At 38.9% G+C, this 121,080-nt stretch overlaps 8 protein-coding genes across 12 annotated transcripts in view; 4 read left to right on the top strand and 4 right to left on the bottom strand.

Annotated features, from left to right (window-relative positions):
- Positions 1-4,378: 4,378 nt before the first annotated feature.
- Positions 4,379-10,160, bottom strand: LOC137093415 (endoplasmic reticulum resident protein 27). Its single transcript, XM_067458232.1, has 7 exons — positions 10,096-10,160; positions 9,472-9,557; positions 7,912-8,049; positions 6,510-6,626; positions 5,722-5,847; positions 4,585-4,782; positions 4,379-4,498 (listed from the first exon to the last, which is right to left on the bottom strand). Exons 1-7 carry the CDS (start codon positions 10,151-10,153, stop codon positions 4,454-4,456), a joined length of 768 nt encoding a protein of 255 aa, XP_067314333.1. The 5' UTR covers positions 10,154-10,160; the 3' UTR covers positions 4,379-4,453.
- A 5,850-nt stretch (positions 10,161-16,010) lies between these two features.
- Positions 16,011-17,587, top strand: LOC137093414 (retinal cone rhodopsin-sensitive cGMP 3',5'-cyclic phosphodiesterase subunit gamma-like). Its single transcript, XM_067458230.1, has 3 exons — positions 16,011-16,164; positions 16,991-17,144; positions 17,249-17,587. Exons 2-3 carry the CDS (start codon positions 17,003-17,005, stop codon positions 17,323-17,325), a joined length of 219 nt encoding a protein of 72 aa, XP_067314331.1. The 5' UTR covers positions 16,011-16,164; positions 16,991-17,002; the 3' UTR covers positions 17,326-17,587.
- A 5,511-nt stretch (positions 17,588-23,098) lies between these two features.
- On the top strand, positions 23,099-26,176 carry LOC137093413 (retinal cone rhodopsin-sensitive cGMP 3',5'-cyclic phosphodiesterase subunit gamma). The gene is made up of 3 exons (XM_067458229.1): positions 23,099-23,401; positions 25,518-25,671; positions 25,776-26,176. Exons 2-3 carry the CDS (start codon positions 25,530-25,532, stop codon positions 25,850-25,852), a joined length of 219 nt encoding a protein of 72 aa, XP_067314330.1. The 5' UTR covers positions 23,099-23,401; positions 25,518-25,529; the 3' UTR covers positions 25,853-26,176.
- An 866-nt stretch (positions 26,177-27,042) lies between these two features.
- On the bottom strand, positions 27,043-73,692 carry rbfox2 (RNA binding fox-1 homolog 2). 3 transcript variants are annotated; one of them, XM_067458799.1, is made up of 12 exons: positions 72,573-73,667; positions 51,107-51,298; positions 50,788-50,943; positions 50,488-50,541; positions 46,787-46,879; positions 39,469-39,556; positions 39,317-39,373; positions 34,914-35,067; positions 34,386-34,428; positions 31,362-31,453; positions 29,404-29,491; positions 27,043-29,207 (listed from the first exon to the last, which is right to left on the bottom strand). In XM_067458799.1, the coding sequence occupies exons 1-12, from the start codon at positions 72,777-72,779 to the stop codon at positions 29,163-29,165; spliced, it is 1,269 nt and encodes a 422-aa protein (XP_067314900.1). In that variant the 5' UTR covers positions 72,780-73,667; the 3' UTR covers positions 27,043-29,162. The 3 variants fall into 3 exon arrangements, 2 of the variants coding, with proteins under 2 accessions (XP_067314900.1, XP_067314901.1); XR_010908566.1 differs by lacking the exon at positions 27,043-29,207 and adding an exon at positions 33,993-34,035 and having other exon boundaries at positions 29,445-29,491; positions 72,573-73,692; XM_067458800.1 differs by lacking the exons at positions 27,043-29,207; positions 34,386-34,428 and having other exon boundaries at positions 29,398-29,491; positions 72,573-73,691.
- Positions 73,693-88,826: 15,134 nt separating this feature from the next.
- On the top strand, positions 88,827-103,588 carry LOC137093842 (E3 ubiquitin-protein ligase RNF182). Its single transcript, XM_067458797.1, has 3 exons — positions 88,827-89,118; positions 101,575-101,611; positions 101,710-103,588. Exon 3 carries the CDS (start codon positions 102,237-102,239, stop codon positions 102,978-102,980), a length of 744 nt encoding a protein of 247 aa, XP_067314898.1. The 5' UTR covers positions 88,827-89,118; positions 101,575-101,611; positions 101,710-102,236; the 3' UTR covers positions 102,981-103,588.
- Positions 103,589-103,679: 91 nt separating this feature from the next.
- zgc:109913 (regulator of G-protein signaling 9-binding protein) lies at positions 103,680-109,568 on the top strand. Of its 3 annotated transcripts, none has more exons than XM_067458795.1 (3): positions 103,680-104,375; positions 108,191-108,414; positions 108,598-109,568. In XM_067458795.1, the coding sequence occupies exons 2-3, from the start codon at positions 108,213-108,215 to the stop codon at positions 109,107-109,109; spliced, it is 714 nt and encodes a 237-aa protein (XP_067314896.1). In that variant the 5' UTR covers positions 103,680-104,375; positions 108,191-108,212; the 3' UTR covers positions 109,110-109,568. The 3 variants fall into 3 exon arrangements, with proteins under 3 accessions (XP_067314896.1, XP_067314895.1, XP_067314897.1); XM_067458796.1 differs by lacking the exon at positions 103,680-104,375 and adding an exon at positions 108,022-108,047; XM_067458794.1 differs by lacking the exon at positions 103,680-104,375 and having other exon boundaries at positions 107,559-108,414.
- A 3,676-nt stretch (positions 109,569-113,244) lies between these two features.
- Positions 113,245-119,887, bottom strand: ube2c (ubiquitin-conjugating enzyme E2C). Its single transcript, XM_067458793.1, has 7 exons — positions 119,774-119,887; positions 119,213-119,323; positions 117,883-117,910; positions 115,239-115,325; positions 114,932-115,136; positions 113,537-113,596; positions 113,245-113,432 (listed from the first exon to the last, which is right to left on the bottom strand). Exons 1-7 carry the CDS (start codon positions 119,833-119,835, stop codon positions 113,395-113,397), a joined length of 591 nt encoding a protein of 196 aa, XP_067314894.1. The 5' UTR covers positions 119,836-119,887; the 3' UTR covers positions 113,245-113,394.
- Positions 119,888-120,482: 595 nt separating this feature from the next.
- The window catches only part of LOC137093839 (deoxynucleotidyltransferase terminal-interacting protein 1), a 9,602-nt gene continuing 9,004 nt past the window's right edge, over positions 120,483-121,080 (bottom strand). The window contains exon 13 of the mRNA XM_067458792.1: positions 120,483-121,032. Within this exon, the coding sequence (XP_067314893.1) occupies positions 120,915-121,032 (118 nt within the window). The 3' untranslated portion in view covers positions 120,483-120,914. The remainder of the gene's footprint in view (positions 121,033-121,080) is intronic.

The following is a 121,080-nucleotide window of genomic DNA, read 5'->3' as shown; positions in this document are numbered from 1 at the left end:
CAAGAACATCTTAAGGATGATCCGTGGAAACATGATACACCAATTTTGAGTGTCATGGTAAAAGCTGTGAATACTTATGTACATGTGATATTTTGCGCTTTTTATTTTTAATAAATTTGCACAGATTTCAAACAAACCTCTTTCACGTGTCATTGTGGGGTATTGTTTGTTGAACTGAAGAAAACAATTGTGAATTAAATATATTTTGGAAAAAGGCAGCAACATAACAAAATGTTGAAAAAGCGAAGAGCTGTAAATACTTTCTGTATGCACTGTATAGGCTATTGTTCAACATTTTTTCTGAAATGTTTTAGTTGAATGTTCGTTATTTTTTAAATGTTACTTGTTTCAGAACGTTTCTAATGACATTCAAAAGTAACATTCCCATAATGTTTGAAGAATGATAAAATTGAATTTTCGCTTAAAGGGGGGGTGAAACACTCAGTTTCAGTCAATCTCATGTCAATCTTGAGTACCTATAGAGTAGTATTGCATCCTTCATATCTCCGAAAAGTCTTTAGTTTTATCATATTTATAAAAGAAATATAGGCTGTACCGAGTCTTTCCGGAAAAAACCGAGCGCCTGGAGGCGTATCGTGTGGGCGGAGCTAAAGAATGACAAGCGCGCAAAGCGGTGACGTCCTCAAGCGTGGAGGAACCCATCACTATGTCAGCTAATACAGATAATGATCCAGAATCAAATCTGAGGGAGAAATAAATTGAACAGGAGAAACGGCAACATCAGGACGTCTGTCTCTGTGGTATGTAAGTTACTGTATTTAATGGCCTCTCCACATTTCTGTGTCTTTACTCGCAGTGTATGAGGACATGATTCGGTGTATGGACTATTGTATGCGACTAGACCTTAGAGGTAGCAAGCAAAACGGTTTTGCACGTCAGAATACTGTAACGTTATACAGAACAACAATGGAGTAACCGTTAGAGCATTTGAATGACGAAGCACGCGATCGTGTCGTTTACTGATGTTTACTCATGCGTCCGTAGCAAGCCTGCAGTCTCCCTCTCATTTACTGAAGCTTTCGCGCCTCGATCGCCCCCCGGTGACCGGTCCCAGTATAGCCGCCCCTCTGTGATTTCTAATGGACGCGAGGCAAACTAAATAATAAAATTACACATAAAAAAATTTCCCCCAAAGTTAGTTTATGTCACTGAAGGCAGTTATCATCACGATGATTTCATTTCAGGTGTTCGTTTTTAATATAAGTTTACTTTGAGTTAGTTATTTGATGCTATAAAAACGGGGGGTGTGACGTCATGATTGACAGCTGAGACTGACGGCTTCTCTGAGTGAAGTTGTCACTGAGGCACTAACGGACTTTTTTTGAAATTTTTGGGAGCAGATTAGAGCTTTAGCTTTAATTTCTACATTTCCATAACTGTTTATTTCACACGAACATAATTAATTGTTCTACGTCTGCGAGAGTGTGGGCGGGCTTTTGATATCGCGACTGTACTTCCTGCTCTACTTCCTGCGCTCTACTGCGCAACTCCGGTCCCGAAATCGCTACTGCGCAGACTCGGTCCCAAGATGTCCGCGCCGTGCAAGGCTGCCTGAAAGCTTCAAATATGACAAGCGGAAACGGATGATGTCGAGTCGTCCATATTTTTTTACGGTCTATGGTCCGTAGCCGACAGCACAGACATTTGAAGCAGTTTAAGTTAACTCACCGGCTGCTTCCAAAGCAGGACCTTTATCGCTGGGACCGCTCCGTCAAAAACACACTTCTTTGGTCTGATTTGGTGAAGTTCTGTGACAGCAGTGGCGTGTAAATCCATTTTGAGACGGAACTGAAACGATGTTGTGAAGCTTCCCGTCATTTCTGCGTTCAAATCGGTTCAAATGCAGCGCTGCCTTCCCGGAATGCTGTGCTGAAGCGTTGAAGTCGCTCGACGTCACCCATAGGAATAAAGTGGAGCGCGGCGCGCCACATAAGTGTTCACGGACGACTGGATCTGCATCTGAGAGACTGTTTACAGCGTGCTCTAGTCACGCGCGCGCGCACCCTAACGGGAGAAGAGCCCGTACGGCCCATACAAGGACCTTCCACTCTTTTTAACGTCAAGTAGACCCATACTCGAAAAAAACTCTCCGAAACTTGTGAGAAACCGGAAGGAGTATTTTTGACACAGAAATACTCCATCAAACGCCCAACATTAGTTTTTGAAACTTTGTCTATGTTTAGGATGGGAATCCAAGTCTTTAACAGTGTAAAAAGCTCAGTATGCATGAAACAGCATTTCACCCCCCCTTTAACGTTCAAATAAAAAATGGAATGTATTGACTTGGAATGTGATATAACTTAATGGGAACATTAAAAACATTTTTAGAACATATTTTTGTTAATTGAGTGCAAGCTCCATTAATAGTGGTCACGTTCATGTTTTTTATTTTATTAATTTTTTTATCACAGTTTGATAATCCTGATCAAAGGGGTCCTAGCTTTTTGTAGAATTGAGGAAAACAATTGTGAATTAAATCTATTTTGGAATGAGGCTGATATCATAACAAAATGTGGAAAAAGTGAAGAGCTGTGAATATTGTTCAACATTTTTTCTGAAATGTTTTAGTTGAATGTTCATTATTTTTTAAATGTTACTACTTGTTTCAGAACATTTCTAAGGACATTCAAAAGTAACATTCCCATAATGTTTGAAGATCGATAAAATTGAATTTTCGCTTAAAGGGTTACTTCAGCGATTAGCATATGGCTTTGTATCGGTAGAAACCAAGCCTGCAGTCTCCCTCTCATTTACTGAAGCTTTCGCGCCTCGATGGCCCCCCGGTGACCGGTCCCAGTATAGCCGCCCCTCTGTGTTTTCTAATGGACGCGAGGCAAAATAAACAATAAAATTACACTTCAAATATTTATTCCCCAAAGTTAGTTTATGTCACTGAAGGCAGTTATCATCACGATGATTTCATTTCAAGTGTTCGTTTTTAATATAAGTTTAGTTTTAGTTAGTTATTTGATGCTATAAAAACGGGGTGTGTGACGTCATGATTGACAGCTGAGACTGACGGCTTCTCTGAGTGAAGTTGTCGCTGAGGCACTAACTGACTTTTTTCGAAATTTTTGGGAGCAGATTAGAGCTTTAGCTTTAATTTCTACATTTCCATAACTGTTTATTTCACACCAACATAATTAATTGTTCTGCATCTGCGAGAGTGTGGGCGGGCTTTTGATATCGCAGCTGTACTTCCTGCTCTACTTCCTGCTCTCTACTGCGCAACTCCGGTCCCGAAATCGCTACTGCGCAGACTCGGTCCCAAGATGTCCGCGCTGTGCAGGCCGCCTAAAAGCTTCAAATCTGCCAAGCGGAAACGGATGATGTCGAGTCGTCCATATTTTTTAACGGTCTATGGTAGAAACCCTGGAGTATATTCAAATGATTGTGCCCCCCCCCCCCCCCCCCCTTATCCCCCTAAGACAAGAGATTTATGCATTTTAATACTGGAAAAATTCCTCCCATGACGCAAATATCGTCAATTTGCGCCATCGGAAGAATTGTTGTCCCGAGGCTAAAGACTACAGCCTGCAGAGGGAGCCATTTCCGCATTTTTTTTAACTCGCGAATGGGGGATGGAGATCACACTCACAGCTCAGCTGGCAGCTGTAGCCTCAGGCATTCATGTTTAAACCTTGCGGGTGCGGCCAGCAGAGCAAAGTAAGTCTTTCAACTTCTCAAACTATTTCATATGAAAGTTAAGCTTTCAAAGGCATGAACTGAAAACGCAGCAGACTGAACATGTGCTGTGAATCTATGCCGCGAGTGCCGTCGCGTGTACCTCAGCTCATCACGAGCTCATCCATAACTGTCAATGTGACTCCTGCAGCGTTCTGGGGCTGTGAGACTCCCTCAGCGGCTAAATCACATATTGAACACACACGTTCAGTTTTTAATTGTAGTGTCTGTTCTCTAACTGAACTGATTTTATGAAAATGAACACGGTCGCGGTGGGAAAGTGATCAGTGATTCAGTAGCGGTGGCTTTGGGAGTGGCCTCGTAGGGCAGCAAAGCATTCTGGGAATTGTTGTCTTTCATCCCCATGAGACAGAAATACATTTTCTGTCTTTTCTCAGTCTAAAAAGCACCAAATAAAAAAATAATTTCACATTTCTACTACATTAATGACCCAGTTTAAATACAGATTCATCTTCCCAGCACTGAAGTGCCTTTTAACGCTCAAATAAAAAACGGAATGTATTGAACAAACGCTTTCATAACTTAATGGGAACATTAAAAACATTTTAGAACATATTTTTGTTAATTTGGTGCAAGCTCCATTATGTATTAGTAGTGGAGTCATGTTCATGTTTTTTTTATTTATCACAGTTTGATAATCCCTGATCAAAGGGGTCCCATAATGAACTCCAAACAGGATCCACTATATTTCATTTAATATTTTTAATGAAGGAAACGAAGGATCATGTTATAGTTCAGTCTTGTCTTCAGTTGTTTCAGCCTCTTTCTGCTTCTGTTAGAAAGAAGACGATCAGACACTCAGTACAGTGTTAATATTAACACCAGTGGATTTCCATCTTCTGTAATTGAGAACCTCACCTGCAGTTCTCCGTCCAGGAAAGAGTCACAGAAGTTCTGCACACGCTCAGTAGTGATTTCACCCGACGGCATGAGCCATTTCTTGTCCAAGGTGCCATCATAAATGCCGATCCGCGGCAGGTCACGTGACTTCAGGCCAAAGTACTCCAGCACGCGGGCGTTTGATTTCTCTCCTCCGTTGACCAGCACAAACAACATCTGCGTTTCACAAAAAACATTCAGTAATCTGCACTAAAATCACAAAACAGTGATCAGGTCCTCTCGCTCAGGGGTTTCCGATCTTTTAAATGCCACGAACCCCCGAATATGATCATGTGAGGGACACAAATAATATTATAAATATGAAATTAGTTTCAGTTACATATTTTGTTCTACTTGATGTATGCTTGTAATGTATAATTATATGAATTATTTATGTCTTGTTTATTTAGGCCTATTTAATTTTAATATATTTTTTATTTATAGGCCTAGATCATTTTTATTTTATATATTTGAATCTAACTTAATTTATTAAATAGATTAATAATGAACAACATTTTTTTATTTAGATTTAGTTTATTGCTTTACTCATTAATTTTAATCAAACTTTTATTATTATCATCATCATTATTATTATTATTATTATTATTATTATTATTATTATTATTATTATTATTATTTTATTTTTCTGGACTTTTCCATGGACCCCCTCTGTCACTCTTTTGCAACGCCCAGTTTGAAAAACTTGAAAAATTTTAATATAAAATAAGAGGTTCACCTAGTTTAAGCCAAATGTTTACTGCTGTTTTCTACTATATGCCTATTGATTAGCATGTTTCTAGTTTTATGAATTTTGTGTTGGCTATATTAATACTATTATATTAATATAATATTAATATTTGATTTTCTTTTTTTCGTCTCATACACTTTTGCACTATTTCTGAAAGTTCTGGAAGGGGCCTGGAATGATCTGGCATGAATATTAGGATAATATTAGGGTCAAGTGGGCGGAGTGCTTGTGTAATCAGTTCAGAAGCTCTTAATCCCATTGAGAGGGTAAAACAGTGAGACTTCACCCTTTCATCCCTTTAATTAACACTTTCTCCGTCGGTTCAATGCGACGAAATCGACCCCTTTCGCGTCGCGCTCCTTTATTACCTTGCCAGTGTATTTTTGAGCGAGATCTCTGAAGCGCTCCTGCAGCGGGTCGGATTGCGCGCGCCCTCTGTCGGCCAACAGCAGCACGTGCGTCTTCACCTCAGACTGAAACAGACCCACCGCAGACTGACACACACACACACACACACACGAAATCGTAGTGATTCGTCTTCCTGTGAAACACTGCAAAACTACACGTTCACGACTTTTTCTCCAGCGACATGAAACATAACAAAATATCCCAAAAAGCATCTTTAGAGTCGTTTCCTTGAGGCAATTTTTTTACACTAAAAAGGCGGATCAAATAAAGCACCTGAGACACAAACATCACGAACTACTGAACGCAGCACAGAGTAGGCTACATGCATTTACACCACAGCCATTACAATAGCGGAAATAATGTTATGAATTGATACATATGAAATTATTTTAAAAATTTGATACCGGTAGGCCTAAAAAAACACACACAAAAAAAAAACAACTAGACTATAAATTATGAATAGGCATTCTGTCACAACATAATTTTAAGCTGCCCCTGTTTGTATCATTTTTCATTGTGTTTATTCAATCAAAACAGTGCCTTGATTAAATACTTTTGATGAAATTTTACAGATTTCTTTAACTGTATCAAAATATGCTTTTACCTACAGTAGCTATATCTTCATTGCACTAGTTATTACAATAATTTTAATTACATAACAGAATTATATATAATCAGATTAACATTACAAAGCTACTAGAAGGGAGACGAGACAAAAAGTTGAGGTGAGTGTTTGTATGTTCAGTACCGCTTGATTATACTCTGTGACGTAGCGAACGTTATTCATGGTCATAAAGCGTACGAGTCCATCAGCATCAAGTTTCTTGACCTCTGACAGCTTCAGGTGCTCCTGATGAAGATCAGCCTGTAACACACACACACACACACACACACACACACACACACACACACACACACACACACACACACACACACACACACACACACACACACACACACACACACACACACACACACACACACACACAGTAAACCACCATAAACCCTAACTCAAAATTATTTGTTGCTAGTCAACTCAAATTAAAAAAAAAGTTTAATCAAATTAACTTTTATGAGTATTTAGATATTTATCTTTTCTTTTGAGTTCACAAAACTGACACATTTTAAGTAATCTGAATTGTCTCATTGTTTTGAGTTTTATGAACTTGTTTCTTTTAATTTAGACAAACTTAAATTTAATAGCTTTGGATTTCTCTTTTCCCAGCATGCTTTGCCATGACACTCAAAAGGGAGAGTAAAAAAAAGAAAAATATTAAAATTTAAAGCTACACTGTGTAACTTTTTTAGTTTATTCTTAGCTAAAAACACTTAGTTCTTTCAAAAATATATGTGCTAATTAATGTATATTTACTTCTTTCAAGTAATAAAGTATTCGTGTAAGTTTATAATATGCCATTGAAAATACATACGGATGAGGGGTTCGAATGCCGGTCGCCATGTTGCCCCTCCATCTTAAAAGTACATTAGCCATAGAGGGACATACCCTTAAATTCAAGCTTCGAGTTTCGCGTTTTAACACTCGATGGCACCGTGTCGAATGTGAAGAGGGGGGTTGCCATGCTAATCTTGGACTAAATCGGCCACCGTAGGAGTTAAAACGAAATCAGGATTGAGAGGAACAGAAACTATTATTCACTGGATGGTCAAATACCTTTTCAAAGCTAGATGAGGGAAAATATCACACAGTGTAGCTTTAACATGTTATAAAGTGAAATATCTAGCTTCCGCCAAACAGCGTAAAGCATTTTGAGCTGCGACAGGCATTACATTTCTTTGTAAGTTGAATACGGAAGGCGGTCCGTCAGAAGGTATTCTTAATAATGGATATTTTTCTAACACAAACCCATTCACTCGCTTCAGAAGGCCTTTATTAACCCCTGGAGCTGTGTGGATTACTTTAATGGATGGATGCACTTTTTTGGGCTTCAAATTTTGGGCTGCCATTATAAAGCTTGGATTAGCCAGGACATTTTTAATATAACTCTGATTGTATTCGTCTGGAAGAAGAAAGTAATTTACACCTAGGATGGCTTGAGGGTGAGTAAATCATGGGGCAATTTTCTTTTTTGGGTGAACTAACTCTTTAAGAGCAACGTTCTGAGAATGTTCTCTGTTAGCTGTGTTTTTACCTTCCTGAAGATGGAGATGGAGTCGGAGGCAATGCCATATTTGGCCCAAACTTCCTTTTCACTGCACAGGGCAGCAGGAAGTGCCTCCATCTGTTTAGCGGCAGCCAAAAACTCTTTATATCCGTGGGCAGCTTCAGTCTGTTGAAGAGACAGAGAGAATCGCAGACATGAACACTGATCATACATGAGCTCTGCAGCTGAAAACGACTGTAACTTCATTCGGAGAACAGCTCATATTATGCCGGATCTGTGGGCTCTCGTTGAGCTGCACCCGTGTCTGTTTATGGAGCGCTGAAGGTGCCAATCCCACAAGTACAGAGACGCTCCCACAATTCCGGCCCTGTTCCTCCTCCGCACGGAGAGTTGGGCCAGAGGACTCTGCATTCTGGGATTCCACAATGGCAGTCATTTCCTGAGACCAGCGGAGACTCATTGGGGAAATTCACTTCCACGTTCTGTCCAGCCATATTGACTGAACACACACACACGCACACACATTTTTGTGAAATGTGGGGACATTCCATAGGCGTAATGGTTTTTATACCATACAAACCGTATTTTCTATCCCCTTGCACTGCCCCTGCTTCTAAACCTACCCATCACACACACACACACACACACACACACACACACACACACACACACACACACACACACACACACACACACACACACACACACACACACACACACACACACACACACACACACACACACACACACACACACACTCTGCCCCTAAACCTACCCATCACAGGAAACAATCTGCATTTTTACTTTCTAAAAAAATTCATCCTGCATGATTTATAAGCATTTTGAAAAGTGGGGATATTGCCAATGTCCTCATATTTCACACTCTCCTTGTAATACCTATGTCATACCCATGTCATTATACATATTTGTGTCCTCATATTTCACAAAAACATAGCCACACACACACACACATGTTTTTTTTTTTTTTAAATGTGGGGACATTTCATAGGCGTAATGGTTTTTATACCATATAAACCGTATTTTATATCGCCTTACACTGCCCCTGCCCCTAAACCTACCCATCACACACACACAGACACACACAGACACACACACACACACACACAGACACACACACACACACACACACACACACACACACACACACACACACACACACACACACACACACACACACACACACACACACACACACACACACACACACACACACACACACACACACACACACACACACACACACACACACACACACACACACAAACACACACACACACACACACACTGCCCCTAAACCTGCCCATCACAGGAAACATTCTGCATTTTAACTTTCTAAAAACACTCCTCCTGCATGATTTATAAGCATTTTGAAAAGTGGGGACATGGCCATTGTCCTCATATTTCACCCTCTCCTTGTAATGTCATACCCATGTCATTATACACATTTGTGTCCTCATATTTCACAAAAACATGCCCTCACACACACACACACACACACACACACACACACACACACACACACACACACACACACACACACACACACACACACTCTCTCACACTCACCTCAAAGAACCCGATGACAGCCACTTCAGCTGCGTCGATGAAGGCCTCGGCCGCAGGAACATCCTTCAGTCTGAGGAAGGCACTCTCTGCAGATCAACACAACTGAATAATTCAGGTTTTAGAGATTGCACTAGAAAATCATGTATTAATAAATTCATGCCTTATAGTCACATTTAGCAGATTAGAGCTCTGCGGATTAATTTTGCAATGATACAAGCATCCAAGCACCCAGCCAACAAAATGTTCTAAGAACTTTTAGGTTATAAAAACATTATTTCGGAACGTTTAAAACGTTCAGTTTTGAAAACACCTTTTCTTGGTTGTGCAAACTTTAAGCATTCTTCAAGCATTGTGGGAATGTTCTAAAACAAGTAAAAACCTTTTAGAAATGTGAGATGAACTAAAACGCTACATGAACGATTTATGTTTTTTGAGAGCGTTATTACACTTTTAATAAATGTTCTATTAACGTTATTGGAAGAATGTTAGTTCATAACCTTTAACCTTTTGGCATCTAGTGGTCAAAAACATTATCATAGTTTAAGCTTATGAAAAGCATTTCTGCAAGACAACAGATAATATTATTGACAGTTTAATGATGTTTAAAGTCTCCTGACAGCTTACCTTGATCTTCTGCGCTCACACACACAGTCAATAAAGAAAATACAACGAGAAACATCATGACTGCATTAAATATGGACAAACTGAGAAGAAAGAAAGACAGAGGAAGCCCACCCCTTATGCTCTTGTATGTTGGGGTCCGTCCGCTGGTCACATGACTGTCTGTGGGCTGATGCTGATTGGTGGAGCTGTGTGAATCAGACAGGTGTGCAGATCACGGTCCGGTCAGACGCTTTGGATTACGTGTCACTGAAGACACACATGTTGCTTTTCTTCCTGAATGAAACTCATTTGGAAAATAAGCCTCAGTGCTGAAACACAATGTTGTAAAATGCAATCAGTGGTTACAAGTGAGAGATTTACACTGAAACTCAAGGGACAAAGCAGAAAGCTGGACATCAGAAGATCGCTGCATGCTTCACATTTGTCATTTTTTTATAAGGGTCCATAATGATTTTAAGAAATATATATTTTTAATTCTATAGTTTAACATAAAACAAAAGAATGAATCCCAACAAGTGATCCACAACAGATAAAAAACAAAACAACACAAAATAAATAAATAAATAAGCCTGCGTAAAAAAATTAAAAAATAATTAACACAATGAAAAACAATACAAAATAATTAAGCAAACAAACAAATAAACATAAATAAATAACACTGAAAAACAAATAAGTAAACAAACAAACAAACAAACAAACAAACAAACAAACAAATAAATAAATAAATAAATAAATAAATAAATAAATAAATAAATAAATAAATAAATAAATAAATAAATAAATAAATACAATTAAACAGTGCCTATTTGCATCAATTCTAGGTTCGGGATGACCTACGAACGTTTTGCAAAAACATCCCGGGACTAATATGAGCAAAAAACGAAAAAACAAACAAAAAAGACATGTCTCTTAAAATATCCGTGTTATATATACAGCTAAAGAAAATTGAATTTAAAAATATTTTTACTCAGATTATGAAGTGCTTCTTTTGTATGGATTATCATAAAATACACCACAGACATTTGGGTATGTAGTTGAGAGTGTGTTGTCAGGTGTGATGTGATCTGAGGACACACACCTGACATGGAGAGACACTTCCAGGCGAATCCGCAGGTGATGGTGTGTGAGTCGGGGACACATCTGCTGACTCTCTCCAAATCAAACTGATCCCAGACCACCGTCAGGCACCTTCTCCACTGACTCCTTATATTGAAAATGACATCTAAAGTCAGCATGAAACAGAAATTGCACTAGTCTTCTCTATTGTGTCGTATATCTGAGTGAAATGCTTCTGAAACAAGATCAAACGAAGGGCAGGGCTTGAATTTGTCCGTGGGGAACTGATTGGATGGTTGTGTTTTGCTATTGGATCTCATGTGACAGATTTCCCCGCTCTCACGCCAGTAAACAGAAAACATGGACATAAAACTATAGTGGAAATAAAAAGTGCAAATGTGCTCAAAATAATTATTAGATGCTGTGAAGCTCTCATTTAATTTGAAGGTGAGTGTTTTTATTTAAAAAATGTTTAAGATCTTATTTCACAATAACAAACAGATATAAAGTGAATATAAAACAGTATATCATCAGGAATAACACAACAGTGTGCAGCAATCTTTGTTTTAATCCTGCCGTCGGCTGATATTTCTGTTCCCTTCTGTCATTTAACATTCATTAAAGGGTTAATTCACCCAAAAATGAAGTGTGTGTCATTACTGACTTCCCCTTATGTCGTTCCACACCCGTAAGACCTCCGTTCATCTTCAGAACACAGTTTAAGATATTTTAGATTTAGTCCGAGAGCATATGCAAGTGTATGCACACTTTACTGTCCATATCCAGAAAGGGAATAAAAACATCATCACAGTAGTCCATATGAGACATCAGTGGGTTCATTAGAATCTCTTGACGCATCCAAAATACATTTTGGTCCAAAAATAGCAAACACTGCGACTTGTTTGCGACGCGTTTGTTTTCAAACCTTAAATAAAGATTCAAACGGTTATGAATCAGTGTATTGATTCATGATTCGGATCGCCAATGTCACTTGATTTCAGCAGTTTGGCATGCGATCCGAATCATGAATCAATCCGCTGATTCATAACCGTTTTAATCTTTATTTAAGGTTTGAAAACACCACGGAAGAGAAGACAATGCTGAATAAAGTAAAATTTTTTCTATTTCCTGACCAAAATGTATTTTCGACGCTTCAAGAGATTCTAATGAACTAACTGATGTCTCATATGGACTACTCTGATGATGTTTTTATTCCCTTTCTGAACATGGACAGTATAGTGTGCATACACTTAGATACGCTGTTGGACTAAATATAAAATATCCAGGGTATTCTCACAAAAATGCGTATAAATAGTACGTGTGCAATGTCGTGGAATGTATACGCCAAAACTCATTTTGGCGTGTCTATGGCACGCTGTTTTTCGCGTGCATATGATACGCATTTTATGGCGTATTATACATACGAACCCCCCACCCCACCACCCTAAACCTACCCAAGCGTGTGTCATATATACGCCATAAAGTGCGTATCATATGCACGCGAAAAACAGCGTATCATATGCACGCCAAAATGAGTTTTGGCGTATACATTCCACGACATTGCACACTCGTACTATTTATACGCATTTATGTGTGATCGGGTTGAACTGTGTTCTGATGATGAACGGAGGTCTTACGGGTGTGGAACGACATTAGGGTGAGTCATTAATGACATCAATTTCATTTTTGGGTGAACTAACCCTTTAACATGACCAAGATGTCTAATTATTGGCTACTTATTATACTCCCAGCTAACATTCTCAGATCTTTTGTTAACATTCTGCCAATGTTCTCTCAAAGTTATGAACAAACGTTCTTCCAGTAACATTAAAGTTTATCTGGTGTTTTATAATGTTGACAAAATGTTAGCACAAAAATGTTACTTGCTTTTTAAAATGTTACTACTTGTTTCAAAACATTCAAAAGTAACATTCCCATAGTGTTTGAAAAATGACAAAATTGAATATTCCTTTAATATTTGCAAACCAAGAAAAGAACATAAAAAAAGAACATTTTCATAACTTGATAGGAACGTTAGCTGGATTTTCACATACAGCTTCTGCTGTCACCTCAGGCGGCCGGTGGCTGTGTATGTGCTGGTTTGTAATCGGTTAAACTGATGTGTTACAACACTCCCTGATCTAGTTAACAGGTTCACATCAGGAGAGATTAAGAGCAGTCTCTTCTCACCACTGGATCTAAAGAGTCAGGATTTAAATTAGAGCTAATGCTCAGCTCAGAGTTAAAAAGGAACTGTTTTCATACAGATATGCAACAGTTATGCAACATTTAACCTAGAGGTAAGGTCAGAGGTCAGTGCCGTTTCTGAAGAGATGTGAAATCAAAGAGAAAAGCACATGTGCTGAACTGTGTGGCTTTATGCAGTGTAAAAAATAAATCCTTAAAATAAAGAAAAAAGGACTGGCAGCTTGGACATTATTTACGGACATTTCTGTTAACCCTAACATAAACGCAGTGAAGTTCAAAATTCTAATCACAGGTAAAACTAAAATAAATGATTAATATATGAAATTCTGTTAAATTAATACAGTACATTGTGTCCTAATTTTACAGATTTTTTTAGTGTTATGACAGCGATGTCCATTTCTAGATTTGCCTCAAAGATCAGACCTGAAGAGATGCTCATGAAAGTCTAATGTTGCCTTCATGTACATGAACATTGGATATGAGAAGCCTTTCAAACTACATTCATGACTGAAACTCTAAGATCATTCTGATACCCGAGTATTTACATAACCATTCGATGCATAGGCTGTATGTACACTGTAAAAAAAATACCCGTAAAAAAACGGAAATATTCCGGCAGCTGGGGCACCAGAAAAAAACTGTAAAATAACAGAAAATAACCAACACGTAAAAAAACGGAAATTTCCTCTTAAAAAATTGAAATTTGATGTAATACCAAAATACAAGCAATTTCCGTAAATTTAATAGTCAAAATATAAATTACAGCAAATATCTGTAAAACAACAGGCATTTCACTGTATAATGAAAAAACAGGAAAATTCTGTAAAAGAATACAGACTATTACCGTAAAATTAAGTTTTTTTACAGTATACATTAATTTCCTTTTTTCTATTTTTACAGAAAAAAATCTGTAAAATATTAATCAAACTTATGTAAAAATACAGAAATTTCCTCTTAAAAAACGGAAATTTGATGTAATACCAAAATACAAGGAATTCCCGTAAATTTAATAGCCAAAATTTAAATTACAGCAAATATCTGTAAAATAACACGCATTTCACTGTATAATGAAAAAACAGGAAAATTATGTTTAAAAATACAGACTATTACCGTAAAATTACGTGTTTTTTTTACAGTGTATATTACACAGCAAAATCAGCATTTATTTGACTAAAATCAGATATATTATATGGTAAATGGACTGCATTTATATAGCACTTTTAACAGACCCTATGGCCATCCAAAGCGCTTTCCATTTTGCCTCGCATTCACCCATTCATACACCGACGGCGATGTCAGCCATGTAAGGCACCATCCAGCTCGTCGGGAGCAGCTGGGGTTAGGTGTCTTGCTCATGGACACCTCGACACTTGGTCAGGTGGAACCGGGGATTGAACCACCAACCTTTCGGTTTGTAAACAACCTACATGAACCACTGAGCCACTGCCACCCCTATATCTGATATATCACTATATCAGATATAGTGAATGTTTATATATGGATGTCTATTAATGTGACGCTACTTTTTATAAAGATTTTGCTGGATATTGAATCTATTAAGATTGCCCCAAAAAAATAGGGAAGAATGAACCTGTCCTTCATGATTCATATTTATGCTGAAAACAAATGCAACAAAATCATGATTCCGACTTCAGAAGTGGGAAATTTCCAAGACAAAGTCTCATATAAATCCCATCCAAAGAACTTGAGCTGATCAGATATAGATGTGTTGAACACAGCACCGAATAAACAAACACACACGAGAACATTACAGTATATGTTAATGAGCAGATTATATAAGGACAGCCAATCGGGATTGTGGATTAGAGCTGCTAATTCTTTAATTAGTAAAGTTCAGCTATAATCGTATGTTCAGGATCAGGGTAAAGCAGGCATGTGTTTCTCAGAATATCTGCTGCCTTTTTTTTTTAGCTGCTTGAAGCTAAAAACGCATATGAGCAGTGAAGTCGTCTTTACATTTTAACAGTTGCTGGTTAGAGACTTGAATAGCCTGACCTGAGATCAGAAACATGAATAAACACAAAATGTGGGTTATTTGGTGTATAGTATTTATTATGGAAAATAAAAAGAGCATTAAAATTAAGGATGCAGCGTAAAGGCAACGTTCTCAGAATTTTCTCTCAAAGTTATGAACAACCTTGTTCGAAGTTATCTGGTCTTTAATAATGTTCTCAAAACAGCACAAAAACTTTATTTATACATCATTCATGTTTATAGAACATTCAAAAGTAATGTTCATAATGTTTGCAAAATGATCAAATGGAATATTTTCTTCACGTTTGTAAAACATTTAAACTTTCAGAGAACATTCAGAAGAAACTTAATGGGAAAGTTAGCACAACGTTCTTTAAATGGGGTTTAAATTGGGATGTGTTGATAATGTGAAAAGTAGATGAAAACTGAGGATAGAGAAAGTCTTACATATTAATCAACTCATTTCCCTAAAAGACCACGAAAAAACAGCCCATAAAGGTGTTTGAACACACATTCATCATATTTCATCATATGGCGTTCATGTCTGTCAGACAAACTGCAGATGTTGGTGATAAACTATGACTGTTACCACACATGTTTCCTCAGCTGGAAGAGCCTGAAGGGCTTAAAATACCCCATGGGTCAATCTCCTGATCCCTCTATCTGTTTCTGTGGGAGGCATTTGAGGATCAGAAGATTAGTCGAGCGCTATAAAAGCGGCCGGCAGAGACACTGGACACGAGCTGAAGCGAGACATCGCAGAAGAGAAGCGAAGAAAACCACCAGAAGAGCCAGAAACTCCAGCACACGGTAAGAGATTCTCCTCACCTGAGACACATTTACAGCACAATGAGAAACAGTCAGGTCAATATTATGCTATTTAATTCAGTTTTACTCTGACTGTAAATACACAACGCATGATTTACTGAGAGCAGGAATTCTGAGCTGAGGAACATGAGGAGAAAACCACAGAACATAAAGACAAAACAGAAAGAGAGAAATATATTTGTGGGCTGATAAAGAACCGACAGATTTAGTGATTGAGAGGAAATTTAACAAAAAGGAAAAGCAAAATGTGAGTCAAAATGACAGACATTCAGTTGATCATTAAACTACAGGTGTTGTGCAGAGATGACCATGGATACTTCTTTCAGCCACAGAATATAAAGTTGGAATTGCAAGAAAAAAAGTCAGAAGCAACATGGAAACAAGCTTCAATTACAGCCTCAAAAACTTGCAAACTTACATTATGTTTCCAGGTGAAGCTGAAATGTACCGTACACATTCTACAGCAAGTTTAGGCAAAAAATAGACTAAAAACAGAAACTCAGACACATTTCTCCCAGAATCCCAGAAGTCGGCTACAGGCTAAATGTGATGCTAATGCCTTGAATTAGAGCGCTGGGCATCTCCTCTTCGAGATTAGCACGATTATGTAAGAGCTTATCATTCACACTGTCTGTATATATCACAAGGCAAAACAGATGTTGGTAAATAAACCTACTCATTGTGTAACCAGCAGATTAGGATTAACAAAATCCCAAAATGAGAAGACTAACAGCTAACCTGTTGAGGACACTATAAAGCGGACAATATAGTCCCGTTTTTAAGGAAAGATATGCTGTTTATATTTCAGTAAGTGACAGAAATGGACGATCCAGCACCCGTTGAGAAGAGAGGGCCACCAAAGTTCAAGCAGAGGACCACTCGCACCTTCAAGAGCAAGGCTCCTAAACCTGGCCAGAAAGGCTTCGGAGATGAAATCCCTGGAATGGAGGGTCTCGGCACGGGTAAAGAGAGATATTTAATTGGTTTTCATGACGTAAATATTGTTTCAGTGTTTTAATGACATCCAGCGATGAATCTGACCGCGTTCCTTCTCTGGTTTTTACAGACATCACTGTGGTTTGCCCATGGGAAGCTTTTGGTGACATGGAGCTCAGTGATCTGGCAAAATATGGAATTGTGTAGCACATCCAGCCAACCTTCATCCTGCTCTGTGCTGGAGACCTTTGGTCAGAGGATCATCTAATGTTAGAGAATTATCCACTCACACTGAGACTGAACCAGCGGAAGATGCTTTCAGCCCAACACACAGAGAGGATGCGACATGATTAAACATGTTTTGGGGACAAATGACTCGGGACTCTATTCTCTCAACGCATCACTGGAGCTCTTAGCAGGAGGAATCGATCTCAGAGCCGCAATATCATGCAGTACAAATTGACTTTATTTTTTTAAAACTGTAAATGTGATTGTGTCTGTCAGAATCAAGTCATCATGGTTAAAACCATCGATTTGACAATAGAACACAATAAAAAATGTATTTTCCCATACATTTATGTGACTGGTCTTTTCTCTTTCAGAACTTGTCCATTATGCAACAAGTTCATTCATTTCAATTTGTTCAAATATAAACCTCCAACAATGAAAAGTGTAAAATCTTGGTTTTATAATCGTTAGTCATCATCGGCACTAAAAAAATACAGTCTGAGAAATACTAAGATATTAATTCAGATAAATACATTTTAGAAGGGCTTTTTATAAAGCTATTTTTATAGGCTACTAACCAGCATATGCCTAGCCTACTATTTTTTTTGTTTTTTGCTGGAGCTCCTATAGGAACAGTTTTTAAAATTGTACATGATTAAGGTGCAGTGTTATATCGTTTTTTAGTTTTTTTGCGTAGCCTATACCAAAAGGCAATTTTCGATAAGGCACTACACTGCAACCCTTTAACTTTCGCGACCTCCAGATTCCGTGCATGCGCGGAGACGGAGGCTGTCTGTTGCGCACGCTCAGAGGCAATTTTACTTCACAGCATATTTTAATAATAATAATAATAATAATAATAATAATAATAATAATAATAATAATAATAAAATCGTTAAAAATAAAATCATTACAGCACTATGACGATGGGTTTAACATGCTTTTAAGTAAAAAAGAAATTGTTTTTCTTCGAATATTCCGGTTTTCCATCCTTCTTTCTACGAGACAAACACTCTCAAACACTAGATGTAACACACACACACACACACGCACGCACACGCACACACACACAAAGGCACAAACGCACGCACGCACACACAGGCTAGAGAATAGTAAGTTATAGATATTTAAAGCTGCGGTCCGTAACTTTTTGCACTCTAGTGGTTAAGAAACAGAACTGCATGCATCTTGTGGAAGAACATTGCAGCCGGATCTACTTCTCTCTGTTTATGTCTATGGCAGATCACGCAGGGACTGTGCTCCTCCGCAGCGGTACCTACCAGTCTGGCCTTAAATAGTTCTAATATAAATACTTATTATAAGTGTACCATAATGATTCAGGGTAAGACAAAAACACGGTTTGGAAAATAGATTCATATTATACATTCTCATTATATAATTTTTGTAAATCTTGAACACAAAAAAGTTACGGACAGGAGCTTTAAGGTTATGAACCATTAGCTCGTAGAAACTGTCAGCAATCCTGCATATAACGAAACTTTGTGAGGTTGTGATAAATGAGTGACAGCCTTTTAGTGATTATAAAGGGAGCACTCTTTGTGCAGTTCGGTATCTTTGTGGGGACTCCATCGGTGTAATGACTTTTTCTTTTTTGTACAAACTGTATTTTATCCCCTTACTTGGTATGAGGGACGATAATGATATGAAATTTTAAAGGGAGAAATATCATAAATGGAACTTTATTGACAGTTCCTCTATCAATATTCTAACCAATATAATACCCTTAAATAATATTTAGTCGCCTAAAGAGCATCTTACATGGTATACAGTAAGGTTTTCTTGAGAAATCTTGGTTTTATCCTTTGGTCATATTAGGCATCAGCACTAACAAAACAGAGTCTGAGAAACATTTAATCATTTAGCAGACGCTTTTATCCAAAGCGACTTACAAAAAAGGGGAAAGCAATAGAAGCAACGAAACAAACAAGGCCAACAACCTGTAAGAGCTGTAAGAAGTCTCAGTTAATTAGCACAGTACACAATTTATTTATTTATTTTTGGACAAACAAACAACATTTTATGGATAGTTAAGTGCTATTCTTTATTGGTCAGGTGCAAATGGAAAAGATGTGTCTTAAGATGTTTTTTAAAAATGGCTACAGACTCGGCAGCACGAATTGAGATCGGCAGGTCATTCCACCAGGTGGGAACGGTCCAGGAAAATGTCCGCGAGAGCGATTTCACGCCTCTCTGGGATGGAACCACGAGGCGCCGCTCACTCGCAGAACGCAAGCTTCTGGAGGGTGTGTAAGTCTGAACAAGTGAGTTTAGGTATATTGGTGCAGAGCCAGTGGTTGTTTTGTAGGCAAGAACAAGTGCCTTGAATTTGATGCGAGCAGCCATTGGCAACCAGTGCAGTTTGATGAAGAGAGGCGTAACATGCGCTCTCTTCGGCTCATTAAAGACCACTCTCGCCGCTGCATTCTGGATCAGCTGCAAGGGTTTGATAGTGCATGCTGGAAGCCCAGCCAGAAGAGCATTACAATAATCCAGTCTGGAGAGAACAAGAGCTTCAACCAGGAGTTGTGCAGCCTGTTCTGATAGGAAGGGTCTAATCTTTCTAATGTTGTATAAAGCAAATCTGCAGGACCGGGCTGTTGCAGTAATGTGGTCAGTGAAGTTTAACTATCAAGAATATCAAAAAAGATATTAATTCAGAGAAATACATTTTATATAAAACTAATTTACCAGCATGCTTTTAATGGTTGTCAGCACAAGCTCTTCTCATGTACCTGTAAAGCGCTTTTATTTAACTACCCTCAGAAATTATCCAATTTGTGAACCAGAAGCGAAAACAAAAAGGTAAAGGAAGCATTTCAGCAGATTATGCTTCTTCTTGCTGTTCCTCAGAAACATTTAAACATATTAAGAGTGAATAATCATGATAACCAGTGAGGAAAACAAACACAAATCACTCAGAAGTGAAAAAAGAATAATTATCTCTGTAATAATATAAACTCTGAGTGTCAGAGAGGCTGTAGAAGAACAGTACTGTCCGGTCAGTCCAGAAACACTCCTACTCTGTTAGAGAGGGATGAAGGAGCAGAAATGATGGTTTTTGGATTATTGTGACGGCCAGTGATTATGTAATCAGAACAGGTCAGACTCCAGGACAATTTGTTAAATCCAAATTTTGCAGTGTCTCCTACTATTCCCGCTGATTCATTTATATGTCAATGATATTCACTCACTGACTCCACTCAACCTCTCAGTAACAGCATCCAGCCAGACTCTCGACACAGAACCTGACGACACTCACCAAATCTCTCTGGATGATCAGGATATGGCCGATCCTCAAACACGTGTGTCATATTTCTCTGTTCTCCTCAGACAGAATGAGTGTCACAGAGTGTCTGCTGTGTTTGGATCCAATTTGAGATTACTAGAATCTGAAGACAAGAAGAGAGAACATCTCTCGGGGGATTGAGCAGTACAGAGCCTGGACCAGTCTAACGCAGAACTGAAGACTTTTCTGTTCAGAATGTGTTGATTGTTTGTTTTATTCTATATTTTCACTGTGTATTCATTTTTGTTATTTTTCCCTTTTCCATTGTTGCACTTTGAGATTCTTCTAAATTTGCTAAATCCTTGCTAAAACACTAAACCCATTCTCTGAACCAAATTCTCAATAGTCTAAACCAATTTGGCGAATAAATAACTATTTCTGCAAAACCTTAAACAAGTTCAGGCAGTTAGACACAGCATTCTTGTTGCAAAACTAAACACATTCTCACTCACTAACACCCACATATCACACTGATACATTTGAAACACTCAAAACACACAAAAAAAGAGGCAAAAGTTAAACACAACTAACACAGTTGTCATAGTTTTTACAAAACTGTTCACACTTCTTTCTATTGATGGGATCAAAATAACTGTTCAAAACATAAGCCAGTTCAGGTGCACAGGTGACACAGGCGCACTGGATGTTGATAAAGAAAGAGGTTTTTTCACCTTTGATGAAAGAGAAAGGTGTTGTCAAGGCTGGATGTGTCAGACTAGAGGGCTTTTCCTTCACCTGGCAAGAGATGTGGACAAAGTCTTCAGGCAAGAGCCAGCATGAATACATGATGACAAAGCAGAATCAATCTCTCATTGACCTTAATTTTGCTGTTGCACAATTTACAGTGCTTTTTGTGTAGTTTTATTTGACCTTTTTTTGCTTTTGCAAATGCTACAGACATTCAGTAGCATACTATTCAATGTTTAATACAATACTATAATTGCAGTACATACAAAAATATATTCTCCTTTGTTGCAATTACTAGTTTTTTATGTAATTGCAAAAATTGAAGAAATGTGTCTTAGCAATTGTAAAAAAAAAAACACAACTAAACAAAATAACCTATTAGAAAATGCAACTACAAATAATAAGACATAAGTTGTAACCCTTAAACAACAGATTGTCCCGACAAAGTAGGAACCGCTCCATTACAGATTTTGTGTATATTGCTGCATTGTAGGCCTACTCTTATGTTTTGGAAGCTGTTTTTCAGAAAATAATGCAGTGCACAGATACATTTTAGGGTTATTATGTTTAGAATTAATTTTTAAAATAAATGTAAACCACTCTAAGCCTTAGGAAGGTCAAACATGAGTTTTGGAAACAGCGTCTCTTTGACATAGCGACAAAACTGTCTTCTTTAATCCAACCAGGCCTCACACCTTTTTTGTGTATTCCATGGGCGGGATTATTTAAACGAGTGACATTTTGACTTCACAATATGGGGGAAAATGCATTGTAGTCAAAAAAACTAATTGTTTGTTGTAGTTCTTGAAAAATGATTCTGTTCAATTAACTTTGGAGTGGACTTTGAGATTTGTAAACTTCCAGATCTATTTTAAGATGAAACAGCCACATTACACGTAAAGTTAAACTTAAATTGTTAAAAAGTGGAAAAGCATAATGGGACCTCCTTAAACGATTAAACTACCAATAGCAATATCCAGTGATACATTTTGTTGTTGTTGTTGACAGATCTGCCATTTTATATTAAAAAAAATATTGGCTGAATCATTTACATGATTCAAAACTGAAGTTGACGACGAGATGAAAAAACATTTCGCATTTTTGATCCAAATTTTTTCCAGTAACAAATCCCTCGAATGCACAAACTCATGATTCAGACTTCAAAAGTGGAAAGATTTCCAAGAATAAGTCTTATTAGCTGTATATAAATCCCATCCGAAGAGCACAAGCACATCAGATATAGATGTGTTTGAACACAGCACCGAATAAACAAACACACACCAGAACATTACAGTATATGTTAATGAGCAGATTAAATAAGGACAGCCAATCGGGATTGTGGATTAGAGCTGCTTATTCTTTAATTAGTAAAGTTCAGCTATAACTGTATGTTTAGGATCAGATTACAGAAGAGACTTAAAGAGCCTGACCTGAGATCAGATTTCAACACAAAAACAAAAGTTTGAGTTTGTTGAAAACAAAAAAGCATTTGATGCTATTTAATTATTTAAAAATATAGTTGAACAGGCACAGCATCATAGTGGTTTATTTTTCCATTTAGATTACAGTTAATTAATTTGGTGTAGTATTTAATATGAAAAATAAAATTATTGAGAAGGTTAACGTTCTTTAAATGGGGTTTAAATTGGGATGTGTTGATAATGTGAAAATAAAAACTGAGGATAGAGAAAGTCTTAGATATTAATCAACTCATTAACCTAAAAGACCACGAAAAAACAGCCCGTAAAGGTGTTTGAACACACATTCATCATATTTCATCATATGGCGTTCATGTCTGTCAGACAAACTGCAGATGTTGGTGATAAACTATGACTGTTACCACACGTGTGTCCTCAGCTGGAAGAGCCTGAAGGGCTTAAAATACCCCATGGGTCAATCTCCTGATCCCTCTATCTGTTTCTGTGGGAGGCATTTGAGGATCAGAAGATTAGTCGAGCGCTATAAAAGCGGCCGGCAGAGACACTGGACACGAGCTGAAGCGAGACATCGCAGAAGAGAAGCGAAGAAAACCACCAGAAGAGCCAGAAACTCCAGCACACGGTAAGAGATTCTCCTCACCTGAGACACATTTACAGCACAATGAGAAACAGTCAGGTCAATATTATGCTATTTAATTCAGTTTTACTCTGACTGTAAATACACAACGCATGATTTACTGAGAGCAGGAATTCTGAGCTGAGGAACATGAGGAGAAAACCACAAAACAGACTTTTATGGGCTGATAAAGAACAGACAGATTTAGTGTCAGTCAAAAATTACAGATTTTTTAATTTAAATTTAAATTAAATGATTGTAATTTTAGTTCGATATTTTTTTTATTTTTAGCTGATTTTGCAATACTAAATTGTATTTATGAAGTAGTTATAATCCAATTATTCACTTTTTGAGCATGAACCTTAAAATTAAATTTCTAGAAATTCCCATAAATCTTGAATCTCTAACTCCAATTAAATCTTTTAAAAAAAAAAATCTTTTAAATCTTGAATGCTTTGGAACACAGATTGAAGTTTGGTCTCTTTTTAAAGACAACACGTGACAGATTATTGCTGAAAAAACATTGAACATGGAAAAACATTAATTTTACTTTTAAACATTCATTTTACAAATTTGACATTTATTGCTATGAAAAAAGCACAAACAAATGTTTTTATATAGAATTTATATATTTTCCAAAACATGTTTTAATATAAAACTGTGAGAAAATCAAAGCTAAATCTAAAAAAGTTGTGATCCAAATTTGAGGTTATCATCTCAAAAAATTAGTTTTCAGTAATATTTTGTTTGGGCACAGTACCAAAAGTTTCCACTATGAAATTGGTCTCCCATTAATTTCCAATGCGCTCATTTTTGACGGTGAACAATATGGGCCCTATTTTAGCAATCTGAGCTCATGGCGGAGGTACACTTAGGGCGTGTCTGAATCAAATTTTGCTAGTTTAGCAACGGAAAAAATGGTCGGTGCATGGTCCAAAAGGTTTGTCCATCATAATGAGCATGGGTGTGTTCTCGGCATAACATGCAATAAACAGATCGGAGTCTCATTCCCCATCCCTTTAAAAGCTATTTGCGCTTGCATCGTGGCAGATTTGCTATTTAAATGGTGGAATTAATATGTGAGTGGAAAAACTGAACGCTTCTCCGGAGAGAAATCCTTTTATTTTTTAATATTTAAAAATGTTTGTGTGCTGCTGCGCATCCCTGTGTGTGTAATAATCAGTGTGTATACATGCGATGTATACCCACTAACGCACCCTGTAAATAACACAAAAATACTGCGCTTTTGACTTTAGACCATGGTTTTTGTTGGTCAGTGGTGCAGTTGCCTCAAAATGGCTACACGCTAACAATGCGCCTGAACACACCTGGTTTTCAGACCAGGCACCCATGGGCGAACATATGGACTCGAGTGCATTTGCTATTTTAAACAATGTGGCACTGGGTGTGAAAATGATAACTGCATCTGGCTAAAACTAGCAAAAAACACAGCTGTATGATAGGGTATTTTTTTCAGGACTATTTTTTAACATGCCCATGATTTGTGTGTGTGTGTTCACACAGCAAGTGCCAAAACATTTACCAAGTACAAAAAAGTAGCATTACAATTAAGGAAAAAAACAAACAAATTGAACAGCACCAGAGGGTTAAACTACAGGTCTTGTGCAGTGGTTACCATGGATGCCAAAAAAGTCAGAATTGAGAGATAAAAACCTGCCATTACGGTACCTTTTTTCTTTGTATTCCACGGTGGAAAAAAGCTACAAACTAACATTATGTTTCCAGGTGAAGCTGAAATGTACCGTACACATTCTACAGCAAGTTTAGGCAAAAATAGACTAAAAACAGAAGCTCAGACACATTTCTCCCAGAATCCCAGAAGTCGGCTACAGGCTAAATGTGATGCTAATGCCTTGAATTAGAGCGCTGGGCATCTCCTCTTCGAGATTAGCACGATTATGTAAGAGCTTTTCATTCACACTGTCTGTATATATCACAAGGCAAAACAGATGTTGGTAAATAAACCTACTCATTGTGTAACCAGCAGATTAGGATTAACAAAATCCCAAAATGAGAAGACTAACAGCTAACCTGTTGAGGACACTATAAAGCGGACAATATAGTCCCGTTTTTAAGGAAAGATATGCTGTTTATATTTCAGTAAGTGACAGAAATGGACGATCCAGCACCCGTTGAGAAGAGAGGGCCACCAAAGTTCAAGCAGAGGACCACTCGCACCTTCAAGAGCAAGGCTCCTAAACCTGGCCAGAAAGGCTTCGGAGATGAAATCCCTGGAATGGAGGGTCTCGGCACGGGTAAAGAGAGATATTTAATTTGTTTTCATGACGTAAACATTGTTTCAGTGTTTTAATGACATACAGCGATGAATCTGACCGCGTTCCTTCTCTGGTTTTTACAGACATCACTGTGGTTTGCCCATGGGAAGCTTTTGGCGACATGGAGCTCAGTGATCTGGCAAAATATGGAATTGTGTAGCACATCCAGCCAACCTTCATCCTGCTCTGTGCTGGAGACCTTTGGTCAGAGGATCATCTAATGTTAGAGAATTGTCCACTCACACTGAGACTGAACCAGCGGAAGATGCTTTCAGCCCAACACACAGAGAGGATGCGACATTATAAAAAATATTTGGGGACAAATGACTCGGGACTCTATTCTCTCAACGCATCACTGGAGCTCTTAGCAGGAGGAATTGATCTCAGAGCCGCAATATCATGCAGTACAAATCAAATCATCATGGTTAATTAAAACCTTCGATTTGGCAGTAGAACACAATAAAAGATTTATTTCCCCAAATTTGTGTTATTGGTCTTTTCTCTTACAGAAAAAAAATTTAAAGTATTTTGAAATGGAATAAGGTCATTGAAATATGAACCTATCTATGAAAGTCTCAGTGTACAATATACAATCTGAGCTATTAATTCAGATATAAATACCTTTTAAAAGGGATTTATATAAAACTAATTTACCAGCATACTTTTTGTACGACCTTTTGCTGTAGCCTTCAGGACTAAAATTATAGCTATACTCCACGGTCATAAAATGCAGTTTCATTTTTGCTCACCAAATGTCAATTATTGGTAAATCACTATTACCGCAACCCTTTAAACGTATTCTTTCAGTTCTGTGAAAGTTTGTAACGTTAAATCACAAACTCCGGACAGACAGGCTGCCAGCAGTGCGCTCAGTTTTTCTGAGGTGAGGCACTTTTACATATTTCAATGAAAAATTAGATGAGCGTTATAACATTGGGTTTATTACCTGATGGTAAGTCAAAGAAGAAATGAAGTTTCTCTACAAATATTCAGTTTTTTTCTTCCATCTTTCTACAAGGAGACTGACGAAAACACGTCTCTCACTCTCTCAAAGTGGGGACGGCTAGAGGATGTAAAATGATAGATATTGAAGATTAGAAACCATTAGCTCGCCTGGTATAATGTGGAAAGCTAAGAATGAACCATGAGCATTATTAGTCTGTTATTTAAAATCTCACATTCTCTGCAGCCACTTAACTTACATTCACCAAGTGCTTTTATATCAAGGTGAGTAATGTACCATAACTTAGAAGTAACCTTTCACAATATCACCTACTATATTTGACAACCTCTCCTTATGTAATCTACAATCGTAATACACAATCAACTGAAATCAAACACCAATCGAGAGATTGTTTAAAAAAAACAGTTTATATGGACATTCAGATACAAATTACATCACAAATGGAATCAGAATATGTAGAGAGAGAAATAGTTCAACTCAAAAACACGGTTACACTGTAAACCAAAGGAGAGTATGTGGAACAGGTATCATATTCATAAGGTGCGAGAATGGAGAATAAAAGAGACGCCATCTTTAATCCTTTACTGCACAAATGGAGGGGATTTTAAACTTCTCACTCCATCATCAGAAGACAAACGCCATGCAAGAATTCCGTCTCCTCGTGTCAAAGAGCTCCGAGCTATCGGCACCAGCGGTGCTGCTGCTACAGGAGAAACGTACAAGAGAGAGAGAAAGAGAAACAAGCAAATCTGCCGCATCTTTTCCAATAGCATCTTTAAAAGCCAGAAGATCAGAATTTAGGTACTGAGATATTTTAATCTCTAATAATACTGTGTAAAGTGTATGCATAGACTGCAAGTACCATTTAAACAAACAAAACAAAACAAAGCTGTCTGGTTTAGTGTTCAGACTGTGGTCAGTTTTACATTAGGTCTGTTTTCTTAGTGTCAATGACACAACCCCTCATCCACACAAAAAAGCTGAAGTGAAATTAATTAGGAAACTTTAAAATGGCAAAACGTTTTCAGTCCTAGACCCGATTACAATTACATGCACTTAGAATCTACTGAAACGCATGTCCTGCAAAAAAAATAAATGAAATGCATGTTTTCACAGATAAAGAAACCGCCGTGGTCTTGGATTGCAATAAGAGGATGCTGCAATTCCATATCCAGCCATTTTGAAAGAATTAACAAGCCACTTCAAACAATATCAAAAATCTATTGATAAAAAAAAAAAGAAACCAAACAATAGAAATTACAAATAAGTTCACACACAAATCAAAAATGTGCTTGACTCTTCTTTGGAACCAAAATTCAAAGAAAGCAAAAATACCAATATACTAAAGGGAAAGAGGACACACTCTGCAAGACAAAAAAATACTATGTAGTTCTCCTTTAAAAACCGACAAACATTTTTGAATCCACTTCTCAGAAAGTTGGGCTGAAAGTTGCATATTTTACAAAACTACGCTAATAAAAGAGCTTGTTGATATTCCACAAGAAGGGCTTTTCAATCCCAAAATCTGAAGGGGAAAAAAAAAAGTTTATTCCGTAGCACAATTTAAATACTTGCTATAGTCATTATGCCGGTGTTCGGCGTCTTTTTGTGTATTAATGTGGATTCAGATGATGTCCTGCCCTTCATCAAACCAACACACAACCATGAGGAACTAATGACGATAATAATTAATAATAATAATAATAATAATGTTTGGTAAAATTTTGCGTCTATTCTAGTTTACTTGCATATAATGACTATTTAATTTTAAAGGTACGCCTTTTGAAAATGGTCTGAACGGAGGTACTGTTTAAAGAACACAAAGCTTTCAGCAAGACGGATTATTATGACACATCGTCCCGTTCGTGTGCGTCACACTTCAGTGATTTGTAACAGCTGTTGGAGTTGCCTTACATCCATGATCTTTCCAAAGAAAGCAAGACCATGATGGTAGTCTCTCATCATGTTGCTGTATTTTGGATAATAGCATCGTCCTCCCTTACGTAGCTGATGGGATCCACATATTTCAAGGTGATCCTTAAAACGGAGACAAGAGCGGTCCGGATGAATGTCTATATTTCTTAAAGAATATTGATCATTATTGTAGTGTGAAACAGTGAAGGGTGACATAAACTTGTTCACTGCAGTCCTGACACTCTGTGCACATGTAGTTCAATGGCCACTAGAGGCAGTCTAGAGCCGTTACTGCATGCATATGTGCAGAGAGACGAGCCGAAGGAAGAAATGATTTGCGCTTCTCAGTCAAGCAGTTTCAGTCAGAGATCTGTTACAATTTAGTGTTCAATGTTGTCAGGTTTCCTTTAAAAAAAAAAAAAAATTCCACCTTCTTTGATGTACTGATTTAGAGTTGCATTCCTTACTCAAAGTTCGTAACAGACGCGTTTTGCTTTTTTTTTTTTTTGTCCAAAAGTGTGATTAGGTTTTTCCCTCCGAGGTCAGCAGCTGTTGGTGAGAGACCGGAAATCTGGAAGTGTATTAAAGGTGTTTAATATGGCGAAAACCGGCTGTATCCTCCTCTGTAGAGAGTGGCCTGTGAAAGAGATACTTCGGTTAGAAACCTGCGAGCGAGAAACAGAGCGTGACGTGTACTGACAAATTGGGTCCCCCCCTCCCATCCTCTAGGACCGGCAAATTCAAATTGGTACTCTCTTTACTTTTGGGGAGACAGGATTTTAAAGGGAGGACCCGATTTGTCATGACATCAGACATGTAGAGGCGTGGCTTACCATCGCTCCGACTCCATATGCTGCCGCCGCCGCCGGAGAAGCCGCTAATGCAGCCGCGTACGGATCTGCCGCGTACACGCGACCGTAGCTGGACAAAGAGAGATGACATTTCAGCTCATAATCAGGGCAATAACCACCATAGACATTGAGGTACACGTGTGGTTGATGAAAAGGATGACAAAAAGTTTACACCAGTTTAAAATGACCATCTGTAATTATAGTGATTTTTTTTTTGTGGTCAGATTCTGCCATTGTTTTATGGAAAATATTGTTTGAATAATTTGCATGACTCATAACTCAAATTGACAAGATTCAATTTTGGTATTTTCAATGTATTACTAAGATCCATTTAAATAATTTAATGATATAATTCCTTTAACCCTGTGTTCTGGTGATTTGGACCTGGAGAGGATTTTAATGTTATCGCATTAGACTTAAACGTAACTTTGCTCACACAGTGTGTAACAAACCCCTACCCCCTTCACAAAAAAGAAAAAGAAAAAAAAGTCCCATTGTTATTTGTCGACCTTGCTACCCTTGTGGTGTTCTGGGTCAAAAATTACCAGCCAACAACAATAACAAAAAAGCTTACAACTAGGGTTTTGAATTGTTTTAAATGTATCGATTACGATTCTGCTTATCAATTTCTAATTTTGATTCCATTAAGGTAAAACAAAAAACTTAGATATTCACATTTATGTTAAGTTTTATTGCAAAACATTATTTGTGGCTGAATACCATGAACAAAACTCAACAGGCTAAAGAACACTTACACAAGGAACTTTTGCAAGGAATGGTTAAAAAAAAAAAAGCCTAACTAATATGAATTTCAAGCATTATTAAAAGACAAGTAAACACTCAGAAATGAAGAAAAAAGAACAAAAACAAATTAGAAAAATCGCACAAGTACATACAAATGAACAGATTTTCAGGTATTCAGGTACAGAAACTGTAATCAAATGTAAAAATACTTTTATACATTATATACATTACAAATATAGTTACAAAAGTTACTCCGTCTAAAACAGCGAGTCGGCAGCAGGAATATTAGTCTGCTGTCTCTTTAAGAGCTGCTAATATACTGTTGCACATGAGTTTTCTTTGTCAGCCGTTTACATAGTTTTGTGTGTATTTGTCAGTTCAAGTGCAGCTTTCTGTGCGCAGGCTTTGGATGCGTGTGCAGCAGAAGAAAACGGCGTGTGGGTAATGGTTTAAAGTCATATAAAGGAACACACATGAGGGGAATCGATATTTTAATTTTATAACAAGTATCTGATTCCGTCCCCTGGTTTCACAGACAAGGCTTAAGCTAGTCCACATCTAAAATGTTAACTGAAAGCAACTTGCACTGTATGTCAGTGCCATTGTTTTAGCTCAAGATGCACACCAGTATTTTCTAAAGGCATGTTTATAATAAGTTACTAAAATGCCCTAACTGAACTAAGGCTTAATCCTGGCTCAGTCAAAGCCCTGTCTGTGAAACCAGGCCCTGAAGTATTTTTGGTTTTCCAACCCTATTTTTTTAAATATCTATTTATGCCAAGTAATGATCAAACATTGGATTCAATCTTTTAAAATCAACTTGTTTTTTTCCAATTAGCAGAGGTTTTAGGTTTCTTTTTAGAACTGATTGGTCGTAGGCCTCATTTATCTGACCTCATGCACCTCAGTTTTTTTTATATGAATAAGCTTGCCTGAACTTTTTGCACTCAAAAACTGATGTGTATAGCCCAAATCAATGAGGCCTACGATCAGTGAGTTCCAAAAAGACAACATGGTGATAATACAGCATAATGAGAGATTTAAAAGGTTTGCTACGTACAAATTAGGTAAAGGATTTTCAACACATCACAAGGGTTAAATGAACCGACCATTACAACCCCCCAATGTTCAAGATATAGCACAGCTTTGCTTATAATATGATGTAATATCCACCAATTCTGGCCTGAATGGCTAACCTGTCACTGTAGGCGGCGGCCGCTGCTGCCGCCGCTGCCGTTGGACTCGCTACGGCCGCCGGCTGGGTGTAGCGATACGCAGTATAGCCGCTCTACAAAGAGAGAAAAACACAATTGTTCAAAATTAACACCAGTAAAATGAGGCAGGTGAAGTGGTTGAGTTAGAAGGGAAAAAAGGACATGAAAACGTTTAAGAAAAGCAAACCTAAAATCCATTAACAAGCAATCTGCCACAATCTGTCAAACAACCCGCATTCAGAGAACCATACATAATTCTGTTACGCACTGTGAATCTTCCTCAGTGGCAAACAATGCACAATCATGGTAAAATAGTCATTTCTCTAATGATTAAGAATTAATTGTTTGTCAAAGAGGGAGACACAAGCAGAAATGGGGATCGTGAGTGCATTAGCGTCAGTGTCATCTTCACCCCCAAACGCAACCAGGGGTGATCAAATCGATTACTGGTGCCATATTCAGACAGACAGACAGATAGTGAGATTAGGAGAACATCCACACGACCACACAGACTGCATGCACCCCAAACTCAATAAAATAACAAGCCATTTCCGCCATTCTCTCCTCAGCCTTCTACCCTACGGCCAATCAGGAAACTCTCCCACGATCCCTCGCACTCCTGCAAGAGCGCAGCCGCAGAGGGAGGCAAGACAGAGAGAGAGAGACAGAGAGAGAGAGAGAGGGGGAGAGAGAGAGGGGGAGAGAGAGATGGAGAGAGAGGGGGGAAGGGAGAGAGAGAGAGAGGGAGAGAGAGAGGGGGGGGGAGAGAGAGAGGGAGTGAGAGGAGAGAGAGGGGGAAGGGAGAAAGGGAGAGGGAGAGAGAGTGAGCGAGAGAAAGAGGGGGAGAGAGAGTGAGAGAGGGGGTGAGAGAGGGGGGAGGGGAGAGAGAGAGAGAGTCAGAAAGAAAGAGAGAGAGGAGGGGAGACAGACAGTCAGAGGGGGGGATGAAGTGAAGGGAAGAGAAGTAGATGACTAGAAAATGAAAAGGTAGAACAAAAAAAGAGTGAATTATTGCCGAAAAGTCAAGGGGGGGGGGGGGGGGAGAGCGAGAGAGAGAGCGAGAGAGAGAGAGAGAGAGAGAGAGAGAGAGAGAGAGAGAGAGAGAGAGAGAGAGAGAGAGAGAGAGAGAGCGAGAGAGAGAGAGCGAGCGAGAGAGAGAGAGCTCTACGAGGGAATTAAATGTGATTGCATGCCAACACAGATTGAGTTAACATGCCATAGAGAGAGACAGGGACTCTGGGAAGGGGACAGAATCAGATCCAGTCCGACAAAACCCAAAACATCCAGAGTCCTTAAAACTATCGTCTCAAATGTCTGATGCACAACAAAAGACCTGCAGAAAGTCATTCGGTTGAAAAAACAGCGCCAGACAATTATTTACATTCTCAGAGTCAGAAGTGTAAATAATCTACCGCTGAGGGCCGGGCGCCACGGTGTACGGTTTCTTCCGCAGATACTGTTTTTGAAGGAATGCAAAAAATGGAATCGGGTTAAATAGAGGAAAGACTCATTTAGGGGTGTTTATTAGGGTGGGTTCACACTTGTAGCTCGGTTCGCTTGGTTTGTTTGGTCCATTGGCATTTTAACACTGAACATAAAGGCATAGGGATATGTTCACAGCCTGGTTGGTCGGCTTTTATTGTGTATATTTTGTGAGTTATGTGCGTAACCTATACTATATATGATGGTATTTTGACCGGCTGAGAACTTGAAGAGTTTATAAAATGTGTAAAGGAGTCAAAACAGCATGAGTCTTTCCGTCACACACACAAATAAAGATCAGTTGAACAGTTCACAACTGTGATGTACGTGTGCATTCTGTCCTTTTTAGGGTCGCATGTGACGTCCCATTTTTGGTTAATTTTTCTGTGATATTTAATTCGAACCGCACCAGAGTTGGTCAGGAAGCGGAGCGAGACCGATCTTTTTCTCTGTCCACCTGTGTGGTTCAGATGGCAGCGTTCACACTTATTAAACTGAACCGCACTAACAGAGCAATCGCACAAGGGTTCGTTTTAATCAAACCAAACATGCAAAGTGTGAACACACCCTTAGAAAAGTGTTTTTACAGCCCAACCTGACTGGGGTTTCACAGAGGTGTGTGTGTGTATTGTCGGATTGTCGCATTCAATCAAAATCTGTTTTATTTTAAAGGTTAATAATAATATATGTTTTGAGTTTTGTTTTTAACGGAATAATCTGACCTGGTGGTTTGTCCAAACAAAAAAGGATAATCTGATGACACACAATCATTAAATTCCCTGCACGGATTTTTTTTTAAATAAATTGCGATATAAACCTAAAATAACTGGTATTGTGATATCGGTTTGTGGCTGTACCGCCCAGCCCTACTACCGCTGTTTTATTTCGTATTTTCCCTAGAGTTGCTGCTGTGACGTTTGATGCTGTCGCCAAATTTTTCATGCGCTCTGAATCGTTTAGAGAGGAAATGTGCAGAATTCAAGCAGAATTTCTTCCTCCCCCTTCCAGCCCTCACTCCTGTCAGATTACTGTGAGTTAGTAGGGAAACAGAGACAGCAATCTCACACGATCAATATCAAACAAATGTATTAATCAGAAGGAGAGATGCACACTATCCGTCTGTGAGCCTACCTGAGGCATTCTGCTACTAACCAGAGTGTCCTGAAACACTATTCTACAGAGAAAACAGAAAAAGCTATCGTCAACCTGGACACGCACACACACACACACACACACGTCCAAACACTGAGACACACACACACTCTGGCACACACAGAGCCGTCCGAATCTGCACAACAGAGATGACAAACAAATCAAGTGATTCGTCTGGTTTCATTCAACTGATTCAATTTTAACAAGCTAATGAGAGGAACATGCATTTCATGTCCGTGTTGTGATTTAAAAAGACTTATTCAGAAGGAAACGGCTCTGCGTGGCTACAGTTTTCACACGGTAAAGCACTCGGAAAGAGAGAAGGAAAGAGAGAGGAAGTGAAAACCAAGAGACAGGAAGTGTCATACTTACATACAGTTCTGTAGCTCCATAAAACCCATCCTGGTACACCACACTGAGAGATAGAAAAACAAAATGACAGCAAAAAGAAAAGGAAGGAAGAAAAAGATGGAAGAGCAAAAAAAAAAAAAAGAAGATGGACAGGGCGCCACCATGTGGCGATTGAAGTAAAAACAAAATAAAAAGAAGAAGATGGCAGGACAGATGTAGACCACGGAAAAGAGAAAGTGAAAACATTAATTCACACACATGCAGTGCACTTGGTCATAAAACAGAAAAAAAATGCCACTTTGATCCCATTTTTTACGAGATGCATTACATCATAACAGATTTACACCCATTAAACAAGTCATATGTTGGGTGGGATAAAATGGCATTTTTGGTGTCATTTGAGTGACTGATTGCATATTCATTTCGGCTCGTCTCATTATGTGAGCAGAAGCAGCATGCAGCATGCAAAAAACTAGAGAACAATCAAATCTGCTGCGTCTGTTAGCACCAGTGTGTATGTATGAATGTGTGCGAGCACAGGCGTGTTACCCGGGATAGGCCTGTATGGTGGGCTGAGGAACAGCGGCACGCACGGCTCCATAGACCGGTCGGCCGCGGCCCCGCAGATGATGAGCTCCTCTGAAGGTCGCCGCAGCGGATGCAGCAGCTGCGGAGGCGGCAGTAGGATACGGAAAGCCTGGAACTACAGAGAAGGAACATGATCATTCATCAATCACACTCATATACCCCTTTTCCACCAGAATGAACCGGGTGCTAGTTCAGAGCCAGTGCTAGAGCCAGTTCGTAGCTAGTTCGACTGACGAGCCTTCTAAGAACCGGTTGCTTTTCCACATGCTGAGAGCCACAACAGAGCCAGGTCTTACGTCACTGTATACGTCTCATCTTTCTCAGTAACGCTAGCAGGGGAGCGGAGAAACACACACACAACAGGCATGTTCTAGATGTATCGACGCTGTGCGGACCGATCCATGTATGATATCAAAATACTGCGTGAACGATACAAAAGCATAAGGAGCCATATGCTCTCGGTTACTTTGATGTCATACAGCGTTCGGGCTTCACAGCACCGATGCATCTCGAAAAAGCCTTCCAGCAACAATGACTACTACTATTGATTCACATGGCTTTACGACGTCGCAAATCATCGGCATCAAAACACAGCGAATCCAACGCACTTATGCAGTTCGCAGTAATTTGTATAGATGGTGATTACAAATGAGCAGCAGCTATTAGCTCCATTAGCTGCTATTTAAAAAAATGGCGGATCTTAAGTTTGTGTTCATCAAACCAGTCTCTTGCGTGATACCCAGAAATTTTAAATATTCCGATCTAATATGATTTCTGACCTGTAAGATTGGCAGAATAATAATCATGCATTGTGTTAATAGGCCAGAGGAGAACTGGCACCCCGACTGAGTCTGGTTTCTCCCAAGGTTTATTTTTCTCCATCATGCCCAGATGGAGTTTTAGTTCCTTGCCACTGTCGCCTTTGGCTTGGCTTGCTCAGTTGGGGACACTTTTGGGTGTGGAAACGCAAAGAACCGATTTGAAACTAGGCTCTGGCTCTGGCTCTGAACTAGCAGCAGGTCTGCCTTGGTGAAAAAGGGGTAATAGTGGCTTCAGGTGATTTACACTCCACGTCTGTCGTCTCTCAATGTTAAGAACGCAAGACAGAACCGCCGAATTCGGAAGGACATGAGGACAAACACATCTTGGCGGAAAATGAGATGTGCAGTGATCTTGTTGCTTAAAGGACAACTCTGCTGAGAAATGACCCTAGGGGTAATTAACACATGGTTACAGAGTAGATAGTTCTCTAGGATTTGTTTTCATGGAAATTGAATGTAAAGAATTTTAGCTCTAAAAACAGAATAGCTTATAAAGCTGTGCATGGGGCATAGAACAATTAAAATTAAATCGCTAGTTAATACCACTAACAAGGCTCAAAATAGCCTCACACTAACACAGCAGCATAATGAGGGTCCCTACATGCAAACCAAAGCATTGAGAACTTTGTAAGAGTACAAACAGTTTAATAAGAAAATACTTTTTAAAGACAGTACATTACACGTATACAGACAGACGCCATCTTGGAAAACAGTCTCGACGAGTCAAGCCACGAACACTGTGCTAAGTGAGCTGATCGGTAGGAATTAAGTGTGGGAAATCTAATTACATGGAAATGCATTAATTATATCTGTTTATTAAAATATATGGTTGACTAACTACAAGGGAAAAATGTCCCATATGAGATTCCAAGTCACAGTTCATCACCTAGCACAGGGTTCGTGGCTCGACTTGTCGAGACTGTTTTCCAAGATGGCGTCTGTCTGTTAACGCGTAATGTACTGTCTTTAAAAAGTATTTTCTTATTAAACTGTTTGTACACTTACAAAGTTCTCAATGCTTCGGTTTGCATGTAGGGACCCTCATTATGCTGCTGTGTTAGTGTGAGGCTATTTTGAGCCTTGTTAGTGGTATTAACTAGCGATTTAATTTAACTTATTCTATGCCCCATGCACAGCTTTAAAGTTCCAGTGAACCGAAGTAGCGAGTGAGTTTTCTTCAGTGCTGAGACGTATTTCCAAGTGAAACGGAATATTAAATAGAGGGCAGGGTTTTTATCTCAGCACTCCTCCTCTCCATCTCTCACTCATAGCAGACGAACGGCTGGAGGGGAGTGGTTACGCATTTTAAAACGCAAGCCGTCAAACTGACATCAGCTGAGAAGGAACGCCGTTTCCAGACCGGAAGTACCTTTTCAGATTTTGATTAAAGATTACTACGGCAAACAATTTTTTTCTGTGTATTAACTTGCACGGATTGATTGTTCATCCTAAGACCTGTAATATGTGCTAACAAAGTAAGTAAGATCGATTTTGATTTCATGAGGACTTTGATTAAACTTTCGATTTTTAAACTTAAACATTCGATTTTCATGAAAACGCATCCCAGAGAACTATCTACTCGGTAGCCCTGTGTTATTTACCCCTAGGCTCATTTTTCACCGCCGTTGTCCTTTAACTAACCGGCCCAACACATTTTAAAAAATGGGACAGCACCACCCAATGCACAATTAACATCACAAACAAAATGTCATAACTAGCGCTGTCAAACGATTAAAACAATTTTTTTTGTAATTATTCGTGCCTAAAATTAAAAGTTAAGAATATATATTTATATTGTAAATTTAATATAGAAACAACAAAGACAGTAGCCTATATTTTAAATATTCTTTTAACAGCATATTTTTTATGAAAGTAAATCACTGATACCAATACTGCTGCTTATATCTATGAAATCAGTTTTTTTCCTCAACTTTAGCTATTAATAATAGGCATTTACCATTAAAGTATAATTTGAAAGCTATACATTTTCAACATGTAACATTTAATTTAAAGCAGCACTAGGTAACTTTTCAACCTTCATAATATATTTTCAAGACTCTTGTGATGATACATCGACTTACAATAGGTTGAATGACACGTCTGCCATAGCCTGATGGGGTCTGTATCGTTTATAATCGTACTTTTAAACTTCGGGTTTCGGGTAGTAACCCGAGAACAAAAAGAACTACAAAATTCGACTGCTTTACGGCATATACGTCACTTCCACCAACACCCACACTTCCTTACATTCGGACGTGCGAGCTCAACTTTGTTCGTCGGATAATATAGTCATGTCCGAAGCAGCAGAGACAAATAAGAAAGAAAAGGTTTTGTTGGAGGAAAGCAATAAGAGGTAACGAAAAAGTGGTGGGATTAAAAGCAGGACGAGGATCAACATGTGACCAGCGTTTGCTCGTCGGCGTGAGCTGAAGGAGGCGTGCCCGACCGATGCTGTCATGCTTGTTACGGTGAGCTACCACTCAAACATTGAATTAAAGTATCATATAGATTCTGTAAAACGCTAACCAATAGACTACTATAATGACGCTGACTTGTAAACGTGAGCGTTGCGATTATTTGGCGTTTGAAAAAAATAAAACCCATGAAATTATATTCATATGACATGCTGAAACATATGCCACTGACTGTAACGTTACCTGGGATGAAGACATTTCACACGCGCCGCCAGAAGAACTCCTGCATGTGAACTCCTCAGTGTTCAGGGTAACTGATAGTGCTGAACCAATCGCGGGCCGCTTTTATGAAGTTATTTGGCCCGCCCCGCACCATTGTATATATTTTTACAACCCACCCCGCACCCACGACCATTAGATAGACATACGGGGTCCGCGGGTTATGAGACGACCCACGCATCACTAGTTCAGGGCTATCAGGGTTGTCATGTCAACAAATGCACGCGCGATGGCAGCCCCTGTTGTAGGATGACAGATCTTACGACAGTAGTTGAGGACATTATTTTTTCCCAACTGTAGGGGGACCCCGAGAGCTAAAGTTACCAAGTACTGCTTTAAGTGAGCTTAAAACAATCTTCACATAAACCCATTATAATAAATGTCACATTTAGCTGCCCTTCAATATATCAGGGTTTAATTTTTTTTAATCGGCCTAGTCAGACCAGTTCAGATTTGTACTTGCCCTGTCAAAAATGCACAAAAAGGTTGTTGTTTTGGACCCATGACCCATGTCTAGACTTCAAGCCGTCACGTATTTTCGCGATCTTGGAGCTGGAATCTCGAGTAAAATCTTACTCTTCCGTATTTCTTCTGCCTGCAATAACTAATTTTAAATGGTTTGATACTCTAAAGCATACATCCGATGCATCAAGGACACATCCGGGAACCTTCATGAGTCTTCTGTACTTGTACTGTTTTTGAGTATTGGAACTGTACTTTGGTGGTTGATGATGACATAGTACAAGAACATAAGGACACATATTGAGAAACGGCTGTGGTTTAAGATCGTTCACCAGCACACTTCAACAGGAAAGTGAAAAATTCATGTGTACGGCGCCAAACATCTCACCTGCATAGAGCTCCGGCCCGTACATCGCGCCCATCATGGGACTCAATTTCCACCCAGCTGAACCCAAACAGAGAGAAAAGCCTCAGATTACCTGCATGACTCCATTGCTAACAACTGAAGAAGAACTCAAAAAATTTGGGAGGTGGTTTTACCATAGGGAAGCGTGCTGAGGCCTTCGCCGTTAGCATACGGGCTAACCAACTTCTTATTGGTCATCACTCGAGCTGTAGCGTTATTGACCTGTTCAACAGAGACAGAATGAAAATCTGATCAGAGACAAAAAAGAAAAAGCACTGGTGTATTCAAACTAGAGCTGTTTTTATCCAAAAGCCTGTAGTAAACATCATTCTGCAAACAGTTAGAGGACTAAATATGTGAAGATCACTGAGAATTACGATATTTACATAGTGAAGTTCACAGATCACCCAAATCTCAAAAGAAAAGACATTCGATAATCAATTCTTTGAACTACTGTATATTTACAGCTACAGCAGAAATTGTGGACTCATTGATATTCCCTTATATTGCTTCATGCATCATAAAACTCCCACTGATTTTCAAACATTCAACACAAAAACCCAGAAATCAATGCGTAAAAGCAAAATGAAAAACAGGGCATTCCATTGCTAAAATGGAGGAGAGAGATAAATAGAGAGAAACAAAGAGATCACACATGACGAAATCAATACACTGTGCACAGCTCTTAGCAAAATCACATTCAGCCAATTACAGTTCATTAACCAGAAATGAGCATATCAGCCAATCAGCAAGCATCAGATGCAGCCTATGGACCAATCCAAATACTCTGCAGCCTAAATCCCGCCCCCTCGTGAAAAAAACACATCATACCGAGAGAGAAGGGGGGGATGTTCAGAAACAGAGGGATGCAGGAAAGAAAAGAAAAAAGAGCCAGTCGACATTCAATGAAACCACAAAAACGGGAGAAGAAAAGAGGGAGACAGACAGACAGAGAGAGAGAGAACAACAATCCACCCAATCAGAAACGTCAAACTCAAAAAGCCATCCAGTTTGTCATGAACAAGTACACCAAAGTGCGTCAAATGAAAGGAAGCCTGTGATTGGTTGTTGTCAGACCTTGTGAGGAGTGACTGAGTTTATGGGTGAGAGAGAAAGAGAGAGAGATGCATATGCTACATGTCACAATAAATGAAATCATGAAGACGGAAAACACCGGCAGGCATCAACACGGTTCTTTCACACGCTGAAGACCAATATGCAAACACCGTCACACACACACACACACACACACACACACACTCACACAGTCCAAAACCAAAGACCAAATCAAGCTTGAGTCGCTCATCCTCACATGAATATAAGGGCAGAAATATCGTCTGAGGAACAATTTCGATGTGTGTGCATTTAGGGGCGTTTTTGGCTCATAGGCTTTGCAATAATCAGCAGATATCTGGGCCTGAACTGGTGGAAGCATGATGGAGTGATTCAAACAAATCACAAATGAAATGAAAGATGCATGTTAGGGCCGGGCGCTATGACCATATGATGCGTGTCAATCGGTAGAGATAATCCCGAAGAAATCCGACAGAAAACTGTACGAGAGTGGCACGTTATCATGCGGTACTTATGGTTTGCACCGTACGACCTCCTCCTAATTAACAGGTTTGCTCCAGTAATTTCTAAGAGGATGAATCTTAATGCACCCACTCAAATGACGTTCTAGAGGAGTGTGTGCTTTTCTAAAGCATTCTGACTTAACTGACCTGCACCTGCACCCAGACCTGAATCCTTTCGTGATGAACTGGACAAGTAGACCGGTTCGTTCAATGTCCATGTCTGACTTAATTCAACAGCTTTAATCTTCTGGAAGGATCTTCCAATAGATTTTGAACACTGATGCAGGATTTGATCCTGAGCTTCTGCCAGAACAGACGATGATGTTTGGATCTCAGGTGGTGTTCCAGTTGATCCTGAAAGTGTTCAGAGTTTGGGTTGCACCCGCTGAATGCAAGTTCGTACTTTAATCGTAATGTAAAGTCCACACTTGAGGCTTAGTATCTACTTGCTAGCTTTTAACTAATCCTGTACTTAATTTGGTTGCAGAACAGTGACAAAATATACCATTACCTTCAATGATCCAATAGCAGGAAGACTCCTCAACTCCATTTACTTCACATCAAAAAAAATTGCTGTTGTTACATATTTAAATTATTTCCCCCTGACACAAGGTCCTAAAATCCTCTCATTAAAACCGCACACTTTTAGCGTGGCCGTCCAAATTAGTCCAATTTAGCGATGACTTTAGTGGCTATCATGTTTCTGTATCTATTGCCAATAATTTTACATAGGAAAAGTCACGAAAAAAGATGTGATTGGCGAGTGATGGCGCTAAACGCACATGATCATTGTCTTAAAAGGTGAGTTAAAGATACTAGCCTATACATAAAAAAAATTATGTTTCTTCTTGATGTCAGAATTTTTATGATTTATGGTTAGTTTAATGATGTTAACCATGGGAAACCAAATCTATATTTATTGCAATAATATATACAATCAATTAAACTAAAGCTAGCATGCATGGAGGAAGCCTATAATTACAACCTAAACTTAAATCGCTGTGATTGTTTTCTATTTATTCTTTATTTCTAAAGTAAGCACTTAAATAAATGTGTGTGACAAAGTTTCTGCGGCAGCTCTCTGACGCGGTGTACACGACGTCAGTGTAGTATTACCTCGCGGCTTGCTTCATTTCATTCACTCCTTGCTTGCTTATAGTGCACAAAACTGCCATGCACTTTAGATGAGAGATTCAGTAAATGAGCGATTTCGGACACAACAACAGAGTCGACACCGAGAGCCGATTCCTGTACTGGAGTCGACCCCGACTGTGGGACTATTCAGAGTCGAGGAATCGACTCTTTTGGAGTCGACTCCCCATCACTAGTTGTACCAGCCTAATGTTATTGCAGTAGTCACCACCTCCGCTACTGTTCAGCAGAATTTATCGCTGTGGTGGTCACTCGAGGAAACATCATAAAGGCAGGTAAATTGTTGCCAAAGCTCCACCCTAACATCAATACAATCATCTCCCTTGGTTGAACCTCAGTGATTCACTCATTAACCCCTGGCGGTTTTAATTTCACATTTTAAATATCTTTTCAAATCAAATCAGTGTTTAAAACATAAAACATTATTTCTGCATTTGTAACTGCAGGTTAAATACATTCACATCCCTCTGACCTGCATTTGCAGCCAGTACATTTAAATGTCTCATCTCAGCTTTTGTGTTTCTCCTCTGTATTGCAAAGATGAATTTTGTTAATACGGATTTAATTTGACTGGCAAAAGCCCTATAGTGTCTTCTTATTTAATTTAATTTGATTAAATGTAAGAATTTGACAAAAGATGATGCATACATTTAATTAGGCTAGGAAAAAATGGCTTTATAAAAGTTTAAAATGGCCATAAAAATGTAAAATCAATTTAAACTTTTTGGAAAACATCATTTCTGTCACTGCTGTGAACTGATCATTACAAAGACTTTAAGAGTCAGCTGTCCATGGCAGTCCTAAACATGCAAAGGTAACAACACAAACACACTCAGCAAAACATTGTCTAATTATCATTGTCCAGAAAGAGATACTTTTAATAATCGCACACCCCCACCCCACGCCCATTGTTGTTTACGAATGTGGACCGTGCCAAAAATCGGGCTGATAGTGAAGTCTGAACCCGGCACGAGTTTTATGGTGCACCGCAAACATTTAGTAGTGCCTTGACTTACTCACAGCTGGTGCAACCGGCCTTAGGTCTGGTTATAGTCACGTGACACCGATTCTACATCATTCGTCTGTTAAATGATCTGATATGGTTGTTTGCACCCATCAAGATCCAAATTAAAATTCCAGGAACAAAGAAACCAATATTATGAATGTATACGGTTCAGTGCGAGACTCCGGTCATAACGCCCACCCCTAACGAGAGCTCATTAGAACCTCAGGATAGATAATTGGATGGATGGATGATGTGGAGGAGAGAAATGGAGGGGTTTAGTGTCTCATCAGCCATGTCAGTGCGTGGGAAAAGTGTTAATGATCATGAGAGCGATGGAGAAAAGAGGAGCAATGGCGAGCACTGGGGAGGGAATATCATTTCTGTCAGTACTCTGTGGTCCTTAGCGACTATAATAGACATGATTTCATAAAAGCTCTTTTCCCCCATGCCTCTGATGAACAGTATATCAGGACAGACCTCAGGGAGGAGATGCGATTACGCTAGCCGCGAACAGACGCCACTAGCAGGATGCGTTCGGCCAAACTTCGTAACGAGGACGAGGGCTGCCGTCGTCTCCGCAAGGGCTTTAACGCATCTCTGATCCCTCCGAAAATAACAAGCTAATCAGTGCAAAAGAGCGAAAGACCACAGTTTGTAAAGCTGGGGAGGGCTGGAGTTTAGATCTCAGGGGGGTTTGAGTTGGTGGGATTGATCAGGGATGAAGCCGTACATACACAAACTTACCATGAGCCAGGAAACGGCGTGACGACACGCGAGCAGTTACCGTGGAGACTGACAACAATAACAACAACACAGAAATCGTCAAGGGAACAGAAAGGAAAAAGGAGAAAAATGAACCAAAAAAAGAAAAGAAAAGAAGAGCAAACCAAAAAAGAAACAAACAAACAAACAAAATGCAAAGAATGAGTGAACAACCAGAAAAGAGGAAAGGAAAACAAAAAAAGCAAAGTCCAGTGAAGAACTCAAACTCTTCACTGGACGTGGGGAAATTCTGAGGCAGACATTCACACGGACTTAAAAAACAACAACAAGACAAATCTTCAGGTGATCAAATCTGTCTGTAGGAGTGCTAAAGAGCCTGCAGCCGCATTCGTCTGTGTCATAGAGGAGGAGGAGAAAGGGACGAATGATTAGAGGAACTCAACAAGCACACACACACACACTCGTAGAATTCATGGGTGTGAAAATGCAGCACAGAGCGAGTCTGCGACTGAGTCAAAGCTGGAGCTTTACGGGCCAAAATAGAAGCAAGTTGACATGGACGTACGTCTAAGAGAGCAGTTAGTGAGACTAACATGCCGGACTAATGACATCACCCAGGGGAGGGGCCTAGACAGTGACATCAGAGGCATTAAAAATAGACACAGGGACAGGAAGTGATGCAACAGACAGGAAACACAGTGAGTGCAGAGCTGGACAGACAGACTGGCCAGAGAGAGGGAGAGAGAGAGAGAGAGAGAGAGAGAGAGAGAGAGAGAGAGAGAGAGAGAGAGAGAGAGAGAGAGCGAGAGCGAGAGAGATGAGTGAAGAGGTTGATGATTGTGCATCGCTCTCTCCACAGATCTGCTCTCCAGAAAACACAAACAAACATTAGGGTGTCATTACATACAGCAAAATATCATTGAATTTCAAAATACTCAAAAGGAAAACAATGGCATTCAAAAAGCAAAAAAATGATTCCAAATGAAACTGATTCCGTTATATAGTGCTGCTGCCTAGATTGAACCCGTTCCCTGCTTTCCAATGAATCTGATGGTCTGAAACTATCAGACTCATGCAAACCCAAATGAAGCTCTTGCCGCTGCGCTCCCATGCACAAACAGCCACGGACACCAGGGGGAGCTACAGAGCAACTGTGCAGGCATCATGCATCTACACCAGGGGTGCCAAACACTATCAAATATGCTACGCTTAAAAACAGAGCATTGGTTATATGGGTAGAATATTCCTCCTTTTGCTAACTAAGCAGAACATATGAACGCTTACGTGTGTTGTGCAAGTAGAACCTTTTTAATTGCATGCAGCTTTTGGTTCATGTGCACATTTGAAACCGAATCTGTGGACGACAAATGAAAAATGTTACGAGCAAAGAATCTCACAAAATCCTCTACTGAATGATTCTTACATGCAATACATTGATATGATTTCACCGCTGCTCTGGGCTTGTCTGGGAAGCAGGATTGTCATTCATTTTAAGCTGACTGGTCAATTCGGTAGTTTGATTTCTATTTCCTAATTACTAATTTCACATGTAAGGCCTCTGGGGAATTAAATCAGTATTTATGCATTTTATTTAGATTTTTTTAATACATGGGCTATCTAACAAATAACAAGAAATCTATATTCCAAGACAAAAATGATAAAATACATTCAAATACTTTTTAAATGCATCAATTAAGCATTTCTCCGAGTACAAGTGTTGTCTGTTTACATTAAAAAGGGATTGGAATGGAATTAATAATCTCTCGTTTCACCACAGTACTGGTTATTAAGTAAGTGATAATGTACAGTCAGCCGGTCAGTCACAAAATAAACCCTGAAGTAGCCTTTACAAAAACAGCCAGCTGACTGTACACTATCCCCTTAATAAACAGCTACTTACCATGTAAAATAAGATGGATGTGAAATATTGTATTACTTTATGATCATACTTGTAGAGACGGCAGAGAGACAGAATGAACGCAGCTTTACTAACGGGTTTCCCAGATGAGCGGTCAGTTATACAGCACTGGACGACGGTCACTGAAAAAAAGAAAACATTCGACCCACATGACGCAACATTTCGTGCAAATTGGAGTTTGACACCCCTGATCTACACACTAACATTACCATTAGTCCTAAAACAAACTTCCCAATTAATTTAGAAATAAAAATGACTTGGCCTGAATTGACAAATAAAAGAAAGAATAAAAGAAAGAAAAACCGAATGATTTCCCCCGGTCTATGAGAGACACACACAGGCAGCCGTCTCAGAGGTCATGCAGGAGGGTGGAAACCCCTGGAGGAGTTCAAGAACTATTAAAACACCCAGAAACCAGCACTGCAACACGCTGGGCCTCACGAGGGGAAACACACGTGGCTCCATGCAGCACTCGACCGCTCACACACACACAGCAAGCAACAAGCTTCTTCTCATCTCCCAGATTCACAGAACAATCTACAAATGCACTAAAAAAAACAAGTACACAAGCATCTGAAAAGTGAGCCGTTTTCTCACAGTATGCACACGAATGCCATAAAAAAGGTACAACACCAAATTTGTGAAAAGCATTCAGAATCATCGGACAGTCCTCGTGTGTCATAAGAATCCAAGCAAATGTTTTATGAACAAAAAAGCCATTCAAACCAGGAGAAACAGAGACAGCATCAAACGCACGCATGTGATTGGCTAACTGTGGGCATGCTCAGTACAAAACATAATGAATAAAAAAAATAAAATAAAAAATGAACAAAAAAAATACACATGCTGTTAATAACCAACAATCAGCCAGACAACAACCAATCCAAAAACAGCAGAGAAACTCAGAATCTATAGTGGACTGCAGTAGAGATGCAACCATGCATAGCTAAGCTCAAACACACACACACTTCCCATAATGCCACACACACACAGCTGAGCATCTTGAGCAGTTCCAGGACACATTAGGTCAGTTAAGGTGTGAAATGGGAACATCAGAAAGAGAAAGACAGACTCACCTCGATCTTTCGTCCCTCCACGATGGTCCCGTGGAGACGCTCTCGCGCTTTCTCTGCATCTGCACTGGTCTCAAACGTCACAAAACCAAAACCCTGGACCATGACAGAGAGGAACATACAAAAGAGTCTGAAACACACTCCGCTTAAAAGGAACAATTCTTCCAAAAATGCTCCAAACCCGCATGACGTTCGGTAAGTGCACAAGACGAGATGTTTAGCGGAAAAGTTCATGTGGCTGTTTTTCAAAACAGACAGTGGCCAAGTGACAAGATCCCAAACAGTATTCAGTGAATAATCATTAAATGTTTTGTCTGTTTCTCACACAAAACCATCATATGTAGGGCTGAATGATTAATTGCATTTACGATAATATCGCAATATGATAAAACGCAATTTTTAAAAAAGGGATAGTTCACCCAAAAATGAAAATTTGATGTTTATCCGCTTATCTGCAGGGCATCCAAGATGTAGGCGTGTTTGTTTCTTCAGTAGAACTCTAACCATTGTTCATACAATGCATGTCAATGGTTTCTATTTCTATGAGAGCCATTGTGAGACAAAACAAAAACAAAAACATACATACAAATCCATATTAAACCATGTGGCTCATGGTGACAAATTGATGTCTTAAGACACAAAATCTTACGTTACACGTTACATCTTTTGACCTTCTTCAACAGAAGTATAGGTGATCATATAATTAGAATATCATCAAAAAGTTTATTTCACTAATTCCATTCAAAAAGTGAAACTTGTATATTATATTCAGTCATTGCACGCAGACTGATATAGTTCACGTTTATTTCTTATCATTTTGATGATTATAACTGACAACTAAGGAAAATCCCAAATTCAGTATCTCAAAAAAATTAAATATTACTTAAGACCAATACAAAGAAAGGATTTTTAGAAATCTTGGCCAACGGAAAAGTATGAACATGAAAAGAATGAGCATGTACAGCACTCAACACATTTTTTGCAGTTGAATTACTGCAGCAATGCGGCGGGGCATGGAGTCGATCAGTCTATGGCACTGCTCAGGTGTTATGAGAGGCCAGGTTGCTCTGATAGTGGCCTTCAGCTCTTCTGCATTGTTTGGTTTGGCACATCGCATCTTCCACTTTGCAATACCCCATAGATTTTCAAGGTCAGGCGAGTTTGCTGGTCAATTAAGAACAGGGAGAACATAGTCCATAAAGCCAGGTACTGGTTGCTTTGGCACTGTATGCAAGTGCAAAGTCCTTTTGGAAAATTAAAACTACATCTCTGTTGTCCAAGAGTGGCTTGACACAAGGAATGCGACAGCTGAAACCCATGTCTTGCATACATACGTCTGTGCATTGTGGTCCTTGAAGCACTGACTCCAGCTGCAGTCCACGCTTTGTCAATCTCCCCCACATTTTTGAATGGGTTTTGTTTCACAATCCTCTCCATGGTGTGGTTATCCCCATTGCTTGTACAGTTTTTTCTACCACATCTTTTCCTTCCGCTTTGCCTCTCTATTAATGTGCTTGGACACAGAGCTCCGTGAACAGCTAGACTCTTTTGCAATGACCTTGCCCTCCTTGTGCAAGGTGTCAATGGTCATCTTTTGGACAAATGTCAAGTCAGCAGTTTTCCCCATGATTGTGTAGCCTACAGAACTAGACTGAGAAAGGCTTTGTGCAGGTGTTTTGAGTTAGGTAGCTGATTAGAGTGTGGCACCAGGTGTCTTTAATATTAGGGGTGTGACGGTTAGTATATAACCGTGAGACCGATGGTTTTAGTTAAACAACGTCATTAGAACTCTATAACCGCCAAAACTGTGTTATTAAAATATTTTTTACAAACATAAAAAAAAGCACTCCGGGGGGAAATTGTATCAGCTGACGAGGGACAGGGAGGCGGAGTTAGTGGTGCTTCAGAGGCTGCTACTGCTGGAGATGATTCGGGAGAGGTCTGTTCACCACCCCCCACCAAGAAGAGAAATCTTTGAGATCTCCTTAATAAACGGAGGTCTGGAATCTCTGCCCCTATACCGATCAGAGCGCGCGCTGACACAGAGTTAACCCGCTACTTCCAAGAACAACCAATTGACTCCACGGCTAATCCACTGGCATGGTGGAGAGACAATGAAATGCACAATCCGCTCTTAGCAAAATTGGCACGTAAATACACCAAGATGCTTCACCATGTGCACGACCTGACCGGATTACTTTTGAGTGTGCGTCGTTATATGACGTACGCAGTGCGTGCCTTCACCACTGAAGAGCGCGTGCCGCGCTCACATGCTCCAAGCTATAATGTTGACGAGAGCAAAGTACATTTTTCTGAGGGATAAACTTATTTCGTAAAAAGTAATGAAGATAATGTTGTTATAATGACACTGTCCCTAAATCTACACATGTAAGCAAACAATCAACTACTTCAATTGCGCCTGACATTAGAATTGATTTTTTCTGAGATGATCGTTACACTTTACAACAAATAAATAGCTTTAATAAAACCGTATAAGTCCTGGTGGCAATTGAGAGGTACTATGGCATCCGTAAACAAATTCCAGCTGCTGGAGAGGACGCCGGATTCGACATCTGACGCGGTAGGCAAACTGAAATCTGTGATGATTGCATAGTGGCATCTCATATCGATTAAGTTGATAACCTGCTGTTTCAAACATTAAATTAACAATTTATTTTTCCATACAGGCTGTGGCCTGAGTCCTGTTTATGACTGTCAGACTGTTAATGCATTTGTGATTGAATCTCCGAATATAAATAAAATTATAGCAAGTAGCTAATCAGTGTCTGCTCGTTTATTCAAACTAAGTTGTCCTATAACAGACGAACATCATCCACTTTTTGATGATATTCTAATTATATGACCAGCACCTGTAATCCGACTGGGGAATACTAGGTGAGATTCGTCTGATGTGAGGTAAAATATAAATACTGTTTGGTTTTTTGCAGAAACCGATCGTTTCGTAACGAGCCACAGGGTTTAATATGGATTCTTATGTTTATGTTTTTTACTCTCATAGAAAAATACCCCATTGACATCCATTATACGGCAACGTTTGGAGTTAAAATCTTCATTTGTGTTCTACTGAAGAAACAAACACACCCACATCTTGGATGCCCTGGGGGTAAGAGGATAAACATCAATTTAAATTTTTGGGTGCAAGTCTGTCATCAGAATGATTTGGTTTATTTCCCTGCAGAAGTGGCGCACACGACTGCGTTCCCAAACAGCGTTTATTGGGTTTTGTCTCGTGCTCTGAGACGCAACTCATTTACGGTTGAGAAAAAAAAGAGACAGTTTCTTTACCGATTGTAGCAACATTCATTTTCATGGCAGATAATTTGCGTCAATTTCGGAAGAAGTGATTTTGTTTTCTTGATCACATGGGATGGAAACGGTGCTTTATTTGCCATTTTTTATGCAAGATTTAGATTTTGTGCTTAAGTTAAATTCCCCAGCTTTGGATTGAACCATAGTCCCTGTTAATACAAATCAAATTTTACTTAATGGTGATTTTTTTTTTTTAGATTTATAGTACAAATCACCATCTGACTTCATTGTATTGAACAGTCATTCGTCTACATCACAGAATCACGATGATTAAATGATGGCTATTTCATTCGGGTGAACTGTTCCTTTAGTGTTACAACATCTAACTATATTCTATTATATTTAAATGCATCTCATTAAAATCGGTTTCTTACCTTTGAGCCTCTCTCATTGAAAATGATCTCCACATCCAGAATCTTTCCAAATTGCTAAAAGACAAACAAAAAAAACACAGAAACAGTCACCACACACACACACCGAAAGAGATTGAGAGAGAAACTGTTCAGCATAAACATACACAGCTTTTGTGTCATGCCATTATAAAAGAGGAGCTGCATTTACAACAATCACTTTAACAATGTCAGTCACCAGGGGGCAGAATTGGCCCTTTTACACGTCACAGTTTGTTGTTTCTAAAATCATCTGATGAATAAACCCTAAAAAGCCTCTAGTACCCCGAACATCTGCCGCAGGTCTGGGTCTCTGAAGCGGAAGGGGATGTTGGAAACATGGAGCCGTTTCGGGGTTCCTTTGGCCTCTGAGGACTCGTCACTGCCCGATCCGCCGGCAGAAACACACTGACCTTCTGCCTGAGGAGACCCATCTGACAGCTGAGAGACACAAAGATCATATGAATGAATATACAAATCACAATCGTTGGCGATCTTTTGAGACGGAGCGGCAGGAAGTCGTTCGACACGTTTGTTGTTCCAGCTGCCCAAATGGTGCGAGTGATCAGATGTCACCATTTGCTCCAAGAGCTTTAGCACTTACTTGAGTGCTGGGGTTAGAGGAGGGGGTGTTGCTGACTCCTGCCGGGGCCTCGGTCTGCCCCCCTGCGGGGTAAATACCGCCGCCCCCAAACTCCAGTGCCAGGCCGTTCTGAGGGGGAGGAGGCGGCGGGGGAGGGAAGGAGGAGAACGGAGCGACGACGCCCTCCTGAGCTCCCATCGCGTCCTGTGAACCCTGCAGACGAGAAACAGACAGACAGGGGTTAAACAACCGCCTGGCCGAAATCCACCGACTGGATGGCAAAGAGAAGAAAAACAGCTCGCTTAATGGAGGAAAAGTGAAATCAACTGGAATGGAGACAGAACCGTCTGCACTGCAAGAATTCCTCTCACAGATGACGCCACTGAAAGCCAGAGATATTACGTTTCTCTCTTTCTGGCGACGAGCGGATTGAGGCAGCTGTTCAATATTAATGAGGGCCTAATGCATAATTTAGTGCACGGGCCTCCAGCACATACGCTGGCACAGAAGACGACACGCAGATGAAGCTAGCACACGCAGTTACGGACCAAAACTCCCTCGTCAGCTACAAAACGCGATCTTGATGATCGTTAAATATCACGTTTAGTTCATCAGCATTAATGCGCTGGCTGATTAATGTGCATTATTTGAGTGATTTGCATCAAAACACATTCAGCTCATATTTCACCCTGAAAAACCAAAAGGTGGGAAAAATTACATTTTGCAAAAGAAAAGAAAACTATTTTAGGACAACTTAAGGTTTTTTTGTTTGTTTTTTTACATTGTGGCATCATGCATAAAAATAAAATAAAATAACCTACCATATTATTCTTGAATTAATGCAAGTGAGTTTTTTTAACAGAACGATAAAAATATTGGGGATGTGCTTAAAGTAAAAACAACAACAACAAAATGGCTTCTTTAAATTCAAAATACATTTTGTATTATGTGCTTAAAGTTAAAAAAAGAAAGAAAAAAGGCTATAAAGAAAATAAAAGTCTATTTTAGGACAGTTTACATAGTTTACAATTTTAACACTGGCATTATGCATTTACTATATTACATATTTTAATCAACAAAAATTTAACATTATAACATTCTAATTCTTGCTTAATGAAAGAGGATTTTTTTTTACAGTAGGATAAGTTTTAGGGAAATGCATTTTTTTAAATTATGGCATTTACTGTATTAAACATTTAAAATCAGCATGAATTAGACAATATAACAAATATACTACCATGTTATTCTTGGATTACTTTAATAAAAGTAATATTTTTTAAATAAGAAGAATTGGGGAAAGGGCTTCATTTTCTTGATGCTAAATAAAATTACTTTGATTTTGGGCTGAAATGTGTTTTCATGAGATTCTGAGCTAAACTGCTGATCCATCTGAGAAATGCACGTCACATCACTGCAGAGAGAGAGAGCGAGAGAGAGAGAGAGAGAGAGAGAGAGAGAGAGAGAGAGAGAGAGAGAGAGAGAGAGAGAGAGAGAGAGAGAGAGAGAGAGAGAGAGAGAGAGAGAGAGAGAGAGAGAGAGAGAGAGAGAGAAAGAGAGAGGGGAAAACACTGTTCTGTCAAGTGTGCATTCCTCCTCCAGCATCACTTCCCTACATGGCAGCAGGATGAGAACGAAGAGAGAGACACGAATGAGGAGAGAGAGAGAGAGAGAGAGAGAGAGAGAGAGAGAGAGAGAGAGAGAGAGAGAGAGAGAGAGAGAGAGAGAGAGAGAGAGAGAGAGAGAGAGAGAGAGAGAGAGAGAGAGAGAGAGAGAGAGAGAGAGAGAGAGAGAGAGAGAAAGACAAGCAGTGAAAGACACATCCTGGTATTTATAGCTCTAAGATCTTCCCGTGAACCACAAGAAACATTCATGAGCTACATTTCAGAATTCAGCAGCATTAGAGCACTCGTTATACATCCGCCTCAATTATTATTATTGTTGTTCCAAATATTAATGATTCCGCTTTGCATCAGCCTGATTCCTGAAGCACTGAATGTACAGAATCCATCTTTTCATGTCTCATGCTTTTTTTTTTTTTTTTTTTAAACTAACTCCTTACTCCTACTGACTTGAGGCCCATTCACTCAAAGTACGACAACTATAACTTTAGTTAATTATTGTAAATACAAAAGAAAAGTAGAGTTTACACCACAACTATAACGGCATAGAAACAATATTGTTGGAATCACTTTCAGAATGATTTTTCCATCTGATGAATAATAAAATCATTCACAGGCAATCAGAATCCACCAAACTTTAAAGAACTTGAGCATTTAAAGAGTCAGACGACAAAGCGGCAGCACATGATTATAATAAGCAGAAAGATAGTTAGCGTTATAATCATCATTCTTGTTGTGAACAAACCTTTACACTGGAATGGTAATTTTTGCACAATTCAGTATTATTGTCAAATATCAAAAATTACAAATCTAAAACTATCCTTTTGTGCAGTATCGATACACTGATAGCAGCTGTGCGATCTCGCTCTCTCTTCCCTCCGATGGCAAACTGACACACATCTGCTTTCTCTCCCTCACCAAATCATTTGCTCCAGTTGAATTGTGCTTGTATTGTGCATAATTTCACTCACTCCTGCTAATCTAGACTTGTGGCGCTTACATAAAGCTGCCTTTTTAATCAGCTTGTAAGTTCCAAATTGACTTCTTTTTCATGGCTTATTGCACTTAAACAGTCAACAAACTTTGGTCAAACTGCCCATCTTACCTGGTATTTAGGTAAATGCAGTCTGTGCACAAACTCTTAAATTGACAGCTGCCTAAAAAACCAGCTGCTGTCCGTCATGTTAATCAAAGTAAAGTATCAAATAAAATAAAAAAATCACTTGCTGCTCTTGACTGAATAACTTAGGGCTGCACAATATATTGCAATGCCAAGTAGGCCTATACCAGGGGTTGGCAAGTAAATTTGTTAAACTGAAATGTTTTAATTGTTTGCGTGCTGGAGGTAAGTGATTACGTTGCGTGCAGAGTGATGTTAACATTTAAGCTAGCCGGCGAGAGGAAATGGCACTATCAAAGTGTCTAAAAAGGCAAGTCGACAGCCAAAGGAGGGCAAACAAAGAAGAATGGAAAGACAACTGCATTCATCCTACCATGGTTTTGTGAATTCAAAGCCCATGTGTCTCATCTGCAATTAAGGTTTTGCTGTTTGTAAAAAATATAATATCAGACGGCATCACGAGATGAAGCATGGCACCTTTTTTTGCTGGTTGTCTTGTCTCTATGTAAGACAATTTTAAGTCGAGTCAGACATCAAGCGCAAGAGGACTTGGGCGCCGTTTTCTGTGAGCGCACAGAGCCACGCAGACAGAACGTGAACACCGAATTCAGGGGTTTTTTTGCTTTCTATTGAGCTTTGAAGTCAAAATGCCCGTCTCGGCGAATATCCTCGTAAACACAGTCGGTTATGTGAAAGGAAATGGATGCGTGTCATTTATATTAGGTCTGTGCATTTGTCTTAAAAAGACAGCAGCCTAATGCACCCGCAGCAGTTTGTGTCACCAATGGTGATTAAAAAACGAGAAAGAAACAATTACTTTTGTAGCTTTAACAATGATATTGTATAGTATATTGTATAACTTAATTATATTAGTTATATGCAATTTATACAAGGAAGACTTATTCTACATTTGATTGTTGTATTTCTATACCTGAACACTGATAGATTTACCTGGAAAAAAAAGCACTGCTTATTTCAATATCATCTTTCTTCTACTGTATTTATCCATGCTTGTAATGTGCTTATTATTATCATCTATGCAGATTCACTCCCCTACAAAATCAGCCCAATTATTCTAGAATGATTAATTATTTTCTTCATATATTGCTATTCAAATAATTTGGTGAAATGGTTTTTATACAAAAAATAAATAAATACACAATACATATTGCAGAAAAAAAAATATTGCAATGTAAGTTTTCTAATATCGTGCAGCCGTAGTAAGCATTAATCAGTATTTCCATTTGATTTCTATAGTATTTCTCACCTGAATATATTTAGACCCACCTGAACAATGTAAAGACACGTTTCATTTTGTCTCTTTAAATCCATTGCATTTACATGTGCTAGGGCTGGGCGGTATATTGAGTTAGTACAATATATCGATATATTTTTAAGAGATGATACGGAATGAAGCGATACCGTGTGTAGAGATAAAGCAGATTGATAAGAACGCATCTGAAAAATAGCGGAGTACACGGAGTGAGCTGATGCAGGGGAAGTGCATGGTGCAATTTATCCTCAACATGACGCATGCTTTATTTAAGGGCTTCAAAATAACTGGATATAGTTACATATAGTTAACACGTTCAGTTTAAAGCAGCTTGCCCTGTCAGAAGCACCACATTTCAAACGTATTAAACACTGCAAATATTTATCTGTCTGTCAACACAAGTAGCCTATATCTCAGAGCTTCTGACAGCTTCTTTTAAATTGTAAGGCCCCAATTTGCACATAATATATTGCATAGCCTGCATACACTCACTGTATTTGTTTATAGTCTTCAATATCAGCATTGTTTTTAGGACATCACTGGACAGAATGTGAAATAAAAGTATTATAAAAAAAATGTAATACAGATTTTTTTTCCATCCAAATAGAAAACTTTGTAAAAATACCAGGATATATAAAGTGTATCGCCAATCACCAAAAAAATACTGATATATGATTTTTTTGGCCATATCGCCCAGCCCTAAAATGTGCCATCGTTTGAAATTTGTAATTTCTTCTTTTTGATAAATTTAGTGTAGCGATTCAAATAAAGCCTCCCTGTGCTATGTGTAAGATATTACAACAAAATTACCCAAATTATTAAAAGATTATGAGATAAATTATCTGTTTGGTGGAATTTTCCCTATGGTATTGAATATTGATATTTTTCAACGTATTGGAAATTCCAGTATCATGACCAGTGGCGTTGCACCAAATTTTGGGCCCTTGGTACAAACCATCTTGCTGGGCCCCCGTACCATGTATGTGTATGTATAGAAAACGGACTTCCCTGCCTCGGGCCCTGGTTACTCATTACCCTTTATCCCCCCAGTCCCACGCCCCTGATCATGACAACACTGCATAGATAGCGTTCAGTTCTGCTTAACATACAGTTGACAAGAATTAAGCAGATCGGTCAGGCTCATGACACAATGACGCATCTCACACACATGATTACAGACTAAAACTGATGCATAAACACACATTCACTGCAGCAGATGCTTATTATTTCAGCTGTACGAGAGACCTTTATTAATCCATATCATTATGATCTGTCGGTCATACACAGAAGACACTCTCAAGCTCGTCATATACGCTGCGAGCGCATGTTCAGCCGAGCGAGGGCTTCTAAACACTGGCAGCTTTAGTTACGGGTCAGCTGGCATCTGTCTAACGTGCTGCTGTTATATATGGCAGCTGTGCCACGGGTCCTCCGTCCACTGTAACGGATCACAGCCGCTCAGATCATTCGCTGCCACGATCACTCCTGACAATAGACAACATATCGAGTCACTACATCAGAATAACGCACGCTGAACATTCAGGCGCTTCACTGAGTCGTTACATACAGATCGATGTGTGCTAGTAGCACTTTGGAAACAACACAAGATGACGGATCACAAGAGAAAAATCACACCAATCTACATACTCTGGCTTTACAGTTAAAAGAGCTTAAGAGTGTGATTTTGTACAAATGTGCTGCTGCCCTATTAAAACACATACAAGCTTATTCAAAATACAAGTATTAAAGCAGTGTATAAATAATACTAAAAGGACTAAGAAGCATCTGCCCAGAGGTGGCACCAAGAAGGGATTTTAAATGTAGAAATCGACCATTGTAAACACTGACGAAACTCTCCTGCATTGATACATAAAGCAGTGCTCTGTTTAAAACAGCCTAAAATACAGATGGACCGCCCACAGTCGCACACTGATTGGTCGGCTGTAACCTGACCCCTCTCTTTAGGGAGCGTGTCGGTCTGTCCTTTCCTGACCAATCAGAGACCAGCAGGGTCCAAAGGTTCGTGGGTCCAAAACAGCCCAGATAAAAGCCTTTTGAGAGAAACACACACAGACACACACACACACACACACACACGTGTGAATGTTTGTCTCTCACACACTCCACCCTCAAGCACATGTGCGACCAACAGGAAACTAGTTGATCTAGTTTGGATAGAGGACTGCTCCTTTAAACAACACACAAAGATAAAACTACAGTGCCAGAGCGTCATCGACAGACAAGCAAAACCCGAGTTTATCGCTTTGTGTAGAACATGAGCTCTCGACCGCAGCGTCACCTCTGAACTCTCACACCGATAAACCAACCCAAGAATAGCAAACACGTTTCATGCCATAGTCTTCTTGCCAATGTTATATTGTGTTGCATCTCATGTTTTCATTAACTGCTTGTGTTGTGTTGATGTCAATGCCGTCACATTTGGCACAAACACGAATATTCTGGGTAAACTTAAGCTGTAACACACACACACACATCTGAGATGTGTAAAAATGCATGCACTGTAACGCCGAACAGCCAAGTTGATTTTAAAGCGGGAATGTGTATGTGTTCAAAAAATGCTTTCTAGGTCGATATATTTTGTGATATTGCATTGCAAAAATAAAATGCACAACATTGAGGTGGATTATTTATCTGATAAGACATGCACATAAACTATGCTTGGAAACACGTTTATCAAATAAATCCCTCGGTGCACAACAATAAAAATGTGACTTTGCCTTAACAGAGGATGTGATTGGATAACTGGACTAACCGGTGGACCAATCGCATTGTAGCATCTTGAATGTTGCCCTGTGTCCCAATTCGCATACTATTCATACTAAATAGTTTTCAAAAATAAAATTAGCATGTCCCAAATCGTAGTGTGCTGAAAAGAGTATTCCAAAGATACCATATCTGGTCAGATTCGAAGTGCGGATCGACGCACACTCTTAACGGCTGATATTACGCACAACCCATTGCGAGTTGGACGAGGGTTTGATTAGAACTACAAACACGGATAAAAACTGTTTAAAAAAAACTACAAACACGACGGATGTGCTAGTCCGACGGTTATCCAGAAAGGTTTAGATGAAGAGGTTTGAGTGATCAGTTTTTAACCTGACAAAAATATATTTATTATTCAGTGTTATCCACATTATATTTCACCTGCAACAACCCTGAGAAGTTTTGTAATGATAAGTTGCCATTAACTTTTAAACACTCATTGGCCCTCATTTATCAATCTTGCGTAGAAACTGGTGTATATGTTGGCGTAAGATTATGCTTACACTCCTCTCACCGCCTGATTTATGAAGCTGTGCGCACCTCTGCAATCCAGGTGTACGCAAAACCTGCCCTTGATAAATGCGGCGGCTGAAAACGATCGTCATTAGAATAACACGCCCCTATAGATTCAAGTCTCCGCCTCCCCCACGCCCTCATTTTACGTCATGGACAAACAGAAGACGGCAAAGAAGCGAAACTTCTCCGACGTGGAGATCGGGCGCGCTCAATCATCTCACTAGTCCACTAGTCAGGGCACTGATTAGGACATAAGTCAATGGGCTGACTCCCTGATCAGTGCCCTGACTAGTGGACTAGTGAGATGATTGAGACGCGCCCATTGAGATCACCAGGGAAGTGGAAAAAAAACGAAATTGTTTTATTTGGGAGTTTAAAGAGTGGGATTAAAGGCACCTACAAAAACAAAATATGGACCCAAATTACGAGTACTGTTAATAGTGTGGAGGTTGAGAAGCGCACTCCAGCAGTTTAAATAGCTGTTTGGATGATAAATTACCATCACAATGCATTATTTTACAGCACGTTTTGAAACAATTAGCATTTAATTTCGTATCACGGCACATGTATTGGGGTGTACAATAGTGATGATGATGTGATGTGGAGTAAGATTCATTCACATTAATAATTACATGACGATTTGTAAGATTCTTCTTATTATTATTATGATTATTATTCTTAATGACGCTTGTTATTCAGAAGAAGTGTGTCGTTTTTATTGATTTTATTATTATTTAAAAGAAGAAGGTCATTTTTATTATTTTGTCAGTCTGAATTATTTTAGTCCCAGTCCGTGTGCAGCTGCCGGGCCAGGCGGGCCTAAAACGTCAGATAAGGCGCACAGGCTCGCGACTGGAGGATTACATTCCTACAAATCAAACGCTTTGGTAAAGTCACACAAATTAAACATTGACGTTCATGTTGCACAAAAATAAACACTGAATGTTGTTGTTGTGGTTTTTAACAGTGGATCATATAGCATATCTTGTCAGTGCGTTTTGTGGTGTTAGGAATTGTTTTTCTGCGCATTTTCCCACTAACTCAAACGTGCGTACACCGCCTCCTGAGCTGGCGTAGGATTTGAGCGTGCCGTACGCCAACGTCCATATTGATAAATCTCAAAGTCACCGTGGGTTTGGGTGTACGCAAGGTGTACGCTGGAAATTTGGTGTACGCACTTTTGATAAATGAGGGCCATTATATTTAAACTGCAAACATGAGGAGAGTCTGCATTAAAACCCACACATGGCAAATCAACGGGCTACTACATTTCTCTCCGATACGGTAGAAATTAAACTAAATGTGGAGGATTTGAACTGTGATGATGATTGACAGGCAGTTAAACGATGATGGGATGCACGTAACTAAGCAACAGAGTCCATTATAGATGACGAAGTAGTATGTCCCAAAGCTTGCTTTCTCTTCTGCTACACACTCAAACTACGTACTTATTCTTCACAAAAAGAGTGCATACTTATGACGTAGTATAAGTAGGCGAATTGGGACGCAGCAGCAGTGGTTTGGTGGTTCTGAAACGCCTGAGCCAAAGTCTGTCATCAGAATGATTTGGTTTAATTCCCTCCAGAAGAGTCTCACACGATTGGGTTCCCAAACACCAGCGTCCGAACACGAGAGCGTTTAATGAGTTTTGTCTGACGCTTTGAGACGCAACACATTTATGATGGAGGAAAAAAAGAAGAGTCACAGTTTCTTTAAAAACAGATTGCAGCAACTTCCATTTTTATTACAGATGTTTTGCACCAACTTCCCAGGAGGTGACGGTTTTGTTTTCTTTAATACATGGGATGGAAATGCTGCTTTATTCACAAATGATTAATGTAATATTACAATTTTGAGCATTAGTTAAATTCGCAACTTTGAATGGAAACATAGCTATAGATGTTACTTTAAACGCTTTTACACGTCTAAATGATTTTTGGCAATAAATGACCATGTCCAGTTGACTGAGATTGCATTGCACCTCTATATTCTCATGTTTAAGATTCATAACGCGTTTCCGGTGTGCAGACACTCGATTGAAGACAGCGGACATTATGAAATCATTCAGTGTGCCGTTGGGTCAGGAATAATTGAATTTCACTCAGGAGCCTCTAGCGTGTTTGGCTTCTGACAGACTGGAACATTTTTGCCAATTCTTTTAGGCTTTGTGTTGTGACTCATGTTAAGTAGTAGAAATGTTCATGCCATGTCACCAGCTGAGGCTATTTATATGGCAAGAGTTGTGTTATACATTTCCTACAAGTTACACAAGAGTTGCATAAAGGGATATTTCAGCCAAAAATAAAAATTCAGTCACTTACTCACCGTCAAGTTTTTCCAAATCTATCACATTTGCTGTACAGTGTACACAAAGTAAGATATTTGAAAGAATGTTTGTAACTAAGCAAATCTTGCCCCATATATTCCTAAAATGGTAGTCAATGTGGGCGAGATCTGCTTAGTTACAAAAATGTTGAAGTATCTTCCTTTGTGTACAGCAGATTTATATAGATTTGGAACAACTTGAGGGTCAGTAAGGGACAATTGAACTTTTTGGTTGAACGATCCATTTGAAATACAATAAAATGGAAAATACAATTAAAATTACACAATGCGTTTTAAATTAACATATGCTAAAAATAATATTGATTAAACAAGACCTTGCTAAATAAAATCTACTTGCATTTAAAGCAGATCAGTCCAATAAGACAAGTTTAATAGAAAAAGGGGTGTTAGTGTTGCTCTTTAACAAGCGTCTATCCTCATTCAGGTGTGTGTGTGTGTATCAAATGTCCAAAACAATATCTAAAGTCAACGAAAAGAGTTTTAGGGAAAAATGGACCTATATTTCTGTGCAAAACAAAGGCAGCTGTTCTGATTTCTAAAGCGAGCGTGTGAGATCATGAGGTGACAGGTAAGCGGCTCTCCCACCCTTCAGGGCAAACGCTGGGTGGAGTTCAACATACTTTAACCAGCCTCGGTCTGTCCTGAGCGCTTCAGTTCTGAGCTTTACAGTCCACTTACAGTATGAACCATGGCATCAGATCCTCACCTTAACACACACACACACACACACCCCAACCTTCTCTCTGAACGTCACTTTTAAAAATCAATTTCCATTCTCTACACCCCCACTATCTCATTCCTGCTTTTAGAGGAAAGCACAGAGATAACAGCTGCTTGAGCCCTCGGGAAAAAGCAGGAGAGGGGGAGGGACAGCGAGAGAGATTCCAAGGTATAAAACAGACACACACACACACACACACACACACACACACACACACACACACACACACACACACACACACACACACACACACACACAGAGAGAGAGAGAGAGCTTTTAACTAATAAAAGACTGATATGTATCAGTGCACATTAATACTGAAGCTGCATGTGTGTGTGACCAATGTGAAGACCGGCGAGAGGAAGACACAATGAGACAGACAGACGGATGAAGGAACAACTGTTCACAAGCACCTGGCCCCTTCCGTCAAGACAGACAGCTGGAGAAACACATGAGAAACGCATGAGACTTTCCTCACCTCCATCAGACCTGCTTTACGCCACACACACACACGTGCACGAGTGAATTACACTTGTGTGTGTCAACTTCTTCAGCAATCATGAATGATTGAAAACTTACCGGCTGCACAGGAGGGTAAAAGACGCCCATCATCCTATTTATCACGACGACGACGACAACAGCGGCAGCAGCGTTTTCTGCTTTCAGACGTCAGCGCGCACAATCCCTCTGAGGGTCTGACACATTCAAAATCTCCCTCTCTCCTTCCCCTCCTCTCGCTCTTTCTGTGTGTGTGTGTGTGCGCGTCTCCTCCCCCTCTAGACAATCTCTCTCTCCTCCCATATCACTCACTCACTCTACACTTTCTCTCAAGATAAACAAAGCAATCTTGGCTTTTCAAAGATTTTGGCATCTATTCACTGCCTGATTAGAAATAAAACAATGTTTATAAATGGCCAAACTTAGACCACAATCATGAATTTTATGTTGCAGCTTAGTTTTCATATAAATAATTGCGATGCATTGTTTCATTCGGTTCTGTTCATATCAATTACAGTGCAAGGATAGTATATTTCGTATGTAATTAGGATTGCAAAGTTTCCAGTAATGTTCAGCCCCTTTGCAACCCTATATATAGAAATATCATAAAATAGGACCATATGATTTGATTTCATGCCGAAATTTTTTTTTTTTTTTTAATATAATTATTAATAAAATAATATAATAGCCTGATTAATCCTTTCAGCCTTCATTTCACATGAAGACCTTTGACCATCTTTGAAAGCTTTATAAAGGACTGTGTATTGACAAGAATCTGGCGATACAATACGTATCACAACACAGGGGCTACAATACAATGTTATATATTGCGATATTGAAAGAAAGGCAATATATTGCAATCCTAATGACAAACAAAATAAAGAAGTCACTTTAATATTTCTCTTAGATAGCACAAAATAGTGTTTAGTGATATAAGTGATACTGTATTAAATAAAATTGTTACTTAGGCATGTTATATGCATATGGTTTTGTTCTTTATTCTTTTAAATTAGATATTTCTTTTAAAAAAAAAAACTAATTTAACAGAATAAAGGACACAACCATATGCATAAAACATGACAAGTAACTATTTTATTTAATACAGTATCATTTAAATCACTATTTTGTGCAATCTAAATTAAGAGAAATATCAAAGTGACAGGATTCCTTATGTGTGTATGTTTTAGAGGTTAAACGTATAGCAGATTTTCATTTCTAACATTTGTTAAACGTTTCATTTAACAATAGAAAGTGTAAAGTCCATCTATGACTGAATGACTGTTTTATATTTAATACTGTAAAGCTGTTTTCATTAAAGCAGTCTATTGTATAAAGTGCTATTTCAAGTACTGAACTGCAGAGCTGGTAGCCTAGAAATCTAGATGCACCCCAAGCTGCAGCAAATGTAATTTGCAGCCAGGGCATCTAGGAACTCTTCGTTGGCTTGCGAGCTGGAAAAACCAAACTCTGGTCAGGCCAATCACGTTGAGTCGGTGGGCGGGCTAAAAGTGATAGTTCACCCAAAAATGAAAATTTGAATATTCCAAGATGTAGGTGTTTGTTTCTTCAGTAGAACACAAATTACGTTTTTAACTCCAACCGTTGCTCATATAATGCGTGTCAATGGTTTGTATTTTTATGAGAGCCATTATGAGAGTAAAAAACAAACACACATACGAATCCATATTAAACCCTGCTGCTTGTGACCACACATTGATGTCTTAAGAGACGAAACGATCGGTTTTGAGGAACCCAACAGTATTTATATCATTTTTTACCTCAAATACAACACTATATGCATCAGCCGTCCTCGAGCCATCACTGCCTGGAAGTGAGGTCAAATTACACATTAAGAGATCACTTCCACCGCTTGTATCCCATTGAAATGCGCCGGATCTTGTACATTTGACCTCACTTGCAGGAAGTGATGGTGTGGTCGTGGCTTTTATACAGTGTTGTATTTGAGGTAAAAAATATATAAATACTGTTGGGTTTCTCACACAAACCAATCGCCCCATGTCTTAAGACATCAATGTGTCGCCACGAGCCAAAGGGTTTAATATGGACTCGTATGTCTATGTGTTTTATTACTCTCATAGAAAAACACCCCATTGACATGCATTATACTGCAACGGTTGGAGTTAAAAATCGTAATTTGTGTTCTACTGAAGAAACAAACACACCTACATCTTGGATGCCCTAGGGGTAAGCGGAAAAACATAAAATTCTTTTTTGGGTGAACTATCCCTTTAACAATGATGGCAGAGTTGCGAAGGTTCCGCGTGCTACTCCAAAAAACAAAGAAGCTGGCAAACGGCGGTCTTTTCAATCAGCTTCGAATGGCCGCGACTCTGGAAGACTTGGAGTTAAGCTGTTTTTGAGAAAAGAACAAAGAATGGCACTGAAGTCATTCTTAAGAAGGGAAGATGTGTTCGGAGAATGTTTAATCTGTCAACTAGCACCGCTTCACCTTCGTTGCTCTGGTTGGTTGTAGCGCTATCCTATCGCGTGCAGAGGGAGTTTAAAAAACAACCATTTATCCCACCCCTCAGATTGAGCCCTGCCAATGGCGAGTTCCCAGACCCGACATCTGGATGTAGGTCTGGCTTGTCAGGCTACAGATATGGCGCATCCATATTCACATCGCTATGAGATGCTTTCGTTCTGCTGCCACCGCTGTCCATTTTTTTGTGTGTTTATTTGGTTACCGAGAGGATAACGTGCTGTGTACATATTCTATTGAAACACTTCTCAGCAGCGCGGATGACGTTGGGATGTTAAGCTAACTCTCAGATTCAATGACCATGTTTACATGCACACCAGTAAGCAGATTACTCACAAATATCAGCTTATTGAAATAACCAGTTTCCTAGTTTACATGCAAACCAGTAAACTGACAACGCAAGTAAACCGCGTTTACATGACTTTATTAATAAACCGGGTTATTTCCCTGTAGTGATGTCAAACATAATGTTGAGTTTTCGAAATACGTCCGTTGTGATGTTAAATAGAGCATGTGCCATTTCAGCGAGAGATTTACGGCTCATATTATCCCTCTGGTTTTTGACTGAACCTCTTCTACTTCTCCTGCATGAGATGAGAACACATCTTTACAATTTTTTGGGTCTTAAAAGAGTCTGCGTTTGTGATACATGTCCTTATTTCATGCAAACCGCCAGCTCCCTCTGTCTGGATGCGTTTAAATCTTCTCTAAGTTTGCGTTGTCACCTATCACACATGCGCATTTCTAAAAGCCGACAGAAAGCAGGTTAATGCATTTATATGCAGCGCGAAATAGGGGTAAGAGGCAAAAAACTACCTGTGCCGACCGGTTTATGTTTACGCCGTTCATGACCTTACTCCGATAAAAGAAAACGGGTTACCGCGTTTACATGACCATGTTCATTGTTGGCTTATTCGGCATAATCGGCTTAAGAAGTGCATGTAAACACACCCCATGTGTTTCCCGAGTATTGGATTCTAAGTTGACCTATTTTGCAAACAAAATGTCTCCTGACAATTTCCTTAGTGGCTTCTTTATAGCTGAAGCCAAAATGAGTCCATAATTAATTAATAATAATTCTATTTTGTGAGCTGGTTTTGCTAATGCAAAAACTAGCGATGCACGCACGACGAACCTTCACCGCGCGCTCTCTGGCGACGCGTCAGTTACGTTCTGAGATAACACTGCCATCTAGTGGCTGGGTTTTATACAGTCTGTGGTTTAAACCGAACACGAAGCCATAGCGAAATTTATGTAAATAACTAAATAGTGTTTTTGTATTTATTCTTTCACTGAAAAGGTAGATTCAATGTCATTTGATGGCATTTCTTTAAGCTCTTAAACTTTCCTTATTTTAATGGCAAATTTTTTATTTAAACTTTACTATTACGGTTATCTTTATCTCTCGATTACATGAAATAACCACAACAAACAGGCGATTGATAAATAATTGCGATAGGACAGGCCTAGTCAAACTACATTTTTTTCAGTTAGTTAACAATTAACCAGCTAAACTAGCATTCCCTGCACAAATCATGTGTAATCACAGCAAAGGGAATTTCATGCTCTCAGTACTAAATATTATAATTATCATCATATGCCATTGGCTTTAAATAAATCCTCAAATACTATACTTATGTAAAATTATTTTTAGGCATCACAAGAGACTACATTATTGATGATTTTGCAGACATTCAAATGTCACAAAACCGCTGAAAAAAAGAGCAGATGTGAAGCTCACAGTCGAACGGATTGTGATAAATGGATAAAGAGACGGATGGCGGGATTACAGAGAGAAAAAAAGATAAAGTGAGATTAACTGCACTAACTGAACAATCTGAACACACACACGCTCTACAGCTGCTGCCGTAATCTACAATGCTAATCTAAAACACTGGGACTATAATCTGATTTTAACGCTTTCCACTCGTTGTGATCTTGAGAAGCTCCTCATTGGGAGTCGGTTGTACAGAAAGAGCTGATACTGTATTTCAGAGTGATTGACTGACCGCTGACCTCCATTAAAGAACAGCAGCTGGACATCAGCGCGCCTGCTGAGAGACGGTCATTTGTGACACCAGTATGAAGGTTCACTTTCGCATTGAGATCATCTTCACAACTGAGACCATTTAAGCACCAGATCTGTGAATAATGAGACTTTAATTAAACCTGGGGGCAAAAGCCCCTCAAAATTACATCAATTACTGGACTGAGATACGAGATCAAGGGCGCTCAGCAGTGGACGAGATTAAACCAGTTCTACCTGAGAGAACCAACACGCGCGTTAATTAACCTCAGAGGACGCCCGCCGTCTACGGAGCCTCAAACGCAAACCATTCGGAGCGCTCAATACAAACCGTCTCGACTAATAATGAATTCCAATGGTTCGCTGTTAGCATGTTGCAAATTCATCCAAAAATCAAACATGCTAATAGTATTTGATGATATTAAACAATTTATATCCAACATCTTGGATTTGTTTTCAGCGCAATGCATTATGGGATTGCCTTCACCATGAAGAATGTACATGATCCTTAGGAACAGTCTCGCTCACTCGAACTGTCTGTGTAATTGGCCTCCGTGTTTAATTGGTCTATAGTGGTGTATAATCAGATTAGCGCTGGCTCACACGCGCCTCGCCGCTCCGTCAGAGTTCAAGCCGCTCTATTGTTTACACATTAAAACAAGAGGATAATCACGACATGAGGGACAAACGGAGGTGACGCAGTGCTGCAGCAGTTTTACTACAGGGCCCGCGGTTTAACGGTTACTTATTAGAGTCCAAAAGATGTGCCATAGTTAATATTTATTGTAGATGAGACGAGCAGACTGGGGCACTTACACAACACGCCACAATATGAGGCTGACGGGAAACCAACCGATCAGGAGGAGCGGAAACGCTTTCACTCTCACCACAGTAAATGGAGTCGGAAGATGATTTTGAGGAGACAGTGTTAAGGGTGTAGAGAATCGAGGGTTATCTCTGCTCTGCTGCTGTGACTCTTTTCATCTAGTCTTGATAAACACCCTCTTTGAGCTCCGCGCGGCTCCCAGCTGGAACTAATGTCCCTCCTACAGTCCCCTGAGGGAACGCTTAGCACTGCGAAAGACAGGCGGACTCATGATGCTGATACTAGAAATAATCTGCAGTGCTGATGTTTGCACAGTGAAATCTCATGAAGACTCCACTGCAAAAGGATAGACAGACTTAATTCTTAATGCAAAATATAATTTATTTATAGGACCGATGATCTGATATTGTGTCATTTATAGGGGTTAGTGCTATGCGGTATGACCAAAAATGTTGCAGTATATGACTGTATTTTTCCCCCCATGCATGACCAGGAGTTAAGCGCATTTTCTACTGATTAAGAGAGGAAATACTGCAGTAGATTGACAAGAATGCCCTATTTTACTGTCATGAGTGAATATTGTAGATTACAACACTAGAAATCTGTAGATATTCTACACTAGAATTAAAACAGGTTTGCAAAACCACACAAAATGATGCTGTGGGGAGACAACAACCAAAAAACAAAGACTATGCACTCAATAAAGACATAAATATTAAAACATGACCACAGAGAGAAAAAAAATGAGTTGAGGGCAACTTAAGCATTTTACAAATCTAACCCTATACTATAAAACAACAAACTGCCAAAACGAGGGAGAAACAGCGTAAGAACATTTAAAAGGTCTAAAGATATTTTCAGTACATTTAGAAGCACTACAGTCTCTGAACAAACACGTCAGTTTAACACAGAAAGAACAAAGCAGTTACTTTTTTGACCATTCTTCTTTGAATTGTCAGTTAATTTGTATCATTGTCTTTGGTGCATCAGAACAATCCATAGTAACGCGGTCGTGATCAGATGTAGGGTTGTATAACATTTCATTTGAAGACGACGACGTGATTAAATATGTGAGCATACACGCTGCTGGTTCGTGTTTACAGCACTGGAGTACATAAAATCTGTCCATTAAAAACTAACGCGCTCACACCGGTCTGTATCTGATCTATGATCCACGTGGGGAGCGCTGTTAAACTCCTAGCGGTGCAAGTATCGCATGAGGCAGGAAAAAAAACAATAGGAAAGTTTCAGTGAAATGACAATATATTAAATTAATAATAAAAAAAAACTCTCTTTGTTTTGATTATATCACGCTAACATCGCATCGTAATTTGTATCAAATTGTGTCTATCGTTACACCCCTCGTTTATGACCACATTTTCAGCCTAAATTCTCATACTGGTGCATTATACTTAATGGAGACTCTCATTGCTTTAATCCAAAAAAATCTAATTTAGTATATTACAGTAATAAATCACTCTAGCCCAAGAAAAAGGTTGTTTTATACCATATAACCACCGTTTTTTGGAAGCTTTAAGCAAACAGTTCTTAAAAGAAACATTTTTTAATAATGAGATTTTATTAATAATCTAAAGAACCCTTTTCCTCAAAGACCATATTGTATTAAAGGTGAACATATGGAATCAAAAATGGCAATAAATGGACCAACAATTGAACTTAACAAAAAAGGATTCCTTTTTTTTTTTTGCATCGCACAAATGGGAATGAAAAATAATGGAAAGTCATCTTCGTTATTCCAAATAAAACGTCTTTCTTTTGGTTTTTGCGTTAAAATGGGAGGCAGACATTTTCTTAACGGGTTTAATGAGATTCATCCCAGACTCTGGTTTCAAACTGAAAGGCTGAATGTGTTTTTCTGCTGATATTTGAGGATCTGCTCTGATCTGCACTAAAGGAGTCCAGAGAATAAAGGCAGAAACATCTGGAGTCCATGTGTGTGAAACAGACGACTAGAGCAGAGAGAGACAATGAGTCATACAGAACCCCGTCATGTGCCTCATTTCCTTAAGGACTGAAGAGCAGCTCACTGCCAACACACACTCTTTCAAACACACAGTCTGGTTTGCTGTCTTTGTGGACTCTCAATAGACGTAATGGTTTTTATACTGTACAAACTGTATATTCTCTCCCCTACCCGTCACACACGACTTTCTGTATTTTACCATTTTCAAAAAAACTCATTCGGTGTGATTTATACATTTGTTTCCTCATTTGGGGCCTCAATTCAGATGATATGAATCCCCATGAGTTTGTGTGCTTTCAGGTTGAAGTCCCCACCAGGATAGAAAAAACAGTTGCACAAATCTCTCCCTCACACACACACACACACACACACACACACACACACACACTCACAAATCTCTCACACACACACACAAATTTCTCTCTCTCTCTCTCTCACACACACTCTCACATACACATTCTCTCTCTCTCTCACACACACACACACACACACACACATTCTACTGAGCAGCGTCTCACTGGAAGATCTTGCAGATCATCTGAGAAGGTAGAAACGATGATTCCCTAAAACTTACTGACCTACAACTCCCTGTTAAAGGAGAAAAGCAGAATGGAGTGATCAGGCAAAAGAGAAACGAGAACATAAACAGATGGTCTAGCTGAAGAGGAGGAGGAGCTCAGTGAAGGACGGAGGTGAAGAAGAAAGACGAGATGATTTGCGAATGTGTTTCAAACCTCTCAGTTACTTCATGTGTGTGTCTGTTAGTGAGCCACGAGTCTAACTGTCTGTCTGTAGTTTTATGCTTCCTTTGTGGTGTGTGTATTACTGCTGAACACATTTAAGATGGAGGTCTGGCATCCTGACATAAGCCTCATGGCTCTCTCTCTCTCTGTGCACGCGTGTGTGTGCGCGTGTGTGTGTGAGAGAGAGACTCCCTCAATGAGGTACTAAAAAACAAAGTACAAGAAAATGAAAAACACATTGCTCAACACACTTAAAAAAATAAGTGTTTTTAAAAGGTCAGTAAATATCTCTAAAGGAAAGAGTACACCTCAAACTAACCCAATGGAAGTAGATGGGGGAAATTCGTACGCTGCTCGATTTCATGCATTCAGAAACACGTCAGATGCCTAACAAACACACACTGCATTCTGAGCACTAACACAAGGAACGCAACAGCCGACATTAGCGTGAATGTCTACGGCGGGCCTTTATCTTTTAGCTCAAGCACTTTTTGAAGTGTACTGATGAAAAATCGGTAACTAAAGTTCATGCACTAGAAACAGTGTATTTGTCTACTTGTCACTGACCACATCAAACATCAAAACCAAGACCAAACATGATTTTACACCATTTTTACGTCAATGGACAGACGTGATGCATAGACTAAACCACGTTTCCTGGTCTTCGGCAGATTGCATTTTGACTCCATGAGCACAGGCACAAAACCAAACGAGACGCGAGAGGAAATCAGACGCGTGTGCTTGCTCTATTGTCTGTCGCAATAACCATCACCACCACACCCCGACTTTACTGCTCTGCTCGTGGGGTCAAAGTTCAAAGTTGTCATGGTAACACATGTGCGCAATCCCATAAGGGTAATTACTGGAGACGTGGGGTAAATAGGGCACGTTACAGCCATGATGAAAACGGCCTGTGTCAGAGCAGAGAGTGAATGACCCGACAGGATCGCAACAGAACCCCATCAAAGCTCCTTGAGGATATTCAATAAATGCAACTCTGTGCATGATTTAAAAAAAGCAAAGGCTTATCTGCAAATCTCCAATCAGTGTGTGTGTGTGTGTGTGTGTGTATTAACCCCCCCCTAGCAGCCCGCGTTAGGATAAATGGGAGATCAGAGACTAATGCCACTCTGAAACAAGTACAGATCTCTTTAGCACAACAAAAAGCCTCTTTACTGTCAGTGATACAGCAAATCCTCTTCTGATGGATGTGTGTGTGTGTGTGTGTGTGTGTGTGTGTGTGTGTGTGTGTGTGTGTGTGTGTGTGTGTGTGTGTGAGTGTGAGTGTGAGTGTGTGTGTAAAAGGCCACAGTAAACTGATGTGATTTAAATATCAGAGCCGTTCATGGAATAGTGAATGCAGCTGAATGTAGGAAACACCTTTTACCCAGTGACTCTCACACAGATTGCATTCACAAACAGCAACGTCTAAATGAAAGCACAGCGTGAACTGAACTAGAAAAACCTAAAATTATGTTTTCAGGCTTATAAATCACCCTTCTCCCAGGAATTTCCCAACTGTATTCATATTTCACTGCTTCGTACGTCACTGGCAATGTGTGTTTTTAAACAGGCTTGATGAAAGAGTTGGACCTGAGTGTTTGCAGACATCTCAATTCTTTCATTTCCTCCATCTCCATCTCTTGCTTTTCATAAATGTGTGTCTCTTGTTACCAAATCGTTTGATTCCTGCAGCCCCCACTCCATTTCTGACTCCGCTGCAGGCAAATTTCCAGACACTCTCTCGGAGCAGGATCAATACCTTTTTTGGGCTACACGGCCAAGCTCTCACACACACACACACACACACACACACATCTGCTCAGTCTTAAGCTCGTCATGGTGCAGTTTAGAGAAACCGTGAGCCATTAGCCAGTGAAAATGAGCCATTAGGGTCCACAGCACATGCAGCACTTTAGATCACTTACCGGAGAAACAGAACGAATGAATGGAAAGAAAGAAAGAGGGCTGGATAGATGGATAAACTGCTGAAATGAGAGATGAGATCACGTCTGCCTACATACATACAGTCTGAGGAATGGAGCAGAAGAGCTCGTGTTAGAGGATGGAAAAGTACCGCAGGATGGAGAGATGGAGCAAAGGCCTCGGATGAGACAGGAAAATCAACTCCGTGAATCAGGAGCATTTACTGCAGAGGATCAGGAGCGCTGCACACACTGATGAAGCCCCTCAGTATTCACGATAGCTCGCTTGTGGCTACTCGAAATTTCACCTTTGGTGCCCCAATGACCAATGTTTGCTTTCACCTCATGTCACAGTATCTGACCAGTCTCATGCTGGGTTGTTTAGATCCATGTTTGGGTCAAATATAGACCGTTGGGTTTACATTTTTAAATGAAAACGGTCCAGAATGTAATCCAACGGTTAAAAATGTTAACCAACATTTGGATTTTGGTCATATTTGACCCAAACATGGTCAAAACAACCCAGAGTGGTATTCTTTCATAAACAAAAACGCGTCTCTTTCATCACAGCGCATATGGAATCGTGATTTTAACGCTTACCTGTCCGATCTCTCCGGTACCGTCCATCCGCGCTCGTTTGCATTCAGCCCCAACAGAATCCCCCGTCGCAGCGGCGCCCTCCGGCTCCGGGTCTCCGCGCTTCATCCCCCGAACCGCTGCCGAACCCGAGTCCAGATCCCTCTCGCGCTCCAGGATCCCGCGGCTCACGGGCAGCATTACAGATGCGACGTCGGTCGACATTAACATTGAAGTGGGCCGCAGATGTTGCGTATGAAGACCGAATAACGAAAACGAGATGTTCTGGCAGAGGATCAGCGGCGCTTTACAGACCAGAACTGACGCTCATCTGACGCGTTAAAACCCGTTACAGACTGACGCGTGTGTGCCGCATTAAAGGCCTTTGAAGAGGAGCGAATATCTCGGGCCTGGACGCAAATAACAGACTCGAACCACGACCAGAAAAACGTCCGAGCTTCAGAAAGCTTCAGCAGATCAGAATATCCTCTGATGTGAGACAGAAAACGCTGGAAAAAACGAGTCTAAACACATGGACGGTCAACGCGAAGGAAACGCTTAATGCGTCTGAAGGGTTCAGATCTTCAACGCTCTTCTGTCGATGCCACTAAATTAAACGCAAAATCATGAAGTTCGCCTTTAAAAACAGGCGTCGCGGGAAAACGCGAGAGAAACGCGATGCATCATTCCAGTCTTTCGAGCGATTCAAGCGATTTCCTAAAACAAAGGAGTGGCGTGGAGCTGCTGCTTTTCCTTTCTTCTCCCTCTCTTTCTCTCTCTCTCTCCCTCTCGCTCTCTCAATGGATTCTTGCTGCGGAGAGGAAACGCACGCGCGCGCCCCTCCTCTCCGGTTTCCTCGCGCTCTCGTTGCTTTATTCTTGCTGCAGTTTCCCGTTTTCCCTGTTTGAGCACGATCCTGTTTTAGTGTTTAACCCGGGAACGAGAACCGAACGCAAGATTACGTTTGATTATAGACCTCGTTTTATATCAGCGTTTTGTTCTCTAATAAATCCGCAATGCTGCGACCGGGATACGTCAACATGTGACGAGTCAATAATGAATGTTCCGTATGAAAAAAAAAACGTTTGGAGAAACACAGACGCAACTTAGTAGCAGATCGGCTGAAACTGAAACGGCGAATTTGCTGTAAGGCAACAATGATCCGCTCTTATAGACTTGATGATACAGGGCTATAACCAATGCGCATATATAATTAGCCTATTATTGATTATGTGATTCAAATGCGGTACAGTATGTTCCTGCTGGATTCGCAGTGGAAAATGAAGCCGCCGAACGGCGAGTCGCTTTCGCGGCGTTTGCCCGACATCTAGCGGCCACACGGTGCTATGACACGGTGCCATAATAAAGTCTCAATGCAGCGAGTACTGACTGGTTTCAAGTGTTCATGGCATGCACTGTTCACTAATTTAGTTTTCTTTGTTGAGGACTGTTGATAGCTCGGTTCACACTATTGTAAGTGTAAGTGGAATCATTGGGCAATATGGGAAGGGTTTTCATAAAATAACATTGGTTAGAAAAACTATTTACTGATACCGCACCCTTCCAAAGAGTTATTCTGCTGTTCACTTGCTCAGAAACCACATAGAAAAGGCTTAATAATTAGAATATCTGTTTGTAGGTTCATCATTTTGTTACAGTATTTGTAGCCTAGCTAAAAATCCCAAAGCTCAGCCAAGAAATTTAATTTAAAAAGGTAATATTTCTCCATTCAGATCCATTTTAATAAATCTTGCATACGATCCAGACAAAAAACCTTTTCCCAGTATATTCTTGAATCTAGTGGAAACATCCCGAAACTCTCAGACAACATATACTTAAATGTTTATTACTTTTAGCAGTGGTTTATGCAACTTCAAAGGGTTTCCTGATATAATGACACCAAAATTGTGTATTTAGACCAATGCATGCGTTTTAATTTGGTTAGACTCAAAGCTTTCAAATGGGACCTCATATGAGGTCAGACCTCCACAGACATGTAAAATGTAAAGTATATATGCTTGATATCATCCTGTACCCAGGGTCTGCAGAGTTTAAGAGGCTAAATGTAATAGAAAATTAATTTGTAATAATAATAGTTATTAGTATGTCCTGCATTTGGAAGCACACAGCACAGGCACTGACCCACTTTACCCCCAGTTTTGAGGGGAAATACTTCATTCAATGCTTCATGGCTAATCTTTAGCCAAATTTAAGCATAAATGCTTTTGGGTCATCCATGAAATTAATACATATATTAATAAGAAGGGAAAATATTAAATGTCATGGATGTATATTTACTGAGTAATCCACGATTTTAGTGTGTGTGTGGGGGGGGGGGGGATCTTGAAATCTTGTAGATTGAAAAAAAAGATTGAAGCATCATTATTTTACACAGAGATAAGTACACTGTAAAAAATATTTAGAAAAAAAGTTACCTGGTTGCCTTAAAATTTTGAGTTCATTGAAATTAAAAATTTGAGTTAATACAACAAAAAATTTTGAGATTCGACAACCTTTATTAAAATATTATTAAAAGATTTTGTAAGTATATTGGGTAATTGTGTGTGTTTTATTTCTGATGACACAGTGAAACATGCCAAGTAGTGCTATTTTCAGGATTTATCAAATTTTTTATGTGGTTCAGATACAAAAATATTTTGAGTTTCTATTTATTAAACACATTTCCTTCATTGTATCAACTCAAATTTTTAATTTCAATAAACTCAAAATTTTAAGGCAACCAGGTTACGTACTTTTTTAAATTAAACCGACAAAAACCAAAAAAGATTTTTTACAGTGTAGATCCTTTAGTTGAATCGGTTTACTTTAGCGATCTGTGTTGCATTATATGTCAATGCTGACATAAAAAATCCCTTCTTGTGTTTTGCCCGAAGTTTGCATGACTGTAACTCAAGAAGTATTAATATATATATATATATATATATATATATATATATATATATATATATATATATATATATATATATATATATATATATATATATATATATATATATATATATATATATATATATATATTTTTTTTTTTTTTTTTTTTTTTTTTTTAAAGTCAGCTGTATGCAAAGCGACCCACATTTGGTTTTTGATCACTGAAAATGTGCACAAAATTTTTCAAATGCCACATTTTCAGGATCATAACTACAAAATGGTACAGTAAAAACAGTCGTAACCAACGGCACTAGGTAAGCCCTCAGTGAAATTTTCAATGCATCCGCAAAGAAAGTTGATATCACCTCCCAGTGGGCCAACGATGCAGCGGCTCTTTGTGTTGTCATATATTTGTCTGAATGATTGCTTGGTGATAGACAACACTGGGTATAAGCCACTAGTGAAACTTTCAATGCACACTCAAAGACAGCCAAGATATAGTGCCAAACAAGTTATTTAAATTGTATTTGCATTTATTTGTATACCGTTCTATACAATAGGCTACATATAATTTCAAAGCAGCTTTACAGAAAATGCATGTTTCTGTTACAAAAGCAGAAAGATCTACAAACCTGATCTCCAAAAGAGTTGGGACACTGTACAAATTGTGCATAAAAAAGGAATGCAATAATTTACAAACCTCATGAACTTATATTTTATTCACAATAGAATATAGATAACACATCAAATATTGAAAGTTAGACATTTTGAAATGTCATGCCACATATTGGCTCATTTTGGATTTCATGAGAGCTACACATCTCAAAAAAGGAACAGCTGGAGGACCAATATGCAACTTGTTGGGTCAATTGGCAACATGATTGGGTATAAATCCTCTCAGAGTGGCAGTGTCTCTCAGAAGTTAAGATGGGCAGAGGATCACCAATTCCTCCAATGCTGCGGCGAAAAATAGTGGAGCAATATCAGAAAGGAGTTTCTCAGAGAAAAACTGCAAAGAGTTTGTAGTTATCATCATCTACAGTGCATAATATCATCCAAAGATTCAGAAAATTTGGAACAATCTCTGAGCGTAAGGGTCAAGGGCAGAAAACCAAACTGGATGCCTTTGATCTTCAGCCCTTAGACGGCACTGCATCACACACAGGAATGCTACTGTAATGGAAATCACAACAGGCTCAGGGATACTTTCAGAAAATATTGTCGGTGAACACAACCCACCGTGCCATTCGTCGCTCCCGGGTGCGAACTCTAAAGGTCAAAAAAGAAGCCATATCTAAACATGATCCAGAAGCGCAGGTGTTTTCTCTGGGCCAAGGCTTGTTTAAAAAGTACTGTGGCAAAGTGGAAAACTGTTCTGTGGTCAGACGAATCAAAATTTGAAGTTATTTTTGGAAAACTGGGATGCCATGTCATCCGGACTAAAGATGAAAAGAACAACCCAAGTTGTTATCAGCGCTCAGTTCAGAAGCCTGCATCTCTGATGTATGGGGTTCATGAGTGTGTGTGGCATGGGCAGCTTACACATCTGGAAAAGCACCATCAATGCTGAAAGGTATATCCAAGTTCTAGAACAACATATGCTCCCACCCAGATGTTGTCTCTTTCATACTGCATCAATTACAAGATCATGGCTGCATAGAAGAAGGATCCGGGTACTCAAATGGCCAGCCTGCAGTCCAGATCTTTCACCCATAGAAAACATTTGGTGCATCATAAAGAGGAAGATGCGACAAAGAAGACCTAAGACAGTTAAGCAACTAGAAGCCTTTATTAGACACGAATGGGACAACAATTCTATTCCTAAACTTGAGCAACTTGTCTCCTCAGTCCCCAGACATTTGCAGACTGTTATAAAAAGAAGAGGGGATGGCACACAGTGGTAAACATGGCATTGACCCAACTTTTTTGAGATGTGTTGATGCCATGAAATTTAAAATAAACTAATTTTTCCCTTAACATTATACATTTTCTCAGTTTAAGCATTTTATTTGTCAACTATGTTGTATTAAACACAACAACATGGGACAGGTTAAGGAGATTCCCCCTTCTGTATGTAAAGTGCTTTAAATACCCAGAAAAGCAGTATATAAATGTAACAAATTATTATTATTATTAATATTAATAAAATATAGAAATATGCCTATATATATATATATGAGTAGCTCTACTGTAATGAAGGCCTACTTGTGTCCTCTTTAACTGTGGCAGCCGAGAAACAGCGACACGAAATGGGCAGAAAATGCAATAGGCGGCTTATTGTGCATTATGTGCCATGTTCAGCGGTTACAAAAAATATATAAAAAATTAGTACAGTGAAAAAGATTAATGAGCATTGTGCCAAGTTCAGCGGTTCATAAAAGATAAAGGGTGCAGTTAAAAAGGCGCACAAGGCAAGATAAGCTGTTATACCTTTTATTTTATTTTATTTTATTTTACATTCTCACCGTGTATAACTTTCATAAATACCACATCCGTATGACTGCCATTGTTGTTGTTGTGACCTCAGAGTGCAGCGCGTAACTGGGAATACATCGCTCTAGTACGAGTTCACATTTATTCAATGTTATCCCCATAAAATTTCACATGCAGCAGTATTATGAACTTTTGTAATGATACGTTTGGCCATTAACTTTGAACCACTTAAGCTCTGGGGAAATTTTTGTGGATTTCCGCCTTTGATTTGGCCTACCCAAATTGAAAAGCTTACCATACCCACATACATTGGTCAAAATACACAATTTTGGTGTCATTTTAAAGGAAATATTTTTTGTGTGTATCATGTTGTATGCAAGATTTATTCAAACGGATCTGAAGGGAGGACTCCTTTAAGCTTTTTAGTGCTATTTTTGCATAAGAAACACCATTTATGGGACAATTTTGATTTCAGTTGAGTGAAACAATGTTATAAAATCAACACATATTTACATCAACAGCCAGAAATATTCTTCACTCTTTCTCTACACTCAGTGTATCTAGGGACAGAAGTTTCTAAACTTCTCCTCCTACAACCTGCCCTCTAGATCACATCCCTCACACCTCCAACTCTCCTACCAGCACTCACACACATCATCAACACATCTCTCTGCACTGGCATTTGCTACCACATTCAAGCAGGCTTGGGAAACCCCGCTGCTTAAAAAACCCAACATTAAACACGTCAAGCTACAGACCTGTCTCTCTCCTGCCATTCATAGCAAAAACACTTGAACGAGTTGTTTTCAATAAGGTTTCATCTTTCCTCTCACAGTATAACCAGCTGGACATCAACCAAACAGGTTTCAAAAGTGGCCACTTAACCGAGAGTGCAGTACTGTCGGTCACTGAAGGCCTGCGGATTGCAATTTCAAGTCATCAGTCCTCGTCCTTCTTGATACCTCAATGATCTGCTGCCTTTGACACTGTGAATCATCAGATCCTTTTGTCCACCCTCTCATCACTGCATGGGTTTCACAGGGATTTCACTCCACTGGTTTGAGACCTATCTCACAGGTTTTTCAGGGTTGCCTGGAGAAGGCAGGTATCCAAAGCACATCAACTGACCACTGGGGTTCCTCAGGGCTCAGTGCTTGGACCCCTCTTCTTCTCCTTATACACTACATCACTGGGGCTCACCATACAAGCACATGGCTTCTCATACCATTGATATGCTGATGACACATAGCTTTACTTTTCATTTCAACCAGATGATCCCACAGTAGCTGCACAAATCTTAAGCTGTCTGGCGGACATCTCAGAAAGATCACCACCTGCAGCTCAACCTGGCAAAGACAGTGCGTCTCGTCCTCCCTGACAACCCAACTCTACAGCACGATATCACCATCAAGGTTCACCTTTCATTAGCCTATCAAGGTCGGTCAGAAATCTTGGAGTAACCTTTGACAACCAGCTGTCCTTCAAAGACCCCATTCAAAGACAGCTCTTTCATGCAGGTTTGTGCTGCACAACATCAGGAAGATCAGACTGTTCCTTACAGAGTATGCAACACAGCTTCTCGTCCAGGTTCTGGTAATTTCTAGGCTTGACTACTGCAATGCGCTTCTAGCTGGACATCCACTGTGCAATCAAAATGCTTCAAATGATTCAGAATGCAGTGGCACGTCTTGTCTTCAACAAGCCCAAAAGAGCCCACGTCACACTTCTTTTCATCTCTCTGCACTGGCTACCAATCGCTGCTCGCATCAAGTTCAAAGCATTGACGCTTGCTTACAGATCTACCACAGGCTCAGTACCTGCATACTTCCACTCACTCCTACAAGTCTACATCCCCACCAGAATCCTTCGCTCAGCTCCAGAACATTTTCTTTCACTGTTCCTTGCTGGTGGACCGATCCATCCGGAATACTTAATAGCTGACAACATTCAAAAGACAGCTGAAAAATACTCTGTTCTTTGAGCACTTAAAGGAGTACTTCAGTGCTGGGAAGATTCATCTGTATTTAAACTGGGTCTTTAATGTAGTAGAAATGTGAAATTATTTTTGAATATGGTGCTTTATAGACTGAGAAAAGACAGAAGATTTATTTTTGTCTCATGGGGATGAAAGACAACAATTCCCAGAATGCTTCGCTGCCCTGTGAGGCCATTCCCAAAATCAACCGCTACTAGATTACTGGATCACTTTCACTTTCCCACCGCGACCGCGTTCATTTTCATAAAATCAGTTCAGTTAGAGAACAGACAATACAATTAAAAACTGATTATGTTTGTTCAATATAAAGTGATTTAGCCACTGAGGGAGTGTCACAGCACAAACGCTGCAGGAGTCAGAATACATTCATAGGCCCTCATTTATCAATCTTGCGTAGAAACAGGCGTATATGTAGGCGTAAGATTAAGCTTACACTCCTCTCACCGCCTGATTTATGAAGCTGTGCGCACCTCTGCAATCCAGGTGTACGCAAAACCTGCCCTTGATAAATGCCGCGGCTGAAACCGATCGCCATTAGATTAACACGCCCCTATATATTCAAGTCTCCGCCTCCCACACGCCCTCATTTTATGCCATGGATACACGAAAGACGGCAAAGAAGCAAAACTTCTCCGACTTGGAGATCGGGCGCGTCTCAATCATCTCACTATTTCACTATTCAGGGCACTGATTAGGACATAAGTCAATGGGCTGACTCCCTGATTAGTGCCCTACTGAACTAGTGAGATGATTAAGACGTGCCCATCGAGACCATCACCAGGGAAGTGGAAAAAAGCTAAATTGTTTTATTTGGGAGTTTAAAGAGTGGGATTAAAGGCACCCACAAAAACAAAATGTGGACCTAAATTATGAGTAACAGTGTGGGGGTTGAGAAGCGCACTCCAGCAGTTTAAATAGCTGTTTAGATGAGAAATTATCACAATGCATTATTTTACAGAACATGTTTTGAAACAATTAGCATTTAATTTCATATCCTGGCACATGTAGGCTATTGGGGTGTACGATAGTGATGATGATGTGATGTGGAGTACCCTTCATTCACATTAATAATTTGTAAGATTCTTATTTTTATTATGATTTTTATTATTAATGACGCTTATTGTTATTTAGAGGAAGAATGTCGTTATTATTTATTTTATTATTATTATTATTATTATTATTATTTAAAAGAAGAAGAATGTCATTTTTATTATTTTGTCAGTCTGAATTATTCTATACCAGTCCGTGCGCAGCTGCCGGGCCTAACCCTGAACCGTCAGGTAAAGCGCACAGGCTCGCTGCTGGAGGAATACATATGCCTACAAATCAAATGCTTGGTATCACACAAATTAAACATTGAAGTCCATGTTGCACAAAAATATACACTGAAGTTTATAATTACTATGTTGTTGTTGTTTTACAGTGGGTCATAATATAGCATATCTTTGTCAGTGCGTTTTGTAGTGTTAGGAATTGTTTTTCTGCGGATTTTCACACTAACTCAAACGTGCGTACACCGCCTCCTGAGCTGGCGAAGGATTTGAGCGTGCCGTACGCCAACGTCCATATTGATAAATCTCAAAGTCACCGTGGGTTTGGGTGTACGCAAGGTGTACGCTGTAAATTTGGTGTACGCACTTTTGATAAATGAGGGCCATTGTGATGAATGAGCTGAATGAGCTCTCGTGATGAGAGCTGAGGTAAATGTGTCCGCGCTCGCGGCATACATTCACAGCGCGTGTTCAGTCTGCCGTGTTTTCAGTTCATGCCTTTGGAAGCTTAACTTTCATAGGAATTAATTTGAGAAGTTAAAAACACTCCGGCCGCTCCATTTACATGAGTGCCTGGGGGGAGCAGGATCATTTGAATATACTCCAGGGTTTCTACTGATACAAAGCCATCTGCTAATCAGTGAAGTAACCCTTTTAACCTCATCTTAAGAATATTTGCAATCTTCTATTCCCTCCCTATTCTTATGCTTATGTTACTATAAACAATGCATTCCTCACTTGTAAGTCCCTTTGGATAAATGCGACCCGCAAAATGAATAAATGTAAACAGAAGCCTCCAGGGTGGCCAGGGGCCCAGGTCGGCACTGGCAGCTCAGGGGCCCAGGGAAGCCTGGCCTCTATGGCCTTGAATTGGTACCTCGGCTTGCCCACTATGGTCGAGGACCAGTAGTACCCCACCAAAATATTCTTGGGAGGAGCTATGGGGTTGTAGCCTGGCTCTGTCCTCCAACGTACTTCCACTCAATTTTCATTTTCCTTCAGTATTTTTGAGAATTGTGAGAAACAGGTAAAGGGCACATACGTGACGACCAAACGTTAGCGATTGGTTATGGCAGATCCAGAGTGGCTCAGGGCAGATCCAATAGTTTTAAACCTCAACAGAGTACCCGCCTTCGCGGAAATAAACCCTTGTCAATGGAGAGTGGCCAGACTCTATGTACAAATGAAATGTACAAGAATCTGGTAAGACCAGGCTAATGGGGTTGTGCACTAGTGTGGTCTCTTGTGCTAGACTCCTGAGCTGTAGTGGACTCTGGAGTGGACACACTTGCTGGAGCAGATTCATGAACTGAGTCCTTACTGGACAGGGGCTGCCTGGTAGTGGTTTTGACCAAAAGTAAATTATCCAGTGGTCTCCCGCTGGTTCTGGAGAGGACTAATTTCTCAGTGTAGTCATCTTGGCTGCAGACACAGGTGTGGTGGCCATGACTCAATAGCGGCCATGACAGGACAAGACTCTGGAATGATGGTATGTCATGAGGTAGTCAGGTCATAACCAGCCAACATCTGTCACACATAGTTGCAAATAAGTTGAAACAGGATCTAATTGCAGCAGTTCTCTGATAACAAAGAACAAAACAGTTCAAAACAAGACTTAGCAAACTCAAAACGTGACACAAACCTTCTATAAAAGATTAATATAGGCATTTACAATCAAGCACACATACATAGAGGTATAAAAGTAAATTATAGACTAAAATAGTCTGAAGTTACAAATTAAAAGCTATATTTACTCAAGAATAAAACTGGTCATGTTCTTTTTTACCAAATGTGTTTATTTTCATTAGGGCACAAAAGGAGAAGGCAGAGCATTAAGAGACTGACAGCCTGAGTCACAGTTCACTGTCATTGCTTCTTTTCTAACTGTGTCTGAGACGTGCCTCTCCCCTTTGTGTTCCACAAAATAAAGACAGATAATTTATAAAGAAATCTTACCCTTGAAAATAGAGGACAGAAGAATAGCAAATTAATTGGTTTTCCTTTGCAATTTAAATGTTAGTTCCTATCTCTTGTAATAGGAGACTTGAGAGTTTATAGACGTTTGAGAGGCGTTTGTGACAACCTCAGGTGTCGAGGACTAGTGCATCGTTGAGCATATGAGTAAAATTGAAACTCTAAGACTTTTACTCAAGTTGTATTGGAATTGGTGACTTGTAACTGAGTCCCTTCCGCTGTAAGGAATCTGTACTTTTACTGAAGTATGGTGTTCAGGTACTCTTTACTCTGAACAATGTGTAGAGAATTTACAATCCGTAATAAATCTTATGGCACCATGATAAACAGCATCCAGGGAGGAAAGAAGATAAGGAGCATGCTGACACTACATCCCCATAGTCAAAATCGGCAAGACAGACGCAAACACAAGCTTCCTCCTTGAATTAAATGTAAAGCAAGACTTATTTCTAAAATAAAATCCTAGCTTCTTCTTTAATTGTTGTTTCAAGTAATTAATGTGTGAATTAAAATGTAGTGTGTCATAAATTATGATGCCCAGGTATTTATACTGACCAGTATCCCTGGCAAAGTTCAAAGAGCTATGGACCCATCTAAAGTTAAGAACATAAATTTAGTTTTCTCAACATTTAAAACCAGCTTTAAAGTAACCTTGCTTAAATAATAAACTTGCTTTATAATAAATAAAATTGCTTTATAATAAATAAAGATGATGGTGAATTGACTTGTTTTGTTAGAGCAGAGTCTGCTTGAGATGGCATCTTCTGGTAAGATATCCTTCTGACCCTGTTTACTTTTCGCATTAATATAATATGTATATGTAAACTAATGATTATGTACCCTCTCTTTTTTATTTTGTTTTATATTATGTTTTTTGTTCTTTTATGTTGAGGCATGTGAAATGTGTCTTGTTATACAATGATATGGACCTTTGTACATGCTTTTTGTTGATAATAAAGCATATATATAAATAAAAAAAACTTTTTGCATTAAAACACACTCCACGTGGATTCTGGAGCAACATAGTGCCTAGTAGTAGATATTGGATATGTGTTAACAGACAACATACACATTTATAATAGTACGTTTTAAAAGAGTAAGTAAAGAGAGTTTAAAGGGATAGCTCACCCCAAAACCAAAAAATGTTCCAAAACTGTATGAGTTTCTTTCCTCTGTTAAACACAAAAGAAGATATTGTAAATAATGTTAGTAACTAGACAGTGGATGGTAGCCATTGACTTCCATAGTAGAAAAAAAACCCCGCTTTGCAACTTCAATAGTTCTCCGCTGGGGGGCGATGATCTGACGCTCAGATGTTTTAATGAGACATTCGTATTCTGACCAGCAGGGGTCACTTTCGAACGCTTCGAGTGAATAGAGTCTCCATGGCAAATCTGCTCTCGCTCCAGTGTTTTCAGCTTGCACCCATTAAAACATGTCAAAGTCACGCAGCATTAATATTAAGTAATGAATTCAAAATTTGTTGTGTAGCCTACTTATGACACTTGGTGCAAAATGTTACCCCTGCACGTAATAGTGGGACAAAGTAGCACTTAGTTTAACCCTAATATTGTGTTTGAGGTTAATTGTTTTTATACATTTGGATTTTTATGATTACAATCAATTGCCACATTAAAATACATTAAATCAGTATTAGTCAGACAGACAGGCAGGCAGGCAGGAAGGCAGACAGACAGACAGACAGACAGACAGACAGATAGATAGATAGATAGATAGATAGATAGATAGATAGATAGATAGATAGATAGATAGATAGATAGATAGATAGATAGATAGATAGATAGATAGATAGATAGATAGATAGATAGATAGATAGATAGATAGATAGATAGATAGATATAAAAATGTAATCAACGAATTGTCAGTGGTCAAAAACCCCTTTCAAACAGCTGACAATTATTGTGTTTAAAGAAGAAGGTCTGAAGAACCATACTGAAACTAGACATCTCTTGTTTCCCTCTATCAAAACAATTGCATACAACATACCCGTCTGAGAGCCTTTCTGAAATGTGATTGATTTGACACAGAATGACCCTTTCTTGTGTGCATCTCAGTTACAGGCAGCTGTGGTGGACCTTTTCTAAAGGTTTACTTGACAGTTTTTTAGACTCTCCCTTACAGAATAGAATGATTTCACCCTTCTAAGCTTTTCATCTGGGATGCACACTTCTGTTGGGTCCCAGACAATAAATGTGATTTTATACCATCATAATGTCATTTAAGAAAACTACTGTATCTCTCCGTTTATTCATGTTTTACTCTTTGTGTGGGGGATTTTAAGGCGTCTTTTGTTTGTTTTTACATTTATATAAATAAATTGTGTTGTTGTAGCAATCCTTAATTTTGTGTGTGTTTTCTGCATTGTATTTAAAAAATAAAAATATGTATAGTCTCCAACTGATTTATTTATATAATTTAAAAAAAAGAATCCTCAAATTGCACAAATGTAGAGTAAAAACATTAATAAAGTGAGTGAATAACATTTGTTTAAATAAAAATACATTATTATGTTACAAACTCACACATGGGGGGTTACCTCATGTTACCCTATGCATTTATAATATCAGTTTATGTTACCCTATGCATTTATAATATCAGTTTATGTTACCCTATGCATTTATGTTACCCTGTGCATTTATGTTACCCTGTGCATTTATGTTACCCTATGCATTTGTGTTACCCTGTGCATTTGTGTTACCCTGTGCATTTATGTTACCCTGTGCATTTATGTTACCCTGTGCATTTATGTTACCCTGTGCATTTGTGTTACCCTGTGCATTTATGTTACCCTGTGCATTTATGTTACCCTGTGCATTTATGTGACCCTGTGCATTTATGTTACCCTGTGCATTTGTGTTACCCTGTGCATTTGTGTTACCCTGTGCATTTGTGTTACCCTGTGCATTTGTGTTACCCTGTGCATTTGTGTTACCCTATGCATTTATGTGACCCTGTGCATTTGTGTTACCCTGTGCATTTTTGTTACCCTGTGCATTTATGTTACCCTATGCAATTATGTTACCCTAAGCAATTATGTTACCCTGTGCATTTATGTTACCCTATGCATTTATGTTACCCTATGGAATTATGTTACCCTATATGCATTTGTGTTACCCTGTGCATTTATGTTACCCTATGCAATTATGTTACCCTGTGCATTTATGTTACCCTATGCAATTATGTTACCCTGTGCATTTATGTTACCCTATGCAATTATGTTACCCTGTGCATTTATGTTTTCCTGTGCATTTATGTTACCCTATGCAATTATGTTACCCTGTGCATTTATGTTACCCTGTGCAATTATGTTACCCTGTGCAATTATGTTACCCTGTGCATTTATGTTACCCTGTGCATTTATGTTACCCTATATGCATTTATGTTACCCTGTGCATTTATGTAACCCTATGCATTTATGTTACCCTGTGCATTTATGTTACCCTATATGCATTTATGTTACCCTGTGCATTCATGTTACTCTGTGCATTTATGTTACCCTGTGCATTTATGTTACCCTGTGCATTTATGTTACCCTGTGCATTTATGTTACCCTATATGCATTTATGTTACCCTGTGCATTTATGTTACCCTATATGCATTTATGTTACCCTGTGCATTCATGTTACTCTGTGCATTTATGTTACCCTGTGCATTTATGTTACCCTGTGCATTTATGTTACCCTATATGCATTTATGTTACCCTATGCATTTATGTTACCCTATATGCATTTATGTTACCCTATGCATTTATGTTACCCTATATGCATTTATGTTACCCTGTGCATTTATGTTACCCTATGCAATTATGTTACCCTATGCATTTATGTTACCCTGTGCATTTATGTTACCCTATGCAATTATGTTACCCTATGCATTTATGTTACCCTGTGCATTTATGTTACCCTATGCGTTTATGTTACCCTATGCATTTATGTTACCCTATGCATTTATGTAACCCTGTGCAATTATGTTACCCTATGCAATTATGTTACCCTATATGCATTTATGTTACCCTATGCATTTATGTTACCCCATATGCATTTATGTTACCCTATGCATTTATATTACCCTATGCATTTATGTTACCCTATATGCATTTATGTTACCCTGTGCAATTATGTTACCCTATGCAATTATGTTACCCTATATGCATTTATGTTACCCTATATGCATTTATGTTACCCTATGCATTTATGTTACCCTATGCATTTATGTTATCCTATGCATTTATGTTACCCTATATGCATTTATGTTACCCTATGCAATTATGTTACCCTATATGCATTTATGTTACCCTATGCATTTATGTTACCCTATATGCATTTATGTTACCCTGTGCAATTATGTTACCCTATGCATTTATGTTACCCTATATGCATTTATGTTACCCTATATGTATTTATGTTACCCTATGCATTTATGTTACCCTATATGCATTTATGTTACCCTATGCATTTATGTTACCCTATATGCATTTGTGTTACCCTATGCAATTATGTTACCCTATATGCATTTATGTTACCCTATGCAATTATGTTACCCTATATGCATTTATGTTACCCTTTATGCATTTATGTTACCATATTCAATTATGTTACCCTATGCATTTATGTTGCCCTATGCATTTATGTTACCCTATGCAATTATGTTTCCCTATGCAATTATGTTACCCTATAGGCATTTATGTTACCCTATGCATTTATGTTACCCTATATGCATTTATGTTACCCTATGCATTTATGTTACCCTATATGCATTTGTTACCCTATGCATTTATGTTACCCTATGCATTTATGTTACCCTATATGCATTTATGTTACCCTATGCATTTATGTTACCCTATATGCATTTATGTTACCCTGTGCAATTGTGTTACCCTATGCAATTATGTTACCCTATATGCATTTATGTTACCCTATGCATTTATGTTACCCTATGCAATTATGTTACCCTATGCAATTATGTTACCCTATATGCATTTAGGTTACCCTATGCATTTATGTTACCCTATATGCATTTATGTTACCCTATGCAATTATGTTACACTATGCAATTATGTTACCCTATATGCATTTATGTTACCCTATATCCATTTATGTTACCCTATGCATTTGTGTTACCCTATGCAGTTATGTTACCCTATATGCATTTATGTTACCCTATGCATTTATGTTACCCTATATGCATTTATGTTACCCTATGCATTTATGTTACCCTATATGCATTTATGTTACCCTATGCATTTATGTTACCCTATATGCATTTATGTTACCCTATGCATTTATGTTACCCTATGCAATAATGTTTCCCTATGCAATTATGTTTCCCTATGCATTTATGTTACCCTATTCATTTTATAATAGGCTGTTAATCTGTTGTTTTTGCTGTGTCATCTGCCATGTTAAGTGATTCAATAAGTGTTGTTATAGTGTCAGGGGTGTTACTGGTTCCCAAGTGTAACTGACAAAAGAGCATGCCACACAATGATACATTAAATGCATTTCTTTAAATCCTGATGTTACTATGTATGACCTTATATGCATTCGGGGGGAATACAAATGTATTAGTAATATAGAACAGTAGATTTATTATGGTGCTTGATGAGTAACCTATTGCAATTTTTTTTTTAGAATGACCCTGAAAAACAACGTCAAGTAAAGCCTTTCTTCGCAGTGCAGCGCTCACGTGCGTCCGGTAAGAGAAAGTCAAACGCGTTAGTTCGGTGGACACCGGTCGGAGCTCGCGCTGGCTCCTGTTGCCACAGCAACCACTGAGGAGAAATCCGTGCAGCCTCTGAAGCTGTAGCATTACCGCAATGAGGGGGATGTAGCAGTTGTGGTCGGACAGATGGGACCTCAAGATTGACTGTGACTCACCACAAAGCGATGAGAAAAAGAAAATGTGGCGGTAATGGACGATTGTTTTGTCAGACTTAGAGGGACGAAGCTGGAAACGACCGTTTTCGAGCCGCATTCAAGACCCGAGGGTGAGTGTCATTGGCGATAACTGCGGATTATAAACGCGAACAGCTCATTATATTAACTGTGATTCTATTCGTTAAATTATTCATTTGCATCAAATGTTTATATGCGTTTTCAACACATAATCACGTTTCCTTGCAACACATTCGATGGACATTTTTACGACGCCGCCGAACGCGACTTTTTTTTTCCAAAGGCAAACGAGAGGCAAATTTGTTTTAATAATTAATTACATTTATCCCAGCTGTCATTTAAATATTAAAACGACGTACGCGTTAGAAAAGCCATGTAAAAATCGTCAATGACAATGTAAAATCGTCAATAACAAAACACCACTTCATATATCGTTATTTATATGATTAGCTTGCTAAGTTACGTGTTTGTTTATTGCAAAAACCAGAGTTTACCAATATATGTAGGCTGTTGATATGTTGCTCTAATAAAATTCACCCGAAATGATAAATAAAAAAATACCTGTTGGACCAGCGATTATAGCAGCCTAATAAATATATTTGTATCAAAATGATGCAAATAGTTATATTTTGTAATATAACAGTCTATTATAACATCACTATTGTTGTATTTTGTAATATAACAATAGTAATTTCTTATTAGTTCGCTTGATATTATGAAACAGTATCTTACTTTTATGATTTTATAAACAGCTCATGTATTAAAGGTAATTTGTATAGGTTTGCCTTTTATCATTTATCCCTTGTCATTTATCATTAACCAACTGGCTCAATGACAAATGCACTGTATATCTCTCATATTTCAACTGATAGATAGCCCAATAAATATTTCCCCAAATTAATATGTACCCCAAAACAGTTCATGAATAAAACATTTAGGATATATGCCTATTTCTTTGATTACAGTATGCACAAGCCTGTTGACAAGTATTGCTTCAATGATTTGAATATTGAGTACATGATATCTAGCAGTATCAGACTCCTCACTAATGAACTGTGAATACAGTCATGAAGAGAACTAAGAGGGAGAGAGAGTCTTAGGATGTTATATAATGTCTTATGTGGAGGATGAATTGTAATTACATTGAATAAGCCTCTCGAACGTCATCATTAATAGAGTCTGCCACTTTGAAGAGTCAGTTGCAAGACACAAACATATTATTAAAAGTATAATATATGTTTAAAGAGCAACATAATTGTCTAAAAGGATTCAATTCTAGCTTTCACAAAGAACATGTAAGTGTGCTAAAGATAGAAACCATAATTATAGTTATTTATGGCAACAGTGTTCAGTCCTGGCAATGTTCCCGATGGCAAAATGGCATGTCTTAGCAAAACCCAATGGTCACTTGAGGATGGGTTGATCATTTACGACTTTTAGTTGATGACTTTCAAGCAGTGGCGGACATTACAAAATATATCTCTTCAAAAACGTGGGCGCACATGCCGATGAACCCCTTCGTCCAGGAGTAAAAAAGGGTCACTCTAAACTAGGCCACTGCATGGCTACCTGTGTGGGTTTTAAACCTGCGCTTGACTGAATAGAACGGCTAACTCGCATGTGAAATCTCCACTGAGCTGTCACACAAAATCAGGAACAGCTACAAAAGCTTTCTACATAGGCACAGTCCCAAAATGAAATGTTTCAAAAGATACCTTCTGGCTGGGGTCTATATCTGTAATGAAAAAAAATGGACAGATTTGCAGCTGTGTCTGTGGTTGCACAAAATATTTAAAAAAAAATCTCCTCACATGTTGAGCAGATCTGAAAATGTACTGACTTTTATAGCATGTTTATCTTTATCACAGTCTGACATCTTTCCGTTCAGTTGAAGGGTGTGTTATGTGCGGATGTCCAGATTGCCCCACTGGGTGCAATGAGTTGCTGTCAGTCTTTGCATAATTGAAATCATCAAAATGCATTGATATAAGAGACTTATTTACCTGTATTGTGCATCCAATACACAGCTCTGAAAAAAATTAAGAGACCACTGATTTCTCAATGTGAAGTGGTCTCTTAATTTTTTCCAGAGCTGTATTTATTTTTGCACAGAAAATCAATCGCAGGTGCATTGCTGTCATGATTCAATGTCCCAGTTTAAAGTTCAGATAAAAAACATACCTGTTTGAATAGCTTTTAATGATATGATTGATTGACGTGTAAGTTTGTGTTTTGTTTGCTTCATATTTTATATCTATGTATAGTATATACACGTATTTGTACGATGTCCTTGAGTGCCTTGAAAGGTTTTCAAAATCTTGCTCCACCTGTAAAACTCGTTCCATTTCGGCTGATATTAGATGGGTCAGATAACGATTGTCATTACTGTGGCCTTTCTAAAATCCTGCCAATTGTTAAAGGCACAATTTGGAAGATTTTTGGGATAAAAATATCCAAAAACCATTAGAGCAATGTTATATATTCTGTTAATTTGTGTACTTACATCATCCCAAATGTTTCCAAGAATGTTTAAATCCAGAGAAATAAGCAATTTTAACCAGGACACGGATCAATGACACCATACCTGTGTTACCCTCGAAACACCAAAGACGCTTTAATATATGATGTGTTTTATTAGACAGGTGAAGAACTCTTTGGATCATTAATTGACAGAAAACTAATTATTGTTATACAACTCAACACAGTTTTAGAATCTGGTTTTCTTAATTTACCTCGAGTACCATGTTTTACCACCTAATATTGATCTAGCTCACTGCAATGTGCAACAAGTGTCTTATCGGAGCAGTCGAGCGAATGCACTGAGTAGCACAAACAAATGTATCTGATATTATAAAACAACACTGCATTACCCCACATACGCATGAGTGGAAGAAGCGGAAGCCTCTCTGTGAAATCAAGGTATCACCTTTGTTTTGAATAAGCGACCTCTAATATCGACAAATTACATATTGTGGGTTTAACACTGGCTACAGAAAGGATAGAAAATAACAATAAAAAGGAAGACATGTAATCATTGATGCATGCAGAGAGGGCTGCAACAACTAATCTATCAAATTGATAATGAAAATAATCGATAATGATTCTCATTAATCAATTAGTGGGGTCTGCTCTCTGTAAGCAAATCTGCACTGAATAATGCATTTTTATGGACAAAATGTGCATCTAGAAATAGTGGAGTGGAAACAGAGTGAGCTGATGTAGGAAAGGTACATGATCCAAGGGCCCAGAACATGAGAAGTCTTTATTTTAAGCTTGCATTAGCGTTTAACATACCCTGCTGTCATGCTCTTGACCTGTGTGTGCATCTATGTCCCTAGCGCATTTTACAGGTTATGCACTGATCTATATGGAGGACTGTAGTTCTTCATCTGTAAATGCGACTAATTCACGTTAGTATTTCCATTTTGCATTAAAACGCGTTCTTACAGTCTGTTAAACCTTAATCTTTACTGAACGTGCAGCGAGCATGCGCGTCAAACAGACAGAACGCAATCGAGAGAGAGACCATTAATATTCAGCGCAAAACATTAATTCATCTAAAATATCTGCTGTTGGACGTTAACTTTGTGTTTCAAATTCAACATGTTATGACAGTAGTAACTGTAAAGGGATAACAGCGTGAATTTTAATATAAATGCAAGACGTTTCTACAGGATAAAGAAACGACAGTAACAGTGGAGAGAGAGAGAGAGAGAGAGAGAGAGAGAGAGAGAGATATTTTCCAGCAGAACATCCTCCCTGGTAGCTCTGAATCTGTGTTTTGGTTTTCTTAAATATAATTTTAATGTAGGGATTTACTTATGCTTAGTAACCTTTTTTTGTGCAAATAATGTATAGGCTACAGCACAGATACACCCTTACGGAAATTAACCATGGTTATATTAGATAGTAAAACCATGCTTTTGTCGTATTGATTGCGATTTGTATAACCACACACATACAATATAGTTAAACTATGGATTTGAAGCAAAACAATGGTTAATTTGTGGATACCACTGAATAACTACAATAGCCCTGCTATTTATTTATTAATATTATTTTGTTTTGTTCATTGTAAAACCATGGTTATTCACTATGTGTGTGTTCATAGCATTCAGCTGACACATTAGTTTGAAGGACAGCCCTACATGCAGCCTCCACGTCTCAGTCAAAAGCTTCCTCAAATGTCTTTCAGAAGGCTTCCTGGATTCCTTGGATAAAAGTCCAATCCTTTACTTTATGCTCGATAAATATCGTGTTATACTTGAAAATACATTACATTACATAGAGTTTGTGGATGCTATTTATGTTGATTCTACTTCTAGTACTGGTAGTCAATATTGTTGCTTTTTGTGTTGATGATTTTATAATTCTCCTAATTCTCAGTCCTTTGCCTGGAGATCTGTACCTTCCTGCAGAATTTAGTTACTAGGGCTGGGTGATATGGCTAAAAATTATCACACATCAGAAGATATCGATAATTATCACAATAAATGTAAAATCTTTCTTTTAATTTGAAATGCCTTGCGAAAGTATTCGGCCCCCTTGAACTTTGCGACCTTTAGCCACATTTCAGGCTTCAAACATAATGATATGAAACTAATTTTTTGTGAAGAATCAACAACAGGTGGGACACAATCATGAAGTGGAATGAAATTTATTGGATATTTCAAACTTTTTTAACAAATCAAAAACGGAAAAATTGGGCGTGCAAAATTATTTGGCCCCCTTAAGTTAATACTTTGTAGCGCCACCTTTAGCTGCGATTACAGCTGTAAGTCGCTTGGGTTATGTCTCTATCAGTTTTGCACTTTGAGATACTGACATTTTTGCCCATTCCTCCTTGCAGAACAGCTCCAGCTCAGTGAGGTTGGATGGAGAGCGTTTGTGAACAGCAGTTTTCAGTTCTTTCCACAGATTCTCGATTGGATTCAGGTCTGGACTTTGACTTGGCCATTCTAACACCAGGATATGTTTATTTTTGAACCATTCCGTTGTAGATTTTGCTTTATGTTTTGGATCATTGTCTTGTTGGAAGACAAATCTCCGTCCCAGTCTCAGGTCTTTTGCAGACTCCATCAGGTTTTCTTACATGGTCCTGTATTTGGCTCATCCATCTTCCCATCAATTTTAACCATCTTCCCTGTCCCTGCTGTAGAAAAGCAGGCCCACACCATGATGCTGCCACCACCATGTTTGACAGTGGGGATGGTGTGTGTTCAGGGTGATGAGCTGTGTTGCTTTTACGCCAAACAACGTTTTGCATTGTTGCCAAAAAGTTCAATTTTGGTTTCATCTGACCAGAGCACCTTCTTCCACATGTTTGGTGTGTCTCCCAGGTGGCTTGTGGCAAACTTTAAACAACACTTTTTATGGATATCTTTAAGAAATGGCTTTCATCTTGCCACTCTTCCATAAAAGCCAGATTTGTGCAGTATACGACTGATTGTTGTCCTTTGGACAGAGTCTCCCACCTCAGCTGTAGATCTCTGCAGTTCCTCCAGAGTGATCATGGGCCTCTTGGCTGATCTCTGATCAGTCTTCTCCTTGTATGAGATGAAAGTTTAGAGGGACGGCCAGGTCTTGGTAGATTTGCAGTGGTCTGATAACTCCTTCCATTTTAATATTATCGCTTGCACAGTGCTCCTTGGGATGTTTAAAGCTTGGGAAATCTTTTTGTATCCAAATCTGGCTTTAAACTTCTCCACAACAGTATCTCGGACCTGCCTGGTGTGTTCCTTGTTCTTCATGATACACTCTGCGCTTTATGATGACGCTCTGATGCCTCACTGAACTTCTGGAGAGAGTTTGCTGCACTGAAAGTAAAGGGGCCGAATAATTTTGCACGCCCAATTTTTCATTTTTTGATTTGTTAAAAAAGTTTCTTAAATTTCATTCCACCTCATGATTGTGTCCCACTTGTTGTTGATTCTTCACAAAAAAAATTACTGTTTTATATCTTTACGTTTGAAGCCTGAAATGTGGCAAAAGGTCGCAAAGTTCAAGAGGGCCGAATACTTTCCCAAGGCATTGTATCTTATTAGAAAAATACATTTCTTAGTTTCTGCATGTCCTAGAAGGTGATATTGTTTCAAGTCATGAAGCAAGTTTGTGACGTATATTTTCAGCAAAGTTTACAGTGCAGGGTGCAATATTAATAACATGTTTTATCTCTTAGAAATGCACATTTGACAGTATAGCTTGAGTTACGATGCATATGTAAATTTTTAACAAAAGCAGTAACATCTGTAAAAATGGTAACAACCTAATTTTTATATGGTAACATTTAAATGTTCTGACTGTTAAAATTAACCATTGGTCTTCCATCGTATCATATTTGGATTATGATAACCATGGTTACAATCATGCATATAGGGTTAGGCATATAGCTCATCACTACCCAGACTAAAATGCATGTTTGAGCTGTTTTAACTGAAAGAAACTTGCACTGACATTTTAAAATGTCAGTGCTATTGATTTGTCTCAGGATGTACATCAGTAATGTTTTTTCTAAGGCATGTTTATAACAACTACTTAAATATCCTAATTGAACTAAGGCCTAATCCTGGCTTAATCTAAAGCCTGTTTGTGAAACCGAAACCAGGCCTTTATATGTCTACATTAATAATATACTAAAACTCAATACGGCGAATATCCCAGATCTCTGCCACAACACCATGGTGCAGTTAATGATGGCGATTTGAGATTGTAAAGCCTCAAGCCTCTCAGTGTTCTCAGTAATTGAAATCACAGAGATATTTGTGTTCTTTGCTGAATTCAAAAGCGCTTCACTGGATCTCGCAGCGCTGTTTAGTGGTCACGTGACCGAGATAGATCAGCGAGTGAACGCATCGGCTGTAGTAAGCTGCACTGCCGTTTGAACTTTGAGTCGAGCTGATAAATGGATTGTGTAAGTAGGATAAGTAGTTCCTAATAACTCTCATAACTCTTATCGTTTTGAGTAAAAAATATATTGCGAAAATTTATTATAGCCCTTTTGAGGCTAATTCACACTGCATAGACAAACGCCATTGGATTTAAAATTATGAAAAATAACACACACTGCCCCAACACACACCGATGAACTCGAGCACCAACGGAAAAACATGAGATATTCTCCATTTATATTAACCAATAAAAATAAAACTTAGCGTTCAGATATGACTTTCTTCTAGTTTTATCGTTAATTTGAGGCAGTTTCTATGGAGTTACATGTTGAGAGCACATTATTGTAACGCAAGAGTGCATCCACGTAACAAATCTCTCTGCTCGTAGGCGGATCGTTTTCACTTTAGCTTTTCTCAATATTTCAATTTTTTTGTACCCTCAGATTCCAGATTTTCAGATGTTGTATCTTGGCCCAATATTGTCCATTCCTAACAAACAATACATCAATGGAGCGTATTTATTCAGCTATATACCTATGTATAAACCTCAATAAAAAAAAAAATTGACCCTTATTACTGGTTTTGTGGTCCAGGGTCACATATGGCTCTGCTCTCGTTTAGATTTTATGCATGCACGCACAAACTTTGTCCAATGTGCACTTGTGAATATCTTGCTCTCTCTCTCTAGAACTGTCTTCTGATTTGTTAAGAAATCTACCATTTTCACTACAAGGATAATTTACTAATCACACAGTCTTTGCAAGAGACTTACATCATATCATGGTCATGGTAACGGTTCGTGTCAAGGTCAGAGTTTGTTATTGTTTGTTGGAAAATCATACCATACAGCTCAAACCTTCCACGATCCAACAGATGCCGATTGAACATGTTCAGTCAGGTTAAAAACAGACGCATTTTTTTATGAGTAACACACTGATCCAACAAACAGAATTGTTTGTTGGCGTTTGTTTGTGCGGTGTGAATTACACATCCAATGTGCATTTTGTTGCACTTGTGCAAAAAGGCTTCCTGACTGTATTGGTCAGGAACTGAAAAGAGATGCTGCGTTCACAGCATGCCGTAAATACCGTAAATTAGAGATGATAACATGTGCCGTCCACATTTTTTTTTTCCTGAGAATTATATGCTTCAATGGAAACGTCTTGAACTCTAGAAAATTCCCAGTTTACAAGTTTTAATTACAAGGTCAATGATGTGAATGCACATAGAAAGAAACATGACATCCATTTTATTCTGGCTTAATTGCAAATCACATCATAATTATTATTTGATTTATGTAAATAGGAATGTCCCAGGAACAATTTGGTGGGAATGAGGATGGTCAGTTATCGAAAGGTCAGGGTGCTTCAACATTAGTTAAACATTCATGGCTTACTCAAAGTAAATGTTAATGCATCTGAAAAGAAGAAACATATGTAGCCATGTAGTTACAGCCTTTTATTGTTTTCCATTAAATAGGCTTTATCCTGATATCTTAACTGAACTACTTCAGTCATCTTTGGTTTGTCAACATTGGTGGTCAGTCTGGAATCACCAGTTTGACTGATCAGTGATCCTTAACATGCTCTAAATCCAGAGCTTCATTACAATCACTTTTTTATCTCATTTAAACTAAACATGAAGTTGTAATATACTCTACAGATTGCACTTAATCAAAATAGCTGAAAAAAGAGGTTTAAATGTTCAAACTAACATTTAAAATAAGAAGTGTTTTCAGAAGGGCGGCATGCTCCTCCAAAGGCTGACGTAAACACTGGAGCCGGCAGGTGAGCTGGTATTATTTATGTAACCCACAGCACCAGGACACAGATGGTGTTTTCCTGTGAACACCCCTTGCATCTTTATTTCCGCTTCTCACACAAACACATAGCCTACACACAGACGCAATCGTCTCCTGCGGTTACTGGCACTACAGGTCACCAAAGCAAGATGACAAACACCAACTGATACTGTTCATCATTTTCACTATTCAAATTAAGTTATTTTAGAAACATGACACTCGGACATCCTGAAGACGATAATTTAAACTGATAGAAATTGATTTTTCATTACAGACCGGATTGAGAGTTCATAAGTAAATCTCACAAAATATGTCAATTTCACCCCAAAAACTAATAATAAAAAAAGTTTTACATTTTGCATAAAGATAATTAAGCCTATTTTATGACTTTTCATGACAATTAAGCACATTTTTAAAAAAAAATATTTCTATCACTTGAGTCATATATTTTAGTAATAACCTTGCTTATTAATGGTCATTTTAATTACTCTAGCACAGTAATTTTTATTTAAATAAATATGAAGGCAATACAACAAAATACCCGGCCCCAAAAAAGTTGCTGTTTGGATTTACACAGGCAAATGCTTAGTAGTTTATGATTGGATCTGAGGGAAATAAATGTGGTGATGTTATTTACATCAAGATGTGCATACATTTTTGGTCAAGATCTTTATTGGCAATGCAAGAATCCAGCACTCTGTAAAGTCTCCTCCAGCACATCCCAAAGACCTTGAATGAATTTAAGGTCTGGACTCAGAGGTGCTAATTCATGTGTTAAAATGATCCTTCCTGCTCCCTTCACAACCATTCTTTCACAATTTTTAATCTTGATATTATCATCCTGGAATATGGCCATGATACATCTACCGGCATGGTTGTTTAATTAAGAAATATATAAATAGTTTAATCATAGTACTTTAGAATTAACACAGAACATGTTTATCAAATACTTCAAAAACACTAAATCCCAGCGTCAGCCTATTTAGAAATACCGGTTCGTTGACAGAATCCGCTAAACGGCACTTCGCTTTGTCTGCAAAATCCACAGAAACCAATCAGAAGACAGAAATCAAATCATATTTGATGCAACTCTGCCGTCATTATGTTAAGCCCGCCCACCGACTCTATAAAAAATGTGATTGGCCTGACCAGAGTTTGGTTTTTACAGTTCAGAAGTGTATTGAGAGTTGCTAGACGATTAGATTTGCTGTCGCTAGGGTGCGTCTGGATTTCTAGGCTAGGTGTGCATATGAGCCACCATTCAATTGTCTCACTGTTTTTATCATGTTTCGCCCATCATTACAATGACAATGACAGTATTTCAGCAAGTAATCACAACTGTATTTCTTGTGCTTCTGTAAAACTGACAGAATCAGACGTGGCATGCTCTTGCTCCCCCTACTGTGTGGATCAGTTTCCTCATTGTTACATTTTTCATCAGTTTTCATCATTTGCAATGTTTCCAGTTGAATCTGCAGTGATTTTGCAACTGTTAAAGGGTTAGTTCACCCCAAAAATGAAAATTCTGCCATTGACGCTCATGTTGTTCCAAACCCATAAGAGATTGGCACAGATGAGAAGAGAGTGTTAAATAAAGTCGTTATTTTGCGCAGGAAAAGTATTTTCGTCACTTCGTAAAATGTAGGTTGAGCTTTTCCGGTTTTGCCATGTAGTGGAAAGTGAGTGATGTCAGTGCCCCGACCTAAATTTCACAATTTCTTACCAACACTATATTTGGGGCTTGTTCGGTTTTTCTTTTCTTGCTACTTTTGGGTCTAGGTTAACGTTGCTTGTTCCTAATGAGTAAAGGCGCACAAACCGGTGGTAAAAATAACCCTCAAACCAAGGCACATAATCCTGGGCAGGAAAGTGGCAAGATGATGGAAGACGTTGCAAGCCCGCTAACAAATGACAGACTTGTGAGCGAACCTGATAAACTAAGGAGAAGCATTACTAGTGAACGCACCGCGCTGCTAAATTCGTCGTTGGAGTTCATTCACTCGTCCATTGCTTCCAATGGATAAAATGTAGGTTGAACCACCAATGTAGGTTGAACCATGAGTCACATGGACTATTTTAACAATGTCTTTACTACCTTCCTGGGCATTGAAAGTGTCAATTAAATAGCGGTCTATGGAGGAGTCAGAGAGCGCTTGGATTTAAAAAAAATTGCGTTTTGAAGAGGAACGAAGGTCTTACGGGTTTGGAACGTCACACATTTAAATTTTTGGGTAAACTACCCCTTTAACAATGTCTTGTTGTCCAAATGGGTGGACTTAAAGGTTTTTGCAGCAAAATAAAGTTAAATTTGAATAATAAAAATTAATTGAAATAAGTGATTTTTTTTTAAATAAGCATTTAAATAACTGACTAATAACCTTTTCATTCCAATTAAAGTGAAATGACTGAAGCCCGTTTAAAAAAAAAAGCTCAATTAAAAGAAAACATCAGATGGTTTTTGCTTCACTTCATATATAAAATGTCGTTATTATAAATGTCTTGATGGTTTCGCAAGACATGTTCCATAAACGGAAGCATTAACTAATTTAGCCAGATGCATATGCTTGCCATTTCAGGCGGCACACACTCCATCTTGCCAATGTTTTTTAAAGCCAAGATAAGTGCAGATTCAGCTCCTGAAGTTCAGCATCACACAAATTGCATTTAAAAATAGCACATTATTAATCTGAATAAGAACCTTTATTTACAAGCCACTTGAAAACAGCAGCCATGATGACCTAAGTATAACATATTCCACTGCAAAGGCATTGATTTCTCAGCTAAATGTAGATGTGCCCTTAGCATGTATTGACTTGCTGCCGATTTAATGGCAAATAAATTCTGTGTGACGGTAGCATTCTTTTAACCTTCGCTCTTCTCACTTCATCTTGGATGCCATTTTTGACCCACTGGCTTTTATTCAACAGACTGTCCGCTGCCATTTATCTGACCTAGCTGAAGAACCCTCAGAGACAAGCTGCCATATAATGTCAAAGTCATAATTTCAGTGGATCTCTGCGTCCTCGACTGTTGGACATGAGTGTGTGCGAGTGTGTGACAGTCCTTATCACAGTCATCAAGGTTGGGGGGTGTGTGTGTGTGTGTGGGGGGGGGCTGTATCCTCTAGCGCCGCACGCATACTATTTATAGACTGGCTTCAAATTCTAACAACCTGCGCTTTGAGACATGGAAAGAGAGATGCAGAAAAAAAACAATGAAATGTTTCGTTCTGGGAAATTAAATTTGCATGTTCGCCACGCTCTTGTTATGTTAACATCCACTTGCATCACTTGTTTGCCTCTCAGTGTCAGATCGGAGTGAGTCACATCCACAGGGAATCAGGAAATACAGGAGCTAATTACATATATAATCAACTTTATATGTCAGCCTTCACTTGTATTGTTCAACACACCTATGCTAGGCGAGCACATATGAGCATCTCCTTTAATTATTAAAATATCTACATTTTTTGCCAGTTACAAAGATGTAACCAAATATTAGGGGTAAAAGTTTAAAGAATTTGTCATTTAAAAACCATGATCACTGATCGGCCATAAATCTGAATACTGTGAGGGACAACTGTTTTTGGAGGTCAGTGTGCATGCATGCTTTCTATCACACACACACACACACGCCCACCCCTATGTTGACACTTCCATATGCCTGATAGAAAGGGCTTGACATGTATATAAAGGGTTTTTAGAAGTGCTGGCTCAATGACATGACAAGGGTTTCACCAAAGGTAAGTCTAGATATCAAGCTATTCCCTCGTGCTCTTTATATCTGCTGCAAAGTGTTAACATCAGTTGCATTCTTATTGCATTTAGATAATACCTCTGTCTTTTCTCTCTTTTTTGCAGAATGAACAAAGATCTTCGAGAACTCCAATAGTTGAAGGTCATAATCAAATGTAGCCATTACTGAAAGAAAATATCAGTTTTCAGGATGATTCTGCTGACTTTATCTGATTCTGTGATTCTTCCACCTCATTCCAGAATCAACTATGGATAAGAACTCAAAACCATGCTCTTTGCCCAGACTCTGATTTCACAGGAATTGGCAGACGCTTGACAGCCCTGATATGGAATATTTTTTGGACCTCTCTGGTGTCAACTATATTTATTTCTTTGTCTCTTTGGTTTTGTCTTTCTCTATATAATGCTGGAAAAACCCAAGTAAGTTTCTGAATTGCATGCAAACAGTGAATGAAGATAATCATTTAGCATGCACGGAATTTCTGTATTGTATTTTTAGGATAATTTGCTATTCACAGATGTATCATGGTGTCATATCATGGACATATGTTAAGCTTTTCTGTTAGGACTCGGTTCTAATCAGTATTATGCGCTGAAAACACTAAGCAATTCTTTTGGGTGAAAAACAAACACAAAGCAAAAAACTAAAACCACAAGGGCTACCAAGGACAGTGCTCAGGTGCTGCTCCTAGAGCGTACTAAAATCTGCTTAATTTGAACATTCGCACCTGCTTCCTCTCGGCTGTTGCCGCACTTCATCTCTCAGGATGAGCCAGAAGTCCGACTCAGAGACTGAGGGCTCCCAGGCGCCTGTGATTTACACAGTAGAGGAACTGGAGTGCAAGATCTGCTACAATCGCTTTGACACCCGGGCCCGCAAGCCCAAGGTGTTGAGCTGCCTGCACCGCGTCTGTGCCAAATGTCTCAAGAAGATGGTGGAGCTGGACTCGTCTCCGAGCATCATCAGCTGCCCCTTCTGTCGCCACGAGACTCACGTCCCTGATGAGGAAATCTGGCTTCTTCAAGATGACAGCAACATTCTGGCTATTCTGAGTTACCAGGACCGGGCTCGTAAGAGCGGTACCGCATCCAACGGTGAGGTTCTTTTGACGCCCAACAGCCTGAGTGGAGGAGAGCAGGCCCACAGCTCCTCCGATTGCCTCGTCATCACAATCATGGAAGTCCCTGGAGAGTCGCATTCCTCGGACTCAATGAGCATGCTGAACATGGTGCGCTTGTATCGGCCAGCCAGCCTGGACTCCTTACCTTGTCACCTGCCGGTGCAAAAGTGCCGGGCGTGGACGTCCCGTTCAGTTCCCCGCTTTCTGATGGGTTTCCTCTGCCTGGTCTACTTTAGCTCGCTGCCACTGGGGATCTACTTGCTGATGATCCAGCAGCTCACGATGGGCGTAATTCTGGTCAGCCTGGTCCCATCCACCCTGGTCCTTTGCGTATTCTATGGCTTCTGCCAATGTCTGTGCCATGAGATCATGGAGGCCATCGCCACATAACACCCCACGGTCCTTGGGCTGATTCTAGCAAGACCTGTAAAAGAACAAAAGCCAAATGACTGATGCATATCTGCTAATCCCACACACCCCATTTTTCCCGTCACACCAGATTATACCAGCATCTACCAGTGAACTCCTTGTAAATGACCTCACATTGTATGCAGGGTGCATAGTAAACTTGACTTAAGCAGTTAAAGCTTGATTACCAATGCAAGCTTTAGGTATTGATTTCAGGCTGCTTCAGAACGCTGTGGTTTTGTACCGCGTCTAGCTCACCCAATGGGTCTTCAACAACTGTGATATAAATAACACGCAACAGAGAATGAAGTCCTTCCACACTTTAATATGAAAACCACAGGATGTGTTCAATAATACTAGATAAATTTGTTCATTTTCTGTTATCTTACGAATATCTGTGGTATAATTTCAATCATTGTCTCAATGTTCTCGTTGAAGTTCCTAGTTGCCTTTGTAAGGCATGTCAATGGCCAAGCTGTAATGTACATGTAAAATAAGTGAATTTGTGTTTGTCATTGCTATGAGAATGGACAAATACTTTAAAGTCACCTATTAGATATTCAATAAAGATTCTTCCATATCTAACACAATAGTAGATTTAACTTTCCATACTTGAAGACTGCTAGATTATAGTTCTGGACTAAGCGTTTGCAACTTTGGCATCCTAAAATATAATAGCTATTAATGAATCATGCTTTATATACAAGGAATACCCTCCTACATAACAATTTTAGAGTGTGAAGCCGATTGTAATTATGACTGAGGAATTGTGTCGATGCCCATTACAGCTTTGCTGTTTTGCTAACTGAATGAACTAATATTACTCGTGTTGCTCAGGAGAATTAACCCATGGGAGCTTACGTGTTGCATCAAGCGACACACAGCTTTCAAACAAGCCCAAGAAACCACAAGAGAGTCAATAAAGGATCCCCGTCTGTTCCTCCACAATACCATACCGCTCTCCCTGTGGACAATTAACTTCACATAAACCACTGTGCACACACACATTATCACACACACCTCCACACAAACACATATACAGTCATTGTGCATAAATATCTAGATCTAAAATCTTGTCCTCCCAATGCAGTGGTTTTTTTTTTTCTGAAAAAGAAAGCTCTGATTTAAATGATCTACAGCGCAAAGTATTCTGGGAGCATGAACTGCAAGGCTTGGCCCTAATTTTAACAAGTGTCCCTGAAGACTGGCCCTTTATAAACGCTTTGGAAAAAAGAAGAAGAGGTGAGCATACGAATACAAGGAGGTTGGCAGAAGTGTCTCCAAACGGATGTAAACACACTGAGAACCGGGACTGTCAAAACGGCATGTTTCAGAGGGCTATGAGATCAGGCGGATATCTTTGAGGCTCAGTTAACCGTAAGTGCATTTTTTCTTTAGTTATATTTGTGGTATACAAAAGCAAACACTTAATCTTTAGATTGAACTTCATCTTATCAAAATATCAGAAATAAGGTCAAATAAGAACACTAATTTACTGTCTGATTTTAAAACCACTTTAAAACAAGACAACAGTTCTTAAAAGACAACTTTTTAAAAACAAAAACAAATGAATAGCAAATCATTCCACATTTCTGAGTGTACACAAAGGATATGGTCTATTTCTTTAATCGAGAATAGACAGGGTTCCCTTTTTTTTCACCTAATACTTTCCAGGACATTTTCAATTTTACTATGGTGGGAATAAAAGACAAGGATGACGCCAAATATTGCTCTCCAAGTCTTTAAACGGTGTAGTTTATTTACATGACTTAACTTTAAGACGGCTTTGAGCTCTTAATCAAACATTATGACTATGGAAGCTCACCACAGAATCAAAAAAAAAATGTAATTGCCTTTTCTTGTAATTTTGAGTTTACATAATTGTGATATAAACTTACAATTGCCAGTTATAAAGTCATAATTGTTAGATATAAACTCGCAATTTTTTTTAAACCTCAGACTAGGGCTGGACAATAATTCAATATCAATATATATCGCGATATAATTTTTTTCAATAACGGTGATATGATTTTTAAACACATTTCCGATATTTCGATATATATATTACAGCATTCCTCACTGACTGACGTTCAGGGCGCAGCCGTCAGAAAGAGCAGAACATGATTGGCTACTTGCGCGATGACGTACACCACAGAAACGCAGTCAGTGCTCAGCAGTAGTAGGCTGATAGATCCAACTCGGTTTTAGCTACAAAAAGAGTTTCCCTGACCGCAACACAAATGTGACTGAACGAACTTCCACAAGTAATGAGAAAGAAATAGTTGATAAGAGGAGAAAGAATTCAGTGGGGTGGAAGTGTCAGCGTGTCCTCCGCACTTTTAATAAAGTGTATTTTTATCCCCCGCACTTTTACTGGGTCTCACCGGTCCTAGTCGACCCGCTCCGAGCGGGATTCGAAACGGCGTTACCTGGAGCGAGGGCGGGCAAGAGACGCTAAAGACCGCTTTCTCTAACCTCGGTTGATTGCGCGCTTCGTGAGATCACGGGCAAGTGTATACATAGAAACCAACGTGAATACGTCAAGATTTAAATTCAGAGACAAAAAATAATCTATGCATGACCTGTCATTTTATTCGTATCTAATATGAGGAGGGCACTCTCACAGAAAGTCCAAAAGCGGATTCTTAGAAACTTACTGTCGCGCTGGAGCTGCAGCTGAAGGAAAACAATCGTTATGAGCTGAAAAGTGACGACGACAGACGATTGCGACAATATATGAAAGCAATGAAGGAGCATCATGAGCAACAAAACTGTTTTCAACACTGATAATAATCATAAATGTTTGTTGAGCATCAAATCCTAATATGAGAATGATGAGTGACACTGAAGACTGGAGTAATGATGATAAATTCAGCTTTGAACACAGAAATAAATGACACTTTACTATATATTCACGTAGTGAACAGATGATGTAGATCAGAATAATATTTCACTGTGTTACGTTTTTTTACTGCATTTTTAATTAAATAAATGCAGCATTAAATATATCCTATAGTTTTGCATAAATAGAAAATAGAGCGCTATGAATTGTTCTTCATTGAAATTTAAAACTTAAAAGAAAATGCTCAATAAACTGCGTCTGCGGCATAGGAGCACTGAATCCTGGCTGAAGCACTTTTATTAAGAATAATATAATCAGCCTATGTTGTAGTTTAAACTTAAAGATATTAATATTAATAAAGTGAGAGTTATTTGATGTTGATATCACATTTCTTTTTCATATAAAGGCACAAATAAAAGGTGAACATTAATTTATTTGTACTGGTTTTATTTCTAAAATATTATATAGTTTTATAGGAGGACTATTCATATAGACTTGGCAAATACATTTTTCAGAAGTTTGTAGGTACAGACATGTGGCAGTTCTTAGTAGTTTTTTCTAAAGCTTTTATATAGTTCATATCGATATCGGAATTATATCGTATCGACCGAAATTAAGAAAAATATCGTGATATGAATTTTGGCCATATCGTCCAGCCCTACCTCAGACTTTGACATTATAACTCGCAATTCTGACTTTATAACAATTGTATCTAGCAATTTTGACTTTATAACATATCGCAATTATATAAACTCCCAATTTACAAGAATTTTGAATATGCAAGATAAAAAGTTGCAATTACTTTATTTTTTATTTAGTGGCAGTAAAATAATAAAAATATTAGTCAAAGCTTTTAAACAACAAAAGAAACCCAAAACACGTAATAGAACATGTGGCAGGTCTATTAGTCTGCATTTACACTTAATGCACACTTATTTTGATCAATGTTTTGTCCTGTCCAATGCTGGTTATCACCATGTAAATCAATACAATTTTGGATTCAAGCCTGCATTTAAACAAGTTAGTCATTCCTAAAACTTTGCAGTGTGTATACTTAACAGCATGAAAAAAAGCTTTCAAACTGCGAATGGGTTTATATACAGATAGCAAATAAAGTTTCCTTAAAATCACTACAGCTGTCAATCATGGGTCAGAGTTCTGCACTGTTGTGAAAACTCATGTTATATTAAAAATTCTCTTATTGACCTCATATCGCATTGAAATTATGGAGTGAGTATTTACACCAAGTGCAAATAGCATGCCTTGTTGGCAAGTGCTATTCACACTAGCTCCACCTAACAAAGCCTGGTTGGGCCTGAAAAAGATGAAAAAAGACATTTGAAGAAAAAAAGACGTCTTGTCGATTTTGACCCGTTCGAATCCACCTTTTGCAGAGCTCGCTCTTCCCACTGGAAAAGCGTTTACTTTCAATAAAAATTAAGAAAATGTTGTACAAGTGAAAATAAATTGCCTAATGAAACATTTAATAATAATAATAAAAGTATTTATTGGGTAGGGTTAGTTGTCGGAAGAGGTTTTATGGTCCCATTAAGGCGGCATCCATTTAATCATTTAAATAAATATAATCATTTACACTATGCTATTATTGCATCCTGTTTATGTACAACAATACTGAGGTGCAAATAGTTTGTATCTGTCAAAGTAAAGTATAAATAGTATCTAATTACTATTTACACATATTACAAAGAACTGCAACTTTTACAAGGTGTAAATAGAATATCACTATTTTCACTCAGTATGTTAACTTAGTAAATTGCATCTACAGCTATTTTCACTTAGTGTAAATACCATCTATCGCTTAGAAAATGTTATTTTCGCTCCCTAATAGCCACTACCTTGAAATTATTAGTTTGCAAGTTACCGAATTGGGTAGCTCTTACCAGTCGACATCCACAACACATTTGAGCAGTTAATAACATTAAAAAACTGCTGCAAGTGGCAACACAAGACTTAACATCATTAATACTACTTGCGTGTCAAAACTCAGCATTCCTTAAACATCGCACTGACTGCAACTAGCAGTAATCGTTTTGAGCCAGTGATGAACTCTGTTCTCGGCTAAAGAAAAATATCAAAAAAAGACTTTTCAGGACATTTGACACATTTTTCTAAATTTTCCATGCATTTTCCAGGACTGGAAAATTTGTCATAATGTTCAAGGTTTTTCCAGGATGAATAGAAACCCTGTAAGATTAGAAAAAGTAAAAAACTAAATGTAAAATTTAGTGTAAAAGACCAAAACTATATATCATTAATTATTTTAGTTAAGAATGGGGCATCCTGAGATTATGAGACCAACAATAACTCTTAAATATTCTGCCAAATTTAGGTCAGTCACAACACAAGTGGCAATGAATCGCTGGCGGCAGTCAGTGGTGGAGATCCAAACCAGAAAGAGGCAGGTGAATGAATGTGAACGGGCACAGGCCGCCCTGAGCAAAGTGACAGCCTGCTTTCAGCAAATGGCAACCTCCTTGGGGAGCAACATGGATGGGAGCTTCCTTAGAGAGGAGCTGGAGGAAACCAGGACAGTAGCTCATAAAATATGCTCAGGTAAGACAAGACAAGCAGAAACAGAAAGACAAGCAGAACAAGTACTTCAAAAATAAGCAGGATCAGTTTGGTGATGCTAGTGGTGCAGAAATTTCACATTCTCCTTTCGGTATTTTTCTGCACGTCGGCTGGCCATATTCAATTACGCATTCAAAAGGTTGACTTGATCGACTCATGTTTCAGGGCTTCACCGGAGGCTGCTAACTCTGCTGACAGAAATGGAGCAAGGACAAGAGGACAAAGAACAGGTTGAACGACTTTGGGTGATCTTCTTGTCCAGCTTGGAAAACTTCCAGCAGGACCTAAAGAAAGTCAGAGCCTTGCAAGAGATATTCCCGCTCAGCCAACGCAAAGATCGGCAAGCCCTCGTCAACACCGGTTTTGCAGGTGGAACTTCGGAAGTAGCAGCTCGAGCGGCCATGGTGCAGACGCCGTGGTTATCAATAGAGGAGACGGAAAGACCAGACCTAAAGAGCCACATAAAGGAGATTGACGTTCTGCTTGAAGAGATGCTCCAGAGGGTTAACGTGCCCCTGTGGTCTGTTGAACCCACACAACAAGCTGATGGTGGGCAAGATGAGGATGAGAGTTTGGAGGATATGATGGAAGTGGAGGTGGTGTCTCAAAATAATTTATCAGGTTGTTGTCAACACCACAACTGCAAAATAGGCTGTCTACTATGTCTGCTCAGCTAAGTTTAGAAAGTGGGTGAAAAGTTTTGAAACTGTTGCTAATAATACTCTATAAACAGTTTTTTTAAATTAATTTTACTATAATTTCCTGTGGTGTTGCATAAGAAACTTAGACTTTACGCTGCATTCACATGGGGCGTTGCCGATAATGCTTGACGGAGGGCGGGGCTGAAGCTTGTTGATGCGACCGTCATAGGACAACAGCCAATCACACGTCTGCTCTAGGGTTGCATGAATGCTATTGGCTAGTGTCTGCTCTACGGTATTTGCATTGGGGCGATCTGATTGGATGACGCCTGCGTTGCTGTTGGCGCTTGAAAAGTTGAGATATCTTCAACTTCTGCCGCTTGGAACGAAATCCACAAATTAGTTCACAAAGCATGACATCAAATCAAAGTAAATGAGAAGCGGTAACACTGACGCCCTGTGTGAATGCAGCATCACAAGTCAGTCCTTTATTTTTTTCCCCTTCCCTTTAAGGATGGGCATAACTTTATGTCAGTAGGGTCTCCTTTGGAAGACATTTAAGAGCAATTAAAAAAAAAAAAAGCTGAAGGTTACGACATGGTCAATATGATCTCTAAATGTAAATGTCTAAACACACAATGATTTTTTTAAATGACGCTTCAAAGTTCAAAAATACAACTTCCAACAGACCTAAACTTAAAGGAACTGTATGTAAGAAATATATTTAATTTAATCATAAAATAGCCCTGATATGTCATTAGACATTAAGAAATCATGTTAATTTCAAATACTTATCACTGACAACAGTAGTCTGGCCAGGATATTGTCATTTAAAAGTTGTTGTTGCAGCCCTCAACTGATGTTGATGTTGTCATGTTGTGTTTTGGCCTGAAGCTCCGCCCTCCACCTATCGACCAATCACAAAGTCAGTAGTGTTTCTGGATCCGGGTTGCCAGATCTGCTCGTTACCACAGCTGCTACAAACATTCCTGCAGCTGATCTGGCAACTTCGAGTCAGGGGGAGGGGGAGAGGGGATACACCTGCAGTACCAGTTCCTTTAATTCTACAAATAAATAGCCTAAAGTCTGATATTGTGAAAGTGATTAAAACAACAAATATCTGCCAATGCACTCAAAACAAAAAATCTGATTAAAAAGCAAATACATTTTCATAATCCCAGTGACAGATATTTCTTCTTGTTTTAAGCATACTCAATTTCCCAGAACACAAGACTTAAAGGGGTGATGAATTGAGAAATCAACTTTCCCTTGAGCTTCTGATACATAAAAGGTCATGGTAATAAGAATATCCTGTAAGTTTCAGAGCTAAAAACGTCCTTGCTAGTCAAAAAAAAGCTTTTAGACACCAGGCCCAGAAAACGATCGTGCGCGTATCTTGATGTCTTCGACTGACAAAAACACACCTCTACAGAATAATAAGCATGTAATTCAATAGCCTCGTGGAGCTGTTCGGATCGCGCTAGCTAACAGCAGTAAACATGCCGAAGAAGACATCAAGATATTGCTCTATTGCTGGTTGTGGAAAAACAGTCGCTGCATAAGCTTTCTTCAGATTCTAATATTAGGAATGTGTGGTTGAACTATTTTTAATGAAGCACCAGCTCACGTGGGGGAGACATGTTCACTTCATTTAACGGCGGGATCGTTTGTAAACAAATCTTGCAGACATTTGATATTAAAACAACACTATTTCATCTATATTGGATACGGCAGGAATGGTGCAACAAACTTATGTGAGCAAGACGTGTTTTTTATATGTAATAATAATGCAGTTATAGATTGTTTTGCTTGTGGACGTGTCTATCTGAACATACCTTTAGCACACTTGACAGACATGTATGGGTCAGGGCTCGCAAAGGCCAAAGTCCTGGGCCTGTGTGTTTTCCAGACAGGCCACCAAAACGGAAGCCCATCGGCAGGCCAATGAATCTCATTATATTCCTTTATTATTCTGCACTTTTCTCTCTCGACTTGACATTTGAAGGGGCCGTGTTTGTTCAGTAAAGACCTACTTGAATCAATCCCTCCCTTATGTGAACTGAACTGGGGATCTTAAGCTCATTAAATATGTAAATCTTCTCCAATCCTTGCCATGGGCGTTTACTTCCAAGTCTCCAGTGGCATGCCCATCAAAACCCAGCGTTCATGAGACAGCCTCAAAACCAGCCTATTACTTATGTTTTCAAATGTAAAAACTAGGGATGCACCGAATGTTCGGCAACCGAAATTATTCGGCCGAAAATAGCCAAAAAAAGCACTTTCGGCATTCGGCCGAATAAGTAAAAGAATAAGTAAAAAGGCCGAATAATTTTGGCCGAACAATGACGTTTTTAATGACGCGATCAAAAAGTAACCCACGTAGAGTGAGAGCCGCGTGCTTTATGCAGCAAACATGTCAGCAGTGTGGAAGCACTGTTTAGTGCTGGATCTCATGTCATCGATGAGAAGAGGAACCGACTTTCATGTAAGAAAGCAGAGAAGCTACTTTTCATAAAGAAGAACCTGCCACTTTTCCTGAAGAAGTAGGCTAAGTAGGCTTATGTCTAGGACAGTTATTTATTTGTTGTGGGTTCATCCACATTTTTTGCACTATTCAATGCACATTTGTTGTTGTAGACATACAGTTACATTCTTTCAGCAGTCAGTTATAGGCCTAACATAGGCTATTCAAGAAGGGGGCTTCTAAGATGGCCAAATAAAAATATATTTTTTATTGTACTAATTATTTATTTTAAGTTATGTTGTGCTTAGTTTGTATAATATCTGCTGGAATGTTAAAAAAAAATTCAGTGTTAAATAAATATTTTGAAATTGTATTTTTGTTATTTGATTTATTTCTCTGAAAAGCAACACAAAATAGTAAAAAGCAAATTTTTACTATTTAATTATTGTAATGGTAAAAAAAAATTGCCAAATAAATGGAAAAAATGCGAAACACCGCGTTCGGTATTCGGCCTTCGGTCTTCGGCCAAGCATTTCATTATTATTCGGTTTCGGCTTCGGCCAAGAATTTCATTTCGGTGCATTCGGTGCATCGGGGGGGGGGGGGGGGGGGGGGGGGGGGGGGGGGGGGGGTCTAAAATTCTTAAAATTAGTATGTCAGTCATCTCATTACATACAATATCTATGAAGTATAGGAAAGTACTGAAATTAATTTGTCCCTCCCCCTTTAAAGCAGCACTAGGTAACTTTTCAACTATCATAATATATTCAAGACTCTTGTGATGATACATCGACTTACAATAGGTTGAATGACACGTCTGCCATAGCTGCTTGATGGGGTCTGTATAGTTTTTAATCGTACTTTTAAACTTCGGGTAGTAACCCGAGAACAAAAAGAACTACAAAATTCGACTGCTTTACGGCATATACGCCACTTCCACCCACACTTCCTTAAATTCAGACGTGCGAGCCCAACTTTGTTCGTTGGATAATATAGTCATGTCCGAAGCAGCAGAGACAAATAAGAAAGAAAAGGTTTTGTTGGAGGGAAGCAATAAGAGGAAACAAAAAAGTGATGTGATTAAAGGCAGGACGTGGATCAACATTGGACCAGCGTTTGCTCGTTGGCGTGAGCTGAAGGAGGCGTACCCGACCGATGCTGTCATGCTTGTTATGGCGATTACCTACCACTCAAACATTGAATTAAAGTATCATATAGCTTCTTTAACCAATAGACTAGTATAATGACGCTGAGCATCGTGATTATTTGGCGTTTGAAAAAAACAAAAAAAAACATGAAATTATATTCATATGACATGCTGAAACATATGCCACTGACTGTACCTGGGATGAAGACATTTCACACGCGCCGCCAGAAGAACACCTGCATGTGAACTCCTCAGTGTTCAGGGGAACTGTTAGTGAAGTTATTTGGCCCACCTCGCACCCGCGACCATTAGACAGACATACGGGGTCCGCGGGTTATGAGACGACCCACGCATCACTAGTTCAGGGATATCAGGGTTGTCATGTCTACAAATGCATGCGCGATGGCATCCCCTGCTGAAGGATGACAGATCTTACGACAGTAGTTGAGGACATTTTTTCCCAACTGTAGAGGGACCCTGAGAGCAAAAGTTACCAAGTGCTGCTTTACATTTTTAACCCTTATCTGTCATTCACCCTCACATTAAACAAAAAGGAAAACTTTAACAGTCACCATTCTTTAATTTTAATGATTATGCACATTTTATTCAGGCACGTTTAATACAACACAGAAATAATATACACAGACATTACAGAAATTCGACATTATGAACAAGAAAATAGACAGATAAAACAAGAGGCAGGCGTGTGTTCATTTCTTGTAGGTTGCGTGCAAATGGGCTTTGAAGGCTGCAACAAGTCATTTGAAACATGTCAGTTTATTGCACAAGTCCACAATTAATTCTCCAAACACTAGTTTCAAACAACCGCTTCATTTCGGCACGTTCTCTTACCTTCCTGGTCATCCCATAGTGCAGCAGCTGCAGAGTTCATTGGACTATCATTGTTGGGTTCTAAAAAAACAAGAATTCATAAAGTACAATAGTCCAGACCAGATGACTAGTCAGGTGTAAAGTTACTTTGAAGGGTTAGTTCGCCAGATTTAAATTCTGACCCTCAGGTCATTACCCTCCATTGAAAGACATTTAATGAACACGGTCAGAGCCCAGAAAGGCAGTAAAAACATTAAAAGAGTCCATGTGACTCCAGTTGTTCAACCTTAATTTTTACGAAGAAACAAGAATACTTTTGCCAAAAATGCGAAAGCTTACCATTGGCCGACGCAGTTCATTGGTGCACAATGCATGCAAAGCTGACATAGGAGCTAACCAATGGTAAGCCGCCATTCTGCCGTAGACCTCAGAAGCGTTGCAGTGTTTACGCCATCAACGGCATAAGAGTCTGACACAGACTTGAATTTTGTTTGCGTTTATCGTACAAAGTATTTGTCGGCTTATAAAATTAAGGTTGAAACACTGGAGTCACATGGATGATTTGATCTCTTTACCATTTCTGACCTTTGAAAGTGTTCATAAATAGCAGTCTATGGAGGGGACAGCGTTCGGATCTCAAATCTCTTTATTCAACATGACGTAAACATACACGGCACTTTCGAAAGCTAAGTGACATGTTCTCTGTACGCATTGTGCTATCCGTGTATCCGTTGTCTACGTGTGAATGTCTTCAACGAAATATCTCTGTGTGTATGTCTACACCAAAACGAACCATTAAGTGAGTGTCCACAAGGTAAATTGATTTAAACATACCAAGTTGTGTTTTTTGAAAATGTAAAAAGGCAGAAAGTTTCTTGTGATGGGTAGGTTTAGGGGCAGCGTGTGTGTGTGGTAGGTTTAGGGGTAGGGGCAATGTAGGGGGATAGAATGACACAGTGTTGATAAACACGCTAGAAAGCGATTGTGCATCTTGATAGCGTGCCAAAATGGCATACGAGTTGGCGTAACATACATGCGCCATTTCATGAGATCAGTCTGCTTTGTGTTCTGAAGATGAACAAAGGTCTTGTGGGTTTGGAATGACATTAGGGCGAGCAAATTAATGACAATTTTTTGGGGGTGAACTAACCCTTTAAAGACAATCAGAAAAGACATCCTGCTTTATACACAAAATGAAAGTAGTTCACAGCACAAGATTTATAGGATTCTACGTCAGGCAATAAATTGGCACAGTAAATCATACTGTTGCAAAACTTGTCGAACTAAAAGAAAATCCTGTTTGGAGCTCAATTTCAATTAAACATCCTGCAGTTGCAGTTCATGACCAATTCAAATTCTAACTCATGAACTGAGAGGGAAGCAAACCTTTGTTTCTCACATGACAGCAGAACCTACCTCCGAGCAGACTCTGAATGGACAGTAGTATTGAGCGAACATCATAAAGTGCGGACCACTTGTCCTTCAAAATGTCTAGGCAGATGAAACCGTTCTCATCAACGTTTGGGTGGAAGCAAGCAGTGACGAATTTCACACGAGGGGCGTTGTAGGGATACCCGCTAGGAAACTCCAGCGAAAGTTTGTACCTCAAACCTTCATAGACCTGGGGAAGAAGAAAAAGACTTACACAGGATTCTCTGACTACCTACAGTCACATGTTCTATGCAAGAATCACATTTCCTGTCGTCAAGAGAAAAACTCCCACCGTTCCTTGAGCTCCATCTATTGTGCCGATCCATTTGAAGAGATTGTCAGACTCTGGAAATGCTGAAATACCTTTGTCTCCCGACATCTGAATTGACAAAGCATTGCGTTAAACTACAGGTAAAAGGATTGTTCATCCCAAAATGAAAACTCTGTCATCATTTAGGCCATGTGTCCTAAGCATTTAAGCGTATTCGCCAGGACTAATAATAAACAACCGAAATGTGCCATTCTCTGCATTTTTTTTTACCCGGCACCAGTGTTGAAAAATGGTCAATTGAGTAAGACGCAGCGGTCACTGTCACTTTTTACCCAGCCGTCCAATCGCAGTAGAGGGACAGGACAAGTCGCCACATTCAGCTTGACAAGAAGCATAATAATGAAAATTATTTAAAACGAGCCAGAGTAAATGACCTGAAATATTGTAAGAACTATCCCTCTCCCCTTTTTTGTAAGTCGCTTTGGATAAAAGCGTCTGCTAAATGATTAAATGTAAATGTAAATGCTTTACATTGCATCAACATTTTTATATAGAATCAATACAGAAACCAAATATCTGTGAAATGAGATAACACTTCCACAGATTTTCCACATAGCAAGCAGTCTCAAGTGAAAACATTAAAAATAAGCTGCGCTGCCAAAGCACTCGCGCCCACAGCCAGGCGTTTTCAGCTGGACACATGGCCTTAAGTTGTCCATTAACCTGTTTGAATTTCTTTCTTCTGCAGAACAAGATATTTTGAAGAATATGGTTAACCACCAAACAGTTGATGGACCCTTTGACTTGCATTGTATGGAATAAATAAAATCATGCTATGTAAATCAATTGTGTCAGTCAACTGTTTGGTTTGACATTCTTCAAAATATATAGTTCAGCAGAAGAAATAAATTCACACAGATTTGAAACAACTTGAGATGACAATTAAAATTTTTGGATGAACTAGGGTTGCACGTTTTCAAGTTTTTCATTAACCGTTAACCGAGGCCCTTAGCGGTTAATACTCGGTTAACCATAGTGTGCGTCAGGGTTATTTTTAGCTTATTAATTTGACGACCACCATCGCCGTAGTGAACGCGCCTATAGAGAGAAATGCACATCATGGATTACATAATCAGAGAGTAGCCTATTTCTTTTCGTTTTAAATTGTTAAGACATTTCAAGTTTCTTAAGATCTATTTCATGTCTGCGAGGCGTACGCTGAGTTTCGTTAAATTAGGATGAGATGCGCTCCAGTTCACGAGCAATGCGAATGGCCGCCTGCACGATTAGAGCATGTAACGTTAGTAAAATATGCAGCCGAGAATGATTCACACAGCGTTTGACTCGCGCGGCTGAGCCTCTCCCGGCAGAGAGTTCAAGCATCTGTGGACTCGTCCCTTCAGCTCTGGCCATCTTGCTTTCAGTCCGCCATTAGCTTTTTTGTTTTCTTCATTACAGTTAAAGTAACGTCTGCTTTTCTCTAGTCATTCACAAGTTTCTCACTTCAAACTTTCTTTCTTCTGCTCCATTATGCACAGAGCGCGGCTCGCGCTCTGCTTCTGCCCTAATGCGACTTTTAGTCCAGTGCGACGTATGTTATTTTCCTCTTCATGACGCATATTTTGACTGATGCGACTCATAGTCCGGAGCGACTTATAGCCTGAAAAATGCAGTAAGCACTGCATTGCAATACTTGCATTTTGCCCCGTCACTCATTTTTAAAGTGCTCCCACGCTTTCTTTGCCCGCTTAGAAAGCTGGTCATGACTTCTTGTGGATATTACAAATGTCTGGGAGCGCTCTGGCGGTCTCTAGGGGTGCAAACATATATTACAACTAAATTCAAGGCACGTCATTGACCCCACTTAACAAAGCAAAATGTTTCACTCGGTTACGCAATTTTTAACGGTTAATCAGTCAATCGGTTAACCATGGACACCCCTAGGATGAACTATCCCTTAAAGGTGCACTTTTCCATCTGCTAGAGGTTGCCTATTCAAAACAAAAAGGTTTAGTTTGATGACGCCAGGTTTGAGAGCAGAATCTTGGGACATGCCGGTGGAAAAGAATCGGGATAGGACTCGGGCTGAAATCATGTCCAAGAATGTGATTATTAACGTTACTGCAGTGTGAAGCAGAGCAGGACAGAATTTTGTCGAGCTGAGCAAGGCAGACGGAGCGATTGTTAATGAGACGAACGGAACACATCTCACGAGCAGTGGGACTTTTATTATGACGGTAGAGTCACCAGCGATACTTCCATTTTTCCGGTCATGAGTGTGAGGTAACAGCTAGCTTTATCATTACATACATTTAGGTGTGTTTAAAATGATGTTATGACGTTACTCTGTGCATTCTCTCAGTGGCTGCTGTGACGCTTGTTCTTCACACTACAGTGAGTGTAAAGCATTTCTGCAAAATAAAACCAAAAAAACCGAGGCTAATGCAGAGATGTCATTGACAGGCGAATCCCTCAGACGTCCCGGTTCACTGGTTAAAATAGCAGTTCGCTCACAATTAACAAATAGTTGGAAACATTTGGGATATTGTAAGAACAAAATGTATAACACTGGCCTAGTAGCGATCGGACATTTTATGGCAATAATACTACATAGTGCACCTTTAAAAGAGACCAAACATGATACCCGCCATATAAAAGGTCTTACCATAAGTGTCATCAGCTCTTGCTGAAGCCTACAGAGGGAAAGGGAAGATAATGACCATTAACATGAATCAGAAAATTATACTTAAAGATAAGTTTCAAATGAAAGACTTCCATGTCATTTTCAGATGCCAAGATATAAATGTAAAAAGGGGTATCAAAGGGATAGTTCACCCAAAAATTTTAATTCTGTCATTTACTCACCCTCACGTTGTTCCAAACCTGTTTGGAGTTTCTTTCTTCTGCTGAGCACAAACATTCTTCAAAATATCATTGTAACCAAGCAGAGACCAACCATTCACTACCATAGTAGGGAAAAAATACTATAGTAGCAAATGGTTGTTCTCTCTGCCTTGTTACAAACATTCTTCAAAATATCTTATTTTGTGTTCAGCAGAAGAAAGAAACTCAAACAGGTTTGGAACAACATAAGTTGGAACAACATAAGTTGTTCGAGTATAACAATTTTCATTTTGGGGTAAACCATCCCTTTAAGTGCAGTAAAACTAATTGAGAAACTGCACCCCCTAGGGCCTAGGCACAAAAGTACTTATTATGGGTTTAACGATACTCTACAGTACTATAGATTAGCCTTGTCCTACCACTCTCGCACATTTCATTTGTACAGTGTCTGGCCGTGGCCACTCTCCATTGACAAGCCTTAAAGGGTTAGTTCACCCAAAAATGAAGTTTATTATGTAACGTTACCTTCATATACTGCAATCCCAAACAGAGTACTTCAGTTAAATTAAAATTGAGCACAAGTATGTAGGAGGGCGGAGCCAGACTAACAATACATATCACAATACAGTACAGCAAGACATATGTAATGAAAGTGAAAATATGAAATTCTAGATTTGGCATTACATTGGGGGTGGAAATTAAGAGTTTTGGACTTGGTGCTGAAAGAAAGACCATTATGATTATCAATAACATCCTTGAATGGCATCACAATGTATTTATTTAAACATCAACCAATTCGAAACCGTCTTTATGAATTTGAAAGGGGGTAAAAACAACTGTGTATGTGAAACAAAAGTTTACTCTTAACTTTATTAAACTTGCAATGAAAGCAGAACCACAAGCGCACTGATATAACGTTACACAATACACTATTTCAATATAAATTCTGTTCCAATAAAGACTAGTGTTTCAGACGCATACAATTAAACTGTATGAATTGGGGTTGTCTTGATCACATTAGAATTTATTCGAAGTTATGAAGATACAAAAATAAAACCTCCGTGCGTTTATTTCTGAGAATGGCGCATGAACGCATCACACACACACACAAGTTCTCACTACCTTTAAAATCATTATCGGGACAATCAAACCTTTTAGTGACGGATCCTTTCGACACACATACGCTCGTCTCGCTGCCCTTCAGCGCTGCTGTGGATGAGGCTGCGGCGGGATCCATATTCTGAGAGGCCATCGCGTCAGATCTAAGATGGTTTGAAACGAGGAAGAACCATTTTAATGCGCACATCGACATCATTCAGCGGTTTACAACACAGAAAACACGTCCACGATGCGACATGGAGCTTCATGGCAATCCGGCTAAACTAACGAGGTAAGTTAAAGGCCTAACGTTAACGTTACTCAGAATACAGCAGAAGAACCCAAACAAAGCTACGTAACGACTAAAATATACGCATTTAGAAAACTATCGACACAAAGAAAACATTTTAAGTTATCGAAAATACAGCTCAAGTTATATAAAGATGAAATTTAAACGACAACAAAAGGTCACTCGCCAGTTAACCGTTGGCGAATGCGCTAATTAACGTTACAGCATATAACAACAAATGTACACAGGAACATTATAAACGGTATAGAAGCCAACTTTAAATAAACTTTCATAGCAGTATTCATCGACAAAATAGCCATATTACCGGCTGTGTTCAATGCAGTTGACAACACTAACCGATTCCTGAACGAATTTTTTAAATCTCATCCCGCCCCCCTGTTTAAATTTAGCTTTCCAAACGTAATTCTCCGCCTAATCACTATTTCAACCAATCAGAAAGTCAGATTACGAACAAAGCGATCGCATAGCAACCAATGAGCATTGACGCTAGTCACAAAATACTTTGATCTGACTGGTTGATACAGGCAGGTGGGCGTGTCTGTAACCGTTGACTAGTGTCAGTCATTCTTCTGACTAGTCTGCTCAGTGCTCACTGCTCAAACTTTTACAAAATCGATAACTGATCAATTCTTTTGAAAATACAATTTAGCACAAACCGTTTATTGATAGATACATTTACGTACAATAATAAACCGTTCGATATTTCCAGTTATATAACAGTGTAACAGTTATGAAATTCATTTAGAAAATAATTTAAATACACGCTCCCCCCTTCCCATATAAGCCAGAAAATCAGTAAAATATACTAAAAAAAACAACAAAAACAATCCTTTCTGTTTTTTCTCTCTTAAATATTCTACATTACAAAATATACTACTGTAAAAAAAAGTATATATACCGGTATCACGACTCATTGTGTATTTATGCTGCTTGAGGAAGTAGCTGCTTTGTTTTCATTCTTTACAATAAAGCTGTATATTTAACAAGTGAGAAATAAAAGGACAAACTGCAAATTACTAAATAAATTCCCTTTTAAAGCTGACATGAGAAACAATGACAAATTCATACAAAATTCTTTTGTTTAAAAATATGAGAAATGACACAAAACAAACATACAAAATGTCCATTAACCACAGAATTTAAAAAGTCATTAAGGCGTTATACATGCCTCATTGGATATTAAATTCTTTAAATACAGTCATGAAAAACACATTTTTTGATAATAAAAAAGAAGAAGAAAAGAAATCAGATCTATACCATTAAATGAAATGTGGAAATCTGATTTGCCTAATAAACCTCCAAGACAACAATTCCTGGGCAGCTTGATTATAATGTCTGGTCTGCTGTGAACATCGCCAAACAAATAACAAAAATGTTACAGTTATGCTGAATTGATAACACTGAAGAGTGTCCGTGGTCCGTTGACTTGCGTAACGTGGTTGGCATTAAATGGCGAGATCACTTTCTGTTTTCTGTGCTTCCATTGCCTTCTGCATCTTCTCCACCATCCAAATTGGCACCAGAAACGGTTTCAATTCATCCAGCTTCAACTCAGGACAGTCCCTAAGAATTCAGAGAAAATATGATGCTGCATGTTCCCACTAACATATG

Source organism: Pseudorasbora parva, chromosome 12 (assembly GCF_024679245.1).
Source record: "Pseudorasbora parva isolate DD20220531a chromosome 12, ASM2467924v1, whole genome shotgun sequence".
In the NCBI taxonomy this organism is placed as follows: Eukaryota; Metazoa; Chordata; class Actinopteri; order Cypriniformes; family Gobionidae; genus Pseudorasbora; species Pseudorasbora parva.
Note: the sequence above shows the minus strand (reverse complement) of the source record. Positions and strands in the feature narration are given on the sequence as shown.

What these genes read in the sequence shown, in the direction of transcription:
- LOC137093415 (XM_067458232.1), bottom strand. Translation starts at nt 10,153, where the DNA reads ATGATGTTTCTCGTTGTATTTTCTTTATTGACTGTGTGTGTGAGCGCA. An exon ending in CTGTCATCGGGTTCTTTGAG is followed by an intron (nt 8,050 to 9,471) that starts GTGAGTGTGAGA and finishes TCTCTTCAACAG; the next exon opens with ACTGAAGCTGCCCACGGATA. An exon ending in CTCAAAAATACACTGGCAAG is followed by an intron (nt 4,783 to 5,721) that starts GTAATAAAGGAG and finishes TGTGAAACGCAG; the next exon opens with ATGTTGTTTGTGCTGGTCAA.
- LOC137093414 (XM_067458230.1), top strand. Translation starts at nt 17,003, where the DNA reads ATGGACGATCCAGCACCCGTTGAGAAGAGAGGGCCACCAAAGTTCAAG. An exon ending in AATGGAGGGTCTCGGCACGG is followed by an intron (nt 17,145 to 17,248) that starts GTAAAGAGAGAT and finishes TGGTTTTTACAG; the next exon opens with ACATCACTGTGGTTTGCCCA.
- LOC137093413 (XM_067458229.1), top strand. Translation starts at nt 25,530, where the DNA reads ATGGACGATCCAGCACCCGTTGAGAAGAGAGGGCCACCAAAGTTCAAG. An exon ending in AATGGAGGGTCTCGGCACGG is followed by an intron (nt 25,672 to 25,775) that starts GTAAAGAGAGAT and finishes TGGTTTTTACAG; the next exon opens with ACATCACTGTGGTTTGCCCA.
- rbfox2 (XM_067458799.1), bottom strand. Translation starts at nt 72,779, where the DNA reads ATGTTAATGTCGACCGACGTCGCATCTGTAATGCTGCCCGTGAGCCGC. An exon ending in ACCTGCGGCAGATGTTCGGG is followed by an intron (nt 50,542 to 50,787) that starts GTACTAGAGGCT and finishes TTTGTCTTTTAG; the next exon opens with CAATTTGGAAAGATTCTGGA. An exon ending in ACCATACAGGCCTATCCCGG is followed by an intron (nt 34,429 to 34,913) that starts GTAACACGCCTG and finishes TCTATCTCTCAG; the next exon opens with TGTGGTGTACCAGGATGGGT.
- LOC137093842 (XM_067458797.1), top strand. Translation starts at nt 102,237, where the DNA reads ATGAGCCAGAAGTCCGACTCAGAGACTGAGGGCTCCCAGGCGCCTGTG.
- zgc:109913 (XM_067458794.1), top strand. Translation starts at nt 108,132, where the DNA reads ATGGGGCATCCTGAGATTATGAGACCAACAATAACTCTTAAATATTCT. An exon ending in AGCTCATAAAATATGCTCAG is followed by an intron (nt 108,415 to 108,597) that starts GTAAGACAAGAC and finishes CTCATGTTTCAG; the next exon opens with GGCTTCACCGGAGGCTGCTA.
- ube2c (XM_067458793.1), bottom strand. Translation starts at nt 119,835, where the DNA reads ATGAGATTTAAAAAATTCGTTCAGGAATCGGTTAGTGTTGTCAACTGC. An exon ending in AAGAGCTGATGACACTTATG is followed by an intron (nt 115,326 to 117,882) that starts GTAAGACCTTTT and finishes TTGTCAATTCAG; the next exon opens with ATGTCGGGAGACAAAGGTAT. An exon ending in TAGATGGAGCTCAAGGAACG is followed by an intron (nt 115,137 to 115,238) that starts GTGGGAGTTTTT and finishes CTTCTTCCCCAG; the next exon opens with GTCTATGAAGGTTTGAGGTA.